Below are 136,724 nucleotides of genomic sequence, written 5' to 3' on the forward strand. Positions count from 1 at the left end.
TTCCAGAGGTCCTGAGGTCAATTCCCAGCAGCAACATTGTGGCTGTGGTTGTTTAAATAGGCTTGGCTCAGTGAGTGTACTATTTGGAGGTGTCATCTTGATGGAGGAAGTGTGTCACTGTGGACATGGGCTTTAAGACCAGTGTCCTAGATGCCCGGAAGCCAGTTTTCTCCTGTCTGCCTTTGGATGAAGAGGTAGAACTCTCAACTCCTTCAACCCCAAGTCTGCCTGGAGGCTGCCATGCTCCTGTCTTGATGATGATGGACTGAACCTCTGAACCTGTAACTCAGCCCCAATTAAATGTTGTTCATCATAAGAGTTGGCTGGTGTGTCTGAACAGTGTACTCATATAAATAGATAGATAGATAGATAGATAGATAGATAGATAGATAGATAGATAGATAGCAAGACGGTTATAGCTAACTATGGGATCTGCATAGGCTCTTGCTGTGGTGAGGCCAGATGAGTAGCAGATCCCCCACTGGTGACTCTTTAAGCTGTTGCCTCTAAAGTAGCCAGTGGGGATGTGCATGAGTGGATCAGGGCAGCCCCTCAGTACCCCTGTCTTTATGACTAGGTTCAGCTGCCAGGGCCAGGTCAAGGAGACTAACTGGCCATTGTTCTCACAGGGAGAAGGTGGAAGGCCTGCTTCCTACAGTAGCCAGTTCAGACAGGATTAAGGGCTCAGGCCTGCCCCTGTGGCAGGTTAGCAGCAGTGCTGAAAGCCTTTGATCTGTCCCCTTCAATGTCCTGGCTCAGGAAGCAGGCCTCACAACAGACTTTGGATCCTTTTCCACAGTGAGGTAAAAGGTCAGGGCATCTCACAGTCCCTCTCTGCAAAATGCTAAGAAAAATCAGAGAGGAGTCAGGGTATGACCTGTTGTCCTGGGGTGTGCGTGCTGGGATTGGTTTCCCTCTTCACACAGAAGATGAAAATCACCTCTGTTTGCCAGTGCTCTGACCCCGAACAGTACTTCAACTCAGGTCTTGATATTTTAGGGTAAGGCACCCCAAGAAAAACAACAGTGAGGCTGGGAAGATGGCTGACTACAATGTTTATTGTGCAAAGGTGAGGACCTTAGTTCAAGCCATAGAACCTATTTTAGAGAAAAGTCTGGAACCCAGGGTGGGGAGGTGGAGACCAGTGAATCCCTGGGGCTTGCTGGCCTTCCAGCCCAGCTTAACATGTCTAAGCCAATGGGAGAAGTGCGGTTCTCAACCTTTCCTTGCTTCGACCCTTTAATAGAGTCCTCATGTTCTTGCAGCTTCCTGACTGTAACCTTGCTACCGTTATAGATTATAATGTAAATATCTGCTATGCAGGGTATCTGATTCGTAAACCCCAAGAATCACGAGCCACTAGTTCAGAACCACTGCACGAAAATGGTGCCTCACAACCATCTATAACTCCAGTTCCTCTATCTTCTCGCTTCCTCAGGTACAAGTGGTACACACACATGCTGGCCTGGAACTCTCTATAGACAAGGCTGGCCTCAAATGCATAGAGATCTGACCGCCTCTGCCTCCTGGGAGCTGGGAATAAAGTTATGGTTAACCACACCAAGCCCTTACTGATTTATTTTTGAGACAGGGTCTCATGTAGCTCAGGCCAACCTTGAAGTACCTATGTAGTTGAAATTGGCCTTAATGTCTAATTTCTCTTGCCTCTTACCTGCCACTCTTCTGGGTGAAGAGTGACTGAGTGAGGCACCTAATAAGGACACACATGTGTAAATGAATGCATGAGTGTACATAGACACACATGCACACACCCCACACAAACATGCATGCATACGGTGCACATACCCATGCACACACACAAGAACTATTTACCTGCTGTTTTGGTGCTGGAATGAAAGCCAGGGATTGGTGGCCAGTAGACAAGCATTTTACCAGGGAGCTATGCTCCCGGCCCCACCATTTGTTATCTGTTTGTTTGTAGTTTGTGAGACAGGGTTTCTCTACATAGCCCTGGCTGCCTTGGAACTCATTCTGTAGACCAGACTGACCTAGAATTCACAGATATTCACCTGCCTGCCTCTACTTCCTGAGTGCTGGATTAAGGAGTGTGTCACCACCAGCTACAAAATATCCATTTCTTTGAAAGCTTGTTGAAATGACTTAGTGGGTAAAGGTGTCTTCAGCCAAACCTTATTCCCAGCTCCCAGGAATCCGAGGCAGTCAGATCTCTATGCATCTGAGGCCAGCCTTGCCTATATGGAGAGTTCCAGGCCAGCTGTGGCAAAGTAGTAAAATCTGTCTAAAGGACAAGTCCATACAGGCTAGAGCTACATTTTCAGAAGACTGAGGCTAGACTGCCAGCACTCATTGGTGGCTAACTCCAGCTCCAGCTGAATCCATGCCCTCTTCTGCTGCCGAGTGGCCAGCAAACTCCTGGGATTTTTCTGGTTTTGCAACCCAATATTGGAGTTACAGGCATGCAGGGCCATGCCTGGGTTTTCCTGTAGGTGCTTGGGATTTGAACTCAGGTCCTCTTTGAAAATTTTTTAAATATTTATTTTATATGTAAGTACACTGTAGCTGTCTTCAGACACACCAGGAGAGGGCATTAGATGTCTTTTAGGATGGTTGTAAGCCACCATGTGGTTGCTGGGACTTGAACTCAGGACCTTTGGAAGAACAGTCCGTGCTCTTAACTGCTGAGCCATCTCTCCAGCCCCTGAAATTTTAAAAATTACATTCATGTATTTATTTGTGGGAGGATGGGGTGGATGTGTGCATGTGACAGGGAGTAGGTGTGATGGAGAGCAGAGGTCTGTGAGAGTTGGTTCTTTCTTCTACTGTGTGGGCTCTGGAGGTGGAACTCAGGGGATCACAATTGGCAGCACCGCCCTCTGCCCAGGTATGCTGAGCCCTCTCATATACCTAGAACTTTGGTACCCACCAACTCATCTTCCTGGACTCAGAAATGCAGTCAAACGTTTTTTGTTTTTTTGTTTTTTTTTTTCTTTTTTAAAGATTTATTTATTTATGTGAGTACATCACTGTCTTTAGACACACCAGAAGAGGGCATCAGGTCCCATCACAGATGGTTGTGAGCCACCATGTGGTTGCTGGGAATTGAACTCAGAATCTCTGGAAGAGGAGTCAGTGCTCTTAACCACTGAGCCATTTCTCCAGCCCTGGGTTTTGTTTTGTTTTTTAAGATATTTTATTTTTGGTTTATGTCTATGATGTTTTTGCCTGCATGTGTCTATGTACCTCGAGTGCCCAGTGACAGGAGAGGCCAGAAGAAGGTGTCAAGATTCCCTGGAAGTGGAGTTACAGATTGTTGTGAGCTGCCATGTGGGTGCTTGGAATGGAAACTGTATCCTCTAAAAGAGAAGTCAGTGCTCTTAACCACTGAACCAGTTCTTCAGTCCCAGAAATGCATTTTTAGTTTTAACTATTAAATGCCTAAGAAGTAAGAGTCTCTGATGGTGTACCATATGTCTGTAATTCTGGAATGCTGTGGCAGGAGAATAGAACATTCCAGACTAGCCTGGGCTACATTGTAAGATTCTATCTCAATAACAAACACAAAATAAAATTTAAAAAAAGAAAAGAAAGAAGAAAAACAAAAAAACAGGCATGATGGTACACACTTTTAATCTTAGCACTGGGGAGGCAGAGACTGGAGAATGTCTATGAATTTAAGGCCAGCCTGGTCTATTGAGGACCAGGTTTCAGGACAACCAGTGCTACACAGCTTTTGTCTCAAAAAAGAAAAAAAAAAGATGCAGTCTGAAAGATAGATAGATGAATAGATAGATAGATAAAATAAAAAGGAAAGAAAAATATCACATGGTGTGAGAAGAAAGAAAGTATATTTTAAAAAGTAACAAGTAGGGTGGGGGAGTGGGTGGGGGACTTTTGGGATAGCATTGGAAATGTAAATGAAATAAATACCTAATTTAAAAAAAAGTAACAAGTAGTAGAGAAGCAGACTGTTGTCTCTCCCATTCTCCCCGTCACTGTGCTATTTTTAAATGTGCCTGTTGGACATCTGTTTTCTTACAGAGGCACCTTTTGCTGTTACTGTCTGCAGCCCTGCTCACATCCCAGAGGCTTTTGTTTTGTGGAGGGAGCAGAGAAGGACACGACTTTACGATAGTCCATTGTTCTGTTGTTTCATTGCTGGCTATTATGCTTTCTCAATGTTGCCAGCCAGCACTTGGGAGGTGGAGGCTAGTGCATCCCTGAGATGAAGTCTAACCTGGGCTGTATATATAGCAAACCTTGTCTCAAAAGGCACAAAAGAAAATTTGACTGTTCTGACTTACCACCTGAGGCGTGGTAGTTTGTGGTGGCTGCTACAGGAAGCAAATGCAGGAGTGTGGACAAGGCCCCCTAGAGCTGCCCACAGCGGAGGTGATGGCTGCTCCTCTCACAAGCTGACAGAAACACTGGGTTCAGCCAGACAAAGGAAAACAATTGTATGACTCTGAGGAGGGGTAGGCAGGAGGAGCCCAGAGATTCAAGGTCATCTTGGCCCACATGAGGAGACCTTGTTTTTAAAAAGCTATCGAAAACATCTGGGCATGAGATTCTAGCACTCAGCATCTCAGCATTGGGAGGCAAAGACAGGAGGATCAGGAATTTAATGTCATCCTCTACTCTATACCTGCATGGAGGCCAGCCTAGGCTACTTGAGACCCTGACTCAAAGCAGACAAACACACGTTCTTCAGTCAGAGAATGAGCCAGTTGCACCATGCCAAGGACTTCCAGGATCCCATGCTGCTCCCTAAATCTTGGTATGTCTGTCTTTTTCCTTCCCTTCCCTTCCTTTCTCACGGTCCCCCTTCCTCCCCAGATTCCTTCTTTCTTTCCTTTCTGACAAGGTTTCCACCATGTAGACCAGGCTACCATTGAATTTGTTATCCTCCTGCCTCAACCTTCCCAAAGCTGGGATCCCAGATGTGTGCTGCCATGCCTGGCTCCCCCCATAGACCTCTTGCCTTTGTTTCTGTGGTTCTGGGGGTGGAGCCCAGTGTACTGTGTGTGTTAGGCAAGTGCTCTCCCATTGAGCTATGTATGAGCCATGAGTCTCACACTATAGCTCAGGCTGGCCTTGAATTTTGTGTATAGATGTTTTGCTTACGTGTATGTTTATGCACCTCCCACAGTGCAGCAGAGGTCAGAACCTGGTATCAGATATCCTGGACCTGCAGATGGTTGTGAGGTGCCATGTGGGTGTTAGGAGTCAAACCCCAGATGTCAAGGACAACTAATGCTCTTAACCTCAGAGCTGTCTGTCCAGCCCCTGGTTCTGTACTTGATCCTCCTGCTATAGCCCTCTGTGGTGTCAGGCCTGAACTCACTAGGTCCAGAGACTATACGTCCTCTTAGGTCATTTACAAGCTGAAACAGTGTAAGTGCTGTGCACAGTTGTAACACAGTATTGTTTTGGGACCTAGGACAAGAAAAACAGCACAGATGACTGTTCACAGTTTGCTCAGGTATGGCTTTCTTTTCTGCAGAGTTGGTGGGTGTAGCAAACTTGCAGCCCTCAGCAGCAAGTCTAGGCTGGTGTTAGGAATCCTGCTCAGAGCATTCCTGGATCCTGTGACCACTGGCCTTGGAAATGCCCAGCGGTTCAGTGCAGGGGTGGACCATAAAGGCCCTGGCTCCCAGCCACTGCATCCTCCTCTGCAAATCCTGGTCCCCTCATCTCACTCAGGGGAAAACTGTCCCAGTCCCCAGCTCCCAGCATGGTGAGAGGACGATCTGCTGCCTTCCAGGCCTTTCTCCAGAGCAGACATCACTTAAACACAGCAGGGAACAGCTAAAAGTGTCCTCCCAGCACTCAGGACATGAAGAAGGACAATCAGGAGTTCACAGCCATCCCCGATTCTATAGCCACATTGAAGGCCATACATAAGACCCCTTCTCAAAAGCTTGGACATGGAGGCACATTCCCTCAGGTCCAGTGCTGGGGAGGCAAAGGCAGGAGGATCTCTGAGTTCAAGGCCAATCAGGGCTACACAGGATGACCTGTCTCATAAACAAGCAGGAAGATGGTAGGGGAGCACTGGGCTGGGGAGGTGAGGTGCACAGCAGATTTGGTCCATTGGTTGTGAAAGAGTCTGAGCCCTGCCTGCCTCCTTGTTAGGGAGCATACTTGCAGCACGCATCACTTGCCCAGGAATATAGTGATGGATGGGAAAACAAGTATAGAGAGGTCACATGTGGCCTCTGTCTTTTCACAGCAACAGTATGATCTGCCCCCATTTGGGGAAGGGTTAGCATGGTGAAGAGCTGCATTGGGCAGCAATGGAGACATGCACAAAGGCAGGAGCAGGACTGGGAAGCTAAAGCACCATGCAGGTATTGCAGTCTAGGCCCTTGCTGGCCTTCCTGGACCCCCCAGCCTAAGTGGGAATCAAGCAGAAAGGAGTAGGGGAGTCACCTGAATACTCAGGGCATAGGGAATGCTGGGGACAGTGAGGATGGGAGTTTCAGGATGCACTTCAGAAGATGCAGAGCAGAGCATGAAGATGTGGAGTTGAATATGTCCAGGTAATAAATTAACTACCTGAGCATGGATTAACTGTTGCTCAGGGTGGCCAGGCGTCACTGTTCTGCACCCCATGGGGTGAGAACCCGGGCTTTTGGAGATGAGGAGCAATAACTGATAGGACCCAGCATAGGGGTTCCGGTGCCTTGGCTTATATAATAGCATATCCAAGGGTCACTGGTGACTGTGGGTGGGCAAGAGCAGAAGACAGTGACTCTTCGTACAATTATTTATTTGTTGTGGTAGGGAGGATGTGTGCCTGCTGCAGCATGTGGTGGAGGTTGGAGGCCAACTGGCAGGGTCAGTTCTCAGTTCTCCAGGTGGGCTCCGGAGACTGCACAGATCATCAGGCTTGGCAGCAAGCCTCACTGGCCTTTCTTTCCTTTTTTACCCTGCTTTGTCTTTTCTTTTCAGTAGTGGAAACGGAACCCAGAGACAAGAGATCTCGCACTGAGCTCTATGTCTCCCCACACTCTCTGTACTTTTCATCTTTGAGACAGAGTCTCTCACTATGTTGCTCAAGTTGGCTTGGAACTTGCCATGTATCCCACACAGGCTGTCCTTGAACTTGCACCTTAGGTTGCAGGTGCTGGTTGGCAGGTGTGCTATGGCCAGAGTTGTCTTGATCTTTTGAAATCTGCGTGACTGTGAGGCATGCTTAGAGTTCCTAGCCAGGGTGACCGTCACAGTCCCCAGAGCATGGAGTGAGGAGCTCCTGTCTATCTTTGAGGCTGGCAGCAGTCAGGGTTAGCAGGCAACAGCCACCATGCCACGCACACCAAACTCTGATCCAAAAAAGAAAACAGCCCTTCTCATTGGCAAACAGATGGTAATTGGCTTCTGATGACTTTGGCTGTAGGACCCACGGTAGACTTAGAAACCATCACTAAGAAGGTGGCTCTTCACATACGGGTTGGGGCTGTCTGCAGCCCTCAGGCAGTGGCACAGGTGACAGGCTGCCCTCCCACTACCCTGGCAGGTAGGTAGCTAGGGTCTGACAGTAAAGGGTGCTGAGGATGGAATCCATAGCAAGTGTGTGCTCCTCACCTGACCCCTTGACATTGTTGTCCTGTGAGCTGTTGCCCCCTCAGCCCTCACCCACCAGAGTGGAGCAGTGCAGGAGAACGCAGCTGGACTGTGTTTTCAGACACCCATGAGGCAGGAGGGTTTCTGAGTTTGAGGCCAGCCTGGTCTACAGAGTGAGTTCCAGGCCAGTCAGGGCTACACAGAGAAATCCTGTCTCATGGGAGTTGAGGGGGGTAACTAACCAACCAACCAACCAACAAAAACAGGATAGAAGATATATCTATTCCTATAAACCAATGTGGGTCGTATAGGTCCATGTGTTTTCTGTTCCATAGTCATCTGGCCTCACCCTATCCCAGAGCAAAGTGACCCCAGAGAGCAGAGCACAGAGGCGGCAGAGTGGCCGCTTGATAGGAGATGCTTAGTTGACCTGACCTTAAGCAGGAAGGAGGTCAAGGCCCAAGCACTGACAGAACCCCTGTGCTGTGTTCTCCCGGGCTCACTGTGAGAGTACAGCTGACCTGTCCAGCACTGGGAGAAGGATAATACACAGCCAGAGTTTCATGGCCATCAGGTCTTGAGCAACAGAGGCAGAGGAGAGGAGACAGGAGGCAACATAGATCCAGGAAGACAGGATGGGCATGGTTTGGGGTAGTGTGTAACTGCTAAATGCTTACCAAGGGGGGAGGATACAAGGAGTGACTAGTAGATCCCCAACAAAGCCCATCAGCTGCGACTACAGTGACAGACTAACAACACTGCCATCTGCTGTTATGTGTGAGCCTTGGTTCTAGTACTGTCATCTGCCCTTCTTCCCTCCCCCAGTCACCAAACCTTCAGCCCAGGCCCCCTCTGTATAGTGGAGCGTTGTTTGCCTACAACCTGAGTGTGTCCTCCTTAAGTGACAGTATACAGGACAGTGTAGAAATAAGCACTGTATTGTTTAGGAGACAGTGAGCATGCTCAGTGCCAATGCTCTTTTTATTTGGCCTGGTGCCTGCTCAGCAAGTTGCCTACACCCTCAGCTCTTGTAGACAATTTCCGTGTTTGCTTTTCAAGTCACCGTGGGTCACTGTCTACTTGACCTAACTGGCTGGTGCTGGGGATCAGAGCCTCACAGACGGTGAGGCTCAGTCTACAGAGTCCTCACATCCCAGTGTGGGTGCAGGAATCACATCATGTCCTGACGTGGCATGTCTAGCCAAACCCCACACAGCTTTGTGTGGGGACAGGAGCTCCAAAACACCAGCTGGCTCATCTGTTTCTCTTCATCGCCTGCAAGGCCTGGTCTGTGCCTCACGGGGCAGAGTGACTATTACTGCTTGAGAAAAAGTCTGGCTATATAGAGCCCAAGCCTGGACTTGACCCTCCTTCAACAGCCTCCCAGTACATGCTGACAGGCAGCACAGGAGATGGGGCCCAGCACATTGCATAGGCTGGGAAGTTGGCTCCCCACTAAGTGCTATTGCCTGCCCCAAGACTTTAAAAATCATGCAAGCTTTGTCTTTCATCCTCTCTTAGAGGTGTTTTCCTCTGGCTTTCTCCAGACTTGTGAAAGCCAACAGGCTTGGGTATCCTCATGCCAAGGATAGGAATCCTGGCTACAGTCCCTCAAGTGTGGTTTCCCCATCCTCTTTCCTCTACCAGGCAGTCTGTGGCAGGAGCCCACAGCAGGAGCAGGTTAACCAGTTGTCAGCCTGGTGATCCAGACACTTAACTTGTGTCCTTATCCTGAGACAGGAGCTGAGAGGGGCTCCTGGCATGCTGGAGGGCCTGTATCCAGGGTCCTGAACTGCTCAAGGCACTGCCTGTGACAGGGTTATATTCTGTCGAGCTGTTTGGGAATTGATGGACATGTCTTCCACTCCCGCACTCCCACCCTGTGGATGGTCCTCTGGGATAAGTGAAGGCTTAATTAAGGAACATGTGGTTTTCTAGGACAGGGCTGGACTCCCTAGGTAAGAGATCTCCTGCTGCTTTGGAGTCCAGTGCAAGGCTTGGCTGAGCTTCTGACAAGAAAGGAAGATAGCTCAGTAGCGGACAAGTGAGCAACCATGTACCCCAGTAACCACCTGGAGTCTCCATCACTGTCGCCTTCCTCCCAACAGGCCAAAGCTTCCTCGTATACAGAAGGGTTGATTTTTTTGTTTTTTGGTTTTTGTTTGTAGGTTTTAGGGTACTGGGGAGGGACAGCTATCCATAGCCTAAGATTTTATCCCACCCCACACCCTAGTCCTTCACTGGAGAAGTCTAGGCAGATGCTCTACCCCTAAGCCATGTGCCTCCCCAGCCCCCGACACTGAGAGATCTTAGACAGGAACTCTACCCCTGAGCCATGCTCACAGCCCCACTGGAGGATTTTTAGGCGAATGCTTATCAGAGTTTTATTCCCAACTGTCCATCTGTAACACACACCTAGAAGTCTCTAGCTAAGGCAGCTGAGGTAAGGGTGGGTCTGGCATTCGGCACACAGTAGCTGCTCTTTCACCCTATCCGTATATGTGTCTTGGCCCCATCCTCATCCTCAACATAGAAGCCCAGGGCACCCTTTCACCAAAGGCCTCAGAGACCTGGTTAGAGGAGAGAGGTTGATGAGGGTAAGTACATGCCTTGCCTAGATGGTCTCCTAGGAAACCAGCTAGCACAAAGCTCTATAGAAGGGTACCTCCTTCAGCCTTCTGTATGTGTCCTGGTGTGATCATACTGCCCCAAAGGCAGGGCTGGCAAGATGCTACAAGTGGAGCTGGGTCACCAGGCCAGTCACTCGACAGCCACAGACATCTGAAACTCAGCCCCAGAGTTTCTCTTGGCGTGGCTCAGGGGCTGCGGGCTTCACAGTTTTTTAGCCTCTACTTCATCCACTTGTTCATTTATTTATTTATTCATTTGAGGCAATCCCCACTCTGTTGCCCAGGCCGCCCTTGAACCTGTGGTAAACGCATGTCTGAGCCTCCTGAGTGTTGGAGTGACAGGTGCCCCGCTGCACCAGTCTTTATGTAGTGCTGACATCAGAGCCCGCAGCTTCCCTGCTGCCAGCCCAGCATGTTACCAGTGAAGCTGCAGCCTGGGCCTCCATTTAGTTTCTTTACAGCACTGCATGCTGTGTAAGTAAGCATTACAGTCATTTTATTTTATTTCTATTTTTATGCCTGTGGGTGTTTTTGCCTGCATGGATGTCTGTGCATCACATGTGTACAGTGTCTGCTGAGGCCAGAAACAGGTATCCAGTCCCCTAGAACTGGAGTGAGAAATGTTTGTGAGCCAACATGTGGCTGCTTGGAAATCAAACTAGGTCCTCAGTAAGGGCAGCTAGCAGTCTTAACCACTAAGCATCTCTCCAGCCCCTTGGTAGCCTGGCAACAGCCCCCTCCCCCCACCCCTGTCCTCATGGAATGCCATTGCATCCTTGGCGCCCATTCTGGCCTCTCCCATAGCCCAGCTTGCACAGTGGTCGGTGGTTCACGAGCACTGCTTTCTGTACAAAGCGGGCCTCCTTGGGAGGTAGCTCAGTTCCATACTGAGTCCGAGAAATACACAATTGAGCTTGGAAGTCAGCTATCTGGAATGAGCCCCACATCACTGGGTTGTGCTGAGCTTTGGCCTAGGCATCCATGGGTAAATATTGACAGAAATAGCCTTTCACCTGTTTGGTTGTTCTGTGTATGAGACAAGGTGTCATTGTGGCACAGGCTTGTCTAGAGCTTGTGGTCCTTCTGGCTCGCCCTCTGGAGTGCATCACAAGTAACTCAGGCTGTTGTCACTCCTCCTGGGAGACACAGGAGCTGAGGAAAGGGCTGGACCCTGAGAGGGCGCTGTGTCCTGTGAGGCTGGGCCCTCAGGATGCCCAGACGGTGCAGGTGCCCAGGCTGCAGAGTGGGTGATGTCACCACTGCATAGGGCTGGTAGTGTCATTGGTGAGACCCGGATGGTTTTTCAGGACACTCTGGCTTTCTAAGCAGCATCACTTTCTAACAGACTCATCAACTGTGCCAAGTAAAGCCCTGAATTGGGCTGGTCTGGACTCAGAAGCTGGACTCAGAAGCTAGACACAGAGTGCACAGTTCTCATTGGGGTTTCAGAGACAGTGTCTGACCTATTTCATGATTCCTGACCCTATTTCCTATCCAATCACCCATCTACCTACCTACCTATCATCTCTCTATCATCCATCTATCTATCCATCACCTATCATCTATTTATATATTGTCTGTCCATCTATCATTCCTCTGGGATGGAACCCAGGCCTTTACAAATGAGAAGCTCTGCCACAAAGGTGTACCCCTAAACTCCCTCCTTCCCTTTTTTTTGTTTTTTTGTTTTTCGAGACAGGGTTTCTCTGTATAGCACTGACTGTCCTGGAACTCACTCTGTAGACCAGGCTGGCCTCGAACTCAGAAATCCACCTGCCTCTGCCTCCCAAGTGCTGGGATTAAAGGCATGCGCCACCACTGCCCGGCTCCTCCTTCCCTTTTTTAAGGAAACATGGTCTCATGTTTATCAGGCTGGCCTTGAACTCCTCTTGAGGTGAGAGGTGTGCACAGTCATGCCTGGCTCCAGACTCGTTTTATGTAAGCTCATATTTGAACTTTGAAATAACTTCTTTTTCAGTCTCATACACTAGGCAAGGATACATGTTTGTGCCACGGTTCCTCCATTATGTGTGTCCTGTTTCTCACAGGTCCATTGGGCGATAGGTTTTAGAGACATAGCAGAAGGGGAAAACCCTCTGGTTACACCGCATTAGAGGAGTAAGCCATGCCCCAGCGGCCCCAAAATCCACATATGCATAAGCACCTTGGAGAAATGTAGTGTCTTCTCAGAGCCTGCACATCCCCCTGAGGACTTTTATTTATTTTGAGATTTTTAACTACATGTATTTGTATAGGGATTGTGTGTGTCACTGTGCATGCATGGAGGTCAGGGAACAACTTGTAGAGGCTGTTCTTTTCTTCCACCATAGAAGATCCATGGAGTTGTGTGTGTTTTTAGGGCTCCATGCCCAGGAGAGTTCTCTCTTCTCCCAGCATCTTCACTCAGCTGTTCAGATCAGAATGGGATCCTGGAGACACACTCTAGGTCACCACCCACGCGTCCTCATTCTACCTTCCAGCCATCGTCCTTGAGCACCTCAGGGTGCCGCCTGCAGACTCATATTTATGTTTCCTCTCCCAGCCTCAGGCTGGCTTGCTTGCCTCTTCCCTCCCCTCCCCTCCCCTTCCTTTCCTTCTCTTAAGTTACTAGGGTGGAACCCAGAGCATCCTACAGCCCACAAAGAGCTTTGCTGCTGAGCCATGCTCCTCACCTCGAGATTCTAGGAAGGAGTTTCACTCCTCAGCCATGCCCCCAGCCCTCCTGCCCATATTATTTATTTTAAAATTTATTTCATTTTTATTTGTGTCTACATATCTGTCTGTATGTGTGTATGCCACATTGTGAGTAAGTGCTTGCAGAGGCCAGTAGAGGGTGTTGGTGTACTGAATTGGTGTATCTGGAGTTACAAGTGGTTGTGAGCGAGCTGCCCTACGTGACATGATTATACTTGTTAGGGTTTCTATTGCTGTGATAAACAACATGACCAAGAGCAGCTTAGAACTCAGGTCCCAGGCTATTACAAAAGGAAGTCAAGGTAGGAACTTGAAGGCAGGAGCTGGTTCAGAGGCTGTGGAGGAATTCTGCTTACTGGCTTGTTCCACATGGCCTGCTCAGCCTGCTCCTTCCTTCCTTCCTTCCTTCCTTCCTTCCTTCCTTCCTTCCTTCCTTCCTTCCTTCCTTTTTTCTCAAAACAGAGTGATACTATGTAGCTCTGGCTATCCTAGAACTCACTATGTAGACTAGACTGACCTAAAATTCACAGCGATCTACCTTTCTCTACCTCCTAAGGGCTAGGATTCAGGGTGTGTGCCACTATGCTCGGCTCAACCTGCTTTCTTGTAACACCCAGGGATAGCTACCCACAGTGGGCTGGGCCCTCTGTTTCTCCTGGACTCAGGCTAAGGCCCATATTGAGGGCAGAGTCAGGAACGTGCTGCTTCACAACCAGTGCTATCTCTGCCCTTACTGCTGCAGATATGTCCTGCAGCTGCTCATCACCACATTGTACTGTGTATTGGTTTGTCACATTATCTCATGTATTTGTACCTTTCTTTGTTGGTTCTGAGATGGCGCCCCAGACCTCCCATGTACTAGGTACACACAAGCTCTGCCACTGAACCACACTCCTGTCCTGTTTGATTCCATGTTTTTTCCACAGTGGGGATTAAGCCTTGAGCTTCAAGTATGTTAGGCCAGTGATGGCACACTGAGTGATCTAGGCAGAGGCTCTCCCCCTGAGCTGCAGCAGCCCTCACTGATGGCTTCTGGGCCAGTGCTCTCCCCCTGAGCTGCAGCAGCTCCTCCTTTACATTTTCACTGTTGCCCAAGTTGACCTTAACCTTGGACTCAGGTCCTCCTGCCTCAGCCTCACAAATTGGTAGGGTGATAGACTTGTACCACCAAGCCTGGTGATTGGATGGTACAAAACTGAGACCTCAGAGAACAATGGTGCATAATAGCATCTCTATTGTTCCTTCATCCCTGCTTCCCTGAGGGCCAATGGCCTGAGCTGGTGGGGCCTGAGCACAGCTGGCTGCGCTGGGCTCAATCTTCAGGAAGAAAACAGGGAGCGAGGCTTCACACGACTTATTTCTGCAGGAACAGGCGGCTGGTGTAGGAGAAAATAATACTTTTCTCAGTATCTCTATGGATGGAGCTCTTGGGTCTAGACCACCCTGGCCTGGTGGGGGTGCTGGCGGTCGGTAGCTCTGGGCATATAGGTCCCCTGACCTCCATTCCCTGCCATGGTGATAGTCAGAGGGTGTCCTACTTTTCTCCTCCCTGCCATGTGGCCTCAGCCAGCCTCGTGTCCTCTCTGATCTGCTAGCACTAGTTTAGAAAAACAGACTGTGATGGTCATGAACAAGTGACAGAAAAGAAAGATGTTTGTTATGATGAAACTGTCAGCCCAGGGCACAGTGGCCTCAGACTCACCCTTATGAGGATGGGGAGCCAAGAGTCACATGAGGTAAAGGCCACTGGAGCTGGCCTAGATGGACCTCAGAAGTCAACAGCTACCCTTGGCTGGATAGTCACCATTTTGCTGAATCTAGCTCATCTCACCTTGCCCTTCTTGTTCCTCAGGACTGAGCCTCCCGCTGTCCAGCACGCCTGGGATGGGTAATGGTGTGCAGGAAGGCTCGGTGCGCCTGCGAGAGGATGCCGAAGCCGTCCTGGCCGGGGCCGTCTCCTCAAAGGCAAGTAGTGACGTCTCCCTGGGAGACAGTGTTTCTCACCCTTCCTAATGCTATGGCCCTTTAGTACAGTTTCTCATGTTGTGGTGACCCCCAACCATAAAATTATCTTGTTGGTATTTGCTGCTGTTATGGATCATAATATATCTGATATGTAGGGTATCTGATATGGAACCCCTGTAAAAGGGTCATTCAACCCCCCAGGTTGAGAACCACTGCTGTAGGATGATCTCTGGGGTTCCCTATTGGATCAGCAGAACATAGTACAGTCCCTGCCGTCCTCACTCCATGATGCATAGCAGGTACCCATTTCTGTCTGAGCTCACTGTGAGCAAGAGTCCCAAGAAGGTGCCTGCTGCATGAGGTGTCACCCAAATCCGGCCAGGCCCAGCATCTGGCAGCAGGCCAAGACCTTACCCATAGCTGCAGGTGGCACTGGAGAGCTGATGATGTAGAGCAGGGGTGCCAGGTTCATCCCCGAGGCCCTTGGAAATGGAGAGTGGAGCTGGGCACCCTAGACTGTCGCCCTAGCACTCAGGAGTCCAAGGCTGGAGGATCACCAGTTCCAAGTCAGCCTGCACTGTAAGCAAAACCCATCTCAAAAACCTCAACAACAGCACAGCAGTCAGCTCAGCCCACGCTGTGGACCCAAACAGGCTAGCGTAGCCCATGGGCCTCCCTAGGTCCTGGCAGGTGCTGCACCAACAGTCTCAAAGTCCATTCTGTCAGTGGCTGAGCTGGCAGCACCCTATCTATTATCATCCTGACCTTTCCCTGAGTTACAGGAGGCACCAGGGACTGCTGGCGGGGGGGGGGGGGGGGAGGGAGGGTGGCCGGACACAATAGGATGCACTCAACAGGGCCAGCTTGGAGGTCACTAATGGGGTAATTAGGCATAGTCCTTCAGAGGCTAGCTGACTGCCTGACAGAATTCAAAGGATTTGTATGCAGCCTATCTGCATTCCAGAGTCTTCCAGGACAGGTGCTGCTCCAGGAACCCACAGAAGGGCACCACTACCATGAACACCCTCCATCACCTCCCACCACTCCCTAACATTACCCCCTGCTGACCACTGCTGTGTTCTGCTCTGCTCCACCCTTATGGCCGCCCCATGCAGGGGTAACTACCAGCTGGGCACAGTGCACACACCTGAAACTCAGTGCAAAAATCTCAGCTGGTCAATGGTGACACATGCCTTTAAACCCAACACTCTGGAGGCAGAGGCGCAAGGCCAGCCTGTTCTACAGAGTGAGTTCCAGGATAGCTAGAGCTACACAGAGGAATCCCCGCCCCAAGATGGCTCCAAAATTTGACACTACAATTATACAAACAAGGGTAGGGATGAGGACCAGGGATTGCACACAGGAGTCATGAAAACTGGGAAGTTGGAAGGATGGTCTGGAATATCTTGTGGGGTAATTGTCCCCCTCACCCCAGAGCTGACTACACATGGCTAAGCAGTGTTTCAGACAGCACTGAGGCTGAGGACTGTGAAATAGGTGGTCTGGGGAGAGCAGTGTTCACTAGCTGTCTCGGCACTTGGGTGGCTGAGGCAGGAGGATTGCAAGATTAAAGAAAGACAGTCTGTCTCAAATCAGGGGAAATGATGGTTACATGCCTGGCGTGGCACATGTGACAGTCACATGGCACATGCCCTAGTGCTCAGGAGGCAGGAGCAGAAGAGTCTTGAGATGAAGCCAGCCTGCTCTGCACTAACAAATTCTAGGCCAGCCATGATTGCATAGAGGGACCCCACCCCAAAACAAACAAACAAACAAAGTCAAGAGAAAAGGGCCGGGAGATGGTTCAGTCAGTAAAAAAGTGTTTCTCAAGCATGAGGACCTGAATTCAGACTCCCAGTATCCACATGGAACCGTGACAGCCTGTGTCTGTGAACCACACTAGGGCAGGAAGGCACAGAGAAGGGAGGATCTTGGAGCTTGTTTACCGTTCAGTCGAGCTGAGTCAGTGAGCCCACTGAGAGACAAAAAATGGTAAGGATGCTGACCTCTGACCACCACACACACAGGGGCACAGGAGAACACAAACATTAAAGGCACTTGATGCATCTCTGGGTCTTGGTCCCCTGATGAGCAGCTCCTCCAGCCTCTATGAGGCCTTGACCACTTTGTTTTTGAGACGTTAACCCGGAGTTCTGTTGCAGAGAGACCACAGGCAAGTGCTCAGCTCCCTGCTGTCTGGAGCCCTGGCTGGTGCGCTTGCCAAGACAGCAGTAGCCCCCCTGGACCGGACCAAGATCATCTTCCAAGGTAACAGCTGTGCGACTGCTCTTCCTCCCACTTCTCCGTCAACCCCAAATACAGAGTCTCAGATTGTAGCCCAGACAGGCTTCACATTTCACTTTATAGTCTAGGTCAGCCTGGAATCTACAGCAATCTTCCTGCCTCAACCTAGTAAGTACTGGGTGCTATGGCACAGGAGATTGCCAGGAATTGCCAGTCTGATACAAGAACAAAGAGAATCTTTATTATACCAATCTGACTCGGATCACGGATCACAAGCCTTCTCTGTCCCGCAGGTTAGGGATGCTCTCACCCAGGGCCTGAGATATCTATAGGAGTGTGCACAAGCTGGGACTCTTGAGCTTTGTACCGCAGTGCATGGCTGGGAGGGGGAAGGAGTGCCGTCCTTCATCCTGGGAACAAGTGTTCAGACAGAGAGGTGGGCACAGAACTGCAGCTGGACAGGGACCTTCCTGACCTGGGAAGACGTAATTCCTTTTGTTATCAGAAGCTAGTACAGTTTACAAACTGGTCTCAGCTGTCTGGAAACACTTAATTGCCTCTTTCCCATAGCCCAAGAGTGGGCTTTTGTTACTTCAAGAATATTGGCTCCTGCCTCCTTCAAGGGCAGGAGCCATCTGCACTGGAGAAATGCTGGTTGTTAATCAGGGGAGGGAGGGCAAGTTATGGCCACGGGGAGGCTAGGGTAGAATGCCTTTCATCTGCTCCCAAGGCCAGCATCTGTGGGGGCAGGGTGGGGCGCTGTGGGGAATGAAGGGAGAGATGGTTGCTTTGGCTGACGCAGGGACAAGGGAGTTTGGGCCAAGGATTACTGCAGAGACGGACAGGATACCTCATGTCTCTTCATGGGGTCACTTGTGTTTGCTACCATACCCTGTGTCCTTCAGAGACACTAGTCACTGCTGTAGAGCACCTTCTAGCACCTTGAGTCTGCCACACACCACAAAGCCTTTGTTCCCAAACCCAGTCACCTTCCCAGAGAACCCCTGGGGATGTGGATATAATTTGGGGGACATAGCCTAGAGCCCATGTCCCTCCCTGGTTACTAAATTGTGTCCAGCCCGCTAAGCCTGAGCAAGGCTGGGCTTCCTACTGATGGTCAAATGGTGGCAGCCTCCTTCAGTTGTTGGGAGAGGGGCTAACCATGGCTACTGCACCTCGGTGTACAAACACAGTTCGTGTCACCTGCTGACTGATCACAGCTGTGGCACCAGGCCCTGGGTAGCCATCTCCTGCTGAGGGCTAGAGAAGTACTGAGGCTTCACACTGGGGTTGGGGTTTTTGGTGCTGTCCACTGACCACACCAGACCCTCTCCTCACCATCAAATCCTTCTGGCCTACGTAGCTCAGCCCCCTGCCGCATATAGGATTGAAGACATCATGTAGTGTGGAGCGAGGCAAACCTTGGTACCACTAAGTGCTAGTGCACCTGTGCTGGGATCGGGCCTGGAGAACAGAGGGCAGACCCAGACAGCCTTGGGACTTGTTCTGATGAGGTCCAGGTTTGCTGGCAACAGGGTCAGTGAACTGGAGTCCCTCCCAAGTGTCCACAATACTCAGCCCCTCAGGCCCACAGCCTGAGCCTCTGCCTGTCCTAAGCTGCTAGGTGCTGGCCCCACTGCCCTTCCTGGGGAAGAAAGAATGAGGGCAGGCCTAGGAAGGATCCTCTACCCAGTGCGTTCCTGTCCACTGCTCACATCCAGCCCCAAGTGCAGGTCAGGCCCCAGAGCCCTGGGTATTGGGGTTGCAGACCCAGGAGCTTGACAGTCACATCTTATGGTCTGTTTGCTTTTGTTTGTTCCAGTGTCTTCAAAAAGATTTTCTGCCAAGGTGAGCTGCTAGAGGGACCAGTGGACCAGGTGGTCTGGGGGAGCAGGCTTCCAAGGAGACTTTGGGCACAGGTTTCCTGGGACAGTTGTGACTACTGTCCTGCCATCCTAACACACCTGTTGGGTGGGACTTCACAGTCTACCTTTCTGTGTGCTTTACCTTTAAACTAGAATGCTTAGACCAAGCACCATGTGGTGTATACCAGCCTTATAGCTCCCGCCCCTGTTTCTGTCAATCACTAGCATCCAGCATTTGAGGGGGACTGAGAACAGGGTGCAGGAAGTGTGGCTGATCACAGCTTAGGCTGCTACTAGCTGGGCAGGCCTGGTGCAGGGGCGCTCCACTACCCACCCTCTCTGCAGTTGAGGGCACTGCTTGCATGGTGTGCTCAGGGCCGGTGATGGCAAAGAGGTGCTGACTCCCTGTTTTCCCCAGGAGGCCTTCCGGCTCCTCTACTTCACCTACCTCAATGAGGGCTTCCTCAGCCTTTGGCGCGGGAACTCAGCCACCATGGTGCGAGTGATTCCTTATGCAGCCATCCAGTTCAGCGCACACGAAGAATACAAGCGCATCCTGGGCCACTACTATGGCTTTCGTGGAGAGTGAGGCCTGCTGGTTCCCTGCCCTCCTGGTCCTGCCCCTCCCCACAGGGCCCCATCCATCCCACACACCTGCTTTGGGTTCCTGATGCAATGCCCTCTTCACCCAGGCTCCGGCCCTCACTCACCGTGCCTCTAGGAGGGACCACTCCCTACCCCTTCACCCCACCCTCTGTTCCTTCCCTCAGTCACTGTGCTGCCTCCTTAACTCTCATTCACTTACTTTTCTGCTGAGATCTGATTCCCCAGATTGCAGGGCACCATGTAGCCCCAGCCTCAAGGAAGATATTTCACTATTGCAGATGGGGAGGGGGACGAGGTCACATTTGTTACTGTCTTAAGAGACCCCATAAGGTCAGCCACTTGGAACCCTCTTGGGACTTGTGTTGCTCCATGTACCCCAGGCTGAGGTGTAGGCATCCTCTGCACCTACCGAAGTCTCAACTTATTCTGCCTGTCCACAGAGCCCTGCCCCCATGGCCACGCCTCCTGGCTGGCGCCTTGGCAGGAACCACTGCGGCTTCCCTCACGTACCCTTTGGACCTGGTTAGAGCAAGGATGGCTGTGACGCCTAAGGAAATGTGAGTCTACCCCAGGGTCCATGCTGGTGCTGCTGTATCTAGGGTGCTTGCTGGGGATCCGTCCTGGGTGTGAGATTCTGCAGGGTTCCAGAAAGACAAGATACTTAAGGGTAGCCAGGCCATAGTGGTGTACGAATTTAATCCCAGCATTCAGGAGGCAGAGGCAGTTGGATCTCTAAGAGTCTGAGGCCAGCCTGGGGTACTTTGCGGTTCAGGGGTAGGACACCTGCTTGGCACATGCACAAGGCACTGGGGCCAGCCGAGTGACTGCAGTGTGGGAGGCCGGGCAGGTGGTGCTATCTCCATGGAGTCCTTCACTTTGTCCTGGACAGGAGGAGTGATGGGGTGCTCCAAGATGGGGCACCAAGCCCTATCACATGGTCTTCGTAGGTACAGCAACATCTTTCATGTCTTCATCCGAATCTCGAGAGAGGAAGGACTGAAGACCCTCTATTTCGGGTTCACTCCCACTGTGCTGGGTGTCATTCCCTATGCGGGACTCAGCTTCTTCACGTACGAGTCACTGAAGAGCCTGCACCGAGGTAAGGGGAGATGGAGAGAAGAGATGGGGCCTCGGGGAGCTGTCCCTGTGAACCCTATCACCCAGAGCCACACAGGAGGTCAGGCGGGGATCCAGAGCCCAATTCAAAGATACCCTCTGTCCAGTGGGACCCAGGAGCTTGGGCTGTAACCTTTCATGTGTCCATTCATTGTGGAACACAAACTGGCCTCAAGTTTGCCTTGTAGCTGAGCAAGACTTTAAACTGTGCCTCACTCTCCTCCCCCCAGCACTGGGGTCACAAGCCTGCTTCTCACACGCATGAGGTGCTAGGGATGAGACCCAGGGCCTCTTGGATTTGAGAGAAGCACCCTGCAGGCAGGCAGCAGCCCCAGCCCCTCAGGGTTTCATTAAACATTAACAATCTAGAACAGTTGAAGCCTCTCACTGGGACTGTGGGTAGCACTCTGGAGATGGCTTCAGAATCCAGGAGTGGTGGGTGTACCTGTGATCTGAGCGTTCAGGGAGAATGAGGCAGGAGGATTGCTATAGGCTCAAGGCCAGCCTGTGCTACCTAACAAGACTATGTATCAAACCCTCAATGTGTGTGGACAGTGTCTTGGACCCTCAAGGCCCCCTAGTCCACAGTGCCTGCATCCCCTCTGTGCAGTGGCACAGTGATGTCTCAAGTCAGGCGTAGAGCCGCTCTTCCCGCAGCTCACCCTCGGCAGTAAGGCAGACCGCCTGGATGCGGAGATGCTGTCCACAGTAGTCACTGAGTTCAGCTGGCAACAGTGACAAGAAGAAAGTCTGCACACAGCACAAGTGCAGGATGCTGAGACCCTTTCAGTCTATGGGTGTGCTGGCTCATGCCTGCTGTCCCACTCAGGAGGCCAGGGCAGGAGGTGGAGGCCAGCCTGGGCTAGCCAGTGACACTCCTGCCACAGAACACCAACTGACAATAGAACCTGTCATCAGAGGTTCCTTGAGCCTGTGCTGCACCTGCACCAGGAGGTTGTTGATCCCTGGCGCCATGATCTGAGAATCCACAGCAGCATGTTTGGCTGTTCTTCTCCTGTGGTATGGGCTGTGCTAGGGCACTAGATGGAGCGGTAGATGCCCCAACGTCCCTAGCAGGAGACTACACTCACACAGCTGTCCCTGCACATTGCTACAGTCCTCATTAGCTTACGGAAGTCAGGCAGAGGCACGTCCTCCATGTAGGAGGAAACTGTCTGTATAGCCCTGTACTCTAAGGGTCCAGGCATCCATGGAGAATCTTGGGATTCATCTCCACAGATGATGGGGCACTGAAAACTGCAGAATGGGAACCTGTACCCCATAGGTGAGGGGAAACTACTACATAGATAGCCTGGGCCACCGTGTAAGTCTCACTGCTGCAAAGTGTGTGTTGTGTTAGGCTAGGGTGTGGGTCCCATTCCCAGCATCAAAACTAAGAAAGGGTGGCCAGGAAGCGGGGCCTTAGTTTCTTCAAGTGTGGCACTCATGTGCCCTCTGCCCTGCAGAGTACAGTGGCCGCCCGCAGCCCTACCCCTTTGAGCGCATGGTCTTCGGGGCCTGTGCTGGCCTTATCGGGCAGTCGGCCTCCTACCCTCTGGACGTGGTGCGGCGGCGCATGCAGACAGCAGGTGTCACGGGCCACCAGCACGGCTCCATCCTGAGCACGCTACGCTCCATTGTACGTGAGGAGGGCGCGGTGCGGGGCCTCTACAAGGGCCTGAGCATGAACTGGCTGAAGGGCCCAATTGCCGTGGGGATCAGCTTCACCACTTTCGACCTCATGCAGATTCTGCTGCGCCGGCTGCAGAGCTAGGCTAACACAACAGTGGATGGTGAGCTGTTCGAGCAGGGGCATGCAGCTGTGTGCTCGCAGCCCTGTGGTACCTTGAGGATGGGCAGGAGGGCGGGACCTGACTTGGGGCTGTAGGCCCATAGCTGGCCCTCAGGGTGTGACATTGTGATGATGGATCTTGGCTGTCCCCTCCCTTCAGTTCCTTGCTATTGGCTGGTGAGTCTCCTGAGGTGTTACCCAAAGGCCCCTAATGGGTCAATTGCACTTCCTGGCCCTGTGTCCTCAGACCTGCTGCTGATCTAGTGCCCATTGGCACACGGGGCTCAGAGCCCATCCCTTCTTGCTATGACCGTGCCTGGCCTACAGATGTGATAGCAATTCCTTTTAAGCCACACACTGGAGGGTCACAGTTTGCTCAGTGGTGGTTGTACCTGTGTCCCTCAATCCTCCACCATGCCTGCCTATCCTCTCCCAGGTGACAAATGGCTGCTCTTGCCCACATAGCTTTCTCCCCAGAGCACTGTGCCCATCCTATTTCTGAGGGCTGCACCTGACCATTGCCAACTACCTGGCTTGTACTTTTCCAGGAGGCCCCATGGCCACCAGGCAGGAGTGTCAAGTTTAGACCCCACTGGAAATGCCCATGTGGGTATCACTGATCTGGGGTGTCTTCCAAAGTACACCAATCAGGCCAAATGCAGGCCCAAAGCTTCTTATATGCATAGCACCCATGGAGGTAGGGCTCAAGCTCTTGAAACTGCCTTCTGTGGCTGTCATCCAGCCAGGCCACATGAAGCCCAAAGATGGGTGGGTGGCTTTTCCTGTGTGAATGAGTACAGATGTATCCATGACCTGGGGAGCAGGGAAAGGCTGGGGTATCCAGGGACCACCAGCCAGCTGACACAAGGAGAACACCCCCTCCCCCGGGTTCCCTAGGTGGCACAGGAAAATCTTGCCTTTCCTGGTGTCTGGGGTTCTTGATTTAGGGTCTTTGAGACAGTCCCAGCCAGAAGCCCTGGCTGTCCTGCTTCTGAGTGTTATCTGGGCTAGCCTCCAACTTAGAGCAGCCCTCCTGCCTTTAGTCTTTTTCTTTTCTCTCTCTTTCTCTTTCCTTCCTTCCTTTCTTTCTTTCTTTCTTTCTTTCTTTCTTTCTTTCTCTCTCTCTCTCTCTTTTTTTTTTTCGAGACAGGGTTTCTGTATAGCCCTGGCTGTCCTGGAACTCACTCTGTAGACCAGGCTGGCCTCAAATTCAGAAATCCGCCTGCCTCTGCCTCCCAAGTGCTGGGATTAAAGGCGTGCGCCACCACTGCCCCACCTACCTTTAGTTTCTAGTTATCCTGCCCCAGGACTGCACATAAAACCCCTGCCCTTCCTATGCAATGCGGCTCTGGCTCAGAGGTGATCTGGGTGTTGATTCCCACAGCTGCATGGCAGCCATCTCACATGCAGGACCTGAGCAGGGTGGCTCGAGCCCTGGGCATTTACAATTCTTGCTGCAGTCTTTGTTCATTCTGTATTTCGTACCTTGTGCCTGTGACGCTCGGCCATCTCTCTGCCTCCGTGGATGGTGATGGGCCATCCCCACCATATCCCCAGACATCCCCCCCCCCCGCCCCCGGCAGCCTCTGGTGGCTGAGAGGGACTGTCCTCTTGTGAGTGTACTGCTACTCTCTTCCCCGCCTGGGATGGAGAGTCTAGGCATCCTTTACCAGGAGGCCGGAGGTGACTGAGGCTCCTGGGTCACCCCAGTAGGTTGCACCATGTAGATGGTTGGCTTGAGCCCTGCATCAAGCAACCAGCAGGGCAGGAGAAGTGAGGGTGTCCTGGGTTCCTGATCTTCTTGCTTCCCCATATCCCCCCAGTAGCTCTGTGGCTGCCCTCCCCCATGGTCACTGTCCAGTAGCTCTATGGCTGCCCTCCTCTGTGGTCACTGTCCAGTCTGGAGTTCTATTTTGATGCCATGAAGACACTTTGTTTATATATAATGTTTATATATTTTGAAGATTTGTGCCAACAGAGTATATTTAATAAAATTTTAAATATCTCCTGCTTCTTACTTCTTCAACTCTGGCTCCACCTCCCACTCTATGAACTTCAGCCCTAAACGGGGTCAAGCTACTTAGCACTTTTGTTTTTAATTTTTCTAGATAAGGTTTCTCATTGTAGCTCTGGCTGTCCTGGAACTTGCTCTGTAGACCAGGCTGGCCTCTCTGCTTCTGCCTCCCAAGTGCTGGGGTTAGAGGTGGACAGCACCACTGCATGGCCACTATTTGGTACTATAAAAAGCATTTTGTGTATGGGTGCTTTGCATAACTGTGCATGCCTAGTACAGGAGGAGGCCGGCAGGTCCTTAGTCTAGACTTACAGATGATCACATGGGGTGCTCGCACAACTGGGTCATCAGCAGGAGCAGCCAGTACTCTTCACTCTGAGCCATCTCTCCCCTGGCTATCCTTGTGAAAGAGAGTTGAGGATTGCAGGTGTGTTGTCCACATGCTCTGTGCATCTTTCTGTCCATAGATGTAAATGTGACACTGGCTACTGGGGATGAAATTGATGGCCAAAGATGGAACATTAGACTGGGGCAGTAGAGCCCCAGCCTAGAATCCCCCAGTGAGGGGCTGGGAGCATGGCTCAAGGGTGGAACACTTACTATACAAAAGACCCTGGGTTTCTTTGCCAGTAAAAAAAGATAAGGATCCAGGAATACAGTAACCATGTAGCTAAATCTGCCAACAACATGGCTCGGATTTATTTAATATCTGAGAAATATAATCCAGGCTGGCTTCTAGGTCTTGCATAGCACTGGCTGGCCCAACTACCTCTGGAGTCATCAGCTATACTCCATCATGCTCAGCAAATGGGCATCGGCCAGAAGCCTAGGGACCTTGCTCTGAAACACAGCTCAGGCCCCAGTCAGGCCTGAGCCATATAGCTGAAGGAGGTGGGGCCCTCTACGTTGTGCGCCCCTACACTCTGAAATCCACAGCAGAGCATGGGCATCCCCAATTCCCATGAGACTTCCACAAGGTCCTGCAGCCCTTGTCAGGGTCAGTTTGGGAGGCAGGGACTCCAGATAGCCCTTCAAGGACATCCTGTTGATTCATAACACACACACACACACACATACACACGTCAGCCATACTTGCTGCAGTCATGAAGGCCTGAGTTCAAGTCCCCAGAGCCCACATAAAGTGGGACAGCAGCACTAGTCTATAATCCTAGCACTCCTACAGCAAGGTGGGAAGAGGAAACCAGAGACTCCTTGGAGCCTGTTGGACAGCCGACCTGAGGGACTCAGGTAAACAAGAGACCCTGTCTCACAGTAGAAGGCTAGGATCTGCATGCTAAGTTGTCCTCTGATCCCTGCTCTCACACATGGACCTATTGTATCATACACAGCACCTGTGCTCACAGCACATAGGCAGTCACACTCCTAAGTCCTCTTAGACAGAGACTCAGAGGCTCAAGGCTCTGACTGAGCACTCTTGAACATGACTGGGCCAGACCACACTGGCAACATGATAAGGCAGCATTGCAGAAGCCCTCCTTTTTTATTCTCAATACACATTTTACATATGTAGGAGGGTCATGCATATCTCATAAATACACATGTACACACACTAAGTCATAGCAAAAGGACAACTTTGGAGTTGGAGGTGACCCTTAGTCACCAAGACCTCAAAACACAGCAGTCATCCTCACAGCTTTGGAGGATGGTGACAACCTCTCCCCTCTCTTCCCTTTCAAGCCTCCCCCTGGCCCCCCTTTTCTTCTTGTTCTACACAGTCTTGTTACTAGTCTAGGCTAACCCTCTTACCCCAGCATCCCAAGTGTGCTGGGGAGACAGGCATGGAGACTCTTGTCTCTCCCTCCTGGGGATACTGACAGACGCCGGGGCTATATGGATGCTGGGCTAGAGTCCCACCCCTAGCTCTCCTAGCCACCTCGGATCTTCAGGTTTCAGCTCTCCCAGGCCCCTCTCACTATCCAGGTCTCCCCTGCTCATCCCCCCAGTCTCTGGGAGATTTCTGTAAAAAGTGCCCGCCCCCCCCCACACACACACTTGGGGATCATGGCCCAGGGGAGACTGCTTCAAGGGGTTTATGATCTAGGCACTGAAGTGAGAGAGATGGTAGGGAGTTCCCACACCAACCCTTATGTCATCTAGGGGCACCAAGGCACACACACAGGGGACAGTCCCAATCCTGGTGGGCAGGAATCAGACACTAGAGCCTAGTGCCTTCCTGCTAAGAGGCTGTCAGGTGCTGGTGGAAATAGAGGCCGAAGAGGCTGGAGAGCAGCTGGCAGGCAGCTGTCCACCAGATGATGTAAGCCAGCATGCCTCTGAGGAAGAGGGGCGTGAGCAGGCCACCCAGGATCCCTGCAACCTGGGCTGCAGTCTGCTGGGCCTCGTCTCCTGCAGGGTCTACAGGGATCAAAGCCTCTGAGGGCTGGGATGGGGCCAGTGGGGGAGGAGTAGAGCTCAGGGCCCAAGAGTAGCCGCCTGCAGGAGTGAAGAAGGGAATTATAGGTGGAGACATAATGGTGGGAATCTAGAGGCTCTCACACCCCGCCCACACCTAGGTTACACCCCACAGGCCTTAGGGGGCCTCCATCCTCCCCTGTCTGTTGGCCCTGCCTATGGGTCTTAACTGTAGCTTTTCCCAAACCCTGCCCTCACTTTTATCTGCTAGCCCCACCCTTACCAGGCCATGTTCCCACCTCTACTTGCCAACTTTGCCCTCGAACAGAAACCCCCCCACCTCCACTTTTATCTGAAGATCCTACCCTTATCAAATCTGTCCCCACCCTCTGGCCCCATGCTCTTTCCCACCAGCCCCTCACCCAGGGTCTTGAGCAGCAGTGTGCAGTGCAGAGTGAAGATGAGCGGGGTCAGGTACTGCAGGCTCACCACAGTCACGTAGCAGTAGACCCGGACCACCTGACGGGGGAGGCAGTGGGGGTTGTAGAAGGGGTGGTCTTCCCAGGGCAGAGACCCTGCGACTAGGCCCCCTCAGCGCCGGGACCATCCCACCCAGGGTGCATACCCGCTGCTGGATTTCGCGGGCCTCAATGCGGCCAGCCTCCTTGCGCAGCTGTTCCACTCGAGCCTTGGCCAGGCACAGGTAGGCCTGCAGGTGTGGCCGGGTTACTGCCAGACGCAACAGGCACAGCGCCACCAACACCCAGAGGCGCAGAGAGTCGAAAGCCCCTTCTGATGGTCTGCAACAAGAGTGAAGCAGGCAGGAAGTCTGGGTGAGCCCTCCTTCCCCAGGCCATGGCCTCAGGCACCCCAAGCCCCTCAGCGCCCCCAAAACGCACACAGAGAAGGTCATGTTCCTTGTGGGTGCCTGGTACAGGAAGTCCCGGGCGACAGGCTTTGTCCAGAGCCACAAGGTGCACAGGGGCGACAGGAAGCTGGTGTGTAGGAGCAGCCTGGGGACAAGCATCTCGGTGGGATCAGGCTCCTGACCCCCAGCCTCTAGCCCAACTCCAATCCTACACCGGGAGACCCGCCTAACTGTAGCAGTGGTCGGTCCGCAGACAGGGTCAGTGCGTCCTGGTGGGTCTGGGCCAGCCTCAGTCCAGGGAAAATGAGGAAGGCGCCCAGCAGGGAGCCTAGCACCGCCAGCCCAAGGCGGATGGCCAACTTGATCACAGGGAGTCTGGAGAGAAGAGATGGTCTCAGGAAACCCACAACTGATCAGAATTTAGCCTTTAGATATTCCCCCTACCTGCACCCACCCCCAAGGTCCAGTCCCCAGGACCTACGTCCAGTCCCAATCCTGCTTCTTCAGAATAGGCTCCAGGTGCTGGGTCATGCTGGCTAGGCCTGGGGAAAGGAGAGGATCAAGTGGCGTCCATTGCTATGGTTTCCAAAGCTAGGCCGACTGGCCTTCCCGCTTGCAGATCCACCTGTCTCTGCCTCCCCAGTGCCAGGGTTTACAGGCATGGGCAGCCAATTTCTACTTTTTACATGAGTGCAAACTGAAGTCCTCATGCTTGCAGAGGCTGTCACACTGGCCCAAGCCCCAGGCCAGACAACCTGTTCTAATGGTACCTGTATTCTCCTGTGCTGGGATACAACCCAGGGCTTCCACATGTGCTGCGCAGGTGCCTGTCTCTGAAGCACACAGAGCCCTGCTAGGACCAGACTCTGCAGGATTGTTCAAGAAACAGAGCCTAGGGCTGAGGAGACAGCTCAGAGGAGAAGGCACCGGACACTCTTCCAGAGGACCAGAGTTTGGTTCCCAAGCCCTGTGTAGGGTTGTTCACAACTATATGTAACTCTAGCTCTGGGGTATCCAATACTCTCTTTTAGTCTCCAATAGCACTATGCGCGCGCACACACACACAAAACATTTTAAATAAATCTTGAAAAAAATACAGGGGTGCTTGAGAGATAGCTCAACGATTAAGAACACTAGTTGCTCTCGAAAAAACAAAAAACAAACAAACAAACAAACAAAAACCAAAAAAAAAAACACTAATTGCTTTTCCAGAGGTTTTGAGTCCAGTTCCTAGCACCCACCCACACGGTGGCTCACAAGCATCTGCAAGATCCAATGCCCTCGTCTGGTATGCATGAAGATATAACACTCACATTCATAAAATAACTAAATCTTAAAAGCAACAAACAAACAAAAACACGGGCTTCAGAGAAGGCTCAGCGGTAAGGAGCCGTTGTTGCTCTTTCACGGGGCACACATTCCCACGCACACTGCGGCTCACAAGCCACCATAACTCCAGTGCCCTCTTCTGGCCTTTATAGATACTGTACACTCCTGGTACACAGACACACATGATGGCAGAACACCATACATATGGAATAAAAACAAATCTTTGAAAACAGTAATAACAGATAAATTTTAGCCCCAGTACTTGGGAGGCAGGGACAGAAGGATCTCTGTGAGTCTGAGACCAGCCAGAGCCACAGAGTGAGTGGGAAAAAAAAGAAAGAAAAAGAAACAGAAAGTGACCTGGGACTCAACAGAGAAGCATACCTACCCGGCTCCAGGCCCAGCTCCAGGGTCTCCTCCCGCACCACCTGCACCAGCATGGCCAAGAGGAGGAAGAGGAAGGCAAAGGAGAGACATACAGAGCGCTCACCACCCTCCTTGGTACTGAAGTACAGCCGGGTCACCATGAGGAACACCTTCCTGGGGATGAGGTTAAGAAAGCCAAGGGCAGGCTGGGCCCTCTTCAGACCCCCTCACCAGGGCACAGACAACCCTGTACTAACTGGCCTTGAGTGCCTGCAGTTTAAACCTGGGATGTGGATCTGGGGGTACTGGTGTTTGGTTGGAGGTGGCCTAATGACCTCCGGCCAATCAGAAATCACTATGGCAGCAGCACTTAGGGAAGGAGGGGCAGTGAAAAGCCCAAGTAGATGTGACATTTGAAAGCTGTGGAAAAGTCGGAGGACAGGTTTTCTTTCCCCCTTAGGGGACAGGGCTTGAGGTAGAACCCCAACCTCGTGTGTGTAAATCCAGGGGCCTCCTCCTGCATGCTCAGGCACACCACCATTTCTCAGCCAAGTTCACGTGCACGGAGCTCTGTGTGTGGCTTTACCGTTTAAGAGCCAAAGACACACAGTGCTTCCATCAGTTAAGCTCAAAACTCTCCTAAGATGCAGCCCCCTGTTAAGGTTCAACTATGAAATGTTTCCCCAGACTCAGAACACTTGGCGGCCAGGTGATCCCTTAAAGGGTCTGTGCCTTCTCAGATTAGGGTCCCCACCATATCTGGGCCTCTGCTTTCCAAACGCCAAGCTAGCCTTGTGACATGCTTTTTGATGCAATGTATATACCAGAAGGTTTGGGCAAAAAGATGTGGTGGCGTGCAACTCTAACCCCAGCAGGCAGAGGCAGGAGGATGTCTGAGTTTAGGGTCAGCCTGGTCTACAGAGTGAGTTCAGGACAGCGACACAGAGAAAGCCTATCTTGAAAAAACAAACTGCCAGGCAGTGGTGGTGCACACCTGTAATCCCAGCACTTGAGAGGCAGAGGCGGGCAGATTTCTGAGTTTGAGGCCAGCCTGGTCTACAGAATGAGTTCCAGAACAGCCAGGACTGCAGAGAGAAACCCTCTCTCGAAAACTCAAAAAAAAAAGAAAAAACAAACCAAACAAAAAAATATGAACCAAATCCCAGGAAGCTGTCCCTGGTTTTCCAGTGGGACCAATACAAGAAAACCAGACTGTGTGTGTACAGTAGCAGTGTAGTGATGAGCGCCTATCACCGAGAGCTGGAGGGTGAGCCAGGAGTTCAAAATCAGGATGGCCTGCATCCTCTGATTCTGGGACAGGTTTATGGCACAGTGGGTGATCCCATAGACAGCAAGTTAGACGGACAGGGAAGCTGGGACCTGAGTCCCACTCACCCACATGCTGAGTGCCAGAGAAGGATACAGAGAGAAGGCCAGAGTGAGCAGGCACCAGAACACAGCGATGTTGGTCTCTTGGACTGGGCCCAGCACAAAATAGTAGGCCTCTGTGAAGAGGTATACACCAACGGAGTACACTGCGAAGTCGACGAACCACTGGTATTCCAGAAAGAAGCGCAGGACTGCAGGGACAGGAGCCTCAGCACCTACTCCAGGCTCTTTCCACCCAGAGCCCCCCTGGGCAGAATGACCCCAGCAGCTGGGGAGGGGACTGGGGACTGGGCTGGGTGTTACCTAGGGCATCCACAGCAGTGAGGGGACAGGTCTGCAGCTGGAAATGGGCATCTCGAGGCACTGACAATGGCTTCTCGTCATGAAGACCATTTGCCCACCTGAGCACACAGGGACAGTGAGAGCTGAGGTCGACAACCATCTCTGGACCTCCTAGAAAGCTTGGGCGGTGATAGCTTGGGAAAGAGCTTTAGCTACATCAGGTGTGAGGGCAGCCTAGACAAAGGGCTGGCCCCGAGCAAATGGCCAGGAGTACAACAAGATGCCAACTGCTGCCACCATGCCCAGCAGCGCTGTGAGTGCGAGGGTAGGCCGTGTCCCCCAGCTGGGAGCCCTTGGGCAGGATAAGGCCTGTCCCTGGACAGGAGGGCATAGCCCTGCCTGGGCCCCATGGAGTCAAAGTGGGGACCACTTACCGTTCCTTCCTGACCCGGGGCCTCAGTTTCCCTGACAGCGCCCGGAGTTCCTCCTCTGACGGGTGTATGTACCGGAACAGACTGGGGGTTGAGGGGGGCAGAGGTCAGGAAAGATTGGCCTAGGGGTATGATGCAAAGAACCTGAATCTGGTCTTGAAAATAGATCACTGGACACTGGCAGAGTTATGGCAGGGGGCAGAGCTGGAGGGGAGGGGGCAGGGCCAGGGCAGGGCCAGAGCTGGGGTGGGGTGGGGGTTAGATCTGGGGTGGGGGTAGCCCTATAGAAAGATGAGCCAGGGTACATGGGTGTACCCAGAGCTAGCGCAGTTCTGGGAACATGGGATGAAGGGAACTGATCAAGCCCCAGGGACCTCGAGAATCAAGGACAACCTATGGGCTGACTCTCTGGCGCCCCAGCCATTTTTCTGAAGAGAAACCACTCCAACAGTATTCTCAGAAGTGGCCAGGCACCAAAACAGGAACAATAGGAGAAAGCTGGATTACAAAAGGCCAGGAGGAGGGGAGTGGGGGTGTGGGCTCTGTTGTCAAGACAGATCCAAGGTGTACTTTAAAGACACCAAAGGACGGGGTTGGAGAGATGGCTAGGTCCTGAGTTCAATTCCCAGCAGCCACGTGGTAGCTCACATCTGATGCCCACTTCTGGTGTGTCAGAGACAGATAGCTACAGTGTATTCATATAAATTAAAAACAAAAACAAAAAAACCCAAGACATCAGGCATAGTTGTTGGCATTTCTCCTAGGCTCTGCCCAACAGCCAACAGCCAGGTACAGGTGTGTGTGTGTGTGTGTGTGTGTGTGTGTGTGTCTCTCTCCTACTCCCTCTCTGTCTCTCTCCCCACGTTCTCCTCTTCCCTTCTTTCTCTCTTCTCTCTTTGTTCTTCTCTGTCCCATTCTTTCTCAGCCTCCAATCCCTTCTTACCCCTTTCCCGTGCCTCATTTTATACTAATTGGTGGTATAGCTGGTACCTCATGGACCCGCTAAGGCACCCTCTCCTGTACACCAGGCTGCCACATTACAAAACATAAATAGTGGGGCATACTTTAGATACCGGCTCTCAGAAGGCCGAGGCAGATGGATGGAGCTCTGTGAATTCGGGCGAGCCTGGTTTACAAAGTGAGTTCCAAGACCGTGCCTAAAAACCTGTGGCTGGAGTTCGATGTCTGAGGCCCCTGTACTGGAGAGTTTTGTGTCAACTTGACACAGCTGGAGTTATCACAGAGAAAGGAGCTTCAGGTGAGGAAATGCCTCCATGAAATCCAACTGTAAGGGATTTTCTCAATTAGTGATCAAGGGGGAAAGGCTCCTTGTGGGTGAGACCATCTCTGGGCTGGTAGTCTTGGTTCTATAAGAGAGCAGGCTGAGCAAGTCAGGGGAAACAAGCCAGTAAGGAACATCCCTCCATGGCCTCTGCATCAGCTCCTGCTCCCTGACCTGCTTGAGTTCCAGTCCTGACTTCCTTTGGCGATGAACAGCAATGTGGAAGTGTAAGCCGAATAAGCCCTTTTCTCCCCAACTTGCTTCTTGGTCATGATGTTTGTGCAGGAATAGAAACCCTGACTAAGACAACCTCCTAAAGCTAAAAAGTGAAAACCAACCTTACAACCTGACTCCACACAATTGCCAGACAGGCACCTAAACATTACACACACAACAGGAAGAATAAATCAAAGTTTAAAAAGTGTAGATGGGCCAGGCGGTGGTGGCCCACGCCTTTAATCCCAGCACTTGGGAGACAGGGACAGGCGGATTTCTGAGTTTGAGGCCAGCCTTGTCTACAGAGTGAGTTCCAGGACAGCCAGGGCTACACAGAGAAACCCTGTCTCAGGGGAAAAAAAAAAAAAAGAAAAAGAAAAAGTGTAGACGGCTAGAGAGATGGCTCACTGTTGGTTAAAAGTGCTTGCTGTTCTTGCAGATGACCCCAACCTCAACCCACCATGCTGGGCCGCCCACAACCATCCATAACTGGCAACTTTCACTTAGGAAAGGCACAAACCACACACAGATACACATGTGATATACACAGTTGAAAAGAAATGTTTTGAAATGCGGATGGGAGGCTGAGGCAGAGGGATTGCCACACTTTCACAATCAGCTGGAACTACAGTATGAGACTCTGTCTAAAAACCACAAAGCCAGGGCTGAAGCAATGGCTCAGGGGTTAAGAGCACCTGGGGTTCCTCCAGGTGACCTGGGCTGGGTTCTCCATCCCCGCATCAGGCAGCTCATAACCACTGTAATGCCAGCCCCAGTGTATGAGTGCACAACCCCACACGAGGAGACACCCCGACACATAATGAAAGAGGAGGGGAAGGGGGAGGAGGGGGAGGAGAAGGGGGAGGGGGAGATATTTTAAAAGGAACAAGCAGCATGCACCATGGGACCACGGCAGCAGGACAGACAGCAGAACATTCCCTTACCTGCCATTGCAGAGCAGCCAACGTGCGAAGGAGCAGTGTGGCGCTAGCCTGTGCATGAGGGTGGCGGTGAACAGAGTCACCACCAGCTGCACTCCAAGGACCGCCTAAAGGGGCAGCTCGAGTCAGAAAGTCTCAAGTGCTCTGATGTAACACAAGTTATTTATAGAGCAGGTGGGTGGGTGGAGAGGGCCAGCCTTGGGCTCTGGTGGTATCTCTCAGAATTCTGTCAGTGGGTATGAGCCAGAGTCTGTCTTCAGAGCCCTAGGCATCCCCAGCAGCTCACCTGGTCCTGACCCCTGCTTCCACCAGCAGAGCCCTGAACCCCTTTCCTGAATACTTCCGTTTGCTTTGTGAGCTCTGGATGTCCCTATGTGGGTAGATCAGGCTGGCCTCCGACCTACAGAAATCTACCTGCCTCTGGTTCACCAATGTTGGGATTAAAGGCCAGAATCAGCACACCCAACTATTTGTCTGTTTAAAGGATGTTTCTTGCCAGGCACTGTGTGTAATCATGGGCTTAATCCTCACATTTGGGAAACAGGTGCAAACAGATGGCCGAGTTCGAGGCCAGCCTAGTCTATAGAATGAGTTCTAGGACAGCCAGGGCTACACAAAGAAACAATATCTGAAAACAAAACAAAACAAAACAAAACACAAGACAGAAAAAAGAAAGAAACAAAGGAAAGAAGGGAGGGAGGGAGATAGGTTGATTTCCTATAGCCCAGAGGCTGGTCTGGATCTCAGAACATAGCTGAAGGTGACCCTGAACTGCTGATCCTCCTGTCCCCACTTTCTGAGTGCTAGGGTGATAGTGTGTACCCACACCCAGTTTGTGCAGTGCAGGGGTGGAGCCCTGTCCATGCTAGTTAAGCACTCTACCAAATGATAGATGCCAGCTCTCCACTCCATCCCAGCAAGAGTTCATAGCACAGCTCCACAAATCTTTCAGAAGGAAGCTAAGTCAGGCTCCAGCCGACACAGCACTCATTTCTGTAATTATCTAATTATATACACTGTGTGCCACTAGAGCTGCCTGCCTGCATTCTGCTTTTATACCCAATTAACATGAAATACAGATCAATATAAAAATAATCTGTCAGCCAGGTGTACTAGTGTACAATTTTGCTTGGTTTTTTTGAGACAGGGTTTCTCTCTGTAGCCCTGGCTGTCCTAGAACTCACTCTGTAGCCCAGGCTGGCTTCGAACTCACAGAGATTCACCTGCCTCTGCCTCCCAAGTGATAGGATTAAAGGCATTTGCCATCACTGCCCATCAACACCAACAAGTAAGACTCTTTGTAAATAATTTTTAACGGGTAAATAGAAAAAAATAAAAGGAGTGGGACACTAGAGAGATGGCTCAGTGGTTAAGAGTACTGATTGCTCTTCCAGAGGTCACAGGTTCAATTCCCAGCATCCATTTGGTAGCTCACAGCCCTTTCTAACTCCACTCTCAGGGAATCCTACATGTCTTCTCTGGCCTCTAAGAACAGCACACACACACACACACACACACACACACACACACACACACACGGTGCACAGACATACATACAAAATATTCATACTTAAATAAAATAATGAAAAATAAAAAAGATTTTAAAAGACAAACAGAAAACCGTGAATAGTGGCACAAGTTTGTCATCTCAGCACTCCAGAGGCAGGAGAATCAGAAGTTCGAGGTCCCCATAGGCTACGAATAAGTTCTAGTACAACCTGGGCTACATGGGACCCTGTCAGAAAGCAAAGACAGCTGCAATCCCAGCTCCCTCACTCCAGACCAGAGCCCTAGCTTCACCTCCCACCGCGTCCTGCACCACTGACTACATGACACTTCTAAATAGCCCGCACGGTTTGGGGGACCCTCTCAGCTCAGCTAGGCCGTTCTCCACCCCGGGAATCCCAGAGGGCCTGCTCACCATGTCCGCTCCCCGGGCGCACAGTGGTACAAGGCTGGAGGCGGGGAAGCGCTGAGAAATCTTGGCCAATTAGAGACAGAATGCTGTTGACGAGCATCCTGGGAAGTCAGTCATCGGGCTAAGAATGGGATGGGTGTGCGCAATGCATGCTGGAAACTGTAGTTTTAGCTGGAGCATGAGGTTGTTTCGTCTGCTGTCTTTTCCTTCTTTCTTTTTTTTCTTTTCTTTCTTTCTCTTTTTGCCCTTGCCCTTGCCGTGTGTGTGTGTGTGTGTGTGACAGAGTACCTATGTAACTTCTGCTGGTCTGTCCTGAAATTCACTCTGTAGACCACGCTGGCCTCAAAGTACTGGGGATTAAAGAAAGCCTGTGCCACCACTACCCGGTTCGTTTTATTTTCTAGTATGAATCTGTATCTTGTGGTTTTTTTTGTATTTTGCACGTAGCTGCAGTCCTTGGAGTCCAGAGGAGGCCAGATCCTTCGACCCTAAAGATACATGTCCTTATTTATGGGCTGAGAAGAGGGCTTGGACTGAACTTGGGTTCCCTGCAAAGCAGTACTCGCTCCTAGTCAACTAACCAACTTTCTAGCTCTCTAGTTTTGTTTTTACTTGGACGTGGGAGGGGTGTGTGTGTGGGGGGGGGAGTTGTTTCTTACTTTGTGTGTGGGAGGATATCTGATACCTTGCTAGAGTCAATTGTCAATTCTCTCGCTATCATGTGGACCCCAGGGGATCAAACTCAGACTTCACAGAAAAAGCCTCAACCCGCTGAACAGGCTTGCTAGCCCTGTTTGGTTTTAGTAGGGTCTGAACTTCTCTATGTAGACAAGGATGACCTTGAGGTTCTGATCCCGCTGTAAAATGCTCAAGTAACAGATGTGTCTCACCATGCCCGGTCAGTGTTCTCACTCACCACGAATGGAGCTCACCATGCAAACGTAATACCTGTGTTGTATGAGCGACCTCCCCAGCTCACTACACCATCACCCCAGTTCAGAGAGTAGCCTGGTGTCTGTGTGTGTGCACGTCACCTCTCTGAGCCACACCCTCCTCACTAGCCAGCCTGGCATAGTGGATCGCATGGCTGTCCACTCTCTTAGAGGGCTAAGACAGGAGCATGTTTTAAGACTAATGACAGCCTAGGTTGTGTAGCCAGACTGAAGCCACTAGAACTTCATATTTTAAGACGGTCTCAAAAACAAAACAAAAACAAAACACAGAAAAAAAAATTAAAAACCAGGGCCGAACGTGGTGGCTCACGCTTTTAATCCCAGCACTCGGGAGGCAGAGGCAGGCAGATTTCTGAGTTCGAGGCCAGCCTGGTCTACAAAGTGAGTTCCAGGACAGCCAGGGCTGCACAGAGAAACCCTGTCTAGAAATAAAATAAAATAAAATAAAAACCAGGAAAGAACACTTGTTAGGTTAATGAGATGTTTCTTTGGGCAAAGGATTTTTTTACCACAATGAGGGCCGGAGTTCCAACCCTAGCACCCACATGGTGAAAGTGAGAGCCATGCCTGCGAGTTGACCTCTGACCTCCACTCCACTCATGCATTATACACTTGCTTCCATCGACATGATAGCAGTTAATGTTTAAAAAGAGGGTGCTGACTAGCCTTAGTGGTTCACATCTCTAACTCCTGTACTAGCCAGACAAAGAAAGTCATTTTTGATAGTTTGGAGCTAGCCTGATCTTCCTAATGATTCAAACATAAATTCCAAAAGGCTCAAACAACAAAGGGGAGATTTGGGCTCATGTAATAGAAAATGCTAGAGTTAGACCCACAGGGTAGGCTGGTGGGGCTTACATGGAATCTAGCACTTGGGGGGCTAGGTCAGGAGGGCTGTGAACCTGAGAGCACCCTGAGCTGGCAGGTCTCCTTTTGTTTTTGTTTGTTTGTTTGTTTGTTTGTTTTCTAAACCAAAGCATCATGTACAACAACCTCAGCCTCAGATACAGCTTAAACATGAACTGTCATCTTAGGACCCTACAGTCTTCCCCAAGCTTGGAGAGAGGGAGGGAGGGAGGTAGGGGCAGCTCTTATCTTGGTTAAGTCCGGGACAGGCCTGGGTGTCTGGCTGTCTTGTGGGCACATTCTCCTAGGATGCTGTCCATACATTGACTGTGCTGCCTCTGATGATCTCATCATTGGTTATTAATCTGTGCAGATGTCCATGTGAGGTAATTCACAGTGACCTTGACCCTCTGGACTCAAAATGTCCTGTTGACAGAAGATGGGTATCCCTGTGTCCCAGTGCTGGGAGTTACAAACTTGCTACACCATGCCTGGTTGTTTTTCAAACTCCTGTCTATATTTGAGGTGCAGCTGCTTTGGTCTTTGAGCCATTTTGGTCTCGTTCATGGTCTGGTGTAGTCCTGTGTGCTGGAGTTTTATGTCAACTTGACACAGCTAAAGTTGTCTGAGAGAAGGGAATGCTAATTGAGAAATGCCTCCGGGAGACAGAGCTGTGGGCAAGCACGTAGGGCATTTTTAAAACTAGTGGTAGAGTAGGAGAACTCAGCCTAAGTCAGGCAGTGCCATCCCTGGGCTGATGGTCCTGGGTTCTAAACCGGGGTAGTGGCCCACGTCTTTAATCCCAGCATTCTGAATGCAGAAGCAGGTGGTTCTCTGTGTGTTTGAGGCCAGCCTGGTCTAAAGATTGAGTTTCAGGCACCCAGGGCTATTACACAGAGAAACTCTGCCTTGGAAATACAAAAAGAAAATGGAAAAGGAAAAGAAGAAGAAAACTGGCTGAGCCAGCCACCCTCACAGCCTCTGCATCAGCTCCAGCCTCCAGGTTCCTGGCCTGGCCTGGCCTGGTGGCGTCATTTTCAGTTATGGTTTTGCTATGTAGTCCAGGGTAAGAATTTAATGTAGACCAGGCTGCTCTCTAACTCAGAAATCTGCCACCTTCGTCTGCAGAGTGCTGGAGTTAAAGACACAGGACACCACTCCCCACCTCCCAGGCCTGTTTGGTTTTCAGAAACTTCCTCATGCCCTACTGGCTCAATGTCTGGGCTGGGGAAGCCCTGAGGATCATTCTAGAACCCTGAGGCCTCCTGGGTCCTGCTGGGCTTCACAAGCTGGCTTCAGTCTTGAGTGTCACAGATTGTGTTTCTTAGTGTTGGAGTGGCCTAAGGCCATAGTCAATCCCCTGCCCCAACCCCAGTGGTGTCTGAGGCACTCATTGGGGGAGGGCAGAGCCAGGAACAGCCGGGCAGAAGATGGCTACTGAGTTTCTTTTTTTTTTTTTTTTTTTTTTTTTGGTTTTTCGAGACAGGGTTTCTCTGTGTAGCCTTGGCTGTCCTGGAACTCACTTTGTAGACCAGGCTGGCCTCGAACTCAGAAATCTGCCTGCCTCTGCCTCCCAAGTGCTGGGATTAAAGGCGTGCGCCACCACGCCCGGCTGGCTACTGAGTTTCAAAGGCCCTTTAAGTGCCACCCAAGCACCCAAGCAACCTTGCTTCCTCCTGCTCCAGGATGTGTTGTCATAATGGAGACCAGGAGGATTGGGTGGAAAGAGAGGACTGAGCCTAGAAACCTATTTTTTAAAATCTTGTTTTTACATGGACTTAACGCCAGTGGTTCTCAACCTTCCTAATGCTAAGAAGCCCTTTTAATACAGTTCCTTATGGTGTATGTTCCTTATGGTGTTCCACCAACATTACAACAATAACAAGATTATTTCCGTTGCTACTTTTAACTGTAATTTTGCTATTGTTATGAATTGAAAAGTAAATATCTGTGTTTTCCAATGATCTTCGGTGGCCCACAGGTTGAGAACTACTGACTGGGGAAAGGTGTGGTGTTGCCACAAGTGGACAACGCACGGGATCCCGGGATTCGTTTTCTCCTTTTACCATGTGAACTTCCTCCTGGGGCTGAACTCAGAGCTGGCAAGTGCTTTTCCCACCAGTGCAGCCATCCTGCCCTAGGGGACCCCACCCCCTCTAAAACTAAAAGGCATTCATGTATAATCATCATTTCGGTTCGCATGAATGTGAGCTTCCCGGTATACTTGCCTGCCCCCTGGCAGAAGCTGTGGGAGGACATCAGGTGTCCCCTTTGAGGCAGGGATTCTGCCTGAACCAGACGCAGAACTTTCTAGGCTAAGAGTAGCAGCCAGCAAACCTCCAGCAGAGCTAGTTCTAATTAGCAGTGTCTGTGGAACCCTGGGCTTGTGACCAGGGCACTTGGGACTGGACCCTAGTCACATGATGACATAACCAACATTGCACCCTCTGAGCCATCTCTGCAGCCCAGGACACACTTGGAGGAGGAAGGGTGCAGCCCCAAAGCCCTTGCTCCACCCTTTCATTGTTTTTACGTAAATTATGTCTGTCTCCTTGCAGAACGGTGCCAACACAGCCTCAGAGGACACAGAAAGGGAGTGAGTGTCTTATTCCCCTCAGATATGATCTGTCTTTAAGCTGGAGCTGGGCTACTAAGCCCCAGCCATACTTTCCCCACCTTACTCTGGCATCCAGACCACGTCTGGCCTTTTATATGCTGGAGATTTGAACTCAGATATTAACACTTGCATAGCAAGCTCTCTTACCATCGACCCTTCCCCCGTCCTCTCCCCATTTATATATTTATCCGTTCATTTGCATCTGTGGGGGGGCACCTACATGTAGGGAGGTCAATGGACAACTTGGAGGCAGTTGGTTCTTTCCTTCCACCAGCAGAACTTCCAGCAATAAAACTCAGGTCCACAAGATTGGCAGCAAGTGCCGTTATGCCATGAGCCGTTTTGGAGCATTCCCCTGTTTACTTTTTGTTTTTGTTTTCTGTTTTTCGAGACAGGGTTTCTCTGTGTAGCCCTGGCTGTCCTCGAACTCAGAAATCCAGCTGCCTCTGCCTCCCAAGTGCTGGGATTAAAGGCGTGTGTGTGCCCCCTCCCCCCCCCCCCCCCGTTTACTTTTTTAAAAGTGTTCTTAGTCCCAGGCTGTACTAGAACTCCTGGTTACCACAGGCAACCACTTTACTCCCCTCTCACCACCATGGTGACAAGGCTGTGGTCTCATCCGAGAGTCACACTTCCAGGAGCAGCTCAGACCTCCTGGCTCACCCTTGGTAGCGATGCCTGTGGCTCCTTCTTAGGTCACCCCACCTTCCACCTGGCTTTCCTCTTGGAACCCGTTCCTGTGGTATGCACCCCAAAGCCAGTGTAGGCAAAAAGAGATCTTTGAGGAGATTGGGTGTGGCTATTCCAGGCTCGGGAGCTCTGAGCTAGGGGCTGCCCAGTGCCCTCCCGAGTCCTTGGGCTTTATTGATGCAGCGGCCCCCAGGAAGGGACAGGGCCTCATTAGTGATGCACAGTGGGTGCCCTCATCCTCCTGGTGGTGCAGGGAACCTGAGACTTCGGGAACTCTGTGGAGGCTGGAGGAACCTCTTGGAGCGCTACCGTGGCCAGCTGTCAGGGGTCAAGCGGTGCAGGGAGGCCGAGGGCCGCAGTGGCTCTGCCAGGGGCCTGGCAAGGAGCAGCGGGTAGGGGAAGGACCTGGGGAAGTCGCCAGCGGTCCCAGTGACTGGAGACAGTCGCTCGGACTTGATGCTGACTGGAGGTGTCGGAGGGGAGGCCCCTCGGCTGGGGGGACCCTCCTCGCACAGACTGCGGGCACTGTTGGAGAGATGGGGGAAGGGGGGCAGGAAGGGGAGAGACCCACAAGATAGGTAAGAAGGCTTGTAGGCCATGGGGTTCTGGAGTACCCTCTAAATCTCACAGCCCCACCCTCAGCCCGGTCCAGGCGAGTCTCGCTCCTGGCCGCCAGGGGGCGCCCAACTCACACTGGCCGGATGGGGTCTACAGCATCCCTCGTTGGTGGCCAGGGCGAGGGCTGCAGGGGTCCCTGAGCTGTGTCTCCTGGGCTGCAATCTATGGGCAGAGGCTGGATGAGCAGAGATCCTGTCAGTACTCCAACCCTCCCGCTCCCGGACTTGGGGTTGGGGTGAAGGACGCCAACGGGCAGGCAAATCAGACAGGGTTGGGTGCACCTGTGGAGCCTGACGGTAGGAAGGCAAAGCTACCCAGAGCGGGGCCCGGGGCACCGGGACTCTGCAGGCCGCTGTACAGGCTTCTCTGCAGGAACAACAGAGGGAAAACTGTGGTTGGATGTGACCCCCTGCCTCTTTCCTTCCTCTCTCCCACTTCCCCCCTCCTCCTTCTCCTCTTCCTCCTCTATCCTCTTCCAACTCTCTCCCCTCTCACCGAGGTGCCCAGTCCCCCTCGGGCACCAACCAGGCCAGGAGGCAAGTCTGGCCTCCGCCCATCAGTCGCCAGGTACAGAGGCGGGGGCGTCTTGCTCGCAAGGTGGCTCGGAGAGAAGATCGGGTGTCCCAGGCCTGAGGTGAAGACCCAGGAAAAGAGGCTGTCGTGTCACTCATCGAGTTCAGAGCCCGGGTTCCTCGTGCCCTTCTGCCCTCCCCACGCTCCATCTCTCACGCTAACGCTCACCCGGGGGTCGAAAGTGAGGTGGGCGGCTGTGAACAGATGGGGCCTCCCCTTGCCCGCCAGGATCACAGCCTGGAGTGGCTGGTGGGACCCGGTATGACAGCTCTGAAACCGACATTGTGGGGGCCACGGGCTGTGGACAGAAGGGGGAGAGAATGAGGCAGAGGGGGCCCTGTGCCTCAGAAGTTTCTGAGGGTCTCCATTAAGGCCTAGACCCAAGGCTGGGGTTGCCGGGTGGGCTCCATCTCAGCTGCATTGCCTTGTTCAGGGCTGAGGTCTCCCTCTGCAGAGCATGGGGTGTCAGAGAAATTTTGGCAGGAAGACTTGCTTGCTGAACTGTTACTGTCCTTCAAAGCCCGGGTCATAAAGTGCATTCCTCAGCCACCCAGGACAAGACTGGCTTCCACTCAGTGGCTCCCCTGTCTGCCCTTTTATCACTACTCCCAGAGTCTCAAACTCAGACTATGTATTGGAAGTGTGTTGGGGGTGAGAGGGGGCACAGGGAAGTCCTCTTACATAAATCCGAGGCGGGGGCGAGGCCGAGCCTCTGTCACCCCCCAGTGTCCTCAGCAGCTTCTCTCCAGGACCTTCTGGCCCCTCCTCCATATCCAGCTCGGGCCCATCAAGGCCCACGCCCCTCCTCTTCAGTGTCTGTGGGAACAGCAGATGACAGGGTGGGCCCTCCGACCTTATCTGACTCCTAGAACTTGGTTCTCAGGTACCTGGGAGAGTCCTTCTCCAGCCAAACTGCACAGACAGATACAGATGGGCGTGGCCTGCTCCAGAGGGACCCCAGGGACTAAAACCACTGTGAGTTCCCCCAAAGTTCAAGTCCCTTTAGTGTCAGAGGAAAGGATCAAGAACTAACAGGGTCACACAGTGGCCGGCTGGCCAGGATGTTCTCGGGGGACTGCAGGAGGCTTCAGGTACCTGTAAGATATCCGCGTTGGTGCGGCTCTCGTGCGGCTCGCTGTATTCGGTGTACTTGAGCAGCACCCGGTCCATGTCGCTGCTCGCATACTGGAAGAGGCGTTGCGCGCTGTTGAAGATGATCAGGGCAATGTCGCAGTCACAAAGCACGCTCAGCTCGTAAGCCTTCTTCATCAGCCCGAACTTGCGCTTGGTGAAAGTCACCTACATACAGCACAGGGGCAGAGACAGGATTGGGGTGGAGGAGGGTTAATGCTGGGTGTTCCTAAGGCTGGTAAGACGCCTCAGTGGTTAAGAGCACCAACTGATTTTCCCAAGGTCCTGAGTTCAAACCCCAGCAACCACATGGTGGCTCACAACCATCCATAAGGAGAACTGACTCCCTCTTCTGGAGTGTCTGAAGACAGCTACAGTGTACTTACATATAATAAATAAATAAATTTTTTTAAAGGAGGGTGTTCCTAAATGAGTACAGAGCAGGCTTTTTTCCTTCAGTCTCCATCTGAAGCTAGGAAAGCTCTCTGCGTTTACAACTCCACCCAAATGTCCAGTTCCCTTCTGAAAGGAAGATTGGGCCCCAGAAACAGAACCCACACTTTCTGTCACACTCAGACTCCCCAAGATGGCCTCAGGACTCAGACTTCTCTGCAAGACCATTCGACTTTGGCCTGGATGTGCCCCTGCCTGGAATGCCACTCCCCGTATAATGGTAACACCACCTGGGAACTCACCTGCCTGTTCCTTTGGTCTAGAATGCGTGAGATCTGGATTTTTTTCCTCCCCATCGTGGGTAGCTGTGCAGAGCGGCTGTTGTGTAAGAGGGCAGAAGGAAGGCGTGAGCAGTACAAGGCAAACAGTACCCAGCCTCGATCCTGACCCTGCTCTCTTCAAGTCCCAGCATAACAAAATGACAGGGAGAAGGAAGGCAGCCACTTAATCCAGGCAGCCCCTACTGGGCACCAGCTGGGTGTACTCCATGCTCAATAAATGCGAGGCAATGTGGAGGTCCGTGTCCTCCCTCGCACCCAGGCAGCTGGGGCAGGAAGAAGCTGGGATCCAGGCAAGCCTCAGCTCCACAGGGAAGACGGAGGACAGCAAGGAATAATATCACTTGCCCCAATGGAAGGGAGCATTAGCATGTGCTCTGGGCCATGGCCACAGATGTGGAACACATCTACTGTGTGTGTGCGTGTGTGTGCAGGCATCACTCTGAGCACACACAGGACAACCTTCAGGTTTCCTCTGTCCACCACAACGCTCCGCAGATACAGCTCTAGCATCAGGCTAGACAGCAAACGGCCTTGACAGGTGAGCCATCTCACACGTCCTCTTTTTTATTGAAAGAGGATCTCTCTATGTGGCCCTTGGCTGTCCTGGAACTTGCTGTGTAGACCAGGCTAGCCCCAAACTCATGCATCACCACACCCAGCTCTCTTACTTCTTTAGTGTAAAATTCACCGTGTTGACTGGCGTGACTATATGGCACACGTGTTTTTTCTATACAGTGTAATCATTCCTTTGGGCTACCTCCAGAACATTCTTTGCTCACCTCACCGAGGCAGCAGTTGTTCTTGCTCCCTTCCCCCTTTCCCCTACTTCCCCTGCTTTCTGGCTCTGTGGAGTTTCCTGTTCTGGACATTTCCACACATGAGGTAACATATTCTGTGGGCCTGGGTGCTCCCCACATTTTCACTATGGGACCTGGAGTGAGAGTGTTCTGGGACATGGTTTTGCTAAGAGTCTAGGCTGACCCAGAACTCAGAATCTCTCTCTTAGCCTCCGGAGTGCCAGTGGAACAGAGCGGCCATCACATTCCCGGAGAGAAAATGCTCTGCTGTGGTTTTTTTGCATGGGCCTGAGGAAAAGGACTGGTGTGTGGCATCACGGAAAACTCATCCCTGTTTGCTTGGTTTAGGCTGGCAGACCTGGGGACTCCATCAAAGGATCCATATGGGGATGTGAACAGCCCCTGGCCTCGGGTGGGGGTGGGGGTGCAGAGGGAGGATCTTGGGTCTCCCTGGCAGGGCTTCCAGGAGTTTTAGACTAGCCTGGGCTATGGTGAGATCTTAAACAAACAAATGAAAACAAGGTAAGGTTTCTGAGCTGTGCATGGGTGACACAGAATGGTGTGAGCACTCCGTGGCTGAGGCAGGAGATTGCTGGAGTCTAGAAGCTCTAGGCTAGTCTGGGCTTGGCTGCGTGCGGGAGGCTAGGGAGGTGGCTCAGTTGGTAAAGCCCTTGCTGTGTAGATGCTAGGGTCAGAGTTCCCGGCATTCTCCCAAAACACAAGCCTGCAGTCTTTTCACTGGGGGGGCCGAGTCAAGCAGACCCCAGGCCAACGGAGCAAGATCCTGGCTCGGTGAACAACAGTGTCTCAAAACCATGAAGTGGGATCTAGGGAGATGGTTGGAGTATGTGTAAAAGTGTAAAAGTGGCTTCACAAGAATGATCACCTGAGTCTGAATCCCAAGACCCACATGAAAGTCTGCCTGCTAATGTCTAACCCTAGTGCTGAGTGAGACTGGGGGACACAGGAGGAGCACAGGGCTTGGTAGCCATCAAGATCCAGTTTCAGCTAGAGACCCTGTCTGAGAAGGGATGAGGTAGACAGGACAGGACAGGACACTGTCTTCTGTGCACTTGTGAATCCATGCACAGATAGATACACACACATGCACTTGAGCAAAGGCATGTAGATACATACACACACACACACACACACGCACACACGCACACGCACACATGAGCACAGATACACAGACAAGTTCAGAAAGCAACTGATAATGACAACCCACACCAACCTCTGCTCTCCAGACCCCACCCCCATACACACAGAGCTCAGGTAGGGACACCCACTGGCCTAGGGCACTACATCCTGCATGAAACCTTGGACTCTCAGAGACCCAGGCTAGGCTGGGCCTGGGACACAGTTTAGAAGCAGAGAAGTAACTGGCCATCCTCAGATGATCTGGATTTTTTTTTCTCTCTCTCTTGCAATTTTTTATTTTGTAGGAAACAGGCATTCCCCTGTTGCCCAGGCTGGCCTCAAACTTGCTATGTAGCAGAAGCTGACCCCTGTGTTGGGGATTGGGTAGCTCCAGAGCCCTTTCATAACACATGGAGGACCAGACATGGGCTGGCAAGATGGCTAAGCGGATAAGTGCACTGACTGCTCTTACAAAGGCCCTGAGTTCAAATCCCAGCAACCACGCGGTGGCTCACAACCATCAGTAATGAGATCTGACGCCCTCTTCTGGTGTGTCTGAAGACAGCTGCAATGTACTTATTTATAATAAATAAATTTTTGGGCTGGAGCGAGCAGGGACTGAGCAAACGGGGCCGACTGGAGTGAGCAGAGGTCCTAAATTCAATTCTGAACAACCACATGAAGGTTCACAACTATCTGTACAGCTACAGTGTACTCGGTTTTTACCCTCTTGGGGACAGTCCTCTCCACACACTACAGGGCTATACAGCCTCTCTTGCCTCACAACTGGTTGAGGTTCCCATTTACACAGATACACATGTCCTCATGCCACCTCAGGGTCACATGGGCCTGCCTGTGCCCATCTCCCTACAGGGGCTGCCTCTCCCTCACCCTCTGCTGTCTTGAGCCCAGGCAGACACAGCATATACAGTGCCACCTTTGGCTGGTAATGAGCCCCGAAGTCCATGAGAGATGGAGGCCTCAAATGGTGGTTCATGCCAGTGATCCTAGCACTCCAGAGGCTGAGGCAGGGGATTCCCTGAGTTCTGGAGCTCCTGGCTAGTCAGACCTACAAAGCAGGACTCAAATAATAATAATCAGACACCATGGCACATCATCTCAGCACTGACAAAGTGGAGGCAGGGGACTAGAAGCTTAAGACTAGACTCAGCCAGTGAAGCTAGCCCTTGCTGCTTCCTAGTCCACAAACCGAGTGGCCTGCCTGTGGCTCCCACCATTTGGGAGCCCTGTATACCCAGCAATGTGGGATACTTCAGCTAGCACAGGTGAGATCCTGTGTAGTCACCACCCTCTCTGAGGTGAGTCCAGGAGGCAGCTCCAGGGCGGTCAGGGGCCAGCTGCAGCTTCTTACTAAATTTAACCTCCTCGCTAATTTTAACCCTTGGCCGGAACCAGGCCTTTCCCGGGACTGGGACATGTTGTTAAAACCCAGGCAGGTCCTCAGAGGCTGAAGGGGACACTGGACAGGAGGTTCCCCAGCCAAGAGAACTCTGGAAAGGTCTCCGACTTCAGATCCGTGGGAGCCTGGCCATGCTTGGACCTGAGCCATTGGGCCATCTCCCTCTGCCCTGAAGATGTGAGGCAGAGATGATGGTGAGAGGGACCCCCAAAGGGTGGGGTGCAGAGAGAAGGGATGTGGGGGCTCTCTCTGAACACAGACCCGAGGGCAGAGATAGGCAGTAAGTTCCTGGAAGAAGGGAGAGCAGGTGCAAGGGCCCTGACATGGGAGGGAGGCTAGCAGGGGACTGCAGGGTCTCTGCTTCAAGCAGACAAGGTGCCTTTAGTTTGTCACTGAGGGTAGGAATTGACTTTTTATTTTTATGTCTTGAGACAGGGTCTCTCATAGCCCTGGTTGTCCTGGGACTTACGACATAGACAGGCTGGCCTTGAACTCAGAGATGCTTCCGCCTCTGCCTCTGCCTCCTGAGTCTCAGATTGAAGACATGTACCACCCAGCAAAATACACTTTTTTAAAAAGTTACTTTTGTTTTGTTTCTTACTGTAGTTTGGGACAGTGTCTCATATAGCCTAAGCCGGTCCCACTCTTTTTTTTTTTTTTCGAGACAGGGTTTCTCTGTGTAGCCTTGGCTGTCCTGGAACTCACTCTGTAGACCAGGCTGACCTCGAACTCAGAAATCCTGCCTCTGCCTCCCAAGTGCTGGGACTAAAGGTGTGCGCCACCACACCCAGCTGTTTCTTTTTTCCCCTGGTCCCACTCTTACATAGCTGAGGATGCCCTTGAACTCCATCTTTCTGCTTCTACTTCCTGAGTGTGTTAGGTGGTGCTGAGTGTGGAACCCAGATCTTCATGTGAGTCAGGCAGGTGCTCCACCCACGGAGCCATGCCTGGCTGGATTTACTTGTTTTCTCTGTGATAAAAAATAATTTATTGGCTGGGAGTGATGGTGCACACCTTTAATCCCAGCACTCGGGAGGCAGAGGCAGGCAGATTTCTGAGTTCGAGGCCAGCCTGGTCTACAGAGTGAGTTCCAGGACAGCCAGGGCTATACAGAGAAACCCTGTCTCGAAAAAACAAAAACAAAACAAAACAAAAAATTTCATGTGTACGTTTTGTCTGTGTAACATGCCTGCCTGCCTGGTGTCTGAGGAGGCCAGATATTACCCACAGTTGTGAGCTGCCACATGTGTGCTGGGAATTGAACCCAGGTCCTCTGGAAGAGCAGCTAGTGCTCTTAATCCTGAGAAATCTCTTCAGATTTAATTTTTTTTTTATGTGTATGAGTGATTTGGGGTTTTGTTTTGTGGAGATAGGGTGTCACCATGTAGACTAGGTTGACCCTGAACTCACAGACATTCACCTGCCTCTGTCTCCCCAGTGCTGGGATTGAAGGCAGAACAGCAAAGTGGCCTGTGTGTGGGCACATCTACCTTCATGTATGTATTGTGAGCTGCCAGATGTGTGCTTGGTGCCCTGAGGAGGTAGAAATGGAGTCAGGTTCCCTTGAGCGGCTGTCACCGATGGCTGTTAGTTGTCAAGTGGGTGCTGGGAGCCAGAGCTAGACCCTCCACAAGAGCAGCAAGAGCTCTTAATTACTCCAGTGCTTTTTCTTTCCAGCTCCTAATTTTTTTTTAAATTATTTACTTTGTGAGGAGATACATGTCACAGCATGTGTGGAGGTCAGAGGACAACCTGTAGGAGCCTGTTCTCTTTCCACTATGTGGGTCCCAGGGGTCGAACTAAGGTCATCAGGATGAGGACAAACATTTTTACCCGCTGAATTATCTCACCAGTCCCAATACTGATTAATTCATTTAGTTTGGGGGCAGGGTCTCATTATATAGCCCTGGCTGGCCTAGAATTTGCTATGTAGATCAGGATAGCCTGCAACTCAAAGACATCAGCCTGCCTCTGCTCCCCACTTCTGAGACTAAGGGCGTACAACTACCACTCCTAGCTATTTATTTATTTATTTTACTTTACTTTTTTTTTTTTTTTTTTTTTTTTTTGAGACAGGGTTTAATATCCTCTAGGTTGGCTTGAACTCCTGATCCTCCTGCCTCAGGCTCCAGAGTTCTGGGATGACCCTCAAACTCTCATGGGGAGCAGGAGGCCAGGGCTCAGCCCTCTTTGAGCGGCTGCCCAAGCATGGAGCCCAGAGTTGAATCCCAGCTCCCACATAAAGGGCCGAGAGTGCTTCCTCTCTTTTCTGGGGAGATGAGGTGCGGCTTACTGGCCAGGCAGGCTGAATCGCTAAGCTCCAAGCTTAGGAAATGACTGTCTCAGATATAGTGGAAAAGTTCTTGGGAGGCAGATGCCAGGGGACCTCTATGAGTTCTAGACTGGCCAGGGCTACATAGTGAGACCCTAAAGAATTAAAGTATGAAGAGTGATTGAGGAAGACCCCTGCCCCCACGGTGACCTCTGGCCTCCACACAACACAAGAGAGAAAGCTGAGGCCGAGACGACCCCGCTGCCCCTCCCCCCAGTCCCCTGCACACTTCCTCTTAGACTTCCCCAGCGGACACCTTGCCCAGAAATACATGAAAGAATGCAAATCTTCGATCACTCAGCACGGGCTAGAGACGCTTGTGGCCCAGGTGTGGCGCGGAGTGCGGAGGCGGCCGCCAGGGATTGGCAGACCTATTTGTACTTCTATGCAAATTACCCAGCCACAAACGGACCCCCCCCCCTGCTTCAGCTCCAGATGTTGGGGTGATCGGAATGTGGGGAGGAGGGGGCAGCATATTATGAATATGTTGGGCATAAGGAGGAAGCTGGGAGCCAGGGATTAGCCTTCTACACTCAAGTGTTGTTCATGTAGGAAGGGGGTGTTCAGCTGTGCAGTGATGTCACCCAGCACTGGTGAGGTGGAAGGTGGGGGATCATCTGGAGATCAAGGGCATCCAAGGCTACATAAGTAGTTTTGGAGGCCAGCCTGGGCTACATGAAATCCTGTCTCAAAATTAATTAACTAAAGTGAAATCTTAAAACAAACTAAAATGCTCCTCCTGGCTCAATGACTGCCACAGGGACAGTGTCCATCCAGCCCAGACTGATGTGACAGGGAGAGGTGGGGCTAGGTCCTGGAGGAAACCCTGCCTAGCTGAGAGAGGGCAGTCTAGACAGTGATACACACAGAGGAGAGCTCACGGAGGGAGGGGGGGGAGAACGGGACGGGGGGGGGGGGAGAGAGGGGATACCAGGGGCTGCTATGTGGGTGACCCACATACCCGGGGTTGGCCAAGAGCTCAGGGCTGAGCACTGAGGGGCGAGGTGCTTGGAAAACCAGAAATTCTCTGTGACAGACAGGGTAAGGGGCAGTAACACATCTGCTGCCCAAGCAGAACCAGGAGCACCTGTATCCAGGGCAGCAGACTGACAAACCTGATGAGCTGAGTGTGATCGCAGGATGCACAGGGTGGAGGGACAGGACCCATTCCTGGAAGCTGTCTTCTGAGATCCATACACCAGTTATGATCGCACGCCCAGAAAAATTAATGATTGTTAAAGTTTTGTTTTAAAGGCAGGCTCTCACTATGTAGCCCTAACTGTCTTGGATCTCATGTAAACCAAGTTGATCTAAAACTCAGAGATCGACTTGCCCTTGCCTCCTAGGATTAAAGCCGTGCACCACCACACTTGGCTATGGATGCAATTTTTAAAAACTAAATTAAAATAAAACATACCTCCCCACATACACTCAACCCTTCTGTCTGGTGGGATATGGTTAGTAAGTCGATCTACAAATCTGCCTGAAAGGCTTCTAAACCACAAACTATCACCTCTCCAGCTTGGTGAGGCCTCTGGCTCCCCAGGTGTTGAAATGAGGGCGACTAGGAAGAGATCCCATCTTCCCAGTGACCTTTTGCCTCTTAGCCCAATGAGGTCTCCGTTTCCCACCCCCACCCCCACCGTCAATGAAAGCAGGTTAGAAACACTGTCTCCCCCTATCCCCAAAGGGCTTTCGATTTGTCTTTCCTTTTCAGAAGCCCTGAGTGTCAGTCCTCGTCCAGCTTCCGACTTGTTCCCTGCGATGGGCCACTGGGCTGCACAGGGACCCATAGCCCAGCGTGAGCAGAGAAAGCAGAAGTGAGAGGCAGGTGGGGAGCCAGGCCCGCGGGACACGCGGCCTCACGCAACCCGGGCTGCGGTTTCATCACCTGCTCCCAGGACTCCTCATTACGAGAACAGGAAGCGCCCCCTGGAAAGCCGGGACCCCTCCCCGCCCTCTCCCGGGGGCCCCAGCAGCCGCTGAGAGCGACCCCAGCTGCCCATCTCCTCGGCGCTACAACCGACGACACGCCCCCCTATGGGCGGGGCCCAGGGCGGGAGGCGGGGCCTCGCCCACCGCAGCTCTGGGCCAAGCATCTGCCTGGCTGAGCAGGTGCGTGTGACCAGCTCCCTTACTCTCCCCGCAGCAGCCGCAGCTTAACCACCAAAACCCGGTCAGTCTGGGCCGCCCAGGGGTGCCTGGCTGCCTAGCTCTTTCAGAGGCAAGGTGGATCTCTGAGTTCAAGATCAGCCTGGTCTGCATAATGGGTTCCAGCACAGCCAAGGCTATGCAGTGAGATCCTGTTTCAAAACAAGAGTGACAAAAATGTAGGGAAAAAAAAAACCCTACACATAACATAAATTTCAATTTTAACGGGGTGGGGGGAAGTGGCTGAGAAGACTCAGTAAGGGTAAGAGGATACAGGTAAGCGTGTGGACCTAAGGTTGAGACTCAGAACCCACGTACTAGCCAGGCAGTTCCTAAGGACTTGATAGCGGGCTGGTCTTGCTAAAATGCCAATCTCCAGGTTCAGTGAGAGGCACTCGCTCAGAAAGTAAAGTGCATGTGTACGTGTGATTATCTGCCTGGTCAAGGCCACTGATCCAGAAGCAAGGACAGATTCATGCTCTGAGCCTAATCTTGCTGTCCCATGTTAGGGACACCCAAGGCCCCCAGCCTTGTCCCCTGAGCCTCCACAGTGGCTGCAGGGACAGCCCAAGATTTCCCTCTTTGTTCCACAGAAAGATCTTCCTGTGGGGAATTGGTCCTCAGAGGCCCAGGCCTCCCAGCTTGGGAAATTAACACATCTGTCAGCACTGGGCGGAAGGGACTGTACCCATGGCCTCAAAAAGCCCCAAGACATACCAGATGGAAACCCGAGTTGAGGTGTGTGTGACATCCTGTGTCCTCCTCTGTATGCCCAGAAATGTTAGGGACACCCAGGCAAGGGGGCAGACGAACGATGGGTTCCCCTCTGGCCAGTCAATGGCAGATACATAACTCTGTCTGTCTCCAGGAGGTCTATGTGGAAAGGATGGAAATAACACCACCTCTGGTGGCACATGCCTGACATCCAGCAGCTGAAAGTAGAGGTGGGTGGGCAGCTGCACGGTGAATCTGAGTGATAGCCTAGGCTGTATAAGACCTATGGGAAAGAAAGGAAAGGAAGGAAGAGGAAAGTGGGGAAACTGAGGCAAGAAACTGTGAGAGTGGCTTTGACAGAGGGTCCAGGAAGGCCTGTCTGAGGGGGCGTCTTGAGGATAGAAAGACGACATCCAGGTCCTAGTCTGCCTGGTAGATAGTAGAGTCAGTGCTAAGGCCCTGAGGAGGGAGGCTGAAGCCTGCTCCTAACCAAGACACTTGCCTGTCTTGCCACCTGCCCTGGGGGAAAGCCCCCTGCCTCCGCCAGGGTGGATAGGGTGAGTGGGGGCTGCAGACAGTGGAGAGCATGGGCAGAGCACTATGGGAAGGTTATGTCGATCCACTGTTCTTGATGTAGTGGCTGTGGTGGGGCAAGAGGCTTTGAAGGCAGGAAGCTGGGACAGAGCACATCTGGAGCAGCTGTGGCCTGGACTACCAGCGTTGCAGATTGGGAGAGAAGATGGGAGAAGCTGGAGTTTGCAGCTGTGGGGACGCCATGTCTTTACCAGGATTGTTGTTCCCTTCTTAGCCCTCACCTCACCTGGGGTGAACTAATACCTAGAGAAGAGGATGCCAGGGACAAGCTGCCCTCCCCAGCCCCTCTGCTTGGAACAGCTCATAGTATCTACGGTGATTGAGTGCCCACTGTTCGCCCAGGCCATCCACACATGTTCTGCCTCACAGAGACAGGCCAGCTACAGAGACAGGAGTCCTCCTATAGAGAGAGAGTGGACATCCCCCTGGTGTCAGATGACAAGAGTCCCAGGTTCCCAGCCAGGAGCAGGCTTGGGTCCCAGCATCGGCCTGCCACACTCTACAGTAACTGCCTGTGACTAGCTCGGAAGTGGGGCTTGATATTGTCATCTTGGGATCACAACCCAGGTCCCAGACTATGTCAGGACAGAATGCATGCTCCTGGCAAAGCCAGTACTGTGGTACATGCCTTTCATCCCAGCTCTGAGATGCAGGCAGGTCAGTGGTTCAAGGTCATCCTCAGCTACATAGCAACTCTGAGACTAGCCTGGGCTACACAAGATCGTCTCAAACAAACAAAACCCCCCAAAGAAGCCAAGTTTTGGCTCAATTTGCCTTGCTGTGGTCACAAAGGCAGACAGAACGGTACCTCATGGAAGGTGGGTGCAGAGGCTATGTCCCCAGTCAGAGCTTCAATTTTCTCAAAGACCTGAGAGTGGCTTTGAGCTCTGTCTTTCTCCAAGAGGGCTGGATGTCCCTACCAGCCTTTAGGATTCTCCTCTGAGATCCAGCATCATAAGCTAGGACTGATGGTTCTCATCTGTCAGCCCAGGTGTGGATCAGGAGCTCCAGGCCAGCCTGGGCAGCTTGACACCCTAGCTCAAAAGGGCAAACTTCTTGGGCTGGAGAGATGGCTCAGTGGTTAAGAGCGCATGCTGCTCTTACAAAGGACTCAAGCCTGGTTCCCAGCACCCACAGCGAGTGGCTCAAAATTCAGCTCCAGGGGACTCAATCCAGCCGTTTCTATGTACTCTTTCTCCGCCCCATACAGAGAATTAAAAATGACAAAAAAATAAATCTTTAAAACAAAAGGAGAAAAATTCAAACCAGTTTTCAGATGGCCCCCAGGCCTTAAGTGTCCCAAAATTCTGTCCCCTTCAAGACAAGTTTTGTTCTGCTCTCAGTTAGGGAGTACTGACACACTGAGTCTGGAGGGAGCAAGCCTGCCTTTTCAGAGACCCCTGCAGCCTTAGCAATCAAACCCCAAACACTGCTCCTGGGTGGACTTGGGAACAGCACACATTCCCAGCGCTCTCTTCTGATCCTCACTGGTAGATTCTAGTTAAGCGTTCTCCCAGCTCCTGCCCACTGAGGCCTCTACTGAACCCAGGTTTGCTCAGACGAACTGTCAGAATGCCTGTCCCCAGTCCCATAGGGCTGCAGTCCTTAACTTTCCCTGGTAAGGAGTCCCACACAATCAGGTGGAAGCCTAAGCTGTATCTGACCTCTGACCTCTGTCTGCATCTAGGGTTGGTTAGGCAAGGATGGGGTCACTCTGTCGACTGCCCTGGAGACTGAGAGGTGGAGAGCGGGTCAAGACTATGAAAGGGACATTGTCTCGGAGAGGGCTGTGAGTTGTTCCTAATGAGGTTTCCAAGGAAGACACAGGCATGGGGCGAGGGATGGTTCCTTCACCCCGTCTCCCATGCCCATGTACATGCCTGAAGGAAAACAAGGGCAATGAATGTCAATTGGTGTGTACCCTAAGAAGTGGGTGCCTCAGCTCACAGACTGCTTTAGTCAGGGTTTCTATTCCTGCATAGAATAGACCAAGAAGCAAGTTGTGGAGCAAAGGGTTTATTTAGCTTACACTTCCAAATTGCTGTTTATCATGGTACTGGCATCTCCAAAACGCTGCAACTAGGCTTCACCAATAACCTCTCATAGGCTCTCTTCATGGTGTGAAGCCTCAACTCCACTGCATGACCCCTTCAGTCCTGGGCCATTAATTGAAACTGAAGCTGCACCTCCACCAATGGCTTTCCATGGCCTCTCACAGTGCCAAGCCTCAGCTGCTCTTCCTGACCCCTTCGTGCCTTCAAAACCAGTACCACCTGGGTGACTCTTACATATTACCAAGTCCTGCTGCAGCATGAGGTACAACCTTGGCTATCTCTGGAACACAGCCTCAAAAAATACTTCCCACAAGATTTCACCTCAATGATGCTGGTCTCTTCTTAATTACTGCTAATTTCTTAGCTCTAGCTAACCAGCATCAATAATCCCAGTAATGCAAAGGTTTTGCTTTAGTAGTTCTGGTATCTTGTTAATCAAAGCTGATTCTTCAGCCCCAGCTAACCAGAACCACAGAATCTTCACAATCAAATCAGCAATGGCTCTGATAAGAGTCTTTAATCGTCCCTCTGAAATTTCACAAGCCAGACCTCCATCTTCTGCACTGTTCTCAACATTATCTTCCAAGTTCCTACAGAACATCCCACAGAGCTCTTAACATCCCAATGGCTCTTCTAGCCCAAAGTTCCAAAGTCCTTCCACAGTCCTCCCCAAAACATGGTCAGGTTGTTCACAGGGATACCCCACTTCTGGTACCAATTTGTCTTTGTCAGGGTTTCTATTCCTGCACAAACATCATGACCAAGAAGCAAGTTGGGGAGGAAAGGGTTTATTCAGCTTACACTTCCAAATTGCTGTTCATCACCAAAGCAGGTCAGGATACAGGAGCTGATGCAGAGGCTATGGAGGGATGTTTCTTACTGGCTTACTTCCCCTGACTTGCTCAGCTTGCTTTCTTATAGAATCCAAGACTATCAACCCAGGGATGGCACCATCCACAATGAGTCCTCTCCCCTTGATCACTAATTGAGAAAATGCCCCACAGCTGGATCTCATGGAGACACTTTCCCAACTGAAGCTCCTTTCTCTGTGATAACTCCAGTCTGTGTCAAGTTGACACACAAAACCAGCCAGTACCCAGATGTAGTGCCATCACAATCAACCATCCCCAAAACTTCAAATACAGCCTCAAGTAGGAACACACCTGTGACCCGACATTTTGGAAATGAAGGCAGGAGGACTGATGAAAGTTCAAGGCTATTTTGGACTACACACAAAGACCCTGTCTCAACCTCTCAATCCCCCTCTACCTAAAACAAAGAAAACCACAAACATAGCCACCCACGGGTACACATCTGTGATCTTGGCACTTGGGAGACCAAAGATCCACTACCATGAGTTCTAACTTAGCCTGAGCTACAGAGTTCTTCCCAACCCCAAGGTCTCATGATACAGCCTCACTTAGGGCTCACTATGTAGATAGACTAGGTTAGCCTGAAAAGATCTGCCTAACTGGGATTAAAGGCATGAAGCACCAGGTATGGCTACATAGACTTCTAGGCCAACCTGGACTGTAGAGTGAAACCCTCTCTAAAATTGCCAACTGAAACTTCCAACAGTGGAGTGTGGTCACACCCTTGAGATCCTGGTCCTTGGAAGGCTAAGGGTGGAGAGCTGCTTTGAGTTTGAACTATGTACGCCGAAACTACATAGTGAATTTCGGACTAACCTGTCTTAAACCCCCTCTTCTCAAGAGAAAGAAGAAACCTCCAACAATTTAATGGTCACACGCTTGTGATCTCAGCACTCAGGAGTCTGAGGCAGGAGAACTGCTGTGAGTTTGAGGCTAGATGAGCTACATAGTAACTTCCAGACTAGCTTAGGCTAGTTGAAACCCTACTCAGCAAACACTCCTGAAAGCCAGGCCCCCTAACCCACAGACAGCGCGCGCGCATACACCCACACACACACACTCTCTCTCTCTCTCTCTCTCACGGCTCTCTGCATCCCACCCGCCCCGAGACCCGCGCACACCTCAGGAGTCCCGGGAGTCTGGTCCCTGCTGGCCACACCTGCTGCGCACTGTGAGGGTCCAGGCGCCTATGCTTCTGCAGCACTGAGCATAGCTCTGGCCCAGCGGCAGATGCCTTCCCGCGCAGCCCCGCCCCCAAGAGCTGATTGGGTGGAAGTGGGTTATTTGCATAGGGGCGGATACCTGGCTGTGTTCTGGCTCCTAGACGTTTCATACTAGGTCGGAGAGAAGATGCTAGGAAAGAGAAGCCTGACTGAGAAGTGCACGCCAAGGAGGCTAAGGCAGGAGTACTGCAGCTAGTTGCAGGCCAGCATGGGATACATAGCGAGACCCTATCAAAAACAAAACAAAACAAAACAACCAGAGCATAGTGGCACACAACTTTAATCCCAGCCCTTGGAGAGGTACAGGCTGGTGATTGTTGAGGCTAGCCTGGTCTACAGAGCAAGTTCCAGGACAGCCAGGGCCACACTGAGAAACTGTGTCTGGAAACAAACAAACAAACAAACAAACAAACCAAAGCCATCACTACCACCACCACCAACAACAAAAACAAAGGAAAGAGAAAGAAAAAAGAGAAAAAGAAAACAGGGTCAAATACATATTATCTTAAAAATTAAAAAACAGCTGGGCGTGGTAGCCCTGGCTGTCCTGGAACTCACTCTTTAGACCAGGCTGGCCTCGAACTCAGAAATCTGCCTGCCTCTGCCTCCTGAGTGCTGGGATTAAAGGCGTGCGCCACCACGCCTGACTATTGTTTGTTTTTATATTTATTTTGAGCCAAGGTTTACTATGTTGCCCAGGCTGGCCTTAGTTAGACTTAGCATCTTCATGTGATTGTCTCAGCCTCCTGAGTACCTGGGATTACAGACTCAGCCACCAGGCCCAATTTATTTCTTATCTAGAGACAGTAGTCTCAAAATTACCCAGGATGCACTTGAGCTCTGTGTACCTCAGACTGGCCAGAAACTTAGCACACTCCAGCCGACTGGAGCAACTGGGAGGACAGGCTGTGTCACCAAACTAGCTGCTAACTCTACTTCACTCCTATTAAGGTGTATGGTCCTGACTAGCTAGTCCAAGGAAGGTCAGGGTCATCACAGTGAGGTCCAGGAGCCCTGACTCCTTAAGGAGGAGCCTAGCTGTTTGAGGAGTTCGCCGCTGGGTGAGGGGCTTTGGGATGTGGGGTGGGATCTCAGCTGACTGGGTGTCCTCTCCATTGTCCCACACCTGTGTAACTGGAACCTGGTCTGCAGGACTCTGCATCTCAGGGCAATCCTCTAGCTTCACCCCATGAGTTTTGGATGACAGTAGCAAACCGCTTCCACAGCAAAAAAAAAACCTTTCTCTTCAGATTCAAAAAAGTTCCTGCTGTGCTATAGGTGGGTCCCCGACTCTTGTCAACTTGCCCACTCCACACACAAAGGGGTCCCCAGGACACACCAAGATCCCGGCCAAGCCTGGGGGCTTCTGCCTGGGTTCCATGATGAACGAGGCTCCGGTAGAAGGAGCCTGGGGAGCCCGGCCCCCGGGACCTCGCTGTTTACCTGGCCACCTCCCCCTGGCTCTGATGCAACCAGCAGGCTCTGGTTACGTGAGGGCGGCAGCTGCAGCAGGGCCCCTGCGCTAGGAGGGGGGCAGGGTGGGAGAGCAGGACTGAACAGGACAGGACAAGGCCTGGGGATGACACTGACTTTACCTGGCCCACACAAAGCCACTCTCCTGCGCCCACAAAGGTCACCTGCTGCCCTGGACCCTCTTGATCCCGTATTTCCAATATCCTTGGAGGGAGAGTCAAGTCACCGCCTCTGGCTATTCAGGTGGAGTTTGTATCCAGCACTCACTAGAGCAAGGAATGAGGAAGTCTGAAATCAAGGGCTCTTTGTTTATTGGGCTTTTGTTCTGAATCTATTTATTTATTTATTTATTTATTGTCAGAGCCTCCTATAAGACCTCAGACTAGTTATGCAATAATAACAATCCTGAGCCTGGTGTGATGACCAAAGCCTTGAATCCCAGTAGGAGGAAGGCAGAGGCAGGTGGGTCTCTGAATTTCAGGCCAGCCTGGTCTACAGAGTGAGTTCCAGGACAGCCAGGGCTACACAGAGAAACCTTTTCAAACAATAAACGCCAGCCAAACAGAATAGGGATGACCCCGAACTTCTGATCCTCCTGCCTCCACCTGCCACTCGCTGGGATAACAGGTGTGTTCCAGCTTGCCTAGCTGTTTGAGACTGGTCTCACTCTGCTTGTCTTGTTGACTTCAACCTAGCAGCCATGCTGTGATGACAGGCATGAACCACTACACCCAGCAGGGAAGAGCTGAAGACTTTCCAAGGGCCACCTCTCCTAGGGTTAGAAACCCCTGTCCCTTTGCAGGGCTTGCTGTGTGATCTCTGGCTGGCATTTCACCTCTCTGAGCCTTTGCAAGTGGAAAAGGTAGGGACAAAAGCCACAGGTTCTGTGGGGACCACTTCTGGTGTCTTTCACATTCTGCGAATCTCCATCCCATACTTCACCCACCCCAGTGCTGGGGTGTGTACATCAGACTCTATGTCCTCCGCTGTGCCATGGGGCCAGGCCCAATGTGCCTTGGATCTCTTCAAGACCCACAGCCCCCACAGACAGCCTGTGAAGAGAAGCTGGCAGACCTATGTCTGGGGCACACACAGGTCTGTTCCTAGTTTGGGAGGGTTTCCAGGTTAGGGTTAAAGAAAGCAGGAAATCAAAGATGGGCTTAGGCTAGGGAGGGGAGCAGATGGAACACCAGAGGGGCTGGAAAAGTGGCTCAGAGGTGAAGCGTAGCACATCCTGTTTGCAGAGAGTTCCATTCTCAGCACCCATCATCAGCAGTTCACAACTCCAGCTCCAGGGGATCCAGCACCCTCTTCTGGCCTCTGTGGACACCTGCACGCCCACGCACAACTAAAAATAAAGTCTTTTTTTTTTTTTTTTAATGTAAAAAGCCTTATTTGTACTTTAGAGCTGACATATTTTTCAAAAGCTGGCAACACTGGGCCTGGTGGTGCTGTGACCCCCAAAAGTAAGGCAGTTGAGGCCCAGGATAATTCATGACAGAACCTAGGAAAAGGAAATAATCCAAGGATTATAAGACATCTCAGTGGCTAAGGGTGCTATCTGCCAAGCCAATGACCCTGAGTTTGATTCCATGGTGGAAGGACTCCCCAAGTTGTCCTCTGACCACCTCCACACATGTGCCATGATACTAATGCACACCCCTCTAATAAAAGATGTTTTCTAAAAAAAAAAAAAAAAGTCACCACAGACCACTGTTCGTTCCCTTTTTGCCCTGACACAGATCTGCAGGAGTCTAATGCTTCATCCAGGTCAGACTCCTTTCCGGTTACCCTAGTCGGTGGGTGGGTGCCAGGTTCCTCTGGATGCCCCGCAGCACAGACCAGTGACCACCTGGCTCCAGAGTTAGGTGGGGAAGGAAGGCTGTGAGCCTTGGTTGTGGGCAGATATAAGGCCTTGCTGAGTGACTCAGTTCGTCCTGAAGGACCAGGAGCCTCTGGCTGGTTGTATAAGTAGGCAGGACTGTGTACCTAGACCAATGCTCTGTTCTTGTGGGAGGAATAAAAATGAAATGTAAATTAGCCATGGCCCTGGGAGGCTTGGACAACAGGTGCTGAGGTGGGAGACAGACTGTTCTGAAACCTGTGAAAGGTGCCAGCTGCCAGCTAAGAAGGGTACCCAGGGGCTATGGCACACCAGGACTGTTCCCCAATGCCCCGAGCACCCTGTTGCTTCCGTGGCTGGACCCAGGGGGTACTTTTCACATCTACTATTTATTCATATGTATGTATCTATGGACATATATTTGTGTGGATGCTGGGTTCTAACCTGTGTAACTGGCACAGGGCTTCTTTCTAGCACACAGCTGGGCTTGTTGAACACTTCCTGTACATGGGCTCAGCTGAAGTCTTTTGGGGGGGGAGGGGTGCAGTGAACTTTATTGATGGTATTCAAGAGAGTAGGGAGGGCTCCCTCGGCCCCTCCTGTTTTGTTTTTTTTTTAAAGATTTATTTATTATATGTAAGTACACTGTAATTGTCTTCAGACACACCAGAAGAGGGTGTCAGTTCTCATTTCAGGTGGTTGTGAGCCACCATGTGGTTGCTGGGATTTGAACTCTGGACATTCAGAAGAGCAGTCGTGTGCTCTTACCCACTGAGCCATCTCACCAGCCCCGGCCCCTCCTGTTATTACGGGGTCTGGGATAGAAACTGTGAGGGAGATGCTCAGTGTTGGGGGCCGAGTTGGGACAGGGATTCCTCAGCAACTGAGGGCCTCTCTCCTGCTCTCAGTGTCCTTGCTGCGGTGGGTAGTTCAGGGTTTCTTACTCTTGGAGGCCATGTAGGCCATGAGGTCCACCACCTTGTTTCAGCTATGTTCCTAACCAGACCTGAAACTGCTCTCCTCCAGACAACTGCTCCAATGACTTTGGCAACTTTTGGTTGTTAGAGTTTGTGGTGTGTGTGTATGTTATTCTGGGGACACAAGCAGGAACCCAGTGTAGGCCAGGCAAGCACCCTGCCCCACCATGGTCTACAAGATGGAAGCTAGTGGTCACGCCTTGCCCTGAATGGAGGTGGGTGCTGTTTTTCCAGGGGCTCCTATGAGAGGGAAAGCACCTAGCCCTGCATCACACATGGCAGGGCGGGCCTTCAGCTATGTGACATGATGTAGGTTATGTGACCCCAGCATGGAAAGAGACGACTTATGGACATTCAGTGTATTCAGTGCACAAAGACTGTTATGTGAATGATCCTGGAAGAGTGACCCTAATTTATGACCAAGGTAGACAATTATGGCAGAATCAGTAGGCAGCAGGCACTGGCCACTTGCTAGGTCTTCAGTTCTTGGCGAGTCCTCAATGCGGTATCCAAGGAAAGTCTTCTGCCAGGACTGGGAGACAGGGGTTAGGGGCAGAAGGCCAGCGTGAGACTCCAGTGCCTGCAGGTAGGAACAGCACCTGGAGCTGCTGTCTCACCACCAAGCCAGCTTCTGCTCACATAAAATGTGACTGTGTTGGGGGTCTCAGGACTACACAGCCAAAGAGGATCTGACCCCATAAAGGTCAGTAGTGACCTTGAGTACTTTTGGAGGACAATCCCAGGGAGGTAAAGAAGTCTGTAGAGATGAACCTGGGATTGGGTGTGCAGTGCAGGAGACAGACTCATGCAGAGTTGCCCTTGAGCATGTCCAGGCAAGGGCTGGACTAGAGGTAGAGTTCACCCAAGGTTGACAACATCACAGTGCACACACCTGTGAGCCCTTCTAGCTTAGGGTCTTCCCAGATGTCCCATGGGACTCCCAAGTGAAGGACTGCTCATCTCTTGTGTTGGGGGTGACAGCCAATGAGTACTCAGAAACCCGGCAAGTGGAGACCCTCAGTAAACCACTGAGGTGCCCAGTAACTGCCTGATACCCAAGGAGCTTGAGGAATGCTTACTGTAATAAGTGAGGTGCCTAATTAATGCCCAATAATTCTGTCACCCAATCAGCCCTCTCTATACTGTCCAGGAAGTGCACCCTGCTACTCTGGGCTCTGGGGCCGTAAGCCAGTGTCCACCCAGTCCCTGGGCCTCTGCCACAGAGGATGCTCTGCGCCAGCGGGACCCATGGCTGAGCACCTCTGCGTGAGTGGTACACAGACCTTGCCCTCACCCAGGCCCCCATGCCCAGCAACAGGCAAAGCCAGAGGACACACAGGTTCACAGCCGGTTTATAGTACCGCAAAGTGGCAGGATTTTGAATGTTTCTCTCACATGGATACAGATGTCACAAAGTACACCTGTCACTGAGCATGTAGGCTCAGCATGTGGATGCGCCATATTTATGTGAGGAAAAAGCTGAAGAGCAGAGAAGTGAGGGAGTAGCCGCAAAGTCACACAACAGCTGAGAGGTTGGGTTCAGCCAGGGGAAGATGAGGCAGCAGAGGCCTGAACAACAGCAATTCAAAACGGGACCCTTTAAGCCAATACCCCGCAAAACATCCCGAAGACCAGCTAGGAAACACAACAGTTAGAGGTCCCTGCAGGGACACAAAGAAATGGGTTAGTTCAGCAGGGTGACGGCCTCTACACTGACCTGGGTGGGGAAGCAGGTAGCCCTGAGTCTTCCAGGGTCAGGGTCAGGCCAGGGAAGGAGGAGGGGACAGTTCCTCCTGGCTGGAACAAAATATGCAAATGTATGAGACTGATGCCACAGGCCAGGAGGTTGCTCAGTGGAGCTGACTAGAGGGGAGTTCCACCTTGGCCCCAAGACCCATGGCCTGAGCTCTTGGGTGTGCTGTAAGGATATGGGGTCACTTCAGAGGCCAGGCAGGCTGTCAGAGACGGGTGGGTATGACAGAGTCAGTGGGAGGGGTCTGCAGCACTTTATTCTGCTGCTCTTCTCATTCCAGTGACAGACCGGTCAAAGGCTGGCTGAGGCTCGAGCAGGCAAGCTATGTTTATTGAGTCACAGCCAACACAAAAGGGGCCAGCAGGTGCTTTCCGCTGCACTGGGCCTTAGCTGAAAGTCTCTAAGCCGGAGAAACCATGACACAGGGTGGAGAGCCCAGCTCCCACAAGCCTCGACCTCCCACTAAATCACTCCTCTAGGGGCCCAGAGTGCCAGTCTCAGGGCCCCTGCTCTGGTCACCATCATGGGGATGCCAGGCAGCTGCTCTTTATCACCCACAACTGCTCTGAACTGTCTCTCAGTCACTGTCCCTGTGAGCCTGGCACCACTGTGTTCCTCACAGCAGCTGAGTTACAGAAGATGAGTGCCACAGATGCCAAAGACTACCAGGACAGCTCACTGGTTAGGATCGGGTGAGGGCAGGTGGCCAGGGCTACCTGTGGCCTTGGGCACTGGTGTTCATGTGGTCCCGGATACTGATGGCCTGTTTGAGCAGGCCTTCCACACTACGGAAGTACACGCTGCTGTCCACCAAGCTCTTCACAGCACTGAAACGGAAGGGAGTGAGGGTCAGTTTCTGTCCTGGCAACAGCAGCAGCCTAGGATCCCTCTGTAAGGTGCTGCGGAGGTGGGCTCACCCTTCCAACACTATATGACTATTAACTAAAGAGAGGGCTCATGTCTGTAAAGAAAACTCATTCTGTCTGCAGGAGCCATTTCCACCGGCTCAGGGAAGGACACCTCTAGGCTCAGCGACTTCCTCAGGTGCAGCTTCTCAGGGAGGAAACTCTCCCACTCTGCTACTTACAAGGTAGCTGCTGGGGAGCCCTGCTCTCACGACTTAAAGTGTAACCAAGCTTGTACTTGCATGCCTTTCCAGGACTGGGAGGCCGAGGCTGGAGGATCCCCTGAGTTTGAAGCCAGCTTGGGCTGTACAGTGAGACCCTATCTCAAAATTATACAAATCCCTTAAACCAATTATTTATGGAGGTGATGCATCTTCCGTGCATGCATCCGTGGAGGTCAGAGGACACCTGCAGGAGTCAGTGCTCTTCTTCCACCATGTGGGCTCTGGGAAATACAGTTACCAGGCTGATGCGCATCCCTTTACCCAACAACCCTTCTTGTAAGAAGCAGAGGAGCTGTGTTTTGTTTGTTTGGTTGTTTTTTTTGTTTTGTTTTTTGGTTTTTTTGGGTTTTTTTTTTGAGACAGGGTTTCTGTGTATAGCCCTGGCTGTCCTGGAACTCACTCTGTAGACCAGGCTGACCTTGAACTCAAATCCGCCTGCCTCTGCCTCCCAATTGCTGGGATCAGAGGCGTGTGCCGCCACCACCACCCGGCTAGAGGACCTGTGTTAAGGGGTTTATCATTCTTATGTCCAGAAAATCCTACAGAACTGTGCAAACGAGGGGATCAAAAATTGTGTGTGAGAGGCTCAGGCAATCAAGAGTGTGCACATCAGGGCTGGCGAGATGGCTCAGTGGTTAAGAGTGCCAGCTGCTCTTCTGAAGGTCCTGAGTTCAAATCCCAGCAACCACATGGTGGTTCACAACCATCCGTAACGAAATCTGATGCCCTCTTCTGGAGTATCTGAGGATAGCTACAGTGTACTTACATATAAATAAATAAATAAATAAATAAATAAATAAATAAATAAATAAAATACTGGCTTCAGTGCTGTACATATGAAAGTCACATTTAAAAAAAAAAAAGAGTGTGCACATCAAAAGCAACTGGCTATCTGACTCTACACTGTAAGTGAGATCTAAGTGCTTCAAGTAACACAGAGTGAACTGGGCGTGGTGGCGCACGCCTTTAATCCCAGCACTTGGGAGGCAGAGGCAGGCGGATTTCTGAGTTCAAGGCCAGCCTGGTCTACAGAGTGAGTTCCAGGACAGCCAGGGCTACACAGAGAAACTCTGTCTCACTGCCCCCCCCACCCCCGAAAAAAACAAAAATAAACAAAACAAAAAAAAGAAGCACAGAGTGAACCAGTGTGCCACACCAGACCATAGGACTGGACATAGTGCTGGTATCTCAAAAGGAGAGCTGGCCTGCTGCTTGAGCCTAAAAGTGCAAAGAAGGGCTGGGAATGGCGGCACATGCCTTTACTTCCAGCACTTGGGAAACAGAGGGAGGAGAATCTCTGTGAGTTTGAGACCAGCCTAGCCACATAGTAAATTCCAGGTCAGCCAGGGCTACACAGAGACCCTGCTTCAAACAAAACAAAACAAAACAAAGCAAAGCAAAACAAAACAAAAATGTGCAGAGGGGAAGATGGAGTCCTGTATATTCCACAAGTTCAAGCCTTTGGACATAGCCAGTGTGCACAGCACAGACTTGAGACCACACTCACAGAGCCAAACAGGAGGGGGGCAGAGATATGGTCAAGGGGGTAAAAGCACTTGCCACTGAGGCTGATGACCTGAGCTCGATGACTGGGACACACATAGATTCCTGTGATCTGTCCTGACTTCCATACATCTACCATGGCACAAGTGCACATCCCACACCCTCACACACACACTAAATGTTAGATAAAATCTATGAGTGAGTAAAAGTCATATGCAGAATGGTCTCAAATCCTTGGGAGGGTGGAGCAGAACTTTTTAAGCCTGGGTACTCAAGGTCAGCCTGGGGTGTACAAGATCCAACTCAGACACAGCAGGACAGGCAGAAGTGGTAGGCACACTCAGCCCCTTCTGTCAGGGCCCTGTGCTGGAGGGCCCAGCACTGGGCAGGAGGCAACCTAACTCTGCTTAACTGTGGTCAGGCCTAAGGCTTTGTGCTCAGCTGGGAACGAGCTGATATTCTGTGTCTGTGTGGCTTATATGAGTGAATGTGTGCTTGTGGGTGGGCAGTTGCACGTGTGTGCATCCCTGTGGGTGCATGTGTGCAGAGCCCAGAGGCTGATGCTGGCACGCTCATCGGTTGCTCTCCACCTCACTTTTTCACACAAGCATTCTATCAACTGAGCCCTAGGCCCTAATTTGAAGCAAGAGTCTCTCACTTAACTAGGAATTCACCAACAGGACTAGCTCTCTAGAGGAGCCAGTCCAGGTATTCTGCTGACTCCTCAGAGCTAGAATTACAGGTGCCCATCAACTGTCAACAGGGGTGCTTCAGAGAGAATTTGTACACAGGGCACTTTATCTAGTGAGCTATCCATCACCCACCCCAAGCCAGAGGCAAATAGTCACATCCTTAAGCTCCCCAAGAAAACTGCGGGACCCGTCAGAGGTGTTGAGGCTGTACTGCAATGGTGGCTGGAGACTGCAATGGGGGTTGGAGACTGGGAGCCGTGCCCTCTGCCCTGTGATGAATGTGGATCTCACCTGCAGGCGTACTCCACGGTGTATATGGCGCCCTGGCTCTGCTCTTCCCATCTCTGCATGTCAGCCTGCAGGGGTTGGGGGGCAGGTGTTAGGAGGGAAGGCTCTATGGGAGCCAGTGCTATATGCGACCCCCCCATCTCCCCCCAAGCTGAGTCCCTCTCTCTCACCAAGCCTTCCTGAATTCCCTATTCCCCCTAGATATCCTGGTAGGGCCTTCCTACTCCTTGCTTAGACCACAGAGTCTTTTCCTCTGGCAGCCCTCTCTCCTCTGGGGCTCTGCGTGACTGGAAGGCCTCAAGACCTGCAAAGTCAATTCCTTCTGCGTGGCACACCCTTCCCTGGGCTCTTCCCTCAGCTCGCTGGTTACTAACACAGACCAGACCGTCTCTTTCAAAAGCCATCAAGGGCTGTTCCCCACATTGTCCCCCTGATGCAGCTGCTACAGTTCATCTCACCAGAGCCTCTGTTTTGAGTTCAGCCCCTCTGTGGATAGCACTCCACTCCTGCTCAGGAGCTGTGAGTGGACCTGGGGGAGATCCTCGGCAGGGCTGGCAGAACTCACCTTGTGCTGGGCCAGCTCTGGCAGTGAACGGCGCACATGTTCCTGTAGCCGGTACAGGGCCACTGATGGCTCGTTGGCAAGGACATAGACACTCTCGGTGAACTTGTCTGTGACTGTGTTTAATAAGGGAATAAAGGTTAAGTATTTTATTTTGAGTTATGTGTATGTATTTAAGTGTCTATGCACATGACTGAGTGACAGTTTGAGGCTAGAAGAACTGGAGGTACAGGTGGCTGTGACCTGCTCACTGTGAATGGAGGAACCAATCATATTGAGCTTAGGCATCTGTAAGATCACTAAGCACTCTTAACCACTGAGACAATTCTCTAACATTAAAAAAATAATAATAATTGGATCTCCAGCCCAAGCTAGACTTTAGTTTTCTGTAAGCCAGAATGACTTTGAACTGCTAATCTTCCTGCCTCCATCTCCTGAGTGCTGGGACTGCACATGTGTGACACCACCCCTAGTTTATTCAGTGCTGGACATATAACCCAGAGTTTCATGCATGCCAGGCAACACTCTGCCAGCTGAGTCCCACCCACATTACACTCCTGATTGTTCAATCTCTGAGCCCAATGGGAGTTAGAGAGGAGCCGCCAGGGTGCACCACTCTCACTGTCACCTGCGGGTCCAGGGATGGTCTCTAGACAGCAAGGCCTAACTCAAGGGAGCATCAGCACACACATGAACTCACAATCTTCTCTCCCCAGACCCACTTTCAGAGGACATTGGTGGATGGTACTAAAGCCACTGACAGCCCCCTCCCCCTTTAAAACTGGAGCATACTGGAGAGCAGTATGGAACATCATCCTAGAATCTAGTAGCTCTGGATTCCCTGTAACTCACTGTGTTGACTAAGCTGTCCTTAACTCACAGCAATCCCCCTGCCTTTGCCTCCCAAGTGCTGGGAAGAGAAGCATGTACCACCATAGCCAGCTGACCAGAGGATGAACACAGAACTCAAAGGTGCCTAAAGTCCACAATCTTGTGAGGCATCTACTCTGAGACAGGAACGATGTGGAAGGCCACGTCCCTTGCTGTGTGGGAACAGCTCTGAGGTCTATCACAGGCCCTGTCGCAGAAGCATGCCTGCTAAGGCTGCCCTCTGCAGAATCCATTCAAGTTCCTGTTAAGCCTGTTTCCTTTACTCCAGAACTCATGTTCCTACCACAAGTCAACTGCACGAAAACCATCATCCCAGGGTAGACTTTGACCAACAGCTTTCTCAGTCAGGAAGTCTCTATCCTTCCTGCTCCATCCATCAAGGATCCTGTTGCTTCCAACTTCAGTCCCCTCCACCCCCCACTCCTTCCTGAATCAGACAAGCTCTGACCAGGCTAATGGTGGCAGATGGCACCAACTCCTCTTACCACCCAGGGCTCCCATCAGCTAAAGAAAATAACCTACTTATCTGGTCCTTAATATATTTTGCAGTGTTGGGGATCAAATCCAGAGCTTTGAACGCGGCGCTGGTCAAAGTGTTTCCGACTGAGCTAAAGCCCCAGCTCTTCTCTCAAGATTTGAGTTTCAATGTGTAGACCAAACTGGCCTGCAACTTCTTGCCTCTTGAGAAGAGAGGATTAGAGTATTGCGCCACCAAGCCCACATACTCCTTTACGTGTTCCCAGGCTAAAAACCACATTACACTGAGCAGGGACCTGGATGGATTCTGCTTTTAATTCCAACTCTCAGAAGGCAGAGAGGTTTGAGACCATCCCTGTCTACACAGCGAGTTCCAATACAGCCAGGGTTACATCCCCGGACCTTATCTCAGAAGTAGAAAAGAGCTTTTTCCTGCCCGGGATCATTATACATCATCACACCACCTCCCGGCGGGAGACATCGGCCTCCCTTTTCCGTCGAGCCCCGCAGGCCGGGAGGTCTACGGCGGCTCTTTGTCATGTACCTTCCCGCGCTGCCCTCTCTAGGCCCCTCCAACCCCTCTAGGGTCCCGCAACACCTTTCTTTCCCTTCAGCTGCATCTCAGGTTCTTCCATAGCGAAGGCAGGCAGCAGAGCTCAGAAACCGGAAGCGGAAGTCGGGAGGTTGAGACGTTTAAACGTTCAGGTTTGGGTTCTGGCGTCCTGTCCGCTGGCTCCTCTTCCGAGCTAACTTCTATTCTGACACGAGATAGACGGAAGGAGGCAGTCCTAGGCGAGCGTGTGGGGAGGATAGAGATCTCTTGATGTTATAGGATACCTCGTCAAGGACTCCCTGCTACACGTACAGATAATTCTCAGGGACCAGGGCAGGGAAATTGTTCTGGACAAAGTAACAATAATATTCCGTCTCTTTAAATTTGACAAGTCCCGCCCATGTGTCTCCGCCCCGTGGGGCGAATGCTCCGCCCTCCCGCCGTCTGTGGATTCGATTGGGGAAGACAGGTGGGGGCGGTGCGTGGGGCGGGGAAGCGCACGCGCAGTAAAATCCTCAGCGAGTCTAAGGCTCCTTCAGCCCTTTAGGAAGGATAGCGCGCGCATGCGCCGCTGTACCCATTGGCCTCCGCGGAAGCCACGCACCTCCCTTCTGTCTTAAAGGGCTAGAAGCAGCTTCGGGTTTTTATTTTTTATTTTTTGGTACTTTTGCAGGGCAAGGGTGCGCAGGCGCAGTGGAGGCGTTCTCCAGTAGGAGTAGTCGTCGCGTATTAAGTTGCAGCTCTATGTCCCAGGAGAGGAAGCTAGAGAACTGAGCGTCCGGTCACCAACTTGCTCTTTAGGAGATCTACTGAACCAGAAAAGTTTGTGAACAGAGCTTCCTGAGTTTTGGAAGACCGAGGCTGGCAGCGTAGGGACACAGAGGAGGCTGGAGGGAGGTGAGTGGATCTTACACGTCGCATCTTTTGTTGAATCCTAAGTCATTTTGGGGGATTCCGACCCAAATAACCACAGTGGGACATTGATAAGTTTGACATTAGTATCTCTCTTATGATATTTTCTGATATGACCTCTCTGAGGCCTTACATCTTCACCTTATTAAGGAGGAAATGAGGCTCAGCTTAGTCATAGACTAGGTTTTTATAGCTTGTAAGTGATTGGAACCGAGACTGCTGCCAGAGCCCTCATTTTATTGCCTTGGGTTCTGGTGTTAATTTATTAACGATGATATTTATCTAAAGCCACAGTTTTCCCAGCGTCATAAAGCAAGGCTCAATATGCAGACCATGGCTGTCCTGGAATTCACAATTTAGACTAGGCTAGTCTTGAACTCAAAGGGATCTGCCTGCCTCTGCCTCCCAAGTACTAGGACTAAAGGTGTGCGCTATCATGCCCCACCTAACCAAGCTCCAGCCCCTGATAAGAACGCATTTATTCTTTTATTTGGGGGGCAGGATGTGCTGTGGGGTTGGTGTGGAGGTCAGAGGACAGCTTACTAGGGTCAGTTCTTTCCCTCCCCGCTGTGGGTTCCTGGAATCAAAATTGGGTCATCTGACTTGGTGACAAGTGCCTTTACCAACTGAGCCATCTTGGGGACGGACCATGAGATTTGGCTAATTACTGTCATCTCTTCACTCCAGCTTCCTCCATGGAGCCTACTCAGGTTGCAGAGAACCTCATCCCAAACCAGCAACCTCCTGTTCCTGACCTAGAGGATCCTGAGGACAACAGAGATGAGTCCCCAGAGAACTCAGACACTGTCGTCCTCAGTCTGTTCCCCTGCACCCCAGATGCTGTGAATCCCGAAGCAGATGCCAGTGCATCCTCACTGCAGGGTGAGAACCACTCTGGGCTCTGGTGAGGGAGACTGTCAAGTTCCAGACCACATCTCTGCTCTCATCGCTCTTCCCCTCCACCCTCCTAGGTTATTTTTATTGTCGTGTGTGTGTGTGTGTGTGTGTGTGTGTGTGTGTGTATGTATAATATGGTACATGTATGTAGAAGTATATATAAAATATATATTCTTGCTGGGTGTGGTGGCGCACGCCTTTAATCCCAGTACTTGGGAGGCAGAGGCAGGTGGATCTCTGAGTTTGAGGCTAGCCTGGTCTACAGAGTGAGTTCCAGGACAGCCAGGGCTATACAGAGAAACCCTGTCTCGAAAAAAAAAACAAAAGTAACCCCCCCAAATATATACACATATATATGTGTATATATATGTATGTATACATATATATGTGTGTGTGCGTATATATATATATATATATATATATATATATTCTTTAAAGATTTGCCAGGTATAGTTGTTGGCATATAACTTTAATCCCAATACTCAAAAGACAAAGGCAGGTAGTCCCCGGAGTTCCAGGACCACCAAGACCTCATAGAGAACCCTGTCTTCAAAAGGGTGGTGTGGGTGGGCAGAGCAACAGCTGAGTTGTTTAGAGAACTTGTTCTTTCAGAGGACACAGGCTCATGAAATTTTATAGTTGGGAAACTTTTTCTCTATCATAATAGTGTTGTAAATGATTTAGAAAGTAAAGCGTTGGTTTCCTCGGGGATAAGGTCATGCTAGTGACCCCATCTCTAGGGATGGTTTCTTACCCATTATTCTCATTTAAGATCTTGGCCTAGGCTACCAGGCCAAGAACATGTAAATAAGAAAAGGAATAAGAGCCGGGAGGTGGTGGCGCACACCTTTAATCCCAGCACTTGGGAGGCAGAGGCAGGAAGATTTCTGAGTTCGAGGCCAGCCTGGTCTACAAAGTGAGTTCCAGGACAGCCAGGGCTACACAGAGAAACCCTGTCTCGAAAAACCAAAGTAAAAAAAAAAAAAAGAAAAGAAAAGGAATAAGAGAAAATAAAACAGAAGATAGATTGCCAAGAGAACAATATTTTTTCTCCAGCGAAGAGTTCCACAACCGGTTCCAGGAGGCCTCCCCCTGGAGGTCGATTGCCTCAGTCTGTGGAACTTGTCATTCAGTCTGTGGAACTTGTCACACAGATCCTACTGGAGGTGGTGTGGCACAGAAGAAGGCATTAGATCACTGGAACTGGAGTTACCATAGATTGTGAGGCAACGGTTGGGTATTATGATCCAAATCCAGGTCCTCGGGCAGAATAGCCAGTGCTCTAACCACTGAGGCACGTCTCCAGAGTCTGTGTGTGAGCAGTGCACATGTCCACAGAGGCCAGAGGCATCAGGTACCCTGCGGCTGGGCTTCCTCACAGGCAGGTGCTAGAACCACCTCTGCAGGGGTCCTCTGCAAGAGCAGCAAGCACTCGTGACCAGTGAATGATCCATCTCCAGCTCCTTGTTTCTTGTTCTGGTTTGTGCTGGGCCACCACACTGCATCCACAGCCCTTCTGCCCCCACCTCCTCCTCCTGTTCCTTTTCTATAGGGCTCAATTCTGTGGTCTCAACTGAGCTGGAATTCCCTGTGTAGCCCAGGCTGGGAATGTGGCCTGTGCCACTAGGCCCTTCATCTTCCCTTCATTTAAGATTATTAATTTACGGTTAATGTCTGTGTGTGAATGTGGGTGTGCACGTGGAGATCAGAGGGGTGGTCTTCTTAAGCCTGGAGCCTGCAGCATCTGTCCTGACACCCTTGGGAACAGCCCAGACCCCAGGGAACAGCCCTTCCTCTTCCTGCAGGAAGTTTCCTGAAGCACTCCACAACCCTCACAAACCGGCAACGTGGGAATGAGGTCTCAGCTCTGCCAGCCACCCTGGACTGTAAGTAGAACTCAAGTAGGGATGGGGCTAGAGGATTCCTTACAAGCTCCATGGTGCTCTATGGCCCTGCAGTTGGGGTGGGAGATCAGAAGTTCAAGGTCATTCTTAGCTACTTACAGAATAGGAGGTCAGCCTAGATTACATGAGACCCTATAACAAAAACAAGAAAGAACGAAAGACCACAAGGGATTGGGGAATGTAGCTTAGTGGATAGAGTGCTTATGGCTCAGTAGCTAGAGTACTTGTAGCTCAGTGGATGGAGTGCTTATAGCTCAGCTGTCAGAGTGCTTGTAGCTCAGTTGGTAGATTGCTCAGCTAGCATGCACAAAGTCCTGAGTTCTATCTCAGTCTCCTCATAAACTGAGAATAGTAGCGTATACCTGTCATCCCATCACTCATGAGAATTAGCAGTTCTATGTCATCCTTTGCTACACAGACCAAACATGTACCAAGTTGCAGGCCAGCCAGGGCTACATGAGATCCTACCTCAAAACAGAAACAAAAAGAGGATGAGCAGGGTAAACTGAGGCCTGGAGAGGGATGGAGTGGGTGAGCACTGCCTGTCTCTGCCCCCCAGCCCTCTCCATCCACCAGCTTGCAGCCCAAGGGGAGCTGAGCCAACTGAAGGATCATCTGCGGAAGGGTGCGTGTACTGCCTGCACATGCCTGTCTGGTAGGGGAACTTGTTCGTGAGAGTGGCTTGTGTGTGCATGTATGATTTGTGTAATGTTCCCCTTCATGTGACCCCTGAACCCCACCCACCCTGCTCACAAGAGCTGACAATCTTGCCATCCCTGTCCCATATTCCACTTGTCAGGGAACAACCTGATCAACAAACCGGATGAGCGTGGCTTCACCCCCCTCATCTGGGCCTCAGCCTTTGGAGAAATTGAGACAGTTCGCTTCTTGCTAGACTGGGTATGTCTATCCTGGGAACACATGGACAGGCTGGGGTCTCAGCCTCTGAAGCTGCTGCATTGGAGATGTGCTGCCCTACTTGGGGACCCTGGGGTTCCAGGGTCCCATCACTATCCTGTCTCCCAGGGTGCTGACCCCCACATCCTGGCCAAGGAGCGGGAGAGTGCACTGTCACTTGCCAGTATGGGTGGCTACACGGACATCGTGAGGTTGCTGCTTGACCGTGACGTGGACATCAACATCTATGACTGGGTGAGGCGCTGCCACCCTTATCTGTCTTAGCCTCCTGCTTTCCATTCCTACCTGAACATGGATGGGGTCCCTGCAAGGTGCCAAGCCTGCCCTGGTTCTGGAAACACAAGACAACTGTCCTCATACCTGATAACAGTTCCCAGTGCAGGGAAAACAAGATACACAGAAAGAGTAGAGCTATAAATGGCCGGCAGGCAGTCGAGGAAAAGTCAGGGAGGGCTTCCTGGAAGAATAGGCATCTAGGACACAGAACAGAAAGATATCCCAAGTGGTAGGCAGGAAGTAGGTTGAATTGGCAGCCAGAGGGCAAGGGCAGGGCACTGAGACTTACCTTGGTTTTCACATGATCTTATCCAACAGAATGGAGGAACACCACTGCTCTATGCTGTGCGTGGGAACCACGTGAAGTGTGTGGAGGCCTTACTGGGTGAGTGGGAGCCCATGGGCCCTGCAGGAATCACAGGCTCCAAGTGTAGACCAGAAGAGACAGGGTAGTGTGAGGGGGTTTGTGTTGCATCCTGTCAGCCATGATGAGCCTCCTACCCTCCATGCCTCAGAGACTCTAAACCCTGTTCTTTAGGTAGGGGCTACTGAAGTCTGGCCACTGTGCTGTGTCAATGGACAAAAGGCAGACCTGTAGTTGTACTGGGGTGGGGAGGGAAGAGTCACTCCAGCCTTCAGTCTCCAAGCCCTGCCATGAGCTCCCATCTCTGAGTGCCCATTCCTCTTCACAGCACGGGGTGCTGACCTCACCACAGAGGCTGACTCTGGCTACACCCCAATGGATCTTGCAGTGGCGCTGGGATACCGCAAAGGTGGGCTTGGGATACTGTGGCAAGCTGAGGGGCTGTAGATGGGGTGGCCGCAGAGGCTGTACACAGGGTGTTCCCCATGGGTGCTAGATCCTGGTAGGAAACACGGCCCTTAGCACCCAGGTTGCAGCAGGGACACCAGTGCATGACAAGAGAACACTGCCCCGGGGAGACACAGACACTCAGACAACACACTCGGGGGGGAGGGGGAGACACATGCTCAGACACATTCTGGGGGACACAGACTGACTCAGAGACACTCCGGGGGGACACAGACACTCAGACACACTCTGGGGGAACACAGACACTCAGAGATCCTCTGGGGGACACAGACACTCAGAGACACTCTGGGGGGCACAGACACTCAAGAGACACTCTGGGAGCACACAGACACTCAGACACACTCTGGGGGACACAGACACTCAGAGATACTCTGGGGGGCACAGACACTCAAGAGACACTCTGGGGGGACACAGACACTCAGAAATACAAACAGCACCATCCCAGCCCCAGGGCGGGCATGGTCTTGGTTGTCACCTCCACCCATATCCACGCATCGTTCCTCATGGTGGTGGCGTGGGCATCCCAGACTTCCTTTCCTGTTGCTGTAACAGAGTACCACAAATGGGGTGTTTGGTTTTTTTAAACATTTTATTTGGACTCATGGTTCTGAAGGCAGGGAGAGCTATAATTCGGAGGGTGGGTGGGATGCAGGAGTGGAGGGAGACAGGCAAACCTTGCCTTAAAGCAACCTATTCTCAAGGTAGGGAGCCCAGCCCAGCAAGAACAGAAAAGCAGAAAAGCACTTGGCTGGACAGTTTCCTGCCCACGGCCTCCTGTTTACATCTGAGGCTGAGCATCTTCTTCAGTCCCTTCTTCCCGGCTCCCCCAGCTCACCCCTCCTCCCACCTCCTCCCACAGTGCAACAGGTGATGGAGAGCCACATCCTCAGATTGTTCCAGAGCACCCTGGGGCCTGTGGACCCCGAGTGAAGACAGCCTGCTGGGAACCCAGGCACTCAGGGACAGTCAGCCCACAACTGGCTGGAAAGGCAGCTCCTGGACAGTGGTGGGAAGGGCCCTCCGCAACAGGAACCAATAAATCTGTGCAGAACTTGAAGGCCTTCAGGGTGCCTCCCAGGGGGGCTTCCTGGAGGAATAGCCGCTTCTCACCCTGCCTTCTCACCCAGCACCCGCAGGTGGTAGATGACTACTCGGCCAAAAAAGTCGGTGGTGTCCTCAAAAGTCAACTTCAGTCGGTCCACCTCCATTGTGGGGATGGAGAAGGTGTGACTTCTTGCAGTCAAGGAAATGGCAGTTTTATCTCTGACCCATCAGGCCCTACCTTCCCAGTCCAGAGACCACCCGATGGGCCACGGACTAAAGGCTCTTGATTCTTGATGCCTCTCATACCCAGCAAGAAATCAATAGCACCTTCTTTTCTTTCTCTTTTAAATATGAGGGTCTCAGGTAACCCAGGCTGGCCTCAAACTGTGTAGTTGAGGCTGACCTTGAACTCCTGATCTTCCTGCAGCCCCTCCAGGGCACTAAAGCACAGAGAAGCAGTTCCTACGCCTGCCGAGGAGGTCAAACCTTTGATTCTTTTGAGACAGGGTCTGGTCCAAGCTGGCCTGGCATTCTGGATCCTTCTGCCTCAGCCTCCCCAGTGCCATTACCACCACACCCAAAGACCTGAAGCTTGTAGAAAACCAGATCCCTCCCACCACAAGACAGGCAGGATATCTGAAGGGCATTGGTGTCCTCAGGATAGAAATCTATAATCTTGCTGAGTGCCTCCCCACCCCGTGAACCTGCAATGGAGAAATGGGCTAAGAATCCAGGAAACCGTGTGGACACCCCACCTCTCAGCTTTTCTAGTACCTTCCAGGCGGCTGTGGCGACTGGAGAAGCCACCCTGGAACTGCACCTGCAGCTGTGTGATCTGAACACACTGGGGAAACTCGAGTGACACCCACTGGGAGGGGCCCTGGAAGCAGAGGGATAAACTGAGGCACTTGGTAACTGCAAGGTTAGGGCCCTATGATGTTCTGTTCATCTTTTTTTTTTCTCAAGACAGGGTTTCTCTGTATAGCCCTGGCTGTCCTGGAACTCACTTTGTAGACCAGGCTGGCCTCGAACTCAGAGATCCACCTGCCTCTGCCTCCCAAGTGCTGGGATTAAAGGTGTGCGCCACCACTGCCCGGCTTTTTTGTTTGTTTGTTTTTTGTCTGTTCATCTTTCAAGTGCCACGGCCAGCACAGGAAGGGTACAAGCACACTGTACTTTCTAGGTCTCCCCAGAGATCTCAAGGCACCCTGCAACCCTGCATCTGCTTCCCACTTGGAATGAAGGGGTGTAGAAGCACCTCACCTGGTCAGAGTTCCAGCACGTCTCTTCATCCTGGTCAAAAAGATGTTTCTTTCCAAATTGCCGGCTGTTGCGATTGAGCACAGAACTGACCCTGCAGGACAGGACCAGGTTAGGGGCCTCAACACTTGGGCATCCTTGCTGTGAGCCAACCGCCAGGCCGGCCGGTCCCACACCCAAGAACTCTACTATCATCAGCCCGGAACTTAACTACCAGACCGCACCCCCAGCCAGGAACACCAACACCAGGTCCCCCAGCCAGGAACACCAACACCAGGTCTCCCAGCCTGGGAACAGGCGCACCCGGCAACACACCACTTAAACCAAGGCACTCTACCACCTGGCTCCGCCCCCAGACTGCTCCAGGCTCCTGATTCTGGACCCCAGCTAGCTGCCATCTGGACCTCGTCTCCACAGCTCAGCTCCCAGTTCTTCCGCCCCCGCGCCCAGATCTACACTGAGTCTCACCTGCTCACAGTCTCGGGACAAACCAAAGACTGAGTCATCACAGTTCTAGGATGCCTCGCGGAACGCGAGTTCGAAGCCCGGCGCTGCCACTTCCAACTTGACCCAGCGGCCACACTCCCTTCCCCCGGCCACCTCTATGTGACAAGGTGGGCGATCTGGTAACCGGGGGAACACTAAAAGCAGCTGTCTAAACCAACCGAGCCGCAGCGTCTCTGCAGATTTACGAACCCGGAACCGCGTGCGTATAGAGCACGCGCAATGCTACACAGACGCTGTTCCGTTCCCGGGGCGGGGGCGGGGCTTATGGCACCTCCCCTTCGCCTCTTAAAGGGCCCTCACACTGAGGTTTCTGGTTCTGTTGAACCACCTAGTGGCTACAAAATGTTCCCACGGCCTTCCTGTGATCATGTCTGCCTGCAGAAGGCCTTGCTCGCCGTGGATGCAGCTTGGGAGCCCTGCACCCTATTGCCTTCCTAAGAGGCCAGAATAAATGTTGAAGAGGCCGTGCTACTGGGAGCATCAGTCACCCCCAGCCCGTGCGTCCTGCTCGGACCCTAAATCCATCTTCTCCTGCAGGGCTTACGTTTCAATCTAACATGGACAGTTTAGCAGATCTGCCTAATATATTTTTGAGACAGGGTCTCGTGTAGATTTGGCTGCCCGGAACTTGCCTCGCAGATAATGGCCGCCTAGACTCCCAAAGATCCTCCTGCCTCTGACTCCTGAGCCCTGGAATTAAAGGCATGCACCTTCACGCCCCGTATTGGGATTAAAATATATTTTTTAATTAAAAACACTTTAATGTGTAATGAGTGTTTTGCTTGAGTGTTTGTATACCATGCATGTCTGGTAATTGTCCCTCCAGAAGAGAACATAGGATCTCCTGTACCACCACTTCCAGTGAGGCTGCTCGAAGCCAACTGTAGGTCCTCTGCGAGAACAAGAAGTGCTCTCAAACATTTTCCAGACTCTAATTTTTGTATTACTTTTATTAATATGTGGAAGTCAGATCATAACGTGAAGGAGTTAGTTTTCTCCTTTCACCGCATGGGTCCTGGGAATTGCATTTGAGTGGTCAGGGTCAGCTACTTTACCAACTGAGCCATCTCCTCAGCTAAGGAGCTCGATAGCAGGATGCCCAGAAAGTGCATGGCACTGGGTCCCATCACCAGCACGAAGGATAAATCAGTCTCTCAGCGAATGCTTTCCTAATGTGTTATGGAAGACTTGGTCAAAGAATGGTGTAAGGTGGATTTCAGAGGATGCAGAGCAACAAAACCAGACATAGACACCCCAAACGTCATGGGTTCAGGGATGAGTCACAGGAACAAAGAGACTGAAGAAGCAGGGAGTCTTTCTAAAGGAAGGGTTTTCTGGGAGAGAAAGAGTTCCAGGCCAGGGATTAGCAAAAACATAGAATCAGGTGACACAGACAACAGGTTTGAATGAGAGCTAGGGAACCACTTCCCACTGGTCTGCAGCAGCTTTGGGGAGAGGGTGGAACCCTAGCCTGCTCTCTGAATGAAGACTCCCAAGATAGAGCAGCCTCTGGGTTGAATGGCCTCTGATCTTTCCTCTTTCTGTGAGGGCCAGAGGGTTCCTTAGCATCCCACTGGTGTCTCCCAAATCCGCCCCAGGAAGCAGGCCTGGCAGGGTAACTGGGTCACATCAGGAGGGATCCCCTGCCAGCCCAGAAATGCAGGGCCTTCCTTGCCAGGCCATCCCGCTCCAGCCTAGCTGTTTTCCAAGGCCTTGCGTCATTAAACGTTTGGCTATGTGTTCTCAGACAAACCTTTGACCTCTGAGCTCAACTTCCTGCCTGTGAAAAGTAGGCCCTTTGGGTTGACGCCCAGGAACAATGACACTTGAGACACTGGGGCTCATAGACAAGTCTGTCTCTAGGCATGGACTCATCATTACCCTGCCAATGGCTGGCTGTGTTACCTCTGTGGCACTCAACACAAAAAAGGTGGCTGTGGTGCCTGAAGAGGCTGCATAGAATCCCAGCCGCCATCCTTCCTGTATTGCTTCTGGCCCTGGCATGAGGCTGCCTGGCCCCCTGGGACACTGCCAGCTCCCTACTCTCTTCCCGCCTCCTCACCCCACTGGCGCCTGGGCATGAAAGAGCCTCCTGTTTCACCAGGGAATTAGTAGCTCTGAGTTCCCAGTGAAGTAGCCAACATAGTGCATTCATCCCTGAGTCAGGGAGCCTGAGAGCCTCCTCCTTCCCGTCCCCCTCCAAGCCCTGAAGCAGGAGGGTGTCACATGGAGGACTGGGTCTTTCTAGCCCATCCCCGAACCTGGACTGTTTGTCTTTCTTCAATTTTCTTTCTTTCTTTCTTTCTTTCTTTCTTTCTTTCTTTCTTTCTTTCTTTCTTTCTTTCTTTCTTCCTTTTTTTTTTTTTTTTTTTTTTAGTTCTTTGGGTTTTGTTTTGGTTTTTTTTGTTTTGGGTTTTTTTGTTTTCAAGACAAGGTCTCTCTGTAGCCCAGACTGTCCTGGAGATCACTGTGTGGCCAGTCTCAAACTCACAGAGATCCATCTGTGTCTGCCCTCCAAGTGTTGAGATTAAAGTTATACATCACTACACTTGGCTTTTCTATTTATTTATGTATTTGTTTATTTAATGAGACAGGGTTTTCCGTAGCCCAGGATGGCCTCAGATTTACTATGCAGTCAAGAAAATAGTCGTAAACTCCCAATCCTCCCTCCTCAGGTGGTTGGTGGCATTGTGTATCCATCCACTATGACCTTGGCTATATTCCTGTACAATTAGAGGGACACCATGCCTGAGACCTGGTTGTCCAGGAGCTTCCATCCACCCATGTGACCTCTGAGCCACTCTGCTCCCCCCTCACCTCATCTCCTGAAGCTAACCTCAGGGTGCCAGTAACAGACAGGGACTTCCAGGCTGGAGATGGGGACCTTCTAAACCCCAGAGTGGACCTATAAATAGCTCTTTGAGCCTTGCAGATTCCCAGGCAAGGGTCCCTCAGTCCAGGCGGCAGCACCAGCAGGCCTGGGCCCTGGGCCAGTTTCTCTTTTCAGCCTTGGCACCAGCTCAGGAATGGGGTTGGTGAGGGGCCCGAGGGTCAGCTTGGCTCTGGGACCACAGAGCAGGCCTGTGAAACTCCAAGCAGGGTATCCCATCTCCCTTAGTCTCAGTTTCCTCAGCAAACTCCAAAAGGAACAACAAGATGGTAACCTGCTGGGTGTGATGAAGTATGCCTTGTCCTAGCATTTGGGAGGTTTAGACAGGAGAATCTCAAAATCAGGCTCCTCCTCTGGTACTTAGGATGCTGTGTGCCAGCCTAGGCTGGTACTTGGCCTCAAAAAATACAAAAATGGTAGACACATACTCATGTTGGATTAAATATTTTTAAAAGATTTATTTATTTACTTACTTATTTATTTATTTAATGTATGTGAGTACACTGTACCTGTACAGATGGTTGTGAGCCTTCATGTGGTTGTTGGGAATTAAGTTTCAGGACCTCTGCTTGCTCCAATCCACCCCGCTCTTTCAGGTCAGCCCTGTTCGCTGTAATCAACTCTGCTCTCTGCTGAGCCATCTCGCTAGCCCGGCTTAATTTAAAAAAAAAAAAAAAAAAAGGTTTATTTATTATTATATGTAAGTACACTGTAGCTGTCTTCAGATACTCCAGTAGAGGGAGTCAGATCTCACTACAGATGGTTGCTGGGAATTGAACTCGGGACCTCTGGAAGAGCAATCAGTGCTCTTAACCACTGAGCCATCTCTCCAGCCCCTTAAATTTCTTTAAAGTTACTTTTAATAAGGGTTCTTAAAAGCCAGTCAGTGGTGGCGCACGTCTTTAATTCCAGCACTTGGGAGGCAGAGGCAGGCGGATTTCTGAGTTTGAGGCCAGCCTGGTCTACAGAGTGAGTTCCAGGACAGCCAGGGCTATACAGAGAAACCCTGTCTAGGAAAAAAAAATGATAATAATAAAATAAGGGTTCTTAAATGCTTTAACCTCCCTTCTAGCCCACCACTCACCAGAGGTATGGAATAGAAAGGTTATTAGGATACTGGGGAAGTGGACCTGTTTAGAAATAGTTCTTTGGAGCAGCTCCCATCTACTTGTCAGGATGTACACCAGCGGTCCAGTTCCGTAGAGTTGGGATAGCAAACATGAATCAGCAGTGGTGGCACGGTCTAGCAGAGACAACCAGGCCTCAGCCAACTTGGCATGAGCCAGCAGGAGGGACCAGGACCAGCAGGAACGTAAGGAGAAGTTCTCTGCTGTGCCTTTCTCAATGAAATGAAGATCAGCAAAGATGAAGACAAGAGACCAATGAAGTGCTGCAAAGCCAGCTATAGAAGCCCTGTCCGTTGGGTCCTCTCTACTCCATCCAGAGCTCCTCCCATAGCTCTTGCCTCACCACAGAAGTCTGTCTTAGCAAACTCTATGTGAGTCTGTATCAGCTGACATCACTCTACCAGTCAACCGAAGTCCTTGGAAGCCACAAGCCACCAGAGCATCGCCAGAAGTTTTTTTTTTTTTTTTTTGTGTGTGTGTGTGTTTCTTTCTATGATGTCATGACAAATATGACCATTAAGGAATGGCAAGGCGTACCACACCACCCAGCGTCATCTGTGTCTGTTGTGTCCCTCTTGACATCACATGTCTTTTTACATGTTTGCTTTAGCAAAACATTCTCTCACCTGTGTCTGCTTCAGGAAAAAACAGTTCTTCCCATGTCTGCCCCAGCAAAACACCATCCAACACAACCGACTTCCCAAAGAAACCGTAAGTTCCCACTTCACATACAGTTCACATACACCATGTGAGTGCTGGGAACCAAGCTTAGGTCCTCTGCAAGGGCACCGGGGCTCTTAATCACTGAGACACCGCTCCAGCCCATGAAGGCAGGTCTTACACTTTTTGTTGTTGTTATTGTTGTTGTTGTTTTGTTTTGTCTTGTTTTTCGAGACAGGGTTTCTCTGTATAGCCCTGGTTGTCCTGGAACTCACTCTGTAGAGCAGGCTGGCCTCGAACTCTGAAATCTACCTGCTTCTGCCTCCCAAGTGCTGGGATTAAAGGTGTGCACCACCACGCCCGGCTTGATCTTACACTTTATTCTAGTTAGTTCTGAGGGTAGAGCATAGGCCTTTCCCAGATCAAGCGGGCATTCTGTCCCTGAGCCATACACTAGCTCCTCACAGGGATTCAAAGCAGTTCTGTTACTGATCTAAGCTCCCAACCCTTTACCTTTCTCTTCATTTTTTTGTTTCAAGACAGGGTAGCCCCAGCTACCTTGTCTTGATTTGCAGACCAGGCTAAGCTCGCACTCAGCGATCTCTCTGCTTTTTCGAAGTGCTGGCATCTTCTCGCTGCTGTCTGTTTGGACCTTATCTGAATCTAGCCCGGAAATTACTGTAAAGTCCAGGCTGACCTAAAGTTATGACAGTTCTCTCCCACCAGCCTCTTAAACACTAGGGTGATAGTTGTGAGCTGTCATGCCCACCCTTGTATGGCAATAGTGTTCGGAGGATATATAGCTTGCTCTATTGGGGGACCAGCATACTGAGGGGAGAGTGAAGAGAGAGGAGACGGCTCATCTTGATTGGATTGTCAACTTGACAGGCTCTAGGCTCACCAAGAAAATGTTTCCCTAGGAAAACAAACATTCGGACACATGGGAATATCTAGACTAGTTAATTAGATGGGAAAACCCACTCTGAATATGGGCTGCACCATCCATGGGCTCAGAAACGGAACTCACTAAAGATTGGTGAGCCCGGCACTCATCTCCCTGCCACATCTGCAGATGCTCCGAGTGCCTGTGTGCCTTCTACTGTGATGGACTACATCCTAGAACTTGTGAGCCATAGGAAACCCTTCTTCGCCACGTGGGATTTGTCAGGCATTTTGTCCCAGCTACCAGAGAAGTAGTGAGTGCATCTTGGGTGTGTGCATCATGGAAGTGTGCAGTGTGGGTGTGTACAGCATTGGGGTGCACAGTGTGGGAGTGTGCAGTGGGTACTGCTGGGCTCAGCAATCTTTATTCAGTCCTGGTTCTGAGCCCATGGATCTCAGTGCATGCAAAGAAAGTGCTTCACCCTAGGGTCACATTCATCCCTAGGCAATATTGTTGTCTATGGAGGGGGTGCATAGCTGCCATGGTGTAGATGTGGAGGTCAGAAGACAGCCGCAGGAGTCAGCTCTCGCCTTCCAGAATTAGGGTCCTAGTTCAGCACAGGCTCGCCTTTACCTTCCAGAGCATCTTTTCAGCCTAAAATTTACCACTGAGTTTTATTTTATTTATTTTATTTCATTTAAAAGGACTGTGTGTGTATGTGTGTGTGTGTGTGTGTGTGTGTGTGTGTGAGAGAGAGAGAGAGAGAGAGAGAGAGAGAGAGAGAGAGAGAGAGTGTTTAGATTTGCTCTACATACCCAATCCTGTCTCAAGAGCGAACCAAACCAAGGCTAAAGGCAGGGACCAGGGCTTTGTGTGTACAGTGCTGGCCGGCATGCTCAAAGCCCCAGGTTCCATCACAGCACCACATGTAACAGGCATGGTGATGTATGCATCTGCAACCCCAGCATTTGGGAGAGAAGAGCTGCAGGATCAGGAGTTCAAAGTCATCCTTGAATACATGGGGTATTAGAGGCCAGCCAGGGCTACATAGCAAGTTCCAGACCAGGCTGAATTTATGAGACCCTCCTCTCCCTCCTCCTCTTCTTCCTCCTCCTCTTCCTCCTCTTCTTTTCCCCACTTTGGTTTTTAAAAAGAGGTGGCAGGTGCTGAGGCCGGCCCAGCTAGATAGGTTAGAGCCCTGCTGCTCCTGTGGAGGATTCGTCTGGTTCCCATCATCCTTGCTCAGGTGCTCAGAACTGCCTGTTACCTCAGCTTAGGGGCTCTGACTCCTTCTGATCCCTGTGCTTATTCACTCTCAGAGACACACAGTCCTACACCTAAAGAGAAGCAGATCCTATGAGCAACCACAAAGCCAAGAAAACAATAACAAGTCTGGCGTGGTGGAACACGTCAGAAGCAGAGACAGGAAGATGTTCTGAAGTTTAAATCCAGCCTAGGCCTCATCATAGCCAGTCCATACTGGCCGGGGTTATAGATTGAGCCCTTGTCTCAAAGTAAGCAAACAACAGACAGACAAACAAAACACAGCAGCCAGTAGTTTGGTGTCCTGTAGTGAGGGGGCTTAAGGACGGTTCTATTATATTAATAGAGCCATCTCTTCTCCTTCTAATGCAATTTCACTCCTTGAGAGAAAGCCACTTCCCACTGCAGTCCCTTACAGCTTGGCTGTTTCCTGACTTTGTGGGTTTGGATAGTTCTGGACATTTTCTGTCGTGGAACTATGCATGATACGGCTGCTTGTGCCTGTCTGTCCCTGACAACTCAATATCACAGTTTCCAGGTTTTTCCCTGCTATGTTGTATATAGGATTTTTCATGGCTACATAATATTTGACCACAGAGTTCTAGATTTGTTCTTGTTTCTTTGGAGAGGCAGTTTTGTAGTCCAGGCTGAACCTGAACTCACGATCCCTTGCCTCAGCCTACAGAATGCTGACTGCACCTGCACGTGCCATCTTGTCAGGGTAAGATGGGGAAGAACACATATTCTTGTGTGTACATGTGGTGGTGGAAATCACAGGTCAACATGGGCTGTTCTCCCCAACTGCTTTGTTTATCCATCCATTTGTTTTTGAAACATGTTCATCATCTTGGTCAACTGGCTAGCAAACACAGCACTCTGGGCCTCTGGGCCAGGCAGTGGTGGCACACTCATTTAATCCCAGTACTCAGTATGGGGTACCTTTAATCTCAGAGGCAGAGGATCTCTCAGTTCTGGGCCAGCCTGGTCTACAGAGCAAATTCTAACACAGCCAAGATGCACGGAGAAATCCTGCCTCAAAAACAAAACAAAACAAAACAAAACAAAAAGCAAAACAAACAACAATAAAATGACACAGGCCCCCAACCCTAAGAGGTGTGCAGGTGTGGCTGCTGTGTCACATATGTATCAGTAGGTGGCAGAGAAGAGACCATGCTTAGGGTTCTGTTCTGACCTGTGAATATCTGAATGATTAGTAGCCCAACAGTCCCTGAAAAACGTAAGCCTGAGATGATCACAAGTCCAGCACCATGGACCCAGACAGGGAGCTAGCCTGAGATGACCACAAGTCCAGTACCATGCTGACCTGGAGGTGCAGATCAAGCCCAAGATGACCCCTGACCTGCACCATAATGCACAAGTGGGGCATAGCGCTCCTGAGACCCAAGACACCGGGCACCGCTCAGACCAGTAAGTAAGTGGTGAAGAAATGGAAGAGAAAGAGAAGCAGAAGGATGTGGGCACAATGAAGAGAGGCAGAACTGGAGATACAAAGGTAGTGAGGAACAACCTGATGTGAGCAGCCAGTGATGCCACTTGGGACCATGGTGAGTTCCTGGCCGGTGCTGTTACGGGGGCCTTGCCTGGGTCTGTGGCCCTGCAACAGCAGGGGTCTGTTACTACCAAAGTCGTGGTAGATGTCCCTGGTCTGGGTTACTGCCCAGGGACATGTTAATGTATAAAGGACGTGCAGAACTGGTCCCACTCCTCACCTAGGCATCATGGGAGAGCTAGCCTTAGGGGTGTAAGAGCTGGAGAGCTGATGGGCTGACCAGTTCAGATACCTCTCAGGTCCAAATCCAGGATTTTGAATGAGCCCACACCAACATCTACCCCATCAGTGACCTGCTGGAGTGCATGAAGGGGCTGATCCTACAGATCCAACACTACAGGGTCTCCATGTCAAAAGGCAGCAACAGGGTCTCCAAGAGGAGTCCTGGCAAGCATCCAGTATTAATAGAATAAGAAGTCAGAGGCTTCAAACCAGACCACCAAGTCACTGCAATGAACATTTGCAAGTGAAGAAGTGTGGACAAAGGGTCTGCTATGGGACACACTGTGGCACACTACAGCTTCCATGATGAGATTTCCTTTTCCTCTGTTGGGGGAAGGTTGCAAGGGTGGAGGGCAGGTACAGAAGAGAGGGAGAGGGGTGGCATTGGGGTGCATGATGTGAAATTCACAAAGAGCCAATGAAAAGTTTTCTTTTTAAAAAGGACACAGGGCTTCACCTGTCTCTGTCCTCACTGAAGTTATAGGAATGTCACTGTACACTAATTCTGTGTGGGTGTTTGGGGACTCAGGTCCTCATGCATGTGAGGTGAGCAAGCACTTCATCCACTGAGCCATCTCTTGAGGTCCCCTCCCCTCAGGTCTGCTTTTGAGGCTAGAATCTCATGTCGCCCAGGCTGGTCTCCAATTGGGTAAGTAGCTGGGGATGACCCTTAAACTCCTGATCCTCTGCCTCCCTCTCCCAAGTGCTGGGGTTTCAGTCATGCACTTCCATACTATGCCTGGTTTATGAAGTGCTGGAGGTCAAACCCAAGGTTTCCGGCATGCTAAGCAAGCACCCTACCTACCAACTGAACCACATCTCCAGCCCCTAAAATCTTGGCTTTTAAAGAACAGGTGTGAAGATGGCACGTATGCTCCTACCTAAAGTAGGAGCATCGTAAACACGTGACCCTAGTGTGCACCATTAAGCAATGATAGGAAAAGGCGAATGAATGAGTGAATGAATGAATGAATGAATGATATGAACAGGGCTGAGCTGCTGGAGCAGTTCTGCAGTTAACACATCCAGACTTGGTCCCTGATGATTTAACATTTTCTTTTTTTTTTTTTTTAAGATTTATTTATTTATTATATATAAGTACACTGTAGCTGTCTTCAGACACTCCAGAAGAGGGCGCCAGATCTCGTTACGGATGGTTGTGAGCCACCATGTGGTTGCTGGGACTTGAACTCTGGACCTTCGGAAGAGCAATCGGGTGCTCTTACCCACTGAGCCATCTCACCAGCCCGATTTAACATTTTCTATCACATTTACTTATTTGGTGTGGGGTTGTGGAGGTCAGAGGAAAAGTTGCAGGAGTCACGTCTCTCCATCCACCCTGTGGGTCACAGGGATTGAACTCGGGTCCTTGAGCTTGGCAGCAAACATTTACTGCTGAGCAAAGACTATTACTGTCATCTCACGGGCTCCTTGGTGACTTTTGGTAGCTGTGTGACCCAGTGGCTCCTCCGAGCCCATTTCTGTTCTAGGAATGGTTAACTGTCTTTGGAACCTTGGAGATTCGGGTTTGAATCCCCACTCTACCCTTTCCTTCTGAGTGACCTTGGCAAACACTCTTACATCCATGGGGCTCAGTTTTCCCACCTGTAATTTGGAGCAGGCGGCCTCATGAGGCATACTGGGGCCATTTAATGGGGTCCCTAAGAGCTCAAAGAGAAGGGGGGCGGAGTCAGGTGTAGCCAGCCCCTGGACTGTGTCCGGACAGACGTGAAAGGAATCTCAGGCAAGCCAGCTGAAGGCCAGGGGCTGCACATGCGCAGAGCATTCCTGTGCTCCTTTATAAGTGAGGAAGCTGCGCCTGGCGTGCTGAGCGCCTGGGCTCTAGGGCTGAAGAAACACCGGGAGCGGGGCGTCGCGTCCTTTGTGCCCGGAACCGTGGGGATGTGTCCGCGCTAAGGAGCCAGGTGTGGGGGGGCCGGAAGGAGGGGGGTAACAAAAAATAGGGCTTGGGGAGGACTGACCAGAATGAAGGGGAAGCCCCCCTCGATGAAAATGGGCAGGGAACGATGGGGGAGGGGAACCAAGTTTGGGGGGCCTGAGTGCATGAGGGGCGGCCTTAGGGGTGTTGGGAATGGAAAGGAGTCTTGAATGAAAAGACTTTCCCATCCCTGGTAGGGAGGATCCCTGGCTGCATATAGTTCTCTGGATCAAGCAGGAGGTGCTGAAAGCTAGGGCTAGGGGAGGGGTACCCCGAGTTTGGAATAAAGACAAGGGAATCCTGCTCATAGCTGAGACAAGCTGGGAACTTGAAATGGGGACCTCCAATTTACACATGAATGGAAGGCTGTGGTGGGGAGAGGGTCCCCCAATTTAAGAGTGTGTGTAGCAGAGTCCCTTCCCTGGGAAAGGAAGTCAGACAGGTCTCTGTCCTCTTACTGCATCCTGAGCTGAGAAGGAGGCTCAGGCACCCATCCTACGAGTCACCCTGGTTTTCTAACAGATAGGAGTTGGGTGCAGTCCCTTTTCCCAGTGAGCATGTTTACTGTCCTGGCTAATGCTGGGTGTGGGTTCTGCTGTGCCCCAAGATGGATGTTCAGGACCTGGATGGACCCTGTGAAGGGAAAGGACCCCCCAGATGCCTCACATCTCCACGTAATCTCAGCTCTCCACCCCAGTGCTTCACCCCCAGTCTACCTGTATGGTGAATTTTAAAACTCTCTTTGGATGATCAGGTGGTAGAAGGGAAGGGACCCAGTGCTTGGGTATAGGAGTGACCCCCGTGCATACACCACAGTGTGGCTTTGTTCATTCTAAGTGTGTTTGGGATGAAACCAGGCTGAGGCAGTCCAGGATGGGTGACATGTGGGGACCAGTTAGGAAGGTATGAATTCATACATTGTGCCGTCCCAGACTCTGGCAGTCTCGGTGATCCCTGGACGTCCCTACAGGGAGACAGGGAAGGTTTTCACCCCAGGAATCGGGGGTCTTTGTGTGTCAACGAGCTATGAGGAGAGGCATGTCTAGGGTCTCCGGTGACTGATATAACTGCTAACAGTGTCTTTTGTTACAAAACTATGCTGGGGCCACATTACCAGTGGCCCTGCATCGGTCACCAAGACCACATGCATCCCAGGGCTGGTGTGGCAGCCTGTGGGAGGAGCCAGACCTGGTGAACGATTCGTTAGGGGCTTCAGCAGAGGGCTCCAGATTGTGGGTGTCTTTGTGTAGAGGTCGCGCAGCCTACCCCGTCAACACAGGCATGGTTCCTTTGTTAATGTCCCTGGAAGTCTCTGTGTGTGTCTCTCCTGGGGTGTGTCTTGTGAATAGGGAAAGGGGACTCAGAGCATAGGAGTGCAAGCCTGAGGAGCCACAGTGGGCGCAGAGGCCGGGGTGGAGGTCCTCAGCTTGGCTTCCTTTCTTCTCCAGTGTTCTACACTCATGCACACAAATCCAGTGCGAGTCTCAGGCCAGGAACCCTCAGTGTGTGCAAGTGCGTGTGCATACATGCGTATGGCTTTCCTCGCCCCCACCCCCACCCCTGGGACCAGAAATCCTTCTGGAGCTGATGCACCCACATCACAGGGTGCCGACATAGACATACCCTCGCCCAGACACAGCACCACAGATGCACACCGTCACACATCCAGTGACACTAGATAACAAGTGCCCAACTCCAACTCAGTGGAGAGACGAGAGGCAGGGTGGGGGTGGGAACGGAACAGGGGTACAAACACACTGGAGCTTGTGAATGTGCTTGCCCTCTTCCCTGCAGGCCCCTGCTTGCATATACATGAGGCTAATGCATCATTCATGAGGGGGTGGGCCCAAACCTCAGCCTAAAAGCTGCCACTTGCCTCTGGTGGCCCAGGAGAGGAAGTATTTTAAGAGAAGCGTGTGCGGGTGTGAGGATGTGATGGGGAGGAGGGGTGGTGTTTGGGGTGTGAGGAGCACAAAACTGACATAAGAGTCTGTCACCGTGTTGGGCTACCTTCGGGTATTTTTAGTGTGTTCCCAAGGCTTTGTGTACAAAGAGCTGTTTTTAAAGGTGATATATCATAAGTCTTAGCTCATTCCTCCCTGATGATTTCAGAGGGTTTGTGCTAAATGAGGCTCATTTTACAGGTGGGGAAGCTGAAGCATGGGGCAACAGGGCCACTGGGGCAGAGCTGCATGGTGGGTAATAGAGTGTGACATGGACATGAATTTTTTTATTTTTCCTTTTGAGGGGAGGAAAGAGACAGCATTTCTCTGTGTAGCTCTGGCTGTCCTATAGAAATTCTGTAAAACAGACTGGTCTCCAACTCAGAGGTCCACCTGTCTCTGCTTCCCCAGACCTGGGATTAAAGGGGTGCGCCATCACACCCAGCTGGATTTTTTTTTAATTTCCTTTTCTTTTCTTTCTTTTTCCACTTTTCTTCTCTCTCTCTCTCTCTATCTCTCTCTCTCTCTCTCTCTCTTTTTCTTTTTTTTGAGGCTAGGTCTTATATAGTACAGGCAGACTTCAAACTTAAAATGAAGTTCAAACCCTTGATCATCCTACCTCCACCTTCCAAGTGCTAAGATAAGATGACAGACTTTGGCCACAATATCCAGCTGAACTCAATTATGTGGAGAGGGGAGGGGAGGAAGAAAGAATGAGAGAACACATTTTCTGGTTTTTATCCCTCCTAAAATGGAGTGATCGTAGGCACTAGGGTACCCCACACTGGCTTGGGGTTCCAAAATGAAGAAACAGAGGCGGCCTGGATTGGCATTAGAGTCTGTGGCATTTAATTTACAAGTTGGTAGCTTGTGCTCTGCTCTGCAACCCAAAGCAAAAAGCGAGCCCTCTCTGGGTTCAGAGGCAGGTTGTGCTCAGAGCCCCGGCAATACTCCTCAGAGTTCAGCACCAAGGACAGATCGTCGACGGGCCTAGCCTTTAGCGTTTGTAAAAACAGGGAGGGCTGAAGGGAACTGAGCTCTTCAAGGCCTCTAGAGGCCCCACCACAAGGCTTGCTCTACTTCCATAGGCTAAAGGGCAGATTTGCAGGTGGCCCTCAGACTCTCTTTCTCCTGACCTCTTTGAACCCCTGTATGAGGCCGGAGTTGAGAGAGGGGCAAAGTTTTGTCGAATCCTTGTAATAAATATATTTCAGGCACCTGAGGTAGACCTTGCTCATAGTAAGTACTCAGTAACTGCCTACTGTATGCCAAATGGGTCATGGCCCCTATGGAGGGGATAGCCCCAGGGCAGAGGAAGCCACATATGTTGGGAGTACTGGGCTTGGGGGAGGGCCTGGGGACCCACTGCTTCCCTTGGGAGCTCCCAATCTGATTGTGGAAGCTGACTTGAAAAGCAGGACTTCAGACTTGGCAGTGCAAAGTTTAGTGACAATATTAGCCACAGCTAAAATGTTCTCCTTCAAGCCAAGTTGCTCAAATCATTGTGTGTAAGTTCAGTCATCCATCCCTTCTAGTCATCTGTTGTCCTCATCTGACCCATAAGGAAAGAGAGGCAGAGAAGCTATGCTACTTGCCTAAAACCACACAGCAAGGAAGAGGCAGAGGCATAGCATAGGACTTGCTGTGCTCATCAGGTTGGGCTGAAACTGCCTCCACTGCTCCAGGGCTGAGATGTGGGACCATGAGAGTGAGTCACCAAACCCGCATAGAGTGCTGTGCAGGACTGCAGTCTGGTCCTTGAAGATGCTCAGTGGGTTCTGGAGTCTGAGGCTAGAACTGGGGGCCCCACAGGAGTGTGGCAAGGGCTGGGAACAGAACCTAAGGCTATGAAAACCTGGGAGGTGCTGGGGCCAGAACCCAGGGTCCCCTGTGAGTTGAGCAGATGTGGCACCACTAAGCCGCACCCTGGCCTCACTGCTTGATTGTGAAATGAAATGCTCTCTCTGGGTACATATCCTGCTTGGCCCCTGCTTCCCTTCCTCTGTGGCATGTTCCTTCAGCAACATGCTGGCCTTTATGAGTTCTGGCTCTAATTCTTCCTGGGACTGTCTGGTTCCTCCATGTTGAATGTCTTGGGGGTGCCACGACTCACCTTCCCTTCCTCTCCTTTGCTCCTAGCTCCAGTATGGGAGCCGGATCTGTGTGGGCCTCAGGCCTCCTGCTGCTGTGGCTGCTTCTCCTAGTGGCTGGGGATCAGGGTGAGTGGGGAGTCATCTCAGTCGACGTCATAGTTGTGGGTCAGCGGGACGGGGCAAGACTTTTCATGCTAGAACCTTTTTCTGCTGCTTCTCTAGCTGGGTCTACAATATAAAACAAGAATAGCTGAAACCAGTCTTTGAACAATCGAAAGAGAACAAGATACCTGAGAGGTTATTTTTAGTTCTAACCAGCAGTGGAGGTTCCCACCTCTCACTGTCTTCTGCTGAACTGATCTGGAAAAAAAAAAAGGGTGGGAGACAGAGACAATAACACAGGGGTTGATTGCTGATGTCTGCCATGGGCAGGACAAGGGAAAGAAGATCTTTGTGTCTCTCCTGGAGTCTCCCCAGTGGTGGTCAGGAGTCGGACTTTATGAATTCCTTACTGAGTTTCTCTGTGGCTGTAGGCAAGAATATTTGTTCTTCTGATCTTCAGTTTCCCCAATGTCCTACAAGGAGACATTTCCATTGCAGAAGCTCAGTGACTTTATTGCCCTCACAGGACGTAGTAGCAAATGCCTGTAATCCCAGCCCTTGGGAGGTAGACCAGGAGCATTATAAGTGCAAGGTCATCCTTGGTTATAAAGTTGGAGGCCCACCCGTGCTACACAAGACCCTGACTGAAAATAGAAGAAAGAAAGGGAAAAAAAAAAACTCACAAAGTTGGTTTCCGGTGTCTGCAAATACCCCACAATCACTGCTTCCAGTGTCTGCCTCTTGACTTAACTTTTGAGGCTCAGAGAAGGAAAGTGAGTTGTTCGGGGCCACATGGCAAGCCCGTGATTACATCATAGTTTACCCATATATGAAGCCTTTGGAATTTACTACCATATGAAGGAGAACCATAAATGGTCCCTTTGCACAGTGACATTGTGTGGGCAGTCTGGCCTCTCTGGCCTTGATCTCTCTATAAAGAGGTGTTAATGAAGCTGAGTGTAGTGGCCCAGGCCTTGAATCCCAGCACTGGGGAGGCAGAGGCAGGAGGATCTCTGTGAGTCTGAGGCCAGCCTAATCTATATATGAGTTTTGTTATTTGAGTTCCAGGACAGCCAGGACTATATAGTAAGACACTTTCTCAAAAGAGGAAACAAAGTATTAAGGAAAGAAAAAAGAAGAAGAAGAAAAACCTCACTAAAGCAAGAAATGTTAGTGCCTGCCCCTGCCTCTGACTCAGGTCCTCTCTCTCCACCCCAGACACACAGGACTCCACCGCCACGGAAAAGGGGCTTCGCATGCTGAAGTCGGGGTCAGGACCCGTCCGTGCTGCCCTGGCAGAGCTAGTGGCCCTGCCCTGCTTCTTTACCCTGCAACCACGGCTAAGCACCCTGCGAGACATTCCTCGGATCAAGTGGACTAAGGTTCAGACTGCATCAGGCCAGCGACAGGATTTGCCAATCTTGGTGGCCAAAGACAACGTGGTGCGTGTGGCCAAGGGCTGGCAGGGACGGGTGTCATTGCCTGCTTACCCCCGGCACAGAGCCAATGCTACCCTTCTGCTGGGGCCACTTCGAGCAAGCGACTCTGGGCTGTATCGCTGCCAAGTGGTAAAGGGTATCGAAGATGAGCAGGACCTGGTAACCCTGGAAGTGACAGGTGAGTTGGGGGCAGGTAATGGACGTGGTCAGATATGAAAGGGGAGGGACCAAGAATGAAGGGGGAAGGGTTGAGGCTGAGAGAAAGGGCCCCAAGAATCGGGAAATTCTAAGAAAGAAAGAAAGGAAGGAAGGAAGGAAGGAAGGAAGGAAGGAAGGAAGGAAGAAAGAAAGAAAGAAAGAAAGAAAGAAAGAAAGAAAGAAAGAAAGAAAGAAAGAAAGAAAGAAAGAAAGAAACAAAGATGGAAAAAGAGGATCTGAGGATGGAGAGGAAGGTGCCTAGGACTGGAGAGAAATCAGGGATGAAGGGCGAGAGACCAAAGTTAAAGGAAGAGGAACCGAGAGGATGGATGGGAGGGGCAAGTGTAGAGGAATGGGAGAAACCGCTGACAGTCAAAGACAGTAGGGGAGGGGCTAAGAAAAAAGGGGTGAAGCCAAGGTGGAAGGGGAAGGATTAAGACAAGGGGAAGAGTTACAGTGGGAAAGGAGGGACCAAGATGTAAGGGGAGGGGCTAAATCCGGACAGGATGGAGTAAGCCCGAGGCCACTGGGGTTCAACTTAGAAGTCGCTCTGTGTAGGGCTCCTCTCAGGTTTTCTGACGCTCTGCATCTAGGCTCAGCCCTTTCTCGGACTTCTTTTTAGCAGAGAGGCGCCAGCAGCGATGCAGAACTCAGCTGAGCTGGATGCAACCCCTTTTTAAGACCCTTTACCCTCACTTAATTTACTTAAGACAAAATTATTAGCTGTCCATCAAAATAGGAATATGTCCATGTAGTGGTGCACCCACCCTCTACATTCTAGAATCTGAGGCAGGAGAATCACTAAAAATTCAAGGCCAGCCTGAACTATGAGACACAGTGACGCTAGCCCATTAGCTCTGCCAACACTGCCCTCATCATGCATCACACACATATACACAGAGACACATACACTCACACACACATGCACAGCACACAGGTGCACAAAATGAGAAATCAGGGCAGGAGAGAGATGGCTCAGAGGTTAAGAGCACTTGCTGCTCTTCAGAGGACTTGAGTTCAGTCCCCACATGGTACCTCACAACCACATAATTCCATTGTAGAGTACCTAGAACCTTCCTCTGGCCTCTTTGTGCACTAGGCATCAGCATACAATCAGACACTCATATATACAATCTGACACTCATATATATAATAAAGGAAGTAAATAGCCAGGTGGTAATGGCACACACCTTTAATCCCAGCACTTGGGATGCAGAGGCAGAAGGATCTCTGTGAGTTCAAGGTCAGCCCAGTCTACAGAGAGTTCCATGACAACCAGGAATAAACAGAGAAATCCTGTCAAGAAACCGGGGCGGGAGCCGGGTGTGGTGGCGCACGCCTTTAATCCCAGCACTCGGGAGGCAGAGGCAGGCGGATTTCTGAGTTCGAGGCCAGCCTGGTCTACAAAGTGAGTTCCAGGACAGCCCGGGCTATACAGAGAAACCCTGTCTCAAATAAAACCAAAAAAAAAAAAAAAAAAAAAAAGAAACCGGGGCGGGGTTGTTGGGGGGGGGACGACAAATCTTATTTTAAGAGTACAAATCTCTTTAAAAGGCTAAAGTGAGCCTATCTTTAAAATGTCAGTTAACACATTCCTTCAGGAGACACTGTGTCAGAGTGTGTCTTCCCAGATATTCTGCTAAATTCCACTGCAGTTTCTGTTTTCCCAACAGTAAAAACCAAGCTGGGTGGAGCAGGGGCTATGGGTGATGAACTCAGGAAGCAGCAGCAGATGGAGCTGTGTGAGTGTGGGGCCAGCCTGGGCTACATATTGAGACCCTGTCTCAAAAACAGCAACACAGCCTGGCAGTGGTGGCACTTTAATCCCAGAGGCAGGTGGATCTCTGTGCATCAGAGGCTACAGGTCTATAGAGCAAGTTCTAGGACAGCCAGGGCTACACAGAGAAAGCCTGACTGAAAAGATCAACCAACCAACCAAAACCAGACATGAGATAAGGGCTGTGAAGGCAGAAGGAATGAGTTCACAGTCATTCTTCACTAAATGTGTACACAGGTACACAAAATTTAAAATGCAGTAAGTCAGGGCTGGAGAGAGTTGGAGTTGGAAGCCAGCCTAGGGTACATGAGACATTTTTTTTCTTTCTTTGTGTGTGTTTCATTGTTGTTTTTGTTTTCAGAAATCTTTGTTCTGTGTAACCCTGGCTGGCCAGAAACTCACTCTGTAGTCCAGGCTGGCCTCGAACTCAGAAATTCGTCTGCCTCCGCCTCCCAAATGCTGGGATTAAAGCCATGCGCCACCACTGCCCGGCTAGTGTTAGGATTAAAGAAATACACCACCACACCATATGAGACTCTGTCTTTAGGAAATGTGCTCCAAGAAGGTCCTTTCCCTAAGATTCCACAAAACCCCTCTCCGGCCTCGTGGCTGTTACCCCACAGGCGTCGTGTTCCATTATCGGGCGGCCCGGGACCGCTATGCGCTGACCTTCGCTGAGGCCCAGGAGGCTTGTCGCCTGAGCTCTGCTACCATCGCTGCCCCACGGCACCTGCAGGCTGCCTTTGAAGATGGCTTTGACAACTGCGACGCGGGTTGGCTCTCAGACCGCACGGTTCGGTGAGAGGGTGCGCGGGAGACATGGAACTGGGGGGTTGCTCCTGGAGAAAGAGGCTCCAAGAACACACGGCGATAGCCACTCCCCTCATACTGTTAGGTACCCGATCACTCAGTCGCGTCCTGGTTGCTATGGTGACCGCAGCAGTCTCCCCGGTGTTCGGAGCTATGGGAGACGGGACCCGCAGGAACTCTACGATGTCTACTGCTTTGCCCGCGAGCTAGGGGGTAAGGCAAGGCGGGTCTGGGACCCTGTCGCCACCTGTCCGTGAGTGTAAGGTACTATCCCAGGTCCCGTATTTCCCATGAATCTCTCCGAATTCTTTGTGCCCTCCAAAGCTGCACGTGGGATCTGACCACCTCTCCTTGAGTGTCAGGTGTTCTTCCAGCCCTCAAGTTCTGCTAAGTCTCCCCAGAGAGCTCCAAAGTTGGAGCCAGGACTTGGGCCACCCGTCTCCTGAACTTCCTATCCACAGGTCCGCGCGCCCCTCCTTCTCGCACCCTTCTGACCTCCACTTTTCCCCTCTCCCAGGTGAAGTCTTTTACGTGGGCCCGGCCCGCCGACTGACCCTGGCGGGCGCGCGGGCACAGTGTCAGCGGCAGGGTGCAGCGCTGGCCTCGGTGGGGCAGTTGCACCTGGCCTGGCACGAGGGCCTGGACCAGTGCGACCCGGGCTGGTTGGCAGACGGCAGCGTGCGCTACCCCATCCAGACTCCGCGCCGGCGTTGCGGGGGCCCCGCCCCAGGTGTGCGCACTGTGTACCGCTTCGCCAACCGCACCGGCTTTCCTGCGCCAGGAGCACGCTTCGACGCCTACTGCTTCCGAGGTGCGTTAGGAAGTGTCCCTGCAGATCACGCCCCAGAGCCGTCGTCTTGGCCACTCTTCGTGGGTGTGCGTCATCCAAACAGGTCAACAGCCCAGGGTGTCTGTCTAAGCCGTGACTCTAGGAGTGGTCCTTGCCTGACTACACACGGTTTAACCTCTGTAGCTACTCGTTGTGCGTGTGTGTGTGTGTGTGTGTGTGTGTGTGTGTGTGTGTGTGTGTGTGTTTTCCCTTGCGATCACAGCCCCAGCAGGAAAGCTTGGTTATGGCTATGCCTCACGTCACACGACCCCTGAAAGTGTATGATGAGAGCCACGCCTCCATGGGCGTTTCTCCTTCCAGACCACATCCCATAATCTGCATTGGGCGGAACAAACCACATCCCACTATTGGGTTCCCTGGAGTTAGGAGCATTTGAAGACCACATGCCCTGCCAGTAGGTCCTCTCCGAATCACGTCCCTCACCAAGATCCTTGTGGGGGGCCACATCTTATGCCTTAAACCCGTAAGCCCCACGGGGACCATTGATGAGCATGGCGGCCATGCTTCTAGACACAGGCAAGCAAAGGCCACAGCCCTACCAGCATTTATTTACTTATTTATGTTTTGCTCGAGACAGGGTCTCACTAGCAAGCGCGAAGGCCCGAGTCCCATGCCAATCACCAAATAAAGCCAGGTGTGGGCTGAGCGCCTGGGAGGAGGAGGCGAAAGAAATCAGAAGTGTTAAGGTCATTCTGGACCACAGAGCTCAAAGCCAGCCTGTGCTACAGGAGGTTCTGTCGTGAAAAGCCATAAACAAAACAATAGATCATTCCTAAGCTGGGTGGAAACCATGTGACTTGCCACACTGTCTAGGAGAGAATTCACCCCCTGAGATGGGTCTTTCCTTCGATGTGTACCCAACATTTGGAAGGCTGAGCTGGGAGAATCTCTGAGGGTTCGAAGCAAGCCTGGGCTACACATTGAGTTCCAGGTTAGCTTGGGTTGCAGACAGACAGAAGTTAGATTACCCTGGTGAAGGTTGCATTCTCCCCTGTGGGCTCTGCCCTGGGTGGGGCCTGTCTGTCTCCCTGTCTCCCTGTCTACCTGTCCCCACACCGTACGCCCAGCCCAGTAGAGATGTAGCAAGAGCTCCGCCAGTGAACCAAGCTGCCCTGATGCTCATGTAACTAGCTGACCCTGACCTTGACCTGCACATTCTGGTGCAGCAGGAATGGCACACCTCCTCCTCTCAGGCTGGGGAAGCTCAGAAACCACCCAGAAAGACAGACAGGTGCCCAGATGCAGCAGGCTAGAATTTGCATAGACATTATGCAGGAATTTCCCAGCATGCATGGGCCCACACCTCTTCTGCCTTTTCTATAGCTCATCACCATACAGCACACCATGGAGATTCTGAGATCCCCTCATCTGGAGATGAGGGGGAGATTGTGTCAGCAGAGGGGCCTCCAGGCCGAGAACTAAAGCCCAGCTTGGGGGAACAGGAGGTGATAGCACCTGACTTCCAGGAACCTCTCATGTCCAGTGGAGAAGGCGAAGCCCCAGACTTGACTTGGACACAAGCACCTGAGGAGACCCTTGGCTCTACCCCAGGGGGTCCCACGCTGGCTTCATGGCCCTCTTCGGAAAAGTGGCTCCTTACAGGTGCCCCAAGCTCCATGGGTGTCTCCAGCCCCAGTGACATGGGAGTAGATATGGAAGCAACAACACCCTTGGGCACACAGGTAGCGCCCACCCCCACAATGAGGAGGGGCCGCTTTAAAGGGTTGAATGGTCGACACTTCCAGCAGCAGGGCCCAGAAGACCAGCTGCCTGAGGCAGCAGAGCCCAGTGCCCAGCCTCCCACCCTGGGAGTTACTGCCAACCACATGGGGCCTTCTGCAGCTACAGAGGCTTTGGAGAGTGACCAGAGCCACAGTCCTTGGGCCATTCTGACCAACGAAGTGGATGAGCCAGGAGCAGGTGAGTGACCTGAGGAGAAAGGGTGACCTCAACCATAGACCGATCTAGCAACTCCTGACCTCACCCATAGTCCTGCCTCCATGTCCCTACTTTATTGTGTGTGCATGAGTGTGTACCTGTGTGTGTGAGTGTGTGCCTGGGTGTGTGAATCCATGTGACTGAGTGCAATGTGTGTGCGCCTATGTGTGTGTGAGTGTGTGGGTGTGTGAATGCATGTAACTGAGTGTGTGTGCCTGTGTGTGTGTGTGTGTGACTGAGTGTAACTGTGTGAATGTGTATGTGTGAATGCAAGTGACTGAGTATGCATGTGTGTGACTGTGTGTGACTGAGTGTAACTGTGTGTGTGTGTTCCTCTGTGTGTGTGTGAGTGTGTGGGTGTGTGAATGCATGTGAGTGAGTGTGTGTGCCTGTGTGAGTGTGTGTGACTGGGTGTAACTGTGTGTGTGTGAGTGTGTATGTGAATGCATGTTACTGAGTGTAACTGTGTGTGTGCCTGTGTTTGTGTGAGTGTGTGTGTCTGAGTGTAACTGTGTGTGTGATTGTATATGTGTGTGAATGCATGTGACTGAGTGTAACTGTATGTGTGATTGTATGTGCGTGTGTGCATGCACACAAGCTCTCAGAGACCAGAGATTGACTTCAAGTGTCTCTTCCTTTATGGCCCTCCATCCTGGTTTTTGAGACAAGGTCTCTCTAAGTCTGGCACTCATTCTTCACTGGGAAGCCTCCTCTCTTCTTTATTCCTCTTTCCTCCCTCCCCTTTCTCCTGAACTGGAGTTAAAGCCCCAGTCTGCTGCGCCCAGCGTTTATGAGAGTGCTGGGGATTCGAACTCAGATCTTTATGTTTCTATAGCAAACACTTTACCCTGACCCATCATCCCAGCCCCTGAGCTTTATGATTTGATACAGAGTCCACCTACCTGAGACTGGTCTAGAACTTATAGCAATCCTCCTGCTTCAGTCTCCCAAGTGCTACAGTGACAGGTGTGTGCTGTCACACTTGGCTTTTATGTTTGCTGGAGGAGGGTGTTAAGATGTCTTATGTAGCCCAGGCTGCCCTCTAAATTCTTAGTATCCAAGGATGACTCTAGGTCCTCCTGTCTCCTCCTAACTGCATGTGTGACTGGCTTGCTCACCTAGCTAAATCCGTTTTTGGAGCCTGTATCTCTATGAAGTACAGACTGGCCTTAAATGTTTATTCTTCTCTCTCAGCCTCCCAGATGTGAGGATCGTAGGTGTGTTCCACCTGGCCCTGCTAACTAACTGTAGCTCATTTTGATGTCACAGGCTCTCTTGGCAGCAGGAGTCTCCCAGAGTCCCTGATGTGGTCCCCATCGTTGATCTCATCCAGTGTCCCAAGCACCGACAGTACTCCTAGCCCGAAGCCAGGGGCAGCCGAGGCACCCAGTGTGAAGTCAGCCGTCCCCCACCTGCCCTGGCTGCCCTCAGAGCCCCCTGCTCCCTCTCCCGGGCCCTCAGAAGCCCTAAGTGCTGTTTCCCTCCAGGCGTCCTCTGCTGATGGTTCCCCTGACTTCCCCATTGTAGCCATGCTTCGAGCCCCCAAACTGTGGCTTCTGCCACGCTCTACACTTGTCCCCAATATGACCCCAATCCCACTGTCCCCAGCTTCTCCACTTCCCTCCTGGGTCCCAGAAGAACAAGCTGTCAGGCCTGTCAGCCTTGGAGCGGAAGACCTCGAAACCCCATTTCAGACCACCATGGCTGCCCCAGTCGAAGCCAGCCACAGATCCCCTGATGCAAATTCTATAGAAATCGAGGGGACCAGCTCCATGCAGGCTACAAAGCACCCCATCTCTGGCCCATGGGCTTCTTTGGACTCTAGTAATGTGACATTGAATCCTGTCCCTTCTGATGCTGGCATCCTAGGGACTGAGTCTGGGGTCTTGGACTTACCAGGGAGTCCCACATCAGGCGGAAAGGCCACTGTGGAGAAGGTGCTGGCCACCTGGCTACCACAGCCTGGCCAAGGACTAGACCCTGGCTCCCAGTCCACACCCATGGAAGCCCATGGGGTTGCCATGAGCATGGAACCTACAGTGGCTTTGGAGGGAGGTGCCACCGAGGGCCCTATGGAGGCCACTAGGGAGGTGGTCCCCAGCACTGCTGATGCCACTTGGGGGTCTGAATCCAGAAGTTCCATTTCTAGCACCCACATAGCTGTGACCATGGCTGGGGCCCAGGTCATGCCCACACTGACCTCTACAAGCTCCGAAGGCCACCCAGAGGCTATGGGCCAGATGGTGGCCCAGGAGTTATTGGAGCCTCTCAACAGTCTGCCTTCACACCCCTGGTCATCCCTGGTGGCCCCCATGGATGAAGTGGCCTCAGTTTCCTCAGGGGAACCCACAGGACTGTGGGACATACCCAGCACTCTGATACCTATATCCTTGGGCTTGGATGAATCCGACCTGAATGTTGTGGCTGAGAGTCCAAGCGTGGAGGGCTTCTGGGAAGAGGTGGCCAGCGGGCAGGAAGGTAAGTTCTGGATTCTCCATCTGTCCTAGTGTGGTGGGACCTGGGGACTGGAGGCTAGGGGTTCCTGGAGCAGAGGAAATGTCCTGGGAGGGCAAGAATTTTCTAACAGTGATGCTGGAGGTCAGAGGTCAGGAAGCAGGTGACGTCAAACCTTTCTGTGCTGTGTTGTGCTGTTATTGCTTGGACAAGGTTTCTCTGTGTAGCCCTGGCTGTTCTGGAACTCACTCTGTAGACCATGGTGGCCTCCAGCTCACAGAGATCCACCTGTGGCATACAGCACTTTGCCTGGCGAACAGTGGGAACGTTTAACATCTAAAGCATGTGGTCATTGATGAAAGCATGGCCCCATGAGGTCGGGGTTGGATTTGGAAAGCTGTTTTCAAATGTTCATATTACTTTGAAAGGTACAGGGCAGTGTGATGCAGGGGACTGACCTTAAATGATTTTCATGTCTCGAGAAGACAGCTGGATCGGGTTGCATCCCAGGCAGGGAAAGAAGAGTGGTATCTAGGACAGACAGGAACCACAGCTGGATTGACCCAGTCATGGATACGGCAGGGACAGGAGCCATGGAGACAGTGGGAGGCAAGAGCTGACTCAGTGACCAACAATACTGTAACCCATCTGTAACCCAGGTTGGCCTTAAGGTGGTGGCAATCCTCCTGCCTCAGTCTTCTGAATGGTGAAATAATATGTGTTTGCCATCATCCCCAGTCTATTTCTGTGAAGAGATGCCATGACCAAGACAGCTCCTAAAGCATGGAATTGGGGCTGGCTTACAGTTTCAGAATAAAGTTTAGTCCATTGTCACCATGGCAGCACGCATGGTCCTGGAGCTAGAGTTGAGAGCTACATCCTGGTGCGGATGCAGAGAGAAGAGAACTAGGCCTGGCATGGGCTTTTTAAAACCCCAAAGCCTACCTTCAGGGACACACTACCTCCAACAAGGCCATGTCTTGTAACCTTTCTATTTTGTTCAAAGGGCTCCACAGCCCTTGTGACTAACATTCAAATATATGAACCCGTGGGTCATTCTCATTCAGACCACCACACCTGGCTTGTTTTATAAAACTCATTCATTTTTTATGTACATGCAGGTATGTGTGCATATGTGTTGGTACACATATGAACACATGCATGTACAGTCTGTGGGGGCCTATCTTCAGGCATTGGCCACCTTTATTTGATGTGTGTGTGTGCATGCACATGTGTATGTGCCTGCTGTAACACTCTTGTGAAGATCAGGCAGTGCCTTTGGGGGCAGGGTTTTCTCCTTCCACTGTGTGGGCTCCAAGAAGCAAGTTTGGGTCGTCAGGCTTGGCATCAGCACCTTCATCTGCTCACCCATCCTGCCAGCTCTCCATCTTGTGTTTTGGAGACAGTCTCTCTCAGTCAGCCCCCGGGAACTCTGTCTCTACTCCCCAGAGCTAGGACTAGAAGCACACACTTATGAGGGTTTTGCCTGCGGGTATGTGCACTGCATGTGTGCCTGGTGCCCATGGAGCTTCCTTAGAACCAGAGCTACAGATGGACTAGTGGTTGTGAACTGCCACGTGGATGCTGGGAATCACACCTCTAAACAATGTTCTTTTTTTTTTTTTTTTAGTCAGGGTTTCTCTGTATAGCCCCGGCTATCCTGGAACTCACTTTGTAGACCAGGCTGGCCTCGGACTCAGAAATCTGCCTGTCTCTGCCTCCCAAGTGCTGGGATTAAAGGTGTGCACCACCACCACCCTGCTAAACAATGTTCTTAACTGCTGAATTTTTCATTCCTGCCCCCACCCCACCTTTGAGATAGGATCTCACTATGTAGTCCTGGCTAGGCTGGAACTTGCTATGTAGCTCAATCAAGCTGGCTTCTGATTCACACAGAAATCCATGTGCCTGTGCCTCCAGAGTGCCTGGATTAAAAAAAAAAAAGTGCCATCCATCATACCTGGCTATAACCAACTATTTTGAAGTGGGGGCAAGGGCTTGTTCTGAGGTCTGAGCTATCTCCGAAGCTTTCCCTCTTTTTCGGAGACAGAGCGTCACTCTGTAGCCCAGGCTGGCCTAGAGATCTTGCCAACCTCATGACCAGCCAGCTTGGCTTAACTACATCTCATGGGACAAGTCCTTATATGATTCTTGATTATTTGTGGGGAAACTGAGGCAAGGGGAGATCTGAGCACTTAATATGTTCATGCAGTTGTGGCTGGAACTGGATGTAGAACCAAAAACAAACAAAAACTAGAGTGTGTGAGTCGGGCTTGGCGCGTGCCTGGCACCCCAGCATGGGGGTGGGGTGGTAACGGCAGAGGGCCAGATTCAAAGTTGTCTCAGCTAAGGAGTGCGTTCAAGGACTGTGTGGATTACCACATGAGAGTGCAGAAAGGAGGGAATCGGGAAAGAGGGAGGCAGGAAGGAGGAAATGAAAAGAGGAAGAAAGGAAGAGAGAGGGAAGGAAGAGGAGCCTATGTCTCGGGCTTTAAAGATGCCGAGTGCATCTGACAGCAGCTTGTGCTGTCCCTGAAAGTTAATTGGAGGATCTGCAGTCAGAAGTCTGGGGGTGGGGGTGACCCTGACTGTGGGAGACAGAAGGTGGCTGTGGTGGGAAGGGTATCGAAACACCCACAGCACAAATGCTAATAAAGTCGAAAATATACCAAGTCAGCTGAGTCAGCGCCAGCTGTGGGCAGGTGTCGTGGTGGGGACACCTGGTGGCTGTCAAGTGTTGCACATCATCCTCTGTCCCAGACATGCTAACACAGGGCTGGGGCTTCAGCAAGCACATCACCCATACCAGAGCCCCCTGTCTCTCAGTGTCACTGCCCTGGAGACCGATATCAGCCACTGCAGGACAGCCAGGTACCCCCAACTGTTCAGTTAGTAATGATTGCATGCCTTGAAAGCTGATATTCTACAGCAGCACTCGCTGAGTGGTCAAACTGACCTGGCTCATAGGACTGTATCCATCATCTTGTTCTAATTAATTTAAGCATGAATAGGGTGAATGGCTGCCATATGGAGTGTCACTACTCTCAGGCAAGATGGAGACAGAAGGCATCAAGTACAAGAAGAGACTGGGCAGGGCTGGTGAGAGCACTCAGTGAATAAAGGTGCTTGCTGCTAAGCCTGAGGGTGTGGGTTCAAGCCACAAGACCCACATGGTGACAGAGAGAATTAACTTTTACACTTGTCTTCTGGTCCCTGGGTGAACCAATCTAGTATGGCCTGGGAGAGGAGTTTGCCCTGAGCAGGACGTCCCACAGATAGAGTGGTGACAAAGCATATGACCCATTCGTTGGGGAGGCATGGGAGGGGACTCCACAGACAAGGACTGAGTTCTGGATTCTATGAAAGATGGCATGGTGTCCAGTCCGTGCTCACACTGCCTGTCCATCCCACAGACCCCACAGATCCCTGCGAGAACAACCCCTGCCTGCATGGGGGCACCTGCCACACCAACGGCACCATGTATGGCTGTAGTTGTGACCAGGGCTATGCTGGGGAGAATTGTGAAATTGGTGAGTGTCCCATCTCAGAGCACTGTTCTGTCCCTGGGAGTCTAGATGACACAACTGAAATGATCTGAGTTCAAACTAGATAGCTGAGCTGCTCAGGAGAGCCATTTCCTACCATGAATATTAGGGGTTGTGAGGAGGACAAGGAAAGGGATGGATGCTCTCCAGCAAGCAAAGGGCTATGGGGAAACTACCCTCATCCAGGTGCACAGCCGTGTGGGTACCACTCACATTGCTAAATATGAGATTACATTAAATAGAAATGGCATAGAATAAAAATAAATACATCGAATTTGGGCTCAGCTAATTCCAGTTGCGTGAGAGCCAATGCCTTCTAGCCTCTGCAGGCAATGCACACAGATGGTGCCACAAACATATATGCAACCAAACATAGCCAACTATGTCTGCTGGGAATTAAACCTGGGTTCTCTGGATCTTAACCTCTGTACCATCTCTCCAGCCCCTATGGTGTAGTTTCTTGATCACTGTTCATCCTTTGCTTGATTTCACAACCATGCTGGGAGTTATAGAGTCATAGCTGCCAATAGAAATGAGGGCAAGGCATGGCAGCACATGCCTTAAGCCCCAGTGCTCAGGAGGCAGAGGCTTGTGGATCTCTATGAGTTTGAGGCCAGCCTGGTCAACATAGCATGTTCCAAGTCAGCCAGTGCTACATATAAAGAGATCCTTTCTCCAAAACAAATAAACTCACACAATATAAATAAATATCTTTTAAAAATATTGTATTTTAAAAATCCAAATGAGTGACAGCTGTGTAACAACACCTAAGATTGACTTTTGGCCTCCCACAGATGCATCATGTGGATACACACACACACACTCATACACACACAGTCACACATACACTCACACACATACATACTCACACACTTAACACACTCACACACACACACATACACATATGCATACACACACTCACACACACTCATACATACATATACACACTCACACTCAATCACATACACACACTCACATACACACACACTTATACACACTCACATACACTTATACATACACACACTCATACACATGCACACACATACACATGCATATACACACTCACATACACACTCATACACATACACACACTCAATCCCATATACATACTCATACACATTCACATACACTTATACATACACACACTCATACATACACATTCACACACTCACATACACACTCATACACAATCACACATACACATACACTCATACCGGGGGATTGTTTTAGGGGGCAAAGCGTCTGGTTCTGTTTACAAATACTGCCAGTGGGGCCCTTGTGAGTAACGACTTTTGGGCTGCTGTACCCCGAGTGCCTGAGTCCCGCTCTTCTACCCCATGGCACTTGCTGTCACTCCACTCATGTTCACCAGTGTCACAGCTGCAGAGCAATCTCTGTGGGTATCCAGGGGATGGTGAGAAAGACCTTGACCCTGTGGGTTGGGAAATGAGTAGAGGCTGACCTCTGACCTCTACCCATTGCATGCCTCCCAGACATTGATGACTGCTTATGCAGCCCTTGCGAGAATGGGGGCACCTGCATCGACGAGGTGAATGGTTTCATCTGCCTCTGCCTCCCCAGCTATGGGGGCAGCCTGTGTGAGAAGGGTGAGTCTCCGCCTAACACACATTCAAGTCTTGCCTGAGTCTGGCTGAGTTTTTATTTTATATACTTAAATTACGGGCACATAGCAGGTGGGGGTGGGGAGCATTCACACACCATGGCAGGCGTGTGGAGGTTGGGAAACATTCAGGGCTCAACTCTTTCATTTCACCATGTCTAGTCAGCTCCTCAGACTTGGTGGCAATCACCCTTACCTCCTGAGCTATCTTGCTGGCCCTATTTTATTTAAGATTTTTAAATTAATTAATTTATTTTATGTGTATGGGTGTCGTGGCCACATGTCTGTCTGGGTGTCATGTGTGCTGTGGTAACCAGTCCCCTCATAATCTTGTGCTGCCTCCCAGACACAGAAGGCTGCGACCGTGGCTGGCACAAATTCCAGGGACACTGCTACCGGTACTTTGCCCATCGCCGGGCCTGGGAGGATGCAGAGAGAGATTGCAGGCGCCGAGCTGGTCACCTGACAAGCGTCCATTCGCCAGAAGAGCACAAGTTCATTAACAGTAAGGACGGGGTAGTGGGCTGGGGTTGGCACTTGTCCTTTGACCAATGCACATGTTATCTTCCCAGTTCTTCATCAGGGCTGTGACTGACAGGTAAGGCGAGCGTGTCACCAGGAAGTGACACTCATGGAGGCCAAGGGGCTTGACCATCAAGTGGATGGTCATCAAGCTTGACTGTTGAAGTGGATAATACGTGACCTGACCCATGCATCGTTTGCATTCCATTGTATTAGCCCTTGGTATTTATTAATTAATTATTATTATTATTATTATTATATTTTTTGGTTTTTCGAGACAGGGTTTCTCTGTATAGCCCTGGCTGTCCTGGAACTCACTCTGTAGACCAGGCTGGCCTCGAACTCAGAAATCCGCCTGCCTCTGCCTCCCGAGTGCTGGGATTAAAGCCATGCACCACCATGCCCGGCTCTGAATTCTGTTTTATTTTTCAGTTCCTAGAGTGTTAAAAATAATAGCACTATATATAATACTATAATAGCACTATATAATAATAATTATATAAAAACAAAACAAAACAACAGCAACAAAAACAGAGTTCAGAGATGGAAGGGAGAGAGCCCTGGGTCCCCGCAGTGACATGAGTGGGCAGATGGAAGTGGGGACCCTGGGTCTCTGCAGTGATGTGCTTTAGTCATTGTGGGTTTCCTCAGGTGACAAAGACCCTTGTCCACTGTATAATTCACTATGTTCACCTGGCTCACTGTCTGTAGTCTGAACTGGCTTCTGGTTTTTCGATACTCTGTCCCTCAGCCAGGGTTGCCCAGGGTGACCACTAGACCTGGTAAGGGCTATGCCCGGTCTCTCCCCGGCTGCATTAGTCCTTGCTGGCTGCCGGATTCCCCTTCCCTTACATGTGTAGCCATGGCTGGCCAGGGCTCTGGGCCTCCCTCACCTCTGCAAGCTCCCATGTTCTACCGCACTCCGTAGCACATTGAACCTGTGTGGACTGTGTGGCAGAGGTGGGGCTCGCCGTCTGCCATCCTCCTCCTTCCCACCCCTCCTCTAAGTCTTGTTCACCCCCCAGTTCTGCTAACTCTCTTCCACTCTTCCCACCCAACCCCCAACCCCCAACTTCTGGTCCTTTCTCCTCCACCCCCTCACACTTGGGTCTCCTGACTCACACGTCCATGCTTGCTGCCTATCCTTGTCTTGGTTAACCACCAAGTTCATTTTCCCTGCCAGCTTCACCCTGTGTGATTCTCATCAGCCAGGGAAAGAGAAGACAGTCCCTTGATGACATCTCTCCACCTTCACCCGGGGGCAGGTGCACACTCTCACAGCCCCTTCTCCCAACAGGTTTTGGACATGAGAATTCGTGGATCGGCCTGAATGACCGGACGGTAGAGAGGGACTTCCAGTGGACAGACAATACAGGACTGGTGAGTGGCAGGTGCTTGTTCTCAGGCTGCTGAGCCCTGTGGCCCTGCCCACTGGCCTCAGTTTACCTTCCTATGAAGCAGTCACTCACTGGTGGGCATCATAAATCCTCAGAAGCTCTGGGGAGTGGCTTGGAAGACGACACCCACCTAGAGCCCCTAATGAGGGGCTGGAGATGTAGCTCAGAGGTGGAGCCCCAACCTAGAAGTCCCAGTGTGGCCATGGGGGCAGGCTTAGCCTGGGTTCCATCCAAACACAGTAAAATATAAAGATATACATATCACTGTGGTACTTGCCAGACATCCTAGTTCCTGAGGGGCCAAGGCAGGATGATCACAAGTCTGAGCTTTAGCCTGGGCTACAAAGTGACTTGTAGACCAGTCATTGTTACACAGGGAGATCCTATCTCAAAAAGCATCAGTAATCTAAGCAACAGGTTAAAGTCAGCACAAGGTCAGACTCCATGAGAGGAAGACTGCTGGGGAGCTGAGGGCTGGGGCAGGGCCATGAGGAGATCTTGGGAGATGGAGACTTGGGGTGGGGGTGTGGCTGGTGGAGCTATGGGGGGGGGTCGTTGGGGAGTGGGCAGCATGTGCTGGGTGCTGGGCGCTGGGCAGGCAGAATGAGGAATTATTTTTTCCTGGATTGGTGTAGACTTTTGGTTTGTCGTGAGGAAAAATTTCTAGAAATAGATACAGCAGTGATGGTTATACAACACTAAGAATGGGAGTGACGCCACGAACCATGGCTTTAAAATTCCTTACATGGGATCCAGTGAGATGGCGCAGCAGTTACAGGCTTGCTGCCCAGCCTTGTAACCTGGGTTTGATCGCTGGGAACTCACATGGTACAAAAATAGAACAGACTTCCAAAGGTGTCTCTGACCTCCAAAGGTGTGTGCGTGTGTGTCCCTCTTCTGAAATCATTTTTGAAACAGGGTCTCTCTGTGTAGCCGTGGCTGTCCTGGAAGTCACACTGTAGAACAGGCTGGCCTTAAACTTAGAGATCAGCCGGGCGTGGTGGCGCACGCCTTTAATCCCAGCACTCGGGAGGCAGAGGCAGGCGGATTTCTGAGTTCAAGGCCAGCCTCGTCTACAGAGTGAGTTCCAGGACAGCCACGGCTACACAGAGAAACCCTGTCTCGAAAAACCAAAAAAAAAAAAAAAAAAAAAAAAAAAAAACCAAAAAAAAACCTTAGAGATCTGCCTGCCTCTGTCTCCCGAGTGCTGGGATTTAAAGTACGCACGCCAGGCATGACTCAATGAATAAATTTTGGGGGTAACATTTTTTTCCAATTTTTTATTAGGTATCTTCTTCATTTACATTTCAAATGCTATCCCAAAAGTCCCCTATACCCTCCCCCCACCCTGCTCCCCTACCCACTCACTCCCACTTCTTGGCCCTGGTGTTCCCCTGTACTGGAGCATATAAAGTTTGCAAGACCAAGGGGCCTCTCTTCCCAATGATGGCCGACTAGGCCATCCTCTGCTACATATGCAGCTAGAGACACGAGCTCTGGGGGTACTGGTTAGTTCATATTGGGGTAACATCTTGTTTACTTATTTAATGCATAGGGATGCTTTGCTAGATTGTCTGTACACTGTGTACGTGCAGTGCCCTCTGAGGTCAGGAGAGAGCACTGGAGCCTCTGAATCTGGAGTTACCAAAGGCTGTGAGCCACTATGTGAGTCCTGAGACTTGAACTCAGGTTCTCTGAAAGAGCAGCCAGTGCTCAACTACTGAGCTGTCTCTCCTGTTCAAATTTTAAAAATGCAGTGTTTAAAGGCAAGACTACACAATTTTTAAGCTATTCATCCCCTCTTGCTGCTGGTGAGATCTGGCCTCGCCCACTCTACCAACAAGCATTCTTTCCATGTGGCACTGACTTCTTTCCTGCCCAAAGTCTTTGCAGGTGTTGTTCCCTGTGCTTGGACGTCTGTCCTGTACCTGGGTCCCAATGTTGTACTGCTCCCTGTTGCGTCCTCAGGAAAGCCCTTCTTTACTTCCAAGCTAGGGCCAGCATTTCTTCAACTATTTACCTAATGCTGATGTGCATGGGAACCTGGGGTGGGGTAAAAGAAGGGGACTCTGGTTCTCGTGTTGGAGGGGTCTGCCCACAGGAAACCCACAGGAAGTGCCAAGAACTGGGCTGACAGCCAGGTAAGAGAGTGACCCCAACTCACTTTCTCTCTCTCTCTCTCCCCAAAGCAATATGAGAACTGGAGGGAGAAGCAGCCGGATAATTTCTTCGCAGGTGGGGAGGATTGTGTGGTGATGGTGGCACATGAGAGTGGGCGCTGGAATGATGTCCCCTGCAACTACAACCTCCCCTATGTCTGCAAGAAGGGTACAGGTACTGCACACTTCTTTCCCTGTTCTCCTTCCAGACACTTGTAGTTGTTTTCCTGTGACCTGACCACTTCCCAATTAGTGCCTTGAGGTTATTGATTTCTGGGAACTCTTTACATATGAAGGAAATAATTTATATACATTATGTCCATTTTTCTTTTGTGCTCCAGTTTTTTTCTTGTGCCTTATGTCCTAGGGAGTGGGGTGTGTCCAGAAGATTCTGTTCCCATCATAAGGTGCTGCTGGTTTATGTAAAAGGCAAGAAAGAGATAGCCACAGTCATTTGTAGCAGAGGGAGAGACTTGATAACAGTGGAGGATTCTTGTTCAACAAGATGTGTTACTGGTTTATCCTCACCTTTACCAACTTCCTTAACCAGAGGCTCCTCTGTCCCCAGTGCTGTGTGGTCCCCCTCCAGCAGTGGAGAATGCCTCTCTTGTTGGTGTGCGCAAGATCAAGTATAATGTCCATGCCACTGTGCGATACCAGTGTGATGAAGGATTCTCCCAGCACCGTGTGGCCACTATCCGCTGCCGTAACAACGGGAAGTGGGACCGGCCTCAGATCATGTGCATCAAACGTAAGTGCCATGCTGGATACCCTGTCCCCAGCAGGATCCCAGTCGTTTATAGATCTTGATTAGAATGTCTATTCCACAATGGTGCAACATCTGTAACCCTGGCAACATGGAGGCTGAGGCAGGGAGATTACAAATTCGAGGTCAGCCTGGGCGTAAGACCCACAGGAAAAAAAAGGCTAAGCTGAGGATGTGGCTCAGTGGGTAGAGTGCTTGTGACTCAGTGGGTAGAGTGCTTGTGGCTCAGTGGGTAGAGTACTTGTGACTCAGTGGATAAAGTGTTTGTGGCTCAGTGGGTAGAGCCAGTGTGTCCATTTCCAGCACTGCATAAGCTAGGACTGGTGGCAACACCTGTCATTCCAGCACTCAGAAGGTGGAGGTAGGAGGATCGAGTTCAAGATCATCCTCTGCTATGTAGTAAATTTGAGGCCAGCCTGGGCTACCAAAAGAAAAAAGAAAAGAAGAAGAAAAAGTCTTCCTGGTAATAGAGCCTTACAGATAAGTGAAGTATTACTACCAGCCTACTTAGGGCTTTTGTTTGTATGCTTAATTGTTTGTTTTAGAGACAGAATCTCACATAACCTTGGCTGGCCTCAAAGTTGGGACGTGTAACCAAGCCTTGCTAGCAGACTCCCAGTGCTGGGGTGTCAGGTACACAAAAGTTCCCACACGGATCCCCACCCTGTTCTCAGCTGCTCTGAGGCTGCTGGAAAGGGGCTGGAGACCCCAGGCCAGCCTGGGCTACAAAGTAAGACACACACCATCCAGGGATATGGCTCTTTTGGTAAACTAAGTCACATTTTCTGCCCCTGCAGAGTTGGTTTTTGTTTTGTTTTGTTTTCTTTTGTTATTGAAAAGGGGTCTCACTGTGCAGGAATGGCTAGCCTTGTGCTTCCTGCCTCTGCTTCCCAAGGCCACCTGCCTTCCTAGTGTTTTTCTCTTTGCATCCCTCTGAGGAGGCCAGTGGCATCCAGCCAGTCATCTTCACCCCTTCTCATCTCTCCCATCCCTGCAGCCAGGCGGTCACATCGGATGCGTCGACACCACCACCACCCACACCGACATCACAAGCCTCGCAAGGAGCACAGAAAACACAAGAGACACCCAGTGGGAGACTGGGAGAAAGACGAAGGGGATTTCTGCTAAAGACCCAGACTAACCAAGCACAAGCCCACACCTTCTCCAGCGCGTTTCCTTGGAGACCCAGAACCCAGCATCCACCAGAGAGGGTGGGGACACTGCAGAGCCCCACACCCCTGTGGTAGGTCCTCTGTTACTGAGGTCCTCCTGGCAGGGGTGGCTGAGCCTGAGAGGCCACGCTGGTCTGGCTGAGCCTCTAGGGTCACTTCCCAGCCATTAAAGGGGGTCCTGAAGTTTGCATCCACAAGGGGCAACAGTATGTCTGTGTGTGCTGGGGAGTGGCTTTCGCACCAGAGATTCAGGCTTAGGAGATGGTGGGCCATCCTGAATCTATGGTGAAGGTTTGGCTAAAGTCACTGTATTTGAGTGGAGGATCAGCAGAGCAAACATGATGGCCTGCCATCTCCTGGGATCCCCCAAGGGTGGCTTCCACTCCTCTGGTTTTCTTTTTCCCCTTTCTTCTTCCTCCCTCCCAATTCCAACACCTCCAACCCCCAAACTAGGCTGGCCTTGAACTCACTATTGTAGAAAGATGTCCTTGAAGTCTCAATCCTCTTGCCTCTGCGCCACCATGCCTACCTGGTTTATTTGGTGCTGGACATGGCACCTAGTACTGAGCAGGGCTCTCTCTGCTAACCAGCCCTAGTCTTTGGTCTTGGTGCAGACCACTAAATCTAGTGTGGAACTCTTATATACTGAATGTTAGTGATGTCTCTTAGAGCCACTGGCCTCCTTGGCTTCCTAGGGGAGGTCACTCCGAGCGATGGGGGTGGGGAGGGTCAGTGTCTTGCTAACTCCCCAGGTCTAGTGCAGTGCTAAGATCTGGTGGTTCAGTTTTGGGTTGTTTTTGTTTTGAGACAGGGCCTCAGTGTGCGGCCCTGGCTGGCCTGGAACTTGCTATCTAGACCAGGCTAACCTGGAACTCAGCGAACTGTCTGCCCAGTTTTATTGGTTTTATTGACGTAAGATCTCCGGAGCCTAGGCTGGGTTTCAGGCCACAGCAATCATCCTTTCTCAGCCACCTGAAGGTGACAGGCATACGCCATTGTGTGTGGCAGTTTCGTGGCTTTGTGAGTGATGACAAACCTCCCACACCCGTGTGCACAGAAGTGAGATCAGTGGAGTACAATGTGCTGGATGCTGCTGTATCCTCCCCCTCCATCTCTCAGGGAGACAGACAACCTTCTGCCTGAACCAAGATGGTGCCATGTTTTCTAACCCAGAGCCTGTCTTTTCATCAGACCTCAATAAATCTCCTGCCTCAGATTCCATCCCTGCCCCACCCCACTTCTGTTTCCATATCCTGCCTGATGGACTTTATGCTTACAGTGTTCATGGTCCTATGGTAGAAAGAAGAATTCTCTTAGAATCAACACACACATACATACATACACACACATGCATGTACACACACTAACACACCTTCTCGCCTGGTTTTACATTTTTCTTTTCCTTTTTTTTTTTCCCCGAGACAGGGTTTCTCTGTATAGCCCTGGCTGTCCTGGAACTCACTTTGTAGACCAGGCTAGCCTCGAACTCAGAAATCTGCCTGCCGCTGCCTCCCAAGTGCTGGGATTAAAGGTGTGCACCACCACGCCTGGCTCTACGTTTTTCAAAATGTGAAAGAATCCACTTTGGATTCCCTCTTCCCATCTACACCCCAGAAAAGACTTCCCAAGCCAGGGACAGGGTCCCTCACAGAAGGATTTGTCTACAGAGCCCATGCAGTGTGGGTAGAATCTGTGAATTTGTGTTAAAGCCACAGTAGAGCCTGAGCTTAGCCCTGTGGGTAAAGATGCTGCATAAGCCTGAAGAAGTCAGTTTAACCCCTGGGACCCATGTTTTAAAAGTGAAAAGCCAGGTAGGGTGTGAACCCTGGTGCCAGCATCCCTGTGCTGAGACTACAGGAAGCTCATGAGCCAGCTAGCCTGGAGGATCACAGCAAACCTTTAAAGGGTAGCACACTACAATGTGGGTGATTCTCCAACACACGCACAACCCTCTCCCCCCACACACATACTGCACAAGCACAAAATAAATAAGTAAAAATTTCAAAAACTGTAGGATTGGGTGGGTCAGGGCAGGGATGAGTGCACAGGTTCTGGGGTCCATGCCCAGCTCTTCCTAAGTGTTTACTGAACCTGCATCACTCATAGGAGGTAATGAAAGCCTGGAGCAGTTACTGAATAGAAGCCGTGTAAAGCCTTGTGAGATGCCCTTGAATCCTCTCAGCAGCCCATGTGGCCCTTAGTCTCCCATTTCCACTTGATGGTAAGAGAAAGACAAAGTTACAGACTATGATAGAGGAGCTAGAGCAAGAATTTCCTTCTGTGCATTATAATTACTGTAAGTGTTGTTTTTTTGGACAGGGCCTCAGTCTGGCCTTGAATTCACTAGGTAGCTGAGGATAACCTTAAAGTCCTGATCCTTCTGCCTCAGTTTCCCAAGTACTAGAATGGCAGGTATGCACTATGACTGGTGTATACAATGCTAGGGATGGAACCCAGAGATTTGTGCATACTAAGTAAATGTTCTACACCTGAGCTCCAAGCACTCTGTCAACTTAGCCCCAAGCATTCTGTCAACTGAGCCACAAGTACTCTGTCAACTGAGCTCCTAGCACTCTGTCAACTGAGCCACAAGTACTCTTCAACTGAGCTCCAAGCACTCTTATCTGTGCTTTGAACGCTACCAACTTAGTTCGATTTGCAAACTCTGGTCTTGATTTGTGCTCCAAATTTTGCTTTATGTTTAAGGGAAGAGACCTAAACCCCTTACCTGCTGTCAGACATACACACACACACACACACACACACACACACACACACACACGAGCAGACTTGGGAAATGGTTGAGAAAAGCAAACTGGACCCTGATCCCTAAAGGTCCCTGTGACTGGGGACGAAGCTTCTTGGTAACATTTTCTAATTCAGAAGGAACCACACCAATTCCCTGCTGGGGGGATTGAGGGCGAGGCCTGCTGGGGCTCAGAGGTTCTTCCTAGCCCCTGCACTGCCTGCTCCACGGAGGGGCATGCTTTAGGCTTTTCTGGACTGGAGCCTCAGCTCCAGCTTTCCCCCTCACTGGTGTGTCTGCTTGGGCCAGTATGCAGGAGGAGTGTGTATGTGTGCGAATGGCTACAGGTTCTGCTGGGTTTGGTTTGGTTTGGTTTTCTGGGAGCTTTGCTGTTCCGTGGATCTGTTCCGTGGATCTGTGCTATCTGACACTGTGGATGTTAATGTACTTATTGGACATTTTAATAAAAATTTTTTAACAGTTCAACTTGCCTGTGGCCCCCTCACCCACCCCTCACCGGCTCACTTGCCTGGTCATTTACTGAGAGCCTGCATTTCTTTGGAGTGATGACTCACATAGCCTAGCCTGGCCCAGAATTCCCTACGCATCTGAGAAGGATCTTGAACTGACCAGTTTCCCATTTGTTTTGGTTTTGAGACAGAGTGTCTCTCTTTCGACCAGGCTTGCCTGAAACTCTGTGATCTATATGCCTCTGCCTATCCACTGCTGGTTTGTTTTATGGGGTGCTGGGAACTTTACGAATGCTAGGAGAGCGCTTTGTGAACTGAGATACAAACACTCCACTAAGTGAGCCACAGCCATGGGCCCTGAGCCCTTATTAGGAGCCACATACTGCCGGGTCAGAGGGAAAGTAGGGCACCGCAGGAGAAATAAAAGGTATCTTTTCTCTTTCTTTCTTTCTTTCTTTCTTTCTTTCTTTCTTTCTTTCTTTCTTTCTTTCTTTCTTTCTTTCTTCCTTCCTTCCTTTCTTTCTTTTTCCCTCCCTCCCTCCTCTCCTCTCTCTTTCTCCCTTCCTCCCTCCCTTTCTTCCTTCCTTCCTTCCTTTTCCTTTTTCCCCCAGAGTCTCACTGTTTGTCCCAGGCTGACTTTGAACTCTAGATCTTCCTACACCAGCCTCAGGGATCCCACCAGATCCCAGGAGTCCTGCACAACAGAGGACAGGCACGGTGGGTGGAATAAAATGAGTTGGACTGGAAGGGAATACATAGCCACAGTTTTGGACAAAGAAGAGAAAAGACTAAAGTCATCAAAAAAAAAAACCCCATGATTTATTTGAAATCAGCATTGAGGGGCTGGCAAGATGGCTCTGCCAGTGAAGGTGCTTGTGGCTAAGCCTGATGGTTTTAGTCCAGTTCCCTAGACCCACATGGTCGAAGTACAGAACCATAAGGGGACCATGAAGTGAGTCCTCTCCTCCTCCCACAAAATAAAGTTACACACACACACACGCAAAGAGGGACAAAACCAGGGGGCTGGTAGCATTCGTCACTCTAATTACTTCCTGTGGGCACAATGTGACCTGAGTGCCCCTGCCATCATGACATTCCCACTGCGACAGATGGTATCCTTGAACTGAGAGTCTAATAATCCCCTTCCCTAATTTGCTGTTGGGCAACTAGTCACAGAGAGAAAAGCAAGCAAGGCACACACACCTCCAGATAAGAAACAGAGCAGCATCGTACATGCCTCCTCGCAGTGCTGCAGAGGTGGAGGCAGGAGGGCTAGCCTGGGCAACAAACAAATGAACGTAGGAGAGGAAGACAGATACATGCCCTGGAGAAGTGCAGCTATGAGCTGCCTGCCAGTGATGCAGAGAATTAGCTAGCTATTGACTGCTGGCCTTATTCTGTAGCTCAGGCTGGCCTCACAGCAATCTTTCTACCTCAGCCTACTGAGTGGTAGGATAAGAAGTGTGAACCAAGCTGGATGGTGGCACATGACTTTAATCCCAGCACTCTGGAGGCAGAGCCAGGTGGATCTCTGAGTTCAAACCTAGCCCGGCTTACAAAGCGAGTTCCAGGACAGCTAAGACTACACAGAGCGATCCTGTCTCAAAAGAACCACCACCACCATCAACAACAGAGAGATGCCCATAGGAGCCACAGTGCAGATGTGGAAGTCAAAGCCAGCCTGGGAGTCAGCTCTCTCCTTCTGAGTGGGAGTCCCACCGGTCAAACTCAGTTCACCAGGCCCAGCAACAAGTACCTTTACCCATTGAAGCATCTTGCCAGGCTCTAGGGTGGCCATCCATCAAGGCAGCAATGACTGCTGCCAGCTATGTAAAACCCTGTCATCTGTAGCTGGGGACAATTGTGCACAGCGGATGGAGGTGTGTCCCAGTCAACCTTAGTGACTAAAGGCATGTACCAGAGTGGGAGAAGGCAAGGGTGTCTTAGTTTTTGAAACAGGGTCTTACTACATAACCTTAACTGGCCTGGAAAAATCATTCACCCTTCCTAACGCTGAGACCCTTTAATACAGTTCCTCATGGTGTGGTGACCCCCCAACCATAAAATTAGTTCATTGCTACTTCATAACTATAATTTTGCTACTGTTATGAATTGTAATGTAAAGTTCTGATATGCAGGAGATCTGATGTGACCCCCAAAGGGGTGGAGACCCACTGCTGTAGACCAGACTGGCTCTGAATTCTGAGAGCCACAAAGATGGGCACCCGCTCCCCATCCCCCAACTTTATTTGGAGAAGAGGAATAGCACGGATACTGGTGAGGTTGGATTTCTAGATAAACATTTTCAATCCCTGAAGTGGGGTCCACCTTCCCTTTTGCATGTAAAATATCCAGCTTTCATTGAATGGAAGCAAAGTGAGTGGAGCCACCCCAACTCAGCCAATAATGGTATGGCCCGTTTTCCAGAGTAACCTTGATTGGTCCAGGACTGTATGAATGCCAACCACTGAGACTTGGCTCCTGTCCTCTGACCACTTGTCTTGTACACACTCCCACTCCCACACACTAAACACCAGTGAATAAGTCAAGTTTACAAACAAAAATTCGGGGCTAGAGAGCTGGCTTAGTTGACCAAGATGCCTTGCTGCTCTCCCAAATGCAGCAGCAAAACTATCTCTAACTCTAGCTACGGGGTCCAGCTCCTTCGGCAGGCCTCCAGGGACACCAGACACACAGGAAATACTGACAAAAAAACTTAAAAATAAATAAAAATTGGCCAGGCACTGGTGGCTTACACCTTTAATCTCAGCACTTGGGGCAGGCAGATCACTGAGTTCAAGGCCAAGCCTGGTCTATGTAGCAAGTTCCACGACAGCCAAGTCTAAACAGTGAAACTATGTCTCAAAAAAACCGAAATAAATAAACAAACAAATAAAAATACAGATGGCTACCTCATTTCTACAGCCAGCTCCTACTTAACGTTTTTTAGATGACATTGTTACTATGATTCATGTGTATGCACACATGCCCCAGGGCACATGAGGAGGTCAGACAGGATCCCACAGGGTCCTGGAGCAGTGAAAAGGGACAGGAGCCACTTTTGAACCGAGAAGCTCACTGCACTGACAGGGTCTGGCAGCCTTGTTTCACATTCACCGGAAAAAACCAAAGGTTTATTGAACCTGGGCTGCAGGCTGCTGCTGGGGACCTCAGAACAATCCTAGCCCAGAGAAGAGTCAGGGTACGTTTTTGGTTGCACACTTTAGAACAAAAGGTGTGACTGGAGCCCACAGCCCCTTAGCTTCCAGACTCAGGGGTGGAATTAGCCAAGATAGATGGGGCAGGCAGGAAGGTGTGTGGACAAGGGTACTTGCTGGTTCCAGCAGCATCTGAGACCTGGAGGCTCTTGCATTTGGGCTGATCTTGACCCTTGAGCACACATGGGTCCTCAGAAATGGGTTGAAATTGATGGTTTCAGGGAGAATCTGCCCTCCTTGATTTCCAAGAAGGAAAGGTCGGCCTTTGTGCGGTACCACAGCCTCAGTTTCCTAGTCTGCAGGGTGAACATTTGAAATGCTGGAGGGGGTTGCAGTGGTGGCTCCTGCTCAGCTGCTGGGTGGAGTAAAGTTAGCATGCAAATGGATGGTGCACATAGCTGTTCCTGAAGCCGAGTCCTTCATAGGCCCATCTGAAGAAGGGACATTTGTCAGGTGCCTGAGGAACGCAGCAGGCAGCTTCAGTCAGAGGGACCCATAGCAAGAAGTTCCTGAGTGCTGCAGGTCAGTTGTCATGGAGACACTGATGTTCTCTATGGCAACAGTTGGACTGGATGGGACCCTGGAGGGGAAAAGTCTTGAAGGGACAGGTATTCTGTTACCTTGGACACCAGAGGTTTGGTCTCCATGGCAACAGTCCCGGGTGTTTCAAACTGTCTAGGGGTGGGGCTTGGGCAACTGAGAGAAACAGAAGATGCACTTTGGGAAAGGGGCAGCTGTTCCCGCGGAGAGGCCTGGAGAACTGAATGTTGGGTTATCCTGAGGATTCTCAGGGGGGAAGATTGTCTCCACTGAGGTCCACCAGGGCAGGGACAGACAAAAATGAAGTGATAGGTGTTAGGCTTTAGGCCAGTAAGAAAGGAAAAGTGTGGTAACCATGGTTACAGAGGAAGGCAGAATGTGCCACTTCCATGGGTGTAGCGGGTGAGCCTGGTAAGGCTGCACTGGTGGCCTATGTGACCTTAAGAAGCCGAGCAGCTTGGTCTCTGCAAGTCAGATTTTTAGGGGTTTCTGGTCTGAGGGAATAATCTCTTTGGTGACATCCCCCAAGGAGCCCGGGGACGGGACATTCAAGCAAGTCTACTCTCTGGTCAGAGGAAAACCTGAGGGATAGGCATGACCACTGTTCCTGGAGCCAGCTGAGGAGACTCTCCTGTGACACCAGAGGTGTTGGGTCTGTCCTCCATATTGACCCAGGGACAAAGTATGCTACCTTGAAAACGTAAAGAGACTCTCTGAAAGAGTGGGAATCTGGGTCACTTGCCTGTACAGAGCACGATCATCTTGTGACCTGCGGTTTTCTGTTTCTTCACCAGGTGATGGAGTCAGTGTACAGCTGACTATCCAAGACCAGTTTTCCAGATCCTGGGAAATACAGAAAGTTTGGGGGGCAGGTCTCCAGTTAATCCTGGGGGTCCAGCCTCCAGGTGACTGAGGGGCGTGTCCACCTGTTTTTTAGAAGGCCATAGAAGGGTGGCTCATCTTTTGGAAACCGTAGAGTCCTGCTGGTCTACTGGGGTCCCGGGGATTAGGGAGAGCATGACTCTTCTGGGCAAGGTCTAAAAGATGAATCATCCACTATCCAAAGGGGATCCTCAGAGGGCAACATAGTCAGCGACCAAGGACCACAACAAGTGGGGCAGCCTGCAGCTCACCGCAGGGGTAGGTCGCTTATCCAGGAGACCTTAGGTATGGTCAATGTCCAAAGACCACAGGTAGCTAGATCAGTCTGCAGTGCACCGCAGGGGTGTGTCATATGTCCAAGGAATCTCTGAAACTCTGAGACGTGGTCGGTATCCAGGGGGTGCATGAGGCCACTGGATCAGCCACTAACACCCCCAAACACGCATCCTTCCAGATCTATACACGCAGCGGGGTCCAGGCAGCCGGATCCCTCGACCCTCCAGCCCAACCTCCTCCGCCGGCCCAGCCCCAGCCCCAGCCGCCTGGAGCCGGATCTGGGGCACCTGGAGCGCGGTAGCAGTAGACACCGAAGAGACGTCGGGAGGCGTCAGGGAAACCCAGGCTGCGCACGCCGGGCCGAGGACCTCCGCAGCGAGTTCGCGGATTCACGATGGGATAGCGCGCGCTGCCATCCGCCAGCCAGCCTGCAGTGCAGCGGTCCAACAGCTGCAGCTTCCACGCAGCGAACAGCTGCCCGACCTTGGCCACTGTGGCACCCCGCGCAGCGCACGCGCGCACCGCCCCGGCCAAGGCCACAGGTCGCAGCGGCTTCAGGAAAAACACGCGGCCTGTGGGACCCGAGAGTGTGTTAGACCCCGGCCAGGGATAGGCCCGCCAGGCTCCAGCATAGTCCTGAGCCTAGTCCATCCCATTCACTGCAACCTGAGACCGCCAGTGCAATGCGGGTACCATGTGGCATTTCACTGCCCCCCTGTGGCGCCTGGAAAGCGGAGGGCAAGGCGGAGGAACGGGTCCTGCTCACTTTGGTGGGGCACAATGGTCTTGGAGGGAGGGTCTATGCACTTCAGGGAGATCTCTGTCCATTGGGCAGGGCTCCTATTTGGGGCGCGACCTATGTTTGGGAAAGGTTTTCTCTAGTGTCCTTATGCCTTAGCGTAGTGTCTATATCGTTAGGCATAGGATTTGTGTTCTTGTGTTCTTGTGGGCAGGGTCCACACTCTTGAAATGGACCTTCAATCACCGTGTAGGCTCTATGTCTTTCGGACAGGTCTTCCTCAGGAAGGCGGGGATGGGGCCTTTGGGCTTAAAATGTGCCTATCTCTTTGGGGCAGAGCCCATGGAGGAAGTCTTTCCTCAAGAGAGAAAAAGCCTATATCCCGAGGGACGGGGTCTATGTTTCTGAGACAGACTTCCCTCCACCTGCCAGGCCCTAGGATTAGGCGGTTAGGGCTGTCTTCCTCAAAGGGTTGGAGACTAGGCACTTGGGGCGGGTTTCTCCCTAAGGGGCGGGGCATATGCGCCTGAGGCGGACCTCATTCTAGGGGACTGGGACTATGCACTCAGGAACGGGGCCAGGCTCCATGGGTCAGGGCCTGTGCATGTGGGGCAGGTGTCCCTCCAGGGAAAGAGCTTTTGAACTGGAGGAGAGGGCCTTCTTTCCAGGGAGAGGACATAATGATTAAGAGGAAGGAGAGAGGAAAGGGTCCCCTTCAGGGAGAAGCCTATGTATTTAGGGGGCCTAGGTCCTTGGGACAGGTCTCTTTCAAGAAGGCGGGAAATAAGTGCTGGAGACCGGCATCTTTGGAAAAGACTTAACTCACCCGGGAGGTTGGACGTGAAGCAGAAGGCATCGTAGCGTTCCTCGGCGTTATGACGATATCCATAGTTCCGCACGCCCCCGTTGGTGCCGCCACCAGCTCCAGTGCTCCCAGTCCCGCCACAGGGCTCCCGGGCATGGCTCACTGGGTACTGCACTGAGCCATCGCGTAACCATCCCGCGTTGCACCAGTCCAGGCCATCGCGCCAAGCCGCGTGCAGCTGTTCCGCGGACGCCAAAATGCCATCCTGTTCAGCACAAGCACGCTGCGCTTCCACGAAAGTCATCTTGTAGCGACCTCCGCGCGGGTGATAGGGGAAGACCACCCCTGGGTGGACGAAGACAAATAGGAGTCTGTCAGGGTTACACACACACACACACCACACTGGATTCTACTACACCTTACATGAAACAGAACCTTCCAGTTCACTTTTCTCTCAGCCCTCGGACCCGGCCGCACCTCTAGCCCCCTCATGCCCATATGTGTCCTTGGATTCAAGTGTGGGATGTGCTCCTCTGCCTTAATATATTTTAATCATGGCTACTCTTCCATGGCCACAGACCTTCATTCATGTTCTTTCTATCCTTCTCCAGCTGCCTAATTCATCCATCAAAACTCAACTCTTAATGTCCTCTGTCCCAATGTTCTGACAACTCACTACTGAAGTGGAAAGACCTGTCCCTAGGGCAGTACTCCTACACCCTGGGCCCTGAAACAGTTGGGCAGGTGTCAAGCCCTCTGATTTGCCAGTATTATTTAAAGTGTTTCCCTTCCAACTGCCTGGGACTGTAACTCTAAACTTATTTCTCCCTAAGCTCAGTCAACCCAACTCTGGAGTGTTTCTGTGCTTAAGGACAGGGTTTAGGCTGAATCTCATGCTGGCCCCTATTCCAGGACAGGATGCAAACACCAGCTATGGTGAAGCCCTAGCGTTTTGATGGACAGGATGCCGAATCTTGGCCACGCCCCTCACCTACAGATGCCCAGGGCAACTCCATAGCCTTCTTGAGGCAGAGCTCATCTCTAGGTTAATAGCTGTCTACCTTGGGGATTTGAGGAAATTAAATGAGAAGCTCCAGAGAGCCCTTCAGCTAAGTGGCTGGCAAACAGAAAGCATCTAATGAAGACAGCTACAATTTTCCTTTGTTAAAATGTTCAGAAGTGTCAATAGAATGACTCTGAAGGTAATGGCATTTGCCACCAACCCTGACAAATTGAGTTCTATTCCAGGAGAGAATCCATTCTGCAAATTGTTTGTGATCTCCATTCAAGCACCGTGGCATGTGTGTACTCGTAAGCACACACAGAAGTGCACACACCAAAATTCAATATAACTTTTTTTCTTTAAAGCTCAAGAGTTCAAAGCCAACCTGGGGTCCATTAAACCTTGTCTTAGTCATAGAGCTAGTGCTGAAGAGATGGCTCAGCGGTTTAAAAAACACTTTCTTCAGGCCAGGCATGGCCCTCACCATTGATCCCTTCACTTGAGAGGCATGCTGATCGCTGCAAATTCAAGGCTGTTGAGATTTTATTAATCAGAAGGTGCCTTTAGGCAGGCCTTCACACAGTGCACCAAAAGATTATCCCAACAAAGGCTAGCGTGGTCTATGTAGTGGGTTCCAAGACAGCCAGGCCTACATGGTGAGACCTTGTCTAGAAGGGAAGGAAAAAAAATGGTGGGGGGACCTCTTTCTTCCTTGTTTCTCCTCCAGCTAAAAAGAGTTCTGTTCCCCACACCGACACCAGGCAGGTCTCAGCCACCTGTAACTCCAACTCCAGGGGAAGGGAGGCCTCTTCTGGCCTTAACCACAGGCATACATTAGTATACACATACATTAAATAAGAGCTGTAATTTTTAAATGAGCTATTCCCCTGCCCGACAAAATCTCTACAACAACCTCATTCAGTTTGCCCCGCACTGTTCCCCCTTTTCTCTGCCCATGCTGTGATCACCTTCCAGATCCAGCTTGACCATGCCGACGTCATCCTCCAGCTCATTGGTGACCTCGCACTCGTAGCGCCCGTAGTCCTGAAGAGTGACATTTCGGAGGACCAGGGAGGCATCCCCAGGTCCGTCATTCTGCAGTTCGGCCCGCCCTCGGTAGGGACCGAAGGCTCGATGCTGGGGACCCAGAGCCACGAAGACATCGGCGAAAGCCAAAGGATCTACCACCTTCGTCCACTTGAGGCGGACGCCGTCGTGACCGTGGGCGGCCGCCTCGTAGTGGTAACGGCAGGGTAAGACAATGGTACCACCGCGGTGGCTCACCACCTGCCCCGGCGCCGTCTGCACCACCACGGAACCGGACTCGCCCTCTGCGGGGCGACCAATCAGGGGTCAAAGGTGTGGTAGGGTCCCTCAGGGAGAGGATGTAGGTCTAGGATGGGAAAGGAGCTCAGAGGAGATTGAATGTAGGGGACCATGGCAATCCGCCACCCCATCCCACTCCCATCATTCACTCTAGGCCACTGCTGTGTGTGTGCGCGCGCGCCTGCGTGTATTGGGGATTGCAGGGAATGACCAGAGCTTCCCACAAAACTCACCCAGCACGTGCACGACTTTCTTCCTGCCACGCTGCGCCCCTGCGAGCACGGGGACCAGCAGCAGGAGTCCCCAGGCCACGGCCCAGAGTGCGCGGTGACCGAGGGCTCCTGGAGCACACGCCTGCGGGTACAGGAGCTGCTTCCAGCTGAACTGCCCCAACAGCCCCTAGCACTGCCAGCCCTCCCCAAAAGGGTCTCAGGCACGCATCAACCGTGGAGCTGACAGAGGGTCAGGTGATTTCCTTTCGCCTTCCCTAAGTCCCTGCCCCCGTTACGGGAGCGCACGGGAGGGGGAGCAGCAGCGCGGACCGGGGCCGCAAGGTTATCAGCGCGCCAGGAGACTGCAGCAAGCCCGGCAGCACGAGCGGGGGTTGGAGCTAGAGGAACAGGATTGGAGAGGTGGGGGGCAACGGGCTACTGAGCCAGGCCAGGAGAGATAGAGGGAGCGAGACCCAGAGTCGAAACCCAGAGACAGAGACACAGGAACAGAGACTCAGAGTAAGAGATGCAGAGATAGAGACCCAGAGACAGACACCCGGAGACAGCCGCAAAGACTCGAGACCCAGAGACTCGGAGACAGAGACGCAAAGATGTACTCAGAGACACAGAGATGCAGAGACACAGAGATAGAGACGCAGAGACAGAGACTCATAAATAGAGACGCAGAGACAGTGACCCAGAGACTCAGAGACAGTGGCCCAGAGACTCAAAAATAGAGGTGTATAATCAGAGATGCAGATACTCAGAGGTAGAGGAAGGAGAGACTAGTGGGGAGAGACACGGAAAAAGAATAAGTGAGCGCTCTTCTCCACCCCCACCCAAACATGGGGGAGACATTGAAGAGGCAGAGAAAGGAAAAGTGCCAAAGAAAGAGAAAGAGGAGGCAAGAGGAAAAGAGAGGGCGGAGAGAGGCAGAGAGAAGCGAGACAGAGACAAATGTGAGATTCGAAAACCAGTGCAGCGTGGCACTCACCATCCTGGTCGTGGCCCCCGCTGAGCGGCCAGTGCGCTTCCCCAACTGCGCACGCGCACAGCGATCTGGCCAGCTAGTCCTGCGGGTCGCGCAATCCGGGCGTCTGCCTGCAAGCAGAGGAGGGCGCATTAAAGGTATCGCGCGCGTGCGCGTGCGCACGCACAGCACAGGGTGGGGGTGGCACAGCCCCCACCCCCCAGCACAGGGAATTGAGAGCACTGTAATAGTGACCCATCCCAACCTCTCACCCACGAGGACTAAGTTGACTAGTTTCACTGGACTGAGCTGGTACTCCACACCTGGGATGACAGGCATGCTGCCACATAGGAGTCCCATATAACCACCCAGTGAGCAGAAGGGTAAACTAGGATGGTCGGCCAAGCTCCTTAATCAAGTCTTCCAGCTCCTGCCAGCACAGGAAAGACTCAAGTCCACTAGCCTCCCTGCTACCCCAACACACTTCATTTTATGGTAGTGACACACAACTGTTACTCAAGTATTCTGGAGGGGGAAAGGAGAACCAGCAGTTTAAAGTCATCTTCTGCAGGTTTGAGGTCAGCCTAGGATGAGAAGGAAAAAAGGGAAGGGGTTTGGAGCTAGTCTCTAATCTCAGCAGAGGCAGGTAGACAGCAAGCTTGAGACAAGCCTAGCCTATCCCCAGGCCATGTGTTAGCTGGAGGCTGAGGCTGAAGCTCAGTTGGAGAAGGGATCGCCTGACATGCCTGAGGTTCTGGGTTCCATCCCCAGCACTGCATAAAAGGGAGGCTAGTCATTTCAACACCAGAGAGGCTGCGGTAGGGTTAGGAATTTTTTTTTTTTTAAAGATTTATTGATTGATTGATTGTACCAGAAGAGGGCATCAGATCTCATTATGGGTGGTTGTGTGCCACCATGTGGTTGCTGGGATTTGAACTTCAGACCTCCGGAAGAGCAGTCGGGTGCTCTTACCCACTGAGCCATCTCACCAGCCCTAGGGTTAGGAATTTAAAGTTATCTTTGGGCCAGTTGTGGTGGTACATGCAGATAAAACATGCTAAGAGGCAAGAGGCAGAGGTAGGAGGATCATGTGTTTGAAGCCTCATTTGTTGCTTCTGTGATGGCGCCCGCCTTTAGTCTCAGCACTTGGGAGGCAGAGGCAGGCGGATCTCAGTTAGAGGCCAGCCTGTTCTATGTAGTAAGTTCCCGGACAGCCAGAGCTACTATGAGAGAACTTATCTCAAAATAACTAATTGAGGAAAGTAAAGTTACCTTGGGCTACAGTGGGAATTTAAGGCCTGCCTGGGATACATAGGACCTTATTTTCTACAGAGTTCCAGGACAACTAGGGTTACACAAAGACCTTGTTAAAGAGGGGGAGGAGGAGAAGGAGGAGGAGGAGGAGGTAGAAGAGAAGAGGAGGAATAGGAGGAAGTGGGGGAGGAGGTCAGGGAAAGCCAGGCATAGAGGTATAGGAGAGGCTAAGGCAGAAGGATAGCAAGTTTGAGGCTAGCCTGGGCTCCACAGCCAGATGCTATGGCTTTTCTAGGCTAGACTGGAGTAAGTCTTCTCTTCACCGGCAGCAGTACAAGGGCTTGGCTAAGGGCCTGGGCCAGCCAGTCTTGCTTTACCCATCTGCTCACTGGGCAGTCACCCGGGAAACCCAGGGCCCAAAGGAAGAGGTCTAAGTCCCACTCTCCCCCTTGCCTGAGGCAGACCCTCAGTCTGCACAGGTCTCTGGGCAAGGTAGGAACTGTTATGACTGTGTTTCCACTAGAAACCTGGTGAACAGTTGGCCCTGCTCAGAGGCTCAGGGCCCCAGTCATCTGCAAACTCCATTCTTCAACCAGTTTCCAGATGCAAGACAGGACAATGGAGACCGGTTTTCCAGACCTTTGCTGTCTAGCCAGGCTCAGTTGCCCTGGGAAGTTAGGCTGGAAGTCAGTTCCTAACTTAGCTGTGCCCAGGTGTGACCTTGGGCTAGAATTGTCTCTAGATGCCTAACTCCACTGCATGGCTAGTTATGCTCCACTCCGTGTGTGGTGGTTTGAATAGGTGTGACACCTGTAGAGTTATGTAGTTGATGCTTGGCCCACAGGGAGTGACACTATTAAGGGGTGTGTCCTCCTTGGAGTACTTGTGGCCTTGGAGGGAGTGTGTAACTTTAGGGGGTAGGCTTTGAGATCTCATGTTGCCAGAATCAGTCCTCTTCTGGCTGGCTTTGGGTCAAAATGAAGAGCTCTCAGCTCTTTCTTCAGCACCATGTCTGCTAGCATGCTGCTATGCTTCCTGCCATGATGATAATGGACTGAACTTCTGAAACTGTAAGCCAACCCCAATTAAATGTTGTCCTTACAAGAGTTGCCTTTGGTCATGGTGTCTTTTCAGAGCAATAAATAAGACACTGTGTGTGTGTGTGTGTGTCTAGTATTTGTTTGCATTGTGCCTGAGTATGAGAATACAGGTGTAGGTTGTAGGTCAAAGATGAGCATTAAATGTGTTCCTCACCAGTTCTCAGCCTTTTCTCGGTCTGTTTGAGAGAATATTGACTGGCCTGGAGTTCACTATGAAGACCAGGCTGACCTAGAACCTGCAGATTTTTTTTTTTTTTTTTTTTTTTTTTTGGTTTTTCGAGACAGAGTTTCTCTGTATAGCCCTGGCTGTCCTGTAACTCACTTTGTAGACCAGGCTAGCCTCAAACTCAGAAATCTGCCTGCCTCTGCCTCCTAAATGCTGGGATTAAAGGTGTGTGCCACCACGCCCGGCTTGTGAAGCATGTTTTTAATCTCATCATTTAGGAAGCAGTGGCTGGAAGATCTCTACAGGTGAGCCGGGCGTGGTAGTACACACCTTTAATACCAGCACTTGGGAGGCAGAGGCAGGCAGATTTCTGAGTTCGAGGCTAGCCTGGTCTACAAAGTGAGTTCTAGGACAGCCAGGGATATACAGGGAAACCCTGTCTCAAAAACCAAAACCAAACCAAACTAAACCAAACCCATGCTTCACCACTCCCAGCTTCTATTTGATTTGGGGGCAGAGTATCTCACTGAACTTGTAGTGGCAGTAAGCTCTGGAGATGCTGACTTCCTCCCATGCCCCAATGCTGGGTTACGGGTAGCTGCTGGCTTTCATGTGGGTGTTAGGGATTTGAACTCGGTTCCTCTTGTACTTTACTGACTGCCATATTGCCCCTGACTCGTCTATGTGTGGAGGAGTGAGAATGTAGTCTAGGCTGATCTCAAATTTGCTATGTGGCCAAGGGTGACCCTGTGCTCCTACTCCTCCTGACTCTTCCTCCCCAGTGCAGGGACAGCAGGTGTACACCAGCATGCAGTTCATGTGGTGCTGGGAATGAACCCAGGGCACTGGTGACTGTGAGGCAGCACAGTCCCCGTTGTGCTGTGACTTCTTACCCAGTGTCACCCTTCTGAGCCCTCCCTCTTTTTTTTTTTTTTTCAATTTCTTTATCATGTGAGTACACTGTTGCTGTCTAGAGATACACCAGAAAAGGGCATCAGATCTCATTACAGATGGTTGTGAGCCACTATGTGGTTGCTGGGATTTGAACTCATGACCTTCAGAAGAGCAGTCAATGCTCTTAACTGCTAAGCCATTTCTCCAGCCACCCTCCCCCTCTTCTAAGCCTCAGTTTCCACATCTGGAATATGGAGTTATATATCCCGCCGAAAGGCTGACTTTGAATGTGCTGGCTGCTCTGATTCCGGATAGCCACCGTGGCTGTGAGCACCCCACTTTGCCCTTGTGTTTCCCTTGCTCCAGCTCCCTGAAACACTTAGGTGGTGATGTTCTAGACATCAGAAGGCTTTTATTAAATGTATGGGAGGAAGTGATGGCTAGATTCCAGGAGGGGGCATTGGAGTCCGGATGACTTTTGAGGTACAGTGATGCAACAAGAACACCTATGCTCCTTTCTGGCCTGGATTGCAGTTTCTCCGAATGTCCATGTGGCTAACCCACCCTCGGAGGCCAATGATGGCTGCACGGGTAGATGTCTTAGCAGAGAGATGCGCATGCTCACTGCTGCTTCTTGCCTTGGTCCTGTGGCGAAGATGGCAGCGCTGCATGCAAGAAGAAGGCAGGCCGCCACAGGCAGCGGAAAGCCAGCAGGTGGGGACCCAGTGCCAACAGCAGGTTGCTCAGAAAGAAGGTAGCCCAGGTGTCCTCTGGCACGCGGTAGGTGAAGGGTGTGCGCATGTGCATGGAGGCACCCATGTGTGAGAACTGCGCCTAACACGGATGCAGGGGAAGCGCAGGTCAGGCTGACACCCCAGGCACCGCCCACTCTCATGTCTTCCTTCCCTAAAGCTCAGCTTAAACATTCCCACCCCTGATGCTACTCTTCCTCATCCCAACTGTCCCGGCCCCACAGAGATGCCTTCCTGGGCCCCCTGCCTTGGCTGGGTCTAGGCTTTTTTTCTTCCTACCAGAAACCCAGAAATAGCTCTGGTCCCACCACTGCTCAAAGACCTCTATGGCTCCCTACACCCAGCCCCCTTACATGTTGAGAGGCAGAGTCCAAAACTGTCAACACCTAGCTCTAGTGTCTCCCGTCTCTCTCTCCCTTGGTGTCTTCTTTACTGCCTTTCTATACTGTTGCCATTCATGGAGGCCCTTCCCTGTATTCATCTTCATAGGCCACAACTTTTCCACTCAGCAATCCCTCTCTGACCCTGTTCCTCCTTCCCTCCGGGTTTCTGTTTGTTTCTTCAGTGCTGAGGACCGGAAGGTATGTGCTTGCACATGGAGGCAGGCATTGTACCAGTGAGCCATATGACACTATGATTCTCTCTAGCTCTGACTAGGGTGCTTGAGGCTGCCTGTGGCTAGGGGTCTGGACATCAAGCCATCTCCCCCAGGCTAGGGAATTCTGGACCTGGGTTTGTCTTCACTACCTCTATCTCACCTCCACCCCTTACCTGGCCAATGGCTCCAGCAAATACCAAGGCCCAGTCTGGCAGCCAGGAGCAGCCAGGGAAGGCGAGGGCATAGGCAGCCAGGCAGTAGAATGGTAGAGCATAGAACAAATACATCAGCATCTAGGGGAGACCACAGCTGTGAGGACACAGGTGGGGCATCCTCAAGGCTCCTCTCTTTCTCTATGGGGTCCTTCCCATTACCCACACTAGGTCTGCACTTTGCTACAGGACTCTGGCCTAGCAAGTGGGAACACCCTCTTACCAAGGCTAACATGATTTGATTGACAGGGGCATGTGATTCACGCTGGGCTAATCAGAGCCTGAATGAGCCTTGGTTACTAGGGTAACCAAGGGGGTGGATGAAACCCTGGAGTGCTTCTGGGATGTGTCCTAAAGCACTGGATCTCACCACACCCAAAGTCCACATGTCCATCTGTCTGGCTGGCAGGGACTTCAGGCAACCACTTCAGAGAAGTTTGGGCAGGACCACAGCCTGCCCCCTCACCTGCAACTTTGGGTAGGCCACAGGGTCCCGAAGGTATGGCTCATATTGGTAAATATAGATGAAGCAGGCATCTGTGGGGCAGTCAAGTACCACCTAAGATACACAAAAAAACACCATCCATGTCAAACATCTCACAAGGCCCCTCCCTACTCCAACTCTCAAGCTGAGCCCACAATAATCACTCTGGTCCCTCTCAGCCCTCCCTGCTTCTCTCCCCTTGCCTTGGGGTTCACCATAAGATTGCAGAGAAGAGGCTGCAGAGAAGAGGCTACAGGGAATAGGCGATTGTCAGGTCAGAGTTGGTGAAGAACTTCCTTGGGTGATCAGATAGAAGAACGCTGTCCTTTTGGCAATGAATAAGGAAATAAATTTGGGAGAGGCAGGCTAAAAAGGGAGACTGGAGGTGAAAGAGCAGGGCAGCAAGGCAGACTCACCAGACCCCGGAAGACAGTGAAAAGCGCTGCAAAGATGAGGTATACTATGAGTGCCAGGTCAGCCGGACGCTGGAGGAGACTTTTCTTCTGTTCTTCCTGTACCTGCCCCATACGAGAAAGCCAGAGCTAGCCAGAGAGGTCGGGAACCCTTCCTACCTCCCTGAGTGCCAAGGAGGCTCTCCCGAGTATACAGTCATTTAGACATGAACTGAGTGGTAAACCTAAGTCTCCCATAGTCTGGGCAAGTGTTCTAAACCTGAGCCATATGCCTAGCCCCTTCTGGGTGATTCTAGGCCAATGTCCTACTGTCAAGCCACATTTGAGTCCCTGAAGTTTTGAGACGATCTTACCATAAAGCCCATGCTGGCCTTGAACTCATGGTAATCTGTTCCAGTCTCCCCAGTGCTGGGATGATAGGTACGGGCCACCATTCATGGCTTAGGTCGGGTGTTGGAGGGAGCACTCACCATGTCAGGGGTATAGGAGGTTGGTGCCCGGGACTGGTTGAAGATCCTCATGCCGGCCCAGCATGGGACCAGCATGTACAGGATGGCGAGGAAGAAGGTAGGTCTCATCTCTGAACTGTATTTACCTGCCAGGGTGGGGAGAGGACAAGGCTCAGGATGGACCTCCTAACAGCAACTGGGCCACGCAAGAGCCCCACCTGGACATCTTGAGTTATACTATCCTTGTTCAAGCTCTTTTATCCTCATGGCTCCCCAGTATGCTCCTTACCCTGGCCTGCCTGAATATAGACCCGACACTTGTGTGGATGTCTTTGCTTCCCAACTTGGATATCCCCTGTGGGACATAAAACCATGGCAGGGAGCTCAGTAAGGTAGAGCCAGTTGAGACCCAGAGACAAGGTGGGCACACACCTGAGGCTTAGGTAACAAGTTCCCTGCCAGACTCCTGACTTGGAACATGTGCCATGCTTCTCACATAAGGAAACATGTCCTGTGGTCACATAGGCTCAAACAGAGTTCTCCAAGCTAACGAGGTACCTGGAGGCCCAGAGGGCTTAGCCAATAAGCTTCCCTTCTCAGATGTTCCTCCCTGCACAATGGTATTTAATCTCAGGCCCACCCAAGAAACTGAGTGTGGTTTCTGCCATGACAATAAACTGTTTAGAACCATGGACTGACTCTTTCATCAAGATCCAGGTGAGGAGCCTAGGGAAGGCCTTTGTCTACAGATCTGTAGCCTAATTCTCCCATAGAAGGGTTCTCTGCGTTCTCAGCCACAACTGCCACCAGGTCTGCCTCCGCCAAGCTGAGGATAATCTCATCCCACTGGGACAAGTCAAAGCGTCCCCTCTCCCCTGGCCCTGGACTAGACGATGTCTTCAGCCCATGGACCCCTGACTCCATTCTCTGCTCTTCTGAAACTCCCAGCAGCGCCTGGATGTCCAAGAGTCTGAGAACCCCATGGCCCTGGCCTCATTGCAGGTCTGGGGACCCCAAGCCAGCTCTGGCTTCCCCACATCTCAGACTGAGCTTTCCTACCCCAGAAGTGGTGTCTTAGAGCTTCCCTACAGCCCAGCACCCAACCCCCCAAAGCAGCGTGGGATAAATGCAGCCAAACTCCCCATGTTCCACCTCCCTAAAAGGCTGTGCACGGTGGTAGGACAGTCTGGACAGTCCCCTCAATTAGCATTTTCTGAGCCATTTCAACACTGGGACTCATCGTTTCTGCCCTGTCTTCAAAAACCTACTTAGCAAGCCTTCACTGGACTCCCTTCCTCTGTGAAGAGCATTTTGGGAAACCCTGAGCGGAATCAGGATTAACGCCATCTACTCTTTACTTCCATGTGGAAAGGGAGTAGAGAGTGTAGTGGCTGCTGGCCAAGGTTATTTAGACATGTGAATGGTTGGAGTTTCAGCGTCTTTTTCCTTACCAAGGATGTTTCCCGGGAGAAACACCAGGAGGCTCATGGCGAAGGATCCCAGCCAGTAGAGCCCAAGGTTCCGGTACCTTTTCCTGGAAAGGGAAGGAGGATAGCTGTGGCACACTAACCTTCCATCTCAAGCCCTTGCCAGGGCCAGAGGCCGCACTGAATCTTTACCTCTGGGTCCCTCTTGGGTCATTTATTTATTTATTTATTTATTTATTTATTTATTTATATTTATGGTAGCTAGAGATGGAACGTGGGTCTTGAGCATGCTCAGTATATGCTTGGATGACACCTCACACAGGGATAATAAGCATGGGGAATGATACGAATGGTCCAGAAGATGTGGGTCTCCAGCCAGCCATACCTGTTGACAACCTGGAAATGTTCTCGAGCCATCCCCAGGTGATCACACCCCTTCTCAAACACTTCTGGTTCCCCAGAGACTTGGGACTCACTCCAGGAATCAATTTCCTCCTGGGTTCCTAGTCTTCTGTCCCCCTCACCTTTTGCGGATGGCACCAGCCATTGTCAGATAGAGCAGGTAGTGCACAGTACCATCCCAGTAGCAGATGAAGATGCCATGTGCTGTGCGTAGGTAGGGCTCACCCTGTGGGCAGGAGTGGGGCTCAGGAGCATGCATGATGGGGCCAGGACCACACCCAGCCATCCCATACTACCTCCTTGGTGTAGAAATCCATGAAGCCCATCATGTAGCCATCTTCTTGGAGTGCAATGACAAGGTCCACCACCGAGGTGAAGGAGAAAATCACAAAGACTGGAGACAGAGAAGGTAGGACTGAGCAGGTGAGTGGGGTTGACATGGACAAGGACAGGGCCAAGTATGGGTGTGGCTAAAGCCAACCCAATGACAGTTTGGGCCTGGGCAATCTCAGGTTCTGTTCTTTTGACACAGGGTCTGTAGCCTAGGCTGCCCTGGGACAAATAAAAATCCTCCTGCTGCAGATTCCCAAGTGCTGGGATTACAAGCTCTCAGCACCACATTAGCTTTTAGTTCATCTTATAATTGGGCTTGAAACATCAGGTCCAGCCGGGCAGTGGTGGCATGCCTTTAATCCCAGCACTTGGGAGGCAGAGGCAGGCAGATTTCTGAGTTCAAGACCAGCCTGGTCTACAGAGTGAGTTACAGGACAGCCAGGGATATACAGGGAAACCCTGTCTTGAAGAAAGAAGAACAAAAAAAAAAAAAAAAAAAAAGAAAGAGAAAAAGAAACATCAGGTCTAAGGAAAGGTGACCAGGCCACACATAATAGCATCCATTCTACATTCTATATATGTGATGAAGGAAGTCCCAAGTCTGGAGCTGGACAAAGTGCCATTGTCATTCCAGCATTCAGAACTCAGGTAGAGGCAGGAAGATTAGGAGTTAGGGTCAGCTCAGGCTACTCAGGCTACATGAGTCTTGGGGATGGCATCGGGGAGAGAGAAATAATTACTTCTCTCTGGAGTTCCACCTCTGAAAGACACCCTTTGAGGTTCTCCAGTCTAATGATATTCCAGGCCCTCCGAGTTCCACAGTTAATGGGAACCATTCAAAGACTAACAGAGGTCCTTGGGTTGGTCTTTAGTCTAGAATGGAGGCCTTTGCCCAGAGAACCCTGCTCCCCAGCACCTCCCAATGACTCACCAGCATAGAGAGGGTCGTAGGTGATCTCCCCATGAGATAGGCTGTAGACTGCCAGGAAGAGCAGACCCAGTATCAGAGCACTCGTCAGCACCACAAACAGAGGCCTGGGGGAAAATCGAGTGCTTGGGTGAGACCTCCTGGAGGAATTATTCAGAAAGTGTCAGCAAAGGAGAATGAGACCTGACTTCTCCATCAGTGGCTTCTTGGTTAGGTTTTCTACTTGGCAAACTCCTACTCATCCTTCAAGGTTTATCCATATTGCTCCCCCTGGAAGCCCTCTCTGATTCCCCTATCTCTGTGTTTCATCATTAGCTAATACTCATTCCTTTGGATTTGCCAGGTCACTCATTGAGCCTCACCCTTCATGTGGTTGGGCTCTGATGGGAGGGGATCTAGTATTTCCCTGAGGCTCCCAGTTTCTCCCAACTAAAGTCCAAATGTCTCCAACTGCTCTTCCCTATTCTTGCTCAGTTACACCGAAGTTATACAGTCTGATAAGACAGTTCAGCTAGCTGCATAGATAACACAAGCCAGGTCTCTGGGCTTCCCTTAACACAGCTGGACAAACAAACCAAAACCCAGAGAGGGGAATCCACCTGTCTGGTGCCACACAGCAAGTTTTTGTTCAATTCTCCTAAACTACCCAGGCCCACATTTCATGAACTCCAGCCTGGTTTTACTTAACCAAAATGCCAATAACACTAATCTTGATTCTGCACAGAACTTGTGATCCTCACCCATGACGATAGTGAAACCCAGATAGATAAAG

General features: G+C 51.3%; 9 protein-coding genes and 1 non-coding gene across 24 annotated transcripts in view; 4 read left to right on the forward strand and 6 right to left on the reverse strand.

Moving 5' to 3' along the window:
• The first annotated feature begins 14,724 nt into the window (after positions 1–14,724).
• Positions 14,725–24,462, forward strand: Slc25a42 (solute carrier family 25 member 42). The gene is made up of 7 exons (XM_021170557.3): positions 14,725–14,834; positions 16,997–17,102; positions 18,901–18,926; positions 19,362–19,528; positions 19,990–20,106; positions 20,497–20,648; positions 22,132–24,462. Exons 1-7 carry the CDS (start codon positions 14,754–14,756, stop codon positions 22,437–22,439), a joined length of 957 nt encoding a protein of 318 aa, XP_021026216.1. The 5' UTR covers positions 14,725–14,753; the 3' UTR covers positions 22,440–24,462.
• Positions 24,463–25,142: 680 nt separating this feature from the next.
• Positions 25,143–35,953, reverse strand: Tmem161a (transmembrane protein 161A). Of its 4 annotated transcripts, none has more exons than XM_021169643.3 (12): positions 35,870–35,953; positions 33,952–34,055; positions 31,513–31,593; positions 31,100–31,197; positions 30,831–30,987; positions 29,430–29,581; positions 28,194–28,254; positions 27,944–28,087; positions 27,744–27,857; positions 27,470–27,644; positions 27,267–27,363; positions 25,143–26,925 (listed from the first exon to the last, which is right to left on the reverse strand). In XM_021169643.3, exons 1-12 carry the CDS (start codon positions 35,870–35,872, stop codon positions 26,669–26,671), a joined length of 1,443 nt encoding a protein of 480 aa, XP_021025302.1. In that variant the 5' UTR covers positions 35,873–35,953; the 3' UTR covers positions 25,143–26,668. The 4 variants fall into 4 exon arrangements, 3 of the variants coding, with proteins under 3 accessions (XP_021025302.1, XP_085700008.1, XP_085700009.1); XR_015048636.1 differs by having other exon boundaries at positions 26,740–26,925; positions 29,426–29,581; XM_085843882.1 differs by lacking the exons at positions 31,100–31,197; positions 33,952–34,055; positions 35,870–35,953 and having other exon boundaries at positions 31,513–31,594.
• Positions 35,954–41,079: 5,126 nt separating this feature from the next.
• Mef2b (myocyte enhancer factor 2B) lies at positions 41,080–57,339 on the reverse strand. 6 transcript variants are annotated; one of them, XM_085843888.1, is made up of 10 exons: positions 57,221–57,302; positions 50,830–50,898; positions 43,987–44,062; positions 43,256–43,459; positions 42,842–42,976; positions 42,329–42,458; positions 42,083–42,216; positions 41,869–41,953; positions 41,662–41,749; positions 41,080–41,494 (listed from the first exon to the last, which is right to left on the reverse strand). In XM_085843888.1, exons 2-10 carry the CDS (start codon positions 50,880–50,882, stop codon positions 41,275–41,277), a joined length of 1,125 nt encoding a protein of 374 aa, XP_085700014.1. In that variant the 5' UTR covers positions 50,883–50,898; positions 57,221–57,302; the 3' UTR covers positions 41,080–41,274. The 6 variants fall into 6 exon arrangements, with proteins under 6 accessions (XP_085700014.1, XP_085700011.1, XP_085700013.1 ...); XM_085843885.1 differs by lacking the exon at positions 57,221–57,302 and adding an exon at positions 51,606–51,691 and having other exon boundaries at positions 41,662–41,762; XM_085843887.1 differs by lacking the exon at positions 57,221–57,302 and adding an exon at positions 51,606–51,687 and having other exon boundaries at positions 41,662–41,762; positions 42,113–42,216.
• Positions 57,340–60,170: 2,831 nt separating this feature from the next.
• On the reverse strand, positions 60,171–69,843 carry Borcs8 (BLOC-1 related complex subunit 8). 5 transcript variants are annotated; one of them, XM_021169709.3, is made up of 6 exons: positions 69,509–69,843; positions 67,546–67,658; positions 66,984–67,048; positions 64,085–64,195; positions 63,333–63,412; positions 60,171–60,299 (listed from the first exon to the last, which is right to left on the reverse strand). In XM_021169709.3, exons 1-5 carry the CDS (start codon positions 69,543–69,545, stop codon positions 63,376–63,378), a joined length of 363 nt encoding a protein of 120 aa, XP_021025368.1. In that variant the 5' UTR covers positions 69,546–69,843; the 3' UTR covers positions 60,171–60,299; positions 63,333–63,375. The 5 variants fall into 5 exon arrangements, with proteins under 5 accessions (XP_021025368.1, XP_021025367.1, XP_021025366.1 ...); XM_021169708.3 differs by lacking the exon at positions 60,171–60,299 and adding an exon at positions 61,960–62,147; XM_021169707.3 differs by lacking the exon at positions 60,171–60,299 and adding an exon at positions 61,960–62,195.
• A 227-nt stretch (positions 69,844–70,070) lies between these two features.
• On the forward strand, positions 70,071–76,259 carry Rfxank (regulatory factor X associated ankyrin containing protein). 2 transcript variants are annotated; one of them, XM_021170631.3, is made up of 9 exons: positions 70,071–70,360; positions 71,063–71,257; positions 73,078–73,158; positions 73,736–73,831; positions 73,976–74,076; positions 74,203–74,328; positions 74,689–74,755; positions 75,063–75,143; positions 76,062–76,259. In XM_021170631.3, the coding sequence occupies exons 2-9, from the start codon at positions 71,071–71,073 to the stop codon at positions 76,130–76,132; spliced, it is 810 nt and encodes a 269-aa protein (XP_021026290.1). In that variant the 5' UTR covers positions 70,071–70,360; positions 71,063–71,070; the 3' UTR covers positions 76,133–76,259. The 2 variants fall into 2 exon arrangements, with proteins under 2 accessions (XP_021026290.1, XP_021026291.1); XM_021170632.3 differs by having other exon boundaries at positions 73,736–73,801.
• Nr2c2ap (nuclear receptor 2C2 associated protein) lies at positions 75,773–78,252 on the reverse strand. Its single transcript, XM_085843889.1, has 5 exons — positions 77,975–78,252; positions 77,510–77,600; positions 77,021–77,126; positions 76,882–76,950; positions 75,773–76,427 (listed from the first exon to the last, which is right to left on the reverse strand). Exons 1-5 carry the CDS (start codon positions 78,010–78,012, stop codon positions 76,309–76,311), a joined length of 423 nt encoding a protein of 140 aa, XP_085700015.1. The 5' UTR covers positions 78,013–78,252; the 3' UTR covers positions 75,773–76,308.
• A 7,684-nt stretch (positions 78,253–85,936) lies between these two features.
• Positions 85,937–86,062, forward strand: LOC115031835 (small nucleolar RNA SNORA17). The gene has a single exon (XR_003837489.1). It is a non-coding gene; the product is annotated as a small nucleolar RNA SNORA17 (small nucleolar RNA).
• A 2,385-nt stretch (positions 86,063–88,447) lies between these two features.
• On the forward strand, positions 88,448–116,541 carry Ncan (neurocan). Its single transcript, XM_021170711.3, has 15 exons — positions 88,448–88,553; positions 92,650–92,729; positions 93,924–94,322; positions 96,743–96,917; positions 97,015–97,142; positions 97,447–97,740; positions 99,103–99,699; positions 100,987–102,195; positions 105,585–105,701; positions 107,210–107,323; positions 107,684–107,842; positions 109,157–109,239; positions 111,446–111,590; positions 111,984–112,166; positions 113,179–116,541. Exons 2-15 carry the CDS (start codon positions 92,657–92,659, stop codon positions 113,307–113,309), a joined length of 3,807 nt encoding a protein of 1,268 aa, XP_021026370.1. The 5' UTR covers positions 88,448–88,553; positions 92,650–92,656; the 3' UTR covers positions 113,310–116,541.
• Positions 116,542–118,556: 2,015 nt separating this feature from the next.
• Hapln4 (hyaluronan and proteoglycan link protein 4) lies at positions 118,557–126,641 on the reverse strand. The gene is made up of 5 exons (XM_021170792.2): positions 126,565–126,641; positions 125,592–125,712; positions 125,001–125,363; positions 123,051–123,374; positions 118,557–122,057 (listed from the first exon to the last, which is right to left on the reverse strand). The coding sequence occupies exons 1-5, from the start codon at positions 126,565–126,567 to the stop codon at positions 121,666–121,668; spliced, it is 1,203 nt and encodes a 400-aa protein (XP_021026451.1). The 5' UTR covers positions 126,568–126,641; the 3' UTR covers positions 118,557–121,665.
• A 3,705-nt stretch (positions 126,642–130,346) lies between these two features.
• Tm6sf2 (transmembrane 6 superfamily member 2) overlaps positions 130,347–136,724 on the reverse strand; it is a 7,134-nt gene continuing 756 nt past the window's right edge. For both annotated transcript variants that reach the window (XM_021170136.3, XM_021170138.3), the window contains exons 2-10: positions 135,956–136,059; positions 134,988–135,085; positions 134,814–134,917; positions 134,314–134,396; positions 132,884–133,008; positions 132,417–132,518; positions 131,983–132,075; positions 131,478–131,597; positions 130,347–130,788 (exon numbers count right to left, since the gene is read on the reverse strand). In XM_021170136.3, coding sequence (XP_021025795.1) covers positions 130,576–130,788; positions 131,478–131,597; positions 131,983–132,075; positions 132,417–132,518; positions 132,884–133,008; positions 134,314–134,396; positions 134,814–134,917; positions 134,988–135,085; positions 135,956–136,059 — 1,042 coding nt within the window. In that variant the 3' untranslated portion in view covers positions 130,347–130,575. The remainder of the gene's footprint in view (positions 130,789–131,477; positions 131,598–131,982; positions 132,076–132,416; positions 132,519–132,883; positions 133,009–134,313; positions 134,397–134,813; positions 134,918–134,987; positions 135,086–135,955; positions 136,060–136,724) is intronic.

The sequence above is a fragment of the Mus caroli genome, unplaced genomic scaffold (assembly GCF_978045245.1).
Source record: "Mus caroli unplaced genomic scaffold, Mus_caroli_1 scaffold_10, whole genome shotgun sequence".
Classification (NCBI taxonomy): Eukaryota; Metazoa; Chordata; class Mammalia; order Rodentia; family Muridae; genus Mus; species Mus caroli.

Bases quoted from the DNA above. Each gene is read 5' to 3' on its own strand.
- Borcs8 (XM_021169709.3), bottom strand. From the start codon at position 69,545: ATGGAAGAACCTGAGATGCAGCTGAAGGGAAAGAAAG. The intron at 67,049-67,545 runs GTGAGTTCTGCC...CAACCCCTGCAG, and splicing joins CAGAGCTGGCCCAGCACAAG to GCTGACATGCAGAGATGGGA. The intron at 64,196-66,983 runs GTGAGATCCACA...CTTCCGTTTCAG, and splicing joins ACCGTGGAGTACGCCTGCAG to TGCTGTGAAGAGCTTGGTGG.
- Mef2b (XM_085843884.1), bottom strand. From the start codon at position 51,625: ATGAGGAGTCCTGGGAGCAG. The intron at 41,750-41,868 runs GTGCACCCAACC...CTCTGCCCATAG, and splicing joins CCTACCGTCAGGCTCCACAG to ATTGCAGCCCAGGAGACACA. The intron at 41,495-41,661 runs GTGAGTTGGGCG...TCTCTCCAACAG, and splicing joins GTAGACCCCATCCGGCCAGT to TGCCCGCAGTCTGTGCGAGG.
- Tmem161a (XM_021169643.3), bottom strand. The intron at 31,198-31,512 runs GTAAGTGGTCCC...CTGTGTGCTCAG, and splicing joins CCCCGGGTCAGGAAGGAACG to GTGGGCAAATGGTCTTCATG. The intron at 27,645-27,743 runs GTGCGTTTTGGG...CTCTTGTTGCAG, and splicing joins AGGAACATGACCTTCTCTGT to ACCATCAGAAGGGGCTTTCG.
- Hapln4 (XM_021170792.2), bottom strand. The intron at 123,375-125,000 runs GTGATCACAGCA...TCGTCCACCCAG, and splicing joins GGTCAAGCTGGATCTGGAAG to GGGTGGTCTTCCCCTATCAC. The intron at 122,058-123,050 runs GTGAGTTAAGTC...CGGGTCCCACAG, and splicing joins CTTCACGTCCAACCTCCCGG to GCCGCGTGTTTTTCCTGAAG.
- Nr2c2ap (XM_085843889.1), bottom strand. From the start codon at position 78,012: ATGACTCAGTCTTTGGTTTGTCCCGAGACTGTGAGCAG. The intron at 77,127-77,509 runs GTGAGGTGCTTC...CTCTGCTTCCAG, and splicing joins CGTGCTGGAACTCTGACCAG to GGCCCCTCCCAGTGGGTGTC. The intron at 76,428-76,881 runs TATCCTGCCTGT...CAAGAAGTCACA, and splicing joins GGACACCAATGCCCTTCAGA to CCTTCTCCATCCCCACAATG.
- Rfxank (XM_021170631.3), top strand. From the start codon at position 71,071: ATGGAGCCTACTCAGGTTGCAGAGAACCTCATCCCAAACCAGCAACCT. The intron at 73,832-73,975 runs GTAGGGGAACTT...TCCACTTGTCAG, and splicing joins TGCCTGCACATGCCTGTCTG to GGAACAACCTGATCAACAAA. The intron at 74,756-75,062 runs GTGAGTGGGAGC...TCCTCTTCACAG, and splicing joins GTGTGTGGAGGCCTTACTGG to CACGGGGTGCTGACCTCACC.
- Slc25a42 (XM_021170557.3), top strand. From the start codon at position 14,754: ATGGGTAATGGTGTGCAGGAAGGCTCGGTGCGCCTGCGAGAGGATGCC. The intron at 14,835-16,996 runs GCAAGTAGTGAC...GTTCTGTTGCAG, and splicing joins CCGGGGCCGTCTCCTCAAAG to AGAGACCACAGGCAAGTGCT. The intron at 18,927-19,361 runs GTGAGCTGCTAG...TGTTTTCCCCAG, and splicing joins CAAAAAGATTTTCTGCCAAG to GAGGCCTTCCGGCTCCTCTA.
- Ncan (XM_021170711.3), top strand. From the start codon at position 92,657: ATGGGAGCCGGATCTGTGTGGGCCTCAGGCCTCCTGCTGCTGTGGCTG. The intron at 96,918-97,014 runs GTGAGAGGGTGC...TCATACTGTTAG, and splicing joins CTCTCAGACCGCACGGTTCG to GTACCCGATCACTCAGTCGC. The intron at 102,196-105,584 runs GTAAGTTCTGGA...TCCATCCCACAG, and splicing joins GGTGGCCAGCGGGCAGGAAG to ACCCCACAGATCCCTGCGAG.